The sequence below is a fragment of the Gadus macrocephalus genome, chromosome 10 (genome assembly GCF_031168955.1).
Source record: "Gadus macrocephalus chromosome 10, ASM3116895v1".
Lineage (NCBI taxonomy): Eukaryota > Metazoa > Chordata > Actinopteri > Gadiformes > Gadidae > Gadus > Gadus macrocephalus.
Genome location: NC_082391.1, coordinates 11,771,874 through 11,916,052, shown reverse-complemented (window position 1 = coordinate 11,916,052; position 144,179 = coordinate 11,771,874). Strand labels below are relative to the sequence as shown.

The 144,179-nt window shown below is 46.4% G+C and overlaps 5 protein-coding genes and 1 long non-coding RNA gene across 9 annotated transcripts in view; 1 reads left to right on the top strand and 5 right to left on the bottom strand.

Moving 5' to 3' along the window:
• The window catches only part of lingo2 (leucine rich repeat and Ig domain containing 2), an 86,439-nt gene extending 20,042 nt beyond the window's left edge, over positions 1–66,397 (top strand). Inside the window, exons 2-4 of one of the 2 annotated variants that reach the window (XM_060063465.1) lie at positions 20,432–20,526; positions 38,218–38,289; positions 63,849–66,397. In XM_060063465.1, coding sequence (XP_059919448.1) covers positions 63,880–65,688 — 1,809 coding nt within the window. In that variant the 5' untranslated portion in view covers positions 20,432–20,526; positions 38,218–38,289; positions 63,849–63,879 and the 3' untranslated portion in view covers positions 65,689–66,397. Of the gene's footprint in view, positions 1–20,431; positions 20,527–34,191; positions 35,895–38,217; positions 38,290–63,848 lie in introns of those variants that run through there. The other variant, XM_060063466.1, reaches the window with a different exon arrangement.
• LOC132465664 (uncharacterized) lies at positions 3,396–4,299 on the bottom strand. Its single transcript, XR_009527665.1, has 3 exons — positions 4,050–4,299; positions 3,702–3,945; positions 3,396–3,609 (listed from the first exon to the last, which is right to left on the bottom strand). It is a non-coding gene; the product is annotated as an uncharacterized LOC132465664 (long non-coding RNA).
• Positions 66,398–81,099: 14,702 nt separating the features above from the next.
• anxa5a (annexin A5a) lies at positions 81,100–93,250 on the bottom strand. Its single transcript, XM_060063497.1, has 13 exons — positions 92,250–93,250; positions 92,028–92,136; positions 89,556–89,640; positions 88,815–88,909; positions 86,951–87,064; positions 85,950–86,040; positions 85,782–85,861; positions 85,330–85,380; positions 85,120–85,213; positions 84,203–84,298; positions 82,590–82,648; positions 82,240–82,362; positions 81,100–81,638 (listed from the first exon to the last, which is right to left on the bottom strand). Exons 2-13 carry the CDS (start codon positions 92,028–92,030, stop codon positions 81,564–81,566), a joined length of 966 nt encoding a protein of 321 aa, XP_059919480.1. The 5' UTR covers positions 92,031–92,136; positions 92,250–93,250; the 3' UTR covers positions 81,100–81,563.
• A 9,486-nt stretch (positions 93,251–102,736) lies between these two features.
• ccna2 (cyclin A2) lies at positions 102,737–110,086 on the bottom strand. Its single transcript, XM_060063482.1, has 9 exons — positions 109,850–110,086; positions 109,455–109,743; positions 108,603–108,840; positions 108,268–108,377; positions 107,749–107,972; positions 106,477–106,681; positions 106,071–106,184; positions 103,392–103,525; positions 102,737–103,272 (listed from the first exon to the last, which is right to left on the bottom strand). Exons 2-9 carry the CDS (start codon positions 109,689–109,691, stop codon positions 103,224–103,226), a joined length of 1,311 nt encoding a protein of 436 aa, XP_059919465.1. The 5' UTR covers positions 109,692–109,743; positions 109,850–110,086; the 3' UTR covers positions 102,737–103,223.
• Positions 110,087–110,764: 678 nt separating this feature from the next.
• bbs7 (Bardet-Biedl syndrome 7) lies at positions 110,765–122,750 on the bottom strand. 3 transcript variants are annotated; one of them, XM_060063453.1, is made up of 20 exons: positions 122,340–122,749; positions 122,204–122,301; positions 122,006–122,071; positions 121,844–121,906; positions 121,447–121,622; positions 120,875–121,061; positions 120,667–120,739; positions 120,215–120,322; positions 119,476–119,606; positions 118,462–118,546; positions 117,947–118,049; positions 117,428–117,620; positions 116,099–116,173; positions 115,958–116,026; positions 115,414–115,553; positions 114,309–114,473; positions 113,830–113,939; positions 112,979–113,082; positions 112,216–112,339; positions 110,765–111,101 (listed from the first exon to the last, which is right to left on the bottom strand). In XM_060063453.1, exons 2-20 carry the CDS (start codon positions 122,237–122,239, stop codon positions 110,968–110,970), a joined length of 2,142 nt encoding a protein of 713 aa, XP_059919436.1. In that variant the 5' UTR covers positions 122,240–122,301; positions 122,340–122,749; the 3' UTR covers positions 110,765–110,967. The 3 variants fall into 3 exon arrangements, with proteins under 3 accessions (XP_059919436.1, XP_059919437.1, XP_059919435.1); XM_060063454.1 differs by having other exon boundaries at positions 115,958–116,023; positions 122,204–122,750; XM_060063452.1 differs by having other exon boundaries at positions 122,204–122,749.
• A 352-nt stretch (positions 122,751–123,102) lies between these two features.
• Positions 123,103–131,232, bottom strand: tmem33 (transmembrane protein 33). Its single transcript, XM_060063512.1, has 8 exons — positions 131,087–131,232; positions 130,022–130,102; positions 128,887–128,981; positions 127,805–127,992; positions 127,305–127,372; positions 126,413–126,546; positions 124,658–124,741; positions 123,103–124,230 (listed from the first exon to the last, which is right to left on the bottom strand). Exons 2-8 carry the CDS (start codon positions 130,073–130,075, stop codon positions 124,101–124,103), a joined length of 753 nt encoding a protein of 250 aa, XP_059919495.1. The 5' UTR covers positions 130,076–130,102; positions 131,087–131,232; the 3' UTR covers positions 123,103–124,100.
• Positions 131,233–144,179: the final 12,947 nt, after the last annotated feature.

Genomic DNA, 144,179 nt, shown 5'->3' with positions numbered 1-144,179 from the left:
CAAGTCGTGAATATTGTGTGAATCAAAGACAAACTGGCTGTGTAAACCCAGACCGGAGACACGAGACGATGACTGCTGTGAGGTACTGACCCTCCCAGTTCCTCAGGCCGGTTGGGGACAGGAAACTTTCTGATCTCCATTATTCATACAGCGACGTGTTGAAGGTTTGTTTACCGTGCTGTCTGTGTTCAGACCTCCTGGAGGATAGTTTCACCCTACTGATGATTTGCTGTTGCAGAAGTAATCCTGACTCAGTGTTTTCAGTTTTTAGTTCTGGACATTTCCTGATGACTCAAATTAATAACTGCTTAAACCGTGCCACGATGACCAAACTAACTAACTAACTAAACCGTTGACTAAACTATTTTTGTTTTCCATTGAATTGCAAATGGCGGTTTCCTTCTGTTGCGTGGCTTCCTTCTGTTTCTGTTCATGATGAAGTGAGAAGTCCTCAGGACAGAATGGTGAATCTTCCTCATTGAGACATACGGAGCGTCCGGCCTTCTGTTGTCTCCCAGCCTCCCGGCAGAGGGGCTGTCGCTGCCCGCGAAGCGTCTGTATTATGAGGATACTGTTGCCTGTTCTTCCCCCACACACTTACAACAGAGAGCCACAATGCTAACGCTAGCACTTAGCACAGCATGCTAACTGCTCAAGGCGAGCTCAGTCTGAACCAAGGACTGAACTCTATTGAACCTTCACCGGAAGTCCCTCCAGCAGTTAGCTAAGGCTCTGGGACTGGGACCCACAGCACTCTGTCAGGGTTGCCAACTTTGGGACTTTGGCTGGAGTGAGACTCTAAAATATTAGCGTGAGCGGGGAATATTTTTGACAACCCTTTTATTTATTTTTTTACTAAATAGTCCTCGTTTACTTAGTATAAACCCTCATTTAAGAAAAAAGGTTAAAGAATGGAAACGCTTTTTAAAAATATATTGGTTGCACCATTACAAAATAAAGACAGGCATCTCGAATAAAGACAGAAATTTCAAAATCATAAAAGTTACCCCAGCTCCCCAGAGCGAGCGAGCTGGCTGGCTGGCTGGCTGGCTGGCTGGCTGGCTGGCTGGCTGGCTGGCTGGCTGGCTGGCTGGCTGGCTGGCTGGCTGGCTGGCTGGCTGGCTGGCGCGTGTGTGTGTGCACTCCTCAGCAGTTAGATATTAGGCCTGTTGTATGCCACAGTGGCAGTTTTGGCCTGTGCTGAGTTCTTCAAGGAAAGTGATCGAATCCAAAGGAATAGCTTTAAAGAGACTTTATTTAGTATAAAGTATTTTCGGTATGGTAAACTGATACTCTGAAGCAAAGAGAGATTGAAGATGTATTCTAAGCACGTGCGAGTATCTCCTAGCTGATCAAAAACATTAACCCATGATGTATGTCTAATAGCTGCCGGAAGATTCTGAAGATAATGTTCGATCTGTAGGTTTTTATGGTCTGAACAGCGCGGTCCGGAAGTAGTGGGGGGAGCCGATGTGAGATAACCCTCGGCTTTCTCGCCTGGTCTGTGGTGCTGCCTTCTGTGGCTAAAGTATTTATTACAGCCTTCAGTAAGGTCTTGCTCCCCTTGTGGCTATGTATGGTATTTACGGCTTATATGTTTGGTCCTGCTTCATTGGGTCTATGTGTGGGTAGCTTAGATTCTTAAAATAATAATAATAATAATAATAATACATTTTATTTATAATGCACTTTATATTCAAGAATCTCAAAGTGCTTCAGAGAAAAAAAAAAAAAAAAACGATTAAAAGGGGAACCTCAAAGAAAGTTTAGCTAAATGCTCTTTTAAAGAGATGGGTTTTGAGGTTCCGTTTAAAAAGAGCTGTAGTCTGTGGAGCCCTCAGGTGGTCAGGGAGGGCGTTCCATAGTCTAGGGGCAGCAGCAGAAAAGGCCCGATCACCCATGGTGCACAGCTTCGTATGTCGGGTTTGGAGGGTGTGAGTGGATCCTGAACGGAGTGTACGTGAGTTTGTCGGGGGGGTGAGGAGTTCCTGAAGGTAGAGGGGGGAAAGTCCGTGAAGGCACTGGTGGGCGAGGAGGGAGACCTTGTACTCAATTCTGAGTGGGACAGGGAGCCAGTGCAGTGATTTCAGGATGGGCGTGATGTGGTCATGCTTGCGCACCCTCATCAGGACCCTGGCAGCACTGTTTTGAATGTATTGGAGCCTCTGGATGCTCTTGCCAGGGATCCCAATGAGGAGTGCATTGCAGTAGTCCAACCTGGAGGAGACAAAGGCATGGACGAGCTTCTCTGCATCAGCCAGGGTGAGTGATTGGCGGAGTTTGGCAATGTTCCTGAGGTGGTATAAAGCTGTCTTACAGAGGTGTTTGATGTGGGTGTCAAAATTAAGTTGTGGGTCCATTTTAACACCGAGGTTGGTGACGGATGTGGAAAGGGGGATGTTTTTGCCAGAGAAGGTGATATTGGTGATGGTGGGGGAGCGGAGCTGATGTGGCGTGCCAACAAGGATGGCTTCCGTTTTATGGCTGTTAAGTTGTAGGAAGTTAAGCTTCATCCACGCCTCTATCTCCTCCAGGCAGGTGGTCAGTGTGGATGTTGGCAGAGGGGCAGAAGAAGTGGGGGTTGTCCTGATGTAGAGCTGTGTATCATCAGCATAGCAGTGGTAAGATAAGCCATGCCTGTTAATGACACTACCCAGGGGGAGCATGTACAGTGAGAACAGTGTGGGGCCCAACACCGAGCCCTGGGGGACACCGCAGGTGACGTTGTTGGTGTGTGATTTTGCTTTGCCCAGGGCAACGTGCTCAGTTCTGTCAGTGAGGTACGAGGTGAACCAGTTCTTTACATTTCCTGATAGTCCAATGGTGTATTGCAGGCGGTGAAGGAGAATATTGTGGTCAACCGTATCAAAAGCAGCTGTTAAGTCCAGGAGGATGAGGAGAGATGGGGAGCCGGTGTCTGCTGCCATCAGGAGGTCATTTGTGACCCTGACCAAGGCTGTTTCTGTACTGTGGCCATAGCGGAAACCAGACTGGAATTTGAGTGGAGAGACAGCAGAGATATTGGCCTTCAGCAGAGCTGTAGGGAAGGGGTCTAGTGCACAGGTGGATGGCTTCATTTTCCTGATGACATTCTCCACCTCTTCCTTTGTGATGCTGGAGAAGGAGTAGAGGGTCTGGACAGAGTCAATCGTAATACAATTGACTCTCGTAATACGAAAATACGTAACACCTGCTTCACAACCTCTGCAGGAGGTTCGTATCTGTAGCAGGGTTCAAGGCTGCTCATTTTCATAGTCATGATTGACGACAGGGTGCCTTCAAGGGACAGTTTGTTCCTGGTGTCAGTCTTGTTTAGGCCAATCTGTTCGCTCAGCATCCGCATTTGAGTGAGGCATGCTCAACACAATCTGGGCCACCTTGGATAATTTGGGAAATTTAAAAGTGCCACTTGCCCGATTCTTATGATTTCCCAGATATACCCATAGGGGGGCCATCCTGTGGTACTCCCCATCCTCATTTGTCCTGATGACCGCCTCCCCCCAGATGGATGCAGGTATATCTTCCTCCTCCATCATCTGAAACTCTAGGAACTCATCATTCAGCTGGTCCTGCTCCCTTGGTTGGTTGTAGGGCAGGTGATGGTTGAATCTAAACAGATATAATGGTTTGAGAAAAGGGTCTTTGCAACAGAATCAGAATGAACCAATATCACTCTACAGCCCAGGTGGCTGCATACATACCTATGAACAAAGTAGAGCACATCATCAAAGGTGGTATCCATTTTTTGTCTGAAGTCCACGAACCTTGAATGCTCCAGCACAGGGTCATGTAAAGGGAGCTTAGCTGTGGCGTACTCGACTGCCTTCACAAAAAAGCTCCTGGCTGCGAGATGGAAGTTTTTAGCCGAGTCCATGGAGACATCACCTGCTTCCACAAGGCGGTTTAACGTTGTCCTCGTTGTGAAGCCCACACCAAGCTGAGAATCTAAAAAGGTATGTATGGATAATTTAGTGCTTAGAGTAACGGAAGACCTGCAGACAATGCAAACATTATATAAAACCATTGTTTTTGTCACTCCTAATATTTACCTGGCAATTGGCTCTCCTCATCCCTGAGGTCCACTGTGTCCTCATTGACGCCTCTAAAAGCTCCTGGCTTCAGGAATTTGGACAGGAGTTTCTTGACGAACAACCTGATCTTGAATACACAAATAGAAGAATTAGATTAGCGAAAATACGGACTCTCACACATTACCCTAAAAAATATACCCCCTTGTAAATGATCCCTATTCATACAATTACTTAAGGCACAGGGCTAAAGGAACTCTAAAATAGTGACGTGAATAGTATAGCAGACAAATAACGTTTTTAGAGCTGTCAGTTAAACGCGTTATTAACGGCGTTAACGCAAACCGATTTTAACGGCGTTAAAAAAATTATCGCGCAATTAACGCAAATATTTTATTTACAATTTTTTTTGGCTCAAAACAAAGAAGCAGTAGCCTGACTGCTATGTTCAAATGACATTTGTTCAAAGCAGTCGTTTAATTGCACTATAGGCTCTTTTTTTGTATCGTCCTGTTTTGATCAGTATATGCCAATGTTGTTATCAATAAAAAATCATTTGCACAAGACAAGCCGATGCACTTCACCATGTTGATAAGAGAATTAAAATGAGAAGAATTATGGGACAAAAAAATCAAGGGATATTTAGCATAGAAAAAGAATTTGCGATTAATCGCGATTAATCGTGAGTTAACTATGACATTAATTCGATTAATCACGATTAAATATTTTAATCGCTTGACAGCTCTAAACGTTTTATATATTTGTGAGTTCAACTACAAATAAAAAACTAAATGCAACAATAAGTGCTATGTACTTGTTCATGAAGTAGATAGACACAAGGGTCTTGCCGCTGGAATAGCAGGTTGAAATGTGTGAAAGTTATCAGTGTCGACTGGTAGAACAAGAAATGGATCTCCGTCATTGGGTCCTGGAACGATTCACGCAGCCGGACACACCTGGCTTGCTTCTCATCTGTGGAGTTAAAGAAGAGGCACAGCAAAACAAATAAATAATATTTTTTTTTAAACATTTTCATGTTCCTTGACACTGTGTGAACTTGTGACAAGCGAAAAACTGATACCTTGTTACATTAGATGGATACATCAAATAGGTTTCAAAATCAAAACTAGGCTTATACTTACGGATGCTTCCAAAATAACTCTTGAGTGCATTATAGAGACGTAGAATCCGACTGACCACCATCTCCAAACTAAGCCATCTTGTGCTCACATGCAGCAGTGTCTCCATGTAGCTTGTGTCACAAAACGTACAGAATTCTGTGACGATAAAATGTAGATTACAGCAAACAACCAGTGCAATGATTAAAGAAAAAAAAAAAGAATTACTTTATCTGTATGTAAACTAGATCTTGAGAAATGAAATGAGTGAATTACCATCCAATATGTTCTTACGTTTGGTGCTAGCTTTGAACCAAAAGCCCACATCTACTGCCAGGTCCTCAACATCGAACCCTGTGATCTGAAAGGATTTATTTTATTTTTAAAGAAGGAATTGCTAATGCAAATGGGACAGGTTTCCTATGGAATACCAACTTAACATTATAATGCTATGACATTTACATTTAGCAGACTCTTTTATCCAAAGCGACTCGCAAGGAGAATAACATTCAACCTACAACAACAAATACTGCTAAGTAGTGCTAGTAATTGTAAGTTAGGAAAGGAGGTACTCTCTGAAGAGCTGGGTCTTCAATTGCTTCTTCTATGACTAGACTAATTGAGCAATTTACCTCACTGTACACGGCACCAGCAGCGGAGGCATTGTTGTGCACTATGTGGCATGGGCAACCTAGGATGAACACTGAAGGGTTTTCTTTCAGCACCCTCGATTTGATAGAGTTTCTGTCTCCCATATTTACGCTGGCATTGTCAACAGAAAGAGCAATGCAATTCTGCCAAGGTATACTGTGCCCTTTCAACACAGAGTCCATCTTGCTGAAAATGGTTGCCGCAGTGCCACAGCCTTCTCCAGTTGTTATTCCCATATCCAAAAATCTATGGGCTACCCCATTGGTCTCCCAGATTTTGACAGTCAAAGGGTTCATCTTTGCCTTTCCTTAAGAAAAAGCCACAAGTTTTACACAATCAGACAATAATTGAATCCGCCATCGTCAGTAAACAGTAAAGCAGCAATTCAAGCAATGCACAACTTGTCATTCTCTATACCTATTATATGTTGGATTGATCAGATGTGGGATTCAAGCACCATGTAAAAGCCTAATGGGAGAGGGAAAATAATTAAAAAAGGTCACCTGTATCATTGGACCCATCTGTCGACAGAGTGAATGGTTTACTCTTCATGTTGCGCACCAGCTCGTTCAGTAAATAAGGACTTATTGCCTTGTTAATGATGGCTGATGTCTTTGTTCTTGCGGAACAATACTTCTTGGCAATTTTAGAATCCGGAAAGCACTCTTTAAATAGCGGGCTGAGGTGGTCTGCAAAGGCTATTGGGATATTGTGGCTGACCAGGGTCACTGCCACTTTGACCTCTGCCCTTCTAGCCTGTAAAAAAAAGTTTACAAAGAATTTACTTTTGAGGTAGAATATGTGCAAATGCATAGCCAAAGCACACATATGATTGGAATCAAATGATCACCTGAGTGTCCAGATTCATCTCTTCAGCCCTCGAACAAACAAATCTATCCATTTTGTTGGTACTGTCAAGGATTTTTTGTTTTTTTATATGACTCTCTCTGGTGATATGCCGCTGAACATCTGCCTGCCTTGATGCCTGCATTCTAACTCGTGCCGGGACTTTTGGTCTTCACACCAAAAGTGAAACTCAGTTGTGCCCTGTTTAATGAAAGGCCACTCTTTAGTCCAGGCACTGTTAAATTTGGAATTGTAAGCAGCGGCCCCTGATTTGGCCCTTTTCTTCTGCTTGACTGTTGGCTCTGTGCTTGTATCTTCCTCCTCCTCCACCACATCCTCCTCCTCCTCCTCCTCCACCAGTACCTCATCATGCAACACCACCACTTCATTGTCTTTCTCCACTCTTTCCTCTATCTAAAAAAGTAGGCTGTGTTAAAAAACCTGCAGCCTTATAATGACATGGTAGCCTAATCATGACATCTCCATTAAAATTACATGTAGGCCTGGATTTTCCTGTGCTAACATTGGTAAGACAAGTTCATATTTTGAGTTGTGGTGAGGTATCAGGTGGAGGGCACACTGTCCATCTTTTAATGAAAAGGTAGGCTAGTGTCAAACATTTTTTTTGCTAACAAACAACTGACCATTAAATCATTTTGTGAATAGCTTACCTGCTGAAGCTCTGCTTCATTCTTCTCTCCATGTCCATGATCCGTTTTTCTCTTGAAATATTTCAGCAAGCTCATCTAACAAAACGTCATTGCACATGATCCTTTTATTTAGCAATTAACTAGCCCTCATAACACACGTGAGAAAACGTTTGCAACTAGTTGAAGTCTTTACTGTCTCAGCACACAATTAGACTGATTAAGCAAGGCTACGTCTGTAGTGACAAGGTACACTATTGCATTAGACAATTTATTATTCGATTTGTTAGGCTACTTTATCTGCTTACCTTGCTTAATTGTCATCCAAACTTTGAAACGCGCATCAGTGGGCTCCGACTTCGAACCTATACGCTCTGAACTCTCTCTGACCTTTTCAAACGCAACTTCGTTTCAGGTGCGTGGTTTTCAGCGAATCAACGATCAGAGAATACTGCCGTGGTCACGTTGTAGGTAGGCAGATGTTACGGCTGCTAGTCTGCTCCCGCAGAAAATGAACGGGAGGATTTTTTATTTGGCGTGACATTTCTTGCGTGTGAGTGACAGCGTGAGATTGATGGTGAAAGCGTGACCCTGCGTTCACACCAAAAGATGCATTTGCTGCCCAAACGCGTTGTCGCCGAAGTTTTGCGGCGCAGCAAATCAAGTTTTGAGGCGCAGCAAAGGTTTTGACGTGCAGCAAAAGTTTTGCTGCGCCGCAGTTTTGCAGCGCGGGAAGTTTCGCGGCACGGCAAGTTTTGCCCGCGGTGCTTCTGAATTAATTCACAACCATGGCCGACATTACGAGCATTGCATGTCTTTACCTGTTGTGGAAGAGGGAGAGACGTCGGAATGCCCCTCGTTTATGGGTTCATGAGACCATTCGGAGCCTGGAAGGCTGGTGCTGCCTGCTACCCAACTGGGTTTTGTTTGGGGTTGTTATTCTAGCCCTTTAGCATACTCATAGTTTAGTTTAACTGTAAACACAACTACACTACAAAATGCTGATTTGTGGGTTTTTTCGAGTTACTAAATAAATGTAATGGTAGTGAACTCTAGGTCACTCCAAGGGAGGAACACTGATTGGCTGTTACGGCATGTCACTCAGTGGCAACGCCTCAGTGGCAACGCTGTTGAACGCTGATTGGCTGTCATCACGCGTTTGCTGCCGAAAAGATGAAATATTTCAACTCGAGCAGCATTTGACGCGCTGCAAAATACGTGAACGCGCCCGCCACCCTGCCGGGCACGGGCGTGCTGCGCCGCAAATCAAATTTTGCTGCCGGTTTTCTCGGCAGCAAGTGCTGCGGCAGCAAAGCAGCAACGCGTCTCTACATTCACTTTGAATGGGATCGTGCTGCGCGGCAACTTTTTGCATCTTTTGGTGTGAACGCAGGGTCGTGACTGTTGGCAACCCTGACTCTGTTCTTAGGCTGAAGACTGTTATGCTAACATGCTTTAGCCTGGGCCGACGTAATAACCGGCATGAATGTTTTAGGCGAGAACTAGCCTAACAAGCAGCCTAACAGGAATACTGCTTTTGCCTTTTACTTTAACGTGACGAGGAAACCAGAAGTGGCATCTATGTATTATATTTAAATAAACCAGCTCGCGTTCCAGCGAGCTGGTCTCTGTTGTACAATCTCACTTACAGGCCGATCTTGAGGAGCTCCTCCTGTTAGGGCCGTGCGGCTGCACTTTCACTGAGAGCGCAGATCTTCCACCGGGCTCCCTCTGGTCCACACGTCGACCGAGGGACACACGTGTCCTCCACACAGAACACATGAATCGAGTGCTTTGAGGTTGAAAGCAAGAGCTGAAACTGAGGAGCAGGAGGACTCTAGCATGACCCCAGCTGGAAGAGAGGGTCGAGTCCTTCTGCTGCCCGCAGGCAGAGTGAAGACGTTTCAACTCGCAACCACAACGTTTTACTGACCTCAGCTGTTCCTTGCTTCCCTCCATTCCTCTTCCCAGCTCCCTGTCCTCTCTCATCCCTGCATCCCCTCTCTCTCGTTGGGAAGTAGGTCTGTCTAACATGTGCAGTAGGTCTGTTTGACATGTGCAGTAGGCCTGTCTGACGTGTGCAGTAGGTCTGTCTGACAGCATTAGGTGGTGTTTGACAGCTCTAGGTGGTGTTTGACAGCCGTAGGTGGTGTTTGACAGCTCTATGTGGTGTTTGACGGTTGTAGGTGGTGTTTGACAGCTCTAGGTGGTGTTTGACATGTAATTAAGAGTCATAGTAATGTATGCTGGGAGGTATGTGGAGCGTGTTGTTCTAATAATTCATATCTCTTGTTGACGGCCTGCGCTCCATGCAGCCTCAGATTTACATAATAAAGCGTTGCTGTTCTTGTTACTCAAGCTGTTGCAATGCAACGACCTGCATAAGAAAGCTTGTTTTTTAATTCACCCTTTGCATAATCAGCTGCTATTTAATATATTTACATATTGTAATCAGTGTTATGAGTCTGGAGTCATTGTGTTGAATATCAGGTTTACACGCCAATGCCTGTAGTATAGTAGTACACAATACACGCTAGGCTAGGCTATAGAGTATCGTAGAACAAAATACATAGTAGGCTAGTATACAGAGTACACGCTAGGCTAGGCTATAGAGTATAGTAGAACACAAGACATGCTAGGCTAGGCTATAGAGTACACGCTAGGCTAGTCTATAGAGTACATGCTAGGCTAGGCTATAGAGTATAGTACTACACAAGACAAGCGGGGGAAGGATAACGCTATGCACAGGATTTCCAGAGTAATGTCCACATTAGCAGAAGGACGTCCTCTGGTTGTGTTTCCTGTGTGAGGAGGGAGCAGAGTATTGACCCGAGCATCGATCGGTGCAGAACGTAGCGCTCCGCTCACAGGCTGCTGACGCTCCGCCACGCCCGGCGGATTAGCACTTCCTGCTGGGTCACATGTCAGAGGGTGGTGTCACGATAGTGCTGTCGTCCATCCATCTCAGATCTATTGAAGACAGAGCAGTCAGCCTCACAACATTAATCCTCACACACCTACTGTACCGTTAGCTAGCAGATAGAGAGCTATGTGGGGTTAGCTGTTAGCTAGCAGACAGAGAGCAGTGTTGGGTTAGCAGTTTGCTAGCTGATAGAGAGCACTGTGGGGTTAGCTAGTAGATAGGGAGCCATTTGGGGTTAGTTAGTAGATAGACAGCAATGTGGGGTTAGCTAGTGGATAGAGAGCTCTGTAGGGTTAGCTAGTGGATAGAGAGCTCTGTAGGGTTAGCGAGTAGATAGGGAGCCATTTGGGGTTAGGTAGTGGATAGAGAGCTCTGTAGGGTTAGCAAGTAGATAGGGAGCCATTTGGGGTTAGGTAGTGGATAGAGAGCTCTGTAGGGTTAGCAAGTAGATAGGGAGCCATTTGGGGTTAGGTAGTGGATAGAGATCTCTGTGGGGGTTAGCTAGTAGATATGGAGCCATTTGGGGTTAGGTAGTGGATAGAGAGCTCTGTTGGGTTCAGCTAGTAGATAACACTGCACCATGTTTGGTCAGTATTGTGGTGAGCGGAGCGCAGATCACGTTGTGTTCGCCTCGAGGAATCTTCTTGTCTTCACCGCGGACCCTCGGACCCTTGGTTGCCATGGCGATGCAGAAGCTGTCGCTCTGTTGCCAGGGCAATATGGAATGTGACAGCAGACACTGTACACGGTGAAATTTGATTGATAGTTCAATGTTCCAGCGGCTGGGAATGATATGAATGTTGATTGAAACACGTTGTGTGTAGTAGATGTTTGTATGTGAGAGATAATGTGTGGGGAGTCGCTTTGTGCTGCTGCCAAAGAAATAATCAGTTCTACGTGGGAATAGCGTCATTCTGTTACTCAGAGCACCAATTCAGATTTATCCGACCGCAGGGGCGCAGTAATTGACCAATCAGACTAAATTATTCAACAAAGCTGTGTAGTATGTATAGATGTATAGATGTATCTGCATTTCTAATAGAGTCTTGATCCTGAACTCTCTAAGAGCTGTTCACTATCTGGGCCAGAAGGAAAACAGAATAGAGTCAGGGCAGAACAGAGTCAGGATACAGTCAGGACAGAATAGAGTCCGGGTAGAATAGAGTTAGGACAGGATGGAGTGTGAAGGGCAGGTTGAGGGGGAGCAGGAGCTATGTTTCTCACCGGAGGTAAAGAAGTGGTCGTCTTCCCTGACGAGAGACGAGGTCGGTTTAAATGAGGAGAAAACAGTACCGCCGTCAGAGACCAACCAAGAGATTTGTCACTAGAAAGAAAACTTGGAGGAAGAAAGAGGAGACGGATCAATACGGTTACCGGGCAACGGGCTGCCGACCGGAGAGACGACAATGAGCAGAAGATGAGAGGAGAAAACATAGGAGACATGGCAGCTTTGGTCTCCATCGCTCCGGTTCCATGCAGCCTCCTCCGCCCCCCAGCTACCTTAGAACAGCAAGTTTCAACCGCCGTTAAAAAGCAGATCATACTTCTGCTCTTAGAGATGTGCCGCTACGTCCCGTTGATTGTAAATAATTAAAACCATAATTAGTGCACATCATTAATTCATATATCGGTTATTCTCACAAATTAATACTTTAGCTTCTTCTGACCTTGGCCTAGAATGTTCTGTGATGTTCCCTTCAGTGTGAGACTGAGCTGCAGGTTCTACCCAGCAACAAGCAACACAACTACAATCCATGCTAACAAGTTATCAACATGTTGTCAACATGTTAAGATGGTGATGTCCCCGAAACAGACGGGAGCACATTAAGAAGGAGAAGATGGGACAATGTAGGATGAAATGAGGAGTTGGGGGTGCGGAGGGAGGAGATGGGGATGACGGAGGAGGGAGGAGGGAGGAGGGAGGAGGGAGGGGATGGAGGTGTCGAAGTTAGGAGGTCGAGGTGGAGGTGAGGGTGGGGGGGAACAGAGGAGGTTGTGTTGGAGCTGGTGGGGTGAGGGTGGTGTAGGAGAGGAGAAGAGGAGGTGAGTAAGAGGGAGGAGAGGAGGTGAGGGAGGGGGAGGAGAGGAGGTGAGGGAGTGGGAGGAGAGGAGGTGAGGGAGGGGGAGAAGAGGTGGTGAGTAAGAGGGAGGGGAGGAGGTGAGGTAGGGGGAGGAGAGGAGGTGAGTAAGAGGGAAGAGAGGAGGTGAGGGAGGGGAAGGAGAGGAGGTGGAGGAGAGGAGATCAGGGATTTGGAATAGAGGAGGCGAGGGAGGTTGAGGAGAGGAGATCATGGCGTTGGAGGAGAGGAGGTGGAGGAGGGTGGGTGGAGGCCAGGAGGCAGAAGGAGGGAGCGAGGAGAAGGTGAGGTGATATTGGAGGAGATCAGACCAGACCTCCTCCCGGGGCTCTGATAGGGTGATGGAGGCCGGTCTGGCTGACAGGCCGCTGTTGTTTGCGGCGGTGTGTTGGCTCGGGGGGGAGGCTCCACCTATTGTGGGGGGAAAGTGGCACCCTTCAAAATGTTGAGCAGCTCAGATTCCTCAGCATGTCAGCAGTTTATCACCATGGAAACCCTCCAGGCCCGTACCGCTCAACCGAGATATGGTTATTGTCTCTACCCAGTGGGCTCCACGCAAGACCTTCACACCCCAGGCCCCACGGTGATGGGGTGTGTGTGTGTGTGTGTGTGTGCGTGTGTGTGTGTGTGTGTGTGTGTGTGTGTGTGTGTGTGTGTGTGTGTGTGTGTGTGTGTGTGTGTGTGTGTGGGTGTGTTGGTGTGTGTATGTGCATGTGTGTTTGTATGTGTGTGTGTGTGTGTGTGTGTGTGTGTGTGTGTGTGTGTGTGTGTGTGTGTGTGTGTGTGTGTGTGTGTGTGTGTGTGTGTGTGTGGACGTTTGCGTGTGTGTCTGTCTGTCAGACTGAAGGAGTGTACAGTAGGGTCGTTTGAAGCACCATATCTGCTGGAGGCTGGGGCAGGTCTTCAGACCAGAGCAGCTCGGAGGAGAACATCCACACCTGCAATAGGAATGGTTTTCAAGTTGTCTACTGTCACTGCCTCAGCAGAAATACACTAGTAACACTACAATATAAAATATAGCTACTGCAATAAATACTACTAACACTACAATAGATGATATAGATGCTACAGTAAATACTGATAATACAAGAATAAATGCTGTTAATACTACAATATATAAAATAGATAATACTGCTAATCCTAACACTACAATAGATCATTTAGATGCTACAATAAATACAACTAAAATTACAATCTTTAATATAGATACTACAATAAATAATACTAACACTACAAAATATAATGTAGATACTACAATAAATACTACTATATACTACAATATAATATATAATATAGATGCTATAGTAAATACTGATAATACGACAATATATAGAATAGAGATTACAGTAAATACTACTTACACTACAATAGATAGTATAGATACTACAATAAATACTACTAACACTACAATAGATAATATAGATTCCACAGTAATTACTACTAAAATTACAATAGATAATATAGATACTACAGTAGATGCTGATAATACGACAACATATAGCAATAGCCTAGCGATTGTTAGTGCTTGACACTTGGTTCTATGAACATCCTCTCCGTACCCACAGCGATCCATAGTTTTTTCTCTTCTTCCGACAAATGTACTTAGTGTAAGTCGCTTTGGTTTAAAAGCGTCTGCTGAACGCCTAAATGTAAATGCCCAGGTCAGCTGACCATCCCCAGGTCCCCTGAGACGGACTGCAGCTCTGCGGTCTGTCTGAGGTGATTCTCCACGGCAAAACCCTGGCTTTATCCCGCTCTCGCTCCTCACACTCTCTCAGGGACATCAGAGACCCTGGTTGACAGAAAATGATGCACTTTAGAGTCTAATGTTTAAGCATAGGTTGTTAAGGTGCTGGTATTACCGTGTTCAAATAAATAGGAGGCATTCTCCCACAAATAAAGTGCCGCTGAACACAGCCGGTGTTGCGGCGGCCCGCTGCCTCAGCCCGTATAATTATGCAGGCCTTCCGAATGACTTCCCGGCGCTCGCTATTCATTAGAAGAGACCGGGCACTCTCCCCGCATACAGAGAGGCAATCCACAAACTAAACTGTACTCAACTCACTTCAGCCTCCATTTGGCTTCAACACACACTTCGCCTGATTTGTTTTGATCAAATCTCTCTTCTGTTTTTCCCATGCAAATGTAAAATGGTGGTAAAACAACACTGCTGAAATGTTAACGCAGCATTCTTTAAGACCACGCTCACTGGTTAACATGCCTGTGGTGTCTAAGTCATGTGTTGTGAGACTAAGTCATGTGTGGTGAGTCTAAGTCATGGGTGTTGAAACATCATGTAACAGAAACACAAGAGAATCCCCTTTTAAAGTTTAAGTTTGACTCCACTGCAGCAATGTCCACCAAGAGCTTCAAAGGGAATGAATGAAAACCCTTTCCCTCAGGATTAATCCAGCCCTCTGAACTCGAGAACCCTTTAATGTTGGTGTAAAATGTTTGGACTGGTTATGCTTTGTGCTTTGAAAGGGCTGCAGCACATGGTTTTCAAACAATGGGCAACCCTCCTCTTCTCTCTCTTGGCTGGGATGCAGTTCTGTGCCCTACTGCTGTCCTACTGCTGTCCTACTGCCCTACTACTGTCCTACTGCTGTCCTACTACTGTCCTACTATTGTCCTAATGCTGTCCTACTGCTGTCCTACTGCTGTCCTACTGCCCTACTACTGTCCTACTACTGTCCTACTGCTGTCCTTCTACTGTCCTACTACTGTCCTACTTCTGTCCTACTGCTTTCCTGAGAGGTCTGCAGAGCTCAGATAGAGGAGGAGGAGGAGGAGGGGTAGGAAGAGGAGGAGCTTGAGGGGGAGGGGGTGATGAGGAGGGAAGGAGGAGGTGTAGGGAGAAGAGGAGAAGGAGGAGAGGAGATGAGGAGGAGAAGGAGGAGGAGGAGGAGGAGAAGGAGGAGGGGGAGTGGGAGGAGGAAGAGGAGGAGGAGGAGATGGAGGGAGAAGAGGAGAAGGAGGAGAAGGAGGAGAAGAGGAGAAGGAGGAGGGGGAGTGGGAGGAGGAAGAGGAGGTGGGGGTACAGTAGGAGGCGGATGAGGAGGAGGAGGTGGAGGGAGCAGTGGTAGTAGAGGGAGAGGGTAGGGGACAGAAGGAGAACAGACTGGAGGACTCACTCTTTAATACTTCTTAGATCATCTGCTGATGGAAACAGTATGCCTTCACTTTGGGATGCATGCCCCCTCATGGGGAACTGGACCATGAATGGTTTGATTTGTCGAGGCTTCCCTGCGTATCTCATTAGGAGCACTGGGGCGGCCTGCCTTGTCTGATCTGAGCAGGTGGTGGGTCATCTGTGTGTTGTACCCAAATGGAAGTTTCCACTCTGGATTGTTCCTCCAGTCCACAGAAACAATCAGCCCTTAAGTTTTGGTAAATGTGTGGTTAATTGGAATCAATGAGCAAAGTAAAACACTCCTGAAGCTAATCAATGTGCGTCTCCTCAAGCGTAGCCTGCTCTCCATCGACCGCGTTCATCCAGCAGACCATCAGGACACCACCTTTGACTCCATCATCATTAACAATCCAGATAACCAATATGCATCCAAATAAGGGACCCTTCCCATTGGCCGAGCTGATGATGGGCGTAGGGGTGATGCTGTTGGCACGGTGACAAGCCACACCGGTCGGTCCTCGTGAGATCCCCCCGACTTCTAACGACGTGGAAGAAAAATGACCTGGAGTAGAATACTGTCTAAAATACGATGTGAGGTACGAGCCAGAAGTTCTCCCACCTCGCCAAACAGTTGGCATGAAGACAGCAGTCTGGTGTAAAGTGTGCTGTGATCTGAGGTTATTTATGGAACCCTCCTCCATTATTGCGACATTAGAGACTCTCCTACAGCTCCTCTTCCAAAGCATCCGACTTAATTCAATTATCTACAACATGTTTCAATGGAAAGAGGAACCAGACTCAAGTAAACAATCTACAATATTTATAGATGTATAGAGAAACCACACTTAAGTAAGATATCTATGTTGAGGTGTTCTGAGGAACCAGATTTACCGCATGTTAAAGAGTGTGGCAGAACCAGACTTAAGTTAGAGATCTATATGTTCAAGTGTGTAGAGGAACCAGACTTAAGTTAGAGATCTACCATAGGTTTTGGTTTGTAGAGGACCAGGAGTTGAAGGGACAGACCCAGGTAGCGGTCAGGGAGGTGATCTGTGAGTTAGTGTTGCAGAAGGGATACTGCCAGGCCAGAGGTCCTTATTCCTATAATCCTGTCCCCAGTGAAATGTTAGGGATGCATACATAACAGGCAGACTATACCATTTAAAAAGAGAAAGACTAAAGATTTGTTTTTGAGATGGTAGGTCTGGTCGTGAAAGACTAGAGCCCTTGTGAAGGCTCCTAGGAACCCAGATGGCAGGGCCACTCCCTGTACTTTGAAGTTATAGAATAATTCATAACCTCCATGTGAACATTGACACGTGTGTTCCCCCACGGACAAGATAAGAGACATGGTTATAAAACGACCTGCAGCCATGCACGCATGCACGCATGCACACACACGTGCACGAACACGCACACACGCACTCACGCATGCACGCACTCACACACGCACGCACGCATGCATGCACGCACACACATACACACACGCATACACACACACACGCATACATAAACACACACGCATACATAAAAACACACACACACCCAAGCACACACAAACATACATTTCTATGTATATAAGCCTCTACCTTAGCTCGGTGCACATAGAAAGCTCTTCCTTAGAATGCCGTTCAGATAGTGGAACTAGGGTCATCATCATTCTCAGCCATGAAATGAGATTTCCACAGAACGCCCTGAGAGGTGAAGCAGCAGGTAGAAATGAGAAGTCAGCCGATGAAATGAATCAACTTCCCTTTTCTCATTACCCAGAGATCATCCATCAACAAAACATTGCTATAACGTGTATGTATATCTGTAGAGGCATTTAGGAGAAATACTGAGATATGGTTATGTATGTGTGTATGTATCTATGTATGTATGCATGTATGTATGTATGTATGTATGTATGTATGTATGTATGTATGTATGTATGTATGTATGTATGTATGTATGTATGTATGTATGTATGTATGTATGTATGTATGTATGTATGTATGTATGTGTGTATGTATGTGTGTATGTACGTATGTCTGTATGTGTCTATGTGTGTGTGTGTGTGTGTGTGTGTGTGTGTGTGCGTGCGTGCGTGCGTGCGTGCGTGCGTGCGTGCGTGCGTGTCTCTGTGTGTCCGAGGTAAAAGGCAGTTCAGGCTGCATTCAGAGTGGACCGCCCGCTCCACCTTGTTGGTGTAGCGGAGGCAGGGTGGAGTGAAGCTGGTTGGCAGAGTGGCCTTTTGTTGACGGAGGGCCACCTCCGGATTGATCGATCTGACTTTGGAGGCGGGTCATCTGTCACAGTCACTCATATCTGGAATAGAGCTGTCAGCTACAGATGGACTGGGAGGGGACCGGCCTTCACTACAGAGACCCTTAACCTGTCTGTAGAGTCTGTCTGTCTGACCCTCCGGAGTCTGTCTGTCTGACCCTCAGATTCTGTCTGTCTGACCCTCTGGAGTCTGTCTGACCCCCTGGAGTCTGTCTGACCCTCAGAGTCTGTCTGTCTGACCCTCAGAGTCTGTCTGCCTGAGCCTCTAGAGTCTGTCTGTCCTGACACACATGGACATTTAATAACCATTTAATCTCCAGATAATGATGAACCATTTATATTCCATAACTTTTAATCTCCAGATAATGAAGGATTCCTGTGTGTATTTGCTGTAGTTCAGTGAACCAGGTCCAGTAGTCTGGGTCTCGCTCAGCATCATGTTCTTGTTCATGGGTTCTGCTCCCCCACGTCGAAGTAGAGCCCAGAGCCAGAGGACCCCCAGACGGACCCTTGAGAGACGGGGAGGTGCTGCTCAGGCCTGGGGGGCCCTCCAAGACGGGCCCTTGAGAGACTGGGAGGTGCTGCTCAGGTCTGGGCGCCCCCGCTCCCTGACCGGGTCTAAGCCCTGCTCCCCCCAGGCTCCTCATTAAGGCTCGGCTCCAATTAAGCTGCTCTGGGCTTTAACGACGCAATCCCGTCGTAGCGTGGCAGCAAAAACTCCATCACTCCTTCACCTCACTAACTCTAACTCTATCCAGAGGCGCCGCGTCCCATTAGGCATACCAGGCAATTGCTTGGGGCCCCGGGCCACTACTAGGGCCCCCAAAAGGCCCCCCCCTCCATACCCCCCCCCCCCCCCGTCAACAATCGCTCCGAACACCCCCCCCCCCCCCCCCCCCCCCCCCCCCCTCCCGTCAACAATCGCTCCGAACACCCCCCCCCCCCCCCCCCCCCCCCCCCCTCCCGTCAACAATCGGCCCCCTAAGAATTCTTGCTTGGGGCCCCCACACTACCTCGCAACGCCCCTGACTCTATCACTCCTTTACCTCACTAACTCTAACTCTGTCTCTCTTTTACCTCACTAACTCTATCACTCCTATACCTCACTAACTCTATCACACCTTTGCCTCACTAACTCTAACTCTATCACTCCTTTACCTCACTAACTCGAACTCTATTACTCCTTAACCTCACTAACTCTGTCACTCCTTTACCTCACTAACTCTATCACACCTTTGCCTCACTAACCCTAACTCCATCACTCCTTTACCTCACTAACTCTATCACACCTTTGCCTCACTAACTCTAACTCTATGGGCCCTATCTTGCTTCCTGCAATTGACTTAATCAATGGCGCATGTGTCGTTGCTAGTTTGCAACTGGTGCAGAGCGTGCTTTTCCCTCCTGCGCCCCCCGTCGTTAAATTAGGGAATGATCTTGTGCCCCAAGGGGCGGCTCAGCGAAAGGAGGAGGCGTGTTCTGGCGCAAACGTTCCCTGGTGCTATTTTGACGTTTCATAAACCACTTGCGCCACAAACCAGAAAATACCTGGTTTATAGTCAGTGGCACGTTGTTCAGATGCTATTTTAAGCATGCATAATATTGCTTGTGCACCTCGCGCATTCACTTTGCTTCTCTCATCTACCTAGCCACACATTCTTGGTAAATTATTTGGGAAAGAACAGCTGATACAGCGCCGGTAATAAGTTGTACTTTTAAATCAATGCATCTGCAAACATCGTACTGCAAACACATATTTTCTTGACACAGACATCGTGTACATGCCCATAACTTTTAGGATTGATGAGTATTTGTGAGAAAACCTTGTTTTACCGCGAGTGAGTGTTAAAAATAATTAATGAATGCGGGCGCGTGTGTGTGCGTCCATCTGTTTAAACACACGCAAACTAAACAAGTAACGCATAATACAGTCCATGGCAATGTATATTAACGTGGGGACACATGCATATTAGGAACACAAGTCGATAACGATAATGCATACAATACTGATAAGAAACTATGTTTATAATGTGTTGCGTATATCATTGAATAGAACCACAGTTACCGCATATCATGTTATATCATTTTCTTTGCCAACATTAATTTGAGGACTCAGTATTTCTGAAGTTGTGGAAGAAAACCTTATTCCATGTGTGAATTAGGCCATATTATTTGGCCCTAAACTGAGCCATTTGCAATTTGAAATTCATGTGCATTTGTCTCATCGGAGACCGCAGACGCGCTGTCAAAATATCAATTAGTCAGATGTGCTCATGGCTGTTAAAGGGGATGGGAGCTGGCACTCTCATTGGTTTGTTGCACGTTACGCCCAAACCATACCTACGGGTAATTAGGCTACTTCAGACCAACCCTTTTTAGATATGCACCGGGCGCAAGGGTCATTTTTCGCGCCGGCGACATCGCCGTAGAACCGCCCACAACGCTACTTGCGCTTGACGCTTCTCACTTGCGTTTCAAACCGTTAAAATAGGGCCCTATCACTCCTTTACTGCTCTTCACATCGCTACTACCCAGGTGAAGACATGAGGCTAATGAGGAAGAAAGACCGGCAGGTCCCAGAGGTTCACTGGTCCAACACAATCTCTTCCCTTCTGGCTCCCCATTGGTTAACACACTTCCTCCTGGCTGTTCATTGGTCTCGCGTTGTTCTTGCTTTCGTGTTTATTAGTCCGTTCATCAGCTTCAATGTCTAAGCCCTCTTCTCCCCCCCTTTGCTTCCAGGTCGTAGTGACGTCATTGTGATGTCCTAGTGACGCCATAAGGACATCAAAGTCACCTTTGACACCGCAGGAGGCCAGAGTTCACTGAGGCATCAGGTAAGAGACGCACACACACACACACACACACACACACACACACACACACACATTGTGATCTGGGATCCTTTGTAAAGTGGTGGTACATCCAACACATCTGCTCTCTGAACCAGATGTGAGGCGATACATACGACCCGGTGTGAGAAAAGCTAAAGATAGGATCAGTAGGTTAGCTCATGGCCTCTTCAACACCTCCACAGAATAGAAGACATCAGGCATATTTAGCAACCGATAAAAACAGCAACAATTTGAACAGGTTAGCAACAACTGAAACAGGTTAGCAACAACTGAAACATGTTAGCAACAACTGAAACAGGTTAAGAACAACTGAAACAGGTTAGCCACAACTGAAACCTGTTAGCAACCGATAAAACTGTTAAGCAACAACTGAAACAGGTTAGCAACAACTGAAACAAGTTAACAACAACTGCAACAGGTTAGCAACAACTGAAACACGTTAGCAACCGATAAAACTGTTTAGCAACAACTGAAACAGGTCAGCAACAACTGAAACAGTTTAGCAAAAACTGAAACAGGTTAGCAACAACTGAAACAGGTTAACAACAACTGAAACAGGTGAGCAACAGAGGGTAGTTTAAATAGCTTGTTATCTAAGGTGCTGGATGGGTCAATGAAACGGACATTAGAAATTATCTTCCAAGGCTAACATAAAAAAGTCATACATTTTAGATGCTCGTATTTAAATTAATGTTATTGCTTGGAAGGTTGTTTGGTATAGAGGTATTCTCCCGCAGTAAATCTTCATCGAGATTTAGCCTAAATTCTGTGTGACAACAAGAGTTGGTTGCAGATGTGGCGACGCAAACCAAATGTCACAAGCCCTTAGAGATAAACCCTGTATTCTACAACACACGGGGAGATAACATATAAAGGCAGTCTGAATGTACTCTCATATAGAAGATACACATGAATGAAGGACCAAATGCTATATAAATGTGTTATATAACACACTGAGGAATTGATTCAAGGAAGTATTAATTCTGATGCATTATTTTATATAAAACACAGCTGATTTAGTGCCAATATCATCTGAATGTATCCTATAAGACCGGTGAATATTCTAGATAAAACAGGTGTAGGCATTCTATAAAACAGGTGAATGTATTCTATGTTAAACAGGTGAAGGTATTCTATAAAACAGGTAAATGTATTCTATAAAACATGTGAATGTATTCTATAAAACAGGTGAATGTGTCTATAAAACATGTGAATGTATGCTATAAAACAGGTGAATGTGTCTATAAAACGGGTGAATGTATTCTATAAAACAGGTGAATGTGTCTATAAAACAGGTGACTGTATTCTATGAAACAGGTGAATGTGTCGATAAAACATGTGAATGTATTCTATAAAACAGGTGAATGTGTCTATAAAAGGGGTGAATGTATTCTATAAAACAGGTGAATGTGTCTGTAAAACAGGTGACTATTCTACATACAGGTGGCTCTATAACCGTCCCTGTGTCTCAGACTGAGCCCAGCCAGGGCTGGTGTCGGTGTTAGCAGTAATGGAACAATGTGTCCTCCAATCAGCGGTCGGTTCTCCGTCTGCGTCTCCGTTAGAACGTGGTGATGAAGTGGCTGTTAGCCCTTCCGGACCCTCCTGACCCCGGGTAATGGGGGCCGCGGCATCGGACGAACGCTGAGCATGAGAAACTCTCTCCAGTGCCTCCTCTTTGGGGTCGAAATGATCTGCTGTGAGGGTTCCTCCTTAAAGCATCTGCTCGGCTGAGCTGTGACTACCATCGCTCTGAGAGATTACAAACGGCTGCATTAATAACCCAGCAGGAGAGTGCTAGATGGAGAGAGCTAGCATGAGAGCGCTAGCAGGAGAGAGCTAGTTCTCTGCGGCACAGGGATGGTGAGCAGGGCTGGAGACGGATCACTATCATAGTTCTGAAGAGTGAAACACTGCTCACTACCATAGTGCTGTAGAGCTCATAAACATAGAGCTGTAGAGCTCACCACCATAGTGCTGTAGACTGCTCACCACCATAGTGCTGTAGAGCTCACAAACATAGAGCTGTAGAGCTCACTACTATAGTGCTGTAGAGCTCACTACCATAGAGATGTAGAGCTCACTACCATAGAGCTGTAGAGCTCACTACCATAGTGCTGTAGAGCTCACTACCATAGAGCTGTAGAGCTCACTACCATAGTGCTGTAGAGCTCACTACCATAGTGCTGTAGAGCTCACTACCATAGAGCTGTAGAGCTCACTACCATAGTGCTGTAGAGCTCACTACCATAGAGCTGTCGAGCTCACTACCATAGAGCTGTAGATCCCACTACCATAGAGCTGTAGAGCTCACTACCATAGTGCTGTAGAGCTCACTACCATAGTGCTGTAGAGCTCACTACCATAGTGCTGTAGAGCTCACTACCATAGTGCTGTAGAGCTCACTACCATAGAGCTGTAGAGCTCACTACTATAGTGCTGTAGACTGCTCACTACCATAGTGCTGTAGAGCTCATTACCATAGTGCTGTAGAGCTCACTACCATAGTGCTGTAGAGCTCACTACCATAGTGCTGTAGAGCTCACTACCATAGTGCCGTAGAGCTCACTACCATAGAGCTGTAGAGCTCACTACCATAGTGCTGTAGAGCTCACTACCATAGTGCTGTAGAGCTCACTACCATAGAGCTGTAGAGCTCACTACCATAGTGCTGTAGAGCTCACTACCATAGTGCTATAGAGCTCACTACCATAGTGCTGTAGAGCTCACTACCATAGAGCTGTAGAGCTCACTACCATAGTGCTGTAGAGCTCACTACCATAGTGCTATAGAGCTCACTACCATAGAGCTGTAGAGCTCACTACCATAGTGCTATAGAGCAGGACTGGAGGCTGCTCACTACCATTGCTTTGAGAGATTACAAAAGGCAGCATTAATAACCCACCATGCGAGCGGCAGCACTCTGCAGCCGTTGATGGATAGCTGCTCTCTGGGCGTCGAAGTGGAAGAGAGGAGGGAGAGAGGAGAAGGAGAGGCCTCTATTTGCTGCATTGATTTTATTAAGACTTTCACCACAAATATGAAATATGGAGCTGAACTCGTTGCAACCAATTACAGGACTACAGGCAATAGATCTCAGCTTTGTCCCCCGTCAAATCACCGGACACACAACCGATGTATGGATAACAATAAACACACAGAAAACTTTATTTATGTCCACGTGAAATACACTTTTAATAGACGTCTAGAGGTCTGTACGTTCTGGAAAGGAGATAAAGGTAGAAAAACTTGCTTGGGAACATGTGCCTATATACAACGCGCTGTTATACTTAACCAACTGTTCTATAATAAATAATGTGTTACTTTAGGTGGAGGGGAGGCGGTGTTACTAGGTGAAAAGGAGGTGTTTTTGGTTGGAGGGGATGAGATGTTTCGGGTGGATAGGATGTGTTTTGGGTGGAGAGGATGAGGTGTTTTGGGGGTTGGAGGATGTGTTTTGGGGGATAGAGGATGTGGTTTGGGTGGATAGGAGGTGTTTTTGGGGTTGAGAGGAGGTGTCTTGGGTGGAGAGGATATGTTTGTGGGGGTAGAGGATGTGCTTTTGGGTGGAGAGGATGTGGGGAGGTGTGGTTTGGGTGGAGATGACATTGAAACAGAAGAGATCTACATCAGCAGATGGTAGCGGAGGCAGAGTGTTCCCATCTGGTCATTACTGGGAGAGGATGGTTAAGTGAGTGCTTCACACATATATACTCCTTTTAAATGCCTGCGTGATGAGCAGGACTTAGGCGATGAGATTCAGATTTGTGTTCGCTATGCCAAATTGATCCAATTGAGTTATGATACGTCCTGCTGCTAAGAGCCTGTTTCACATCTGGAGAGCAAATGAGGAAATATTTATAAAAGCCTTTTGCTGCCCATCCTATGTTCCTGAGAAATAGTCCCCAAACACACACACACACACACACACACACACACACACACACACACACACACACACACACACACACACACACACACACACACACACACACACACACACACACACACATGCAACATTAAATATACTCTGATTTAGCAATTGGCATGAGCAATTATGAATCATTTCGGTTCCTTAGTTCCTACTCTTTGTAACGATGGTCACTAGATAACCAACAATTAAAGGATATAACATCGCAGGTCAGCATCTCTCTTAATAACACATTCAGTAGAGGACAGCTGAGGGGCTGGAGGACTTTAGGAGGAGCCCAGCCCCCCCTCCACCGCCTGGTATGAGACCCCCCAGTAACACTGGAGTCCTTCAGACCTCTGGGGACCTCCATTACAGGCCCTCGGGTGGGTGGGGAACCTAACCTCCAACCTCATTAAGCATGGAGGTTGTTCCTGCTTCAGAGGAAAGAACTCCACCTGCACGCACACGCATACGCCAACACATGCACGCACGCACACACACACATACACACACGCACATGCAAACGCACGCACACGTGTACACACACATACACATAGACGCACGCACATGCAAACGCACGCACACCCTCATACACACACAGTAATATATTACCAAAGCTGTTATATGGATAACATTTACTAGTAATAAGTTTAACTAGAGCTTCTGTAGAGAGAGGGCCTCTCTGCTCCACTAATGAACCCGGAGAGCCTACAGTACCGGATGTGACCACCAGGGGCAGCGCAAGATGCATGGGGGTGGTTGGAGCTCAACGCTATCGACTGAGAGTAGACAGAGGTCTGCTTCAGTGGTGCACAAGCATCTGGCTGAGCCATGTGGGTAACACGACCGGGGGCCGTGTTCACACCGTGACGTACCGATCCAGAATCGATGGATGTGAGGAGACGTGTGTTTAATCCCGCTAGCTGTGAATAACGAACGAGACGCTGGGCGATAATCCCCTCTGATCGCTCCCAGGTTCTCCGTAAATAGCTGCATTTGAATAAAGTGGGAAGTTATTTAACATCTGAAAAACATATTTCCCGCACCCTTAAGGGTCGTGGCTGACCGGGGGCGGCAGGTCTCAGTGAGGGACGGCGCTGGGATCCGACAGTTGGCCGCCATCTTGGCGAGGTCAGCGGTACTGTCGTCCGTAGGCAGGATGGAACGATCTTAATGGATTAAAACAGCCCTTTTCACCTCCATGCTCCAGGATCTAATGAATTGATTGCCATTAAAAGTGTGTGCTCTTATCCATCGTCAGAAAACGACAACGACGGCACAATCAGAAAATGATGACCTCTTCAAACTGAGGTTTTATTTGAAGTCCCCCCAGGCTCGTTCCCCTCCTCCCTCCCACGCCCCGACAGCCCCTCCCTGTTCGCTTTGACAGACAGGTGATGTACATTTACATTTAGGGCATTTAGAAGACGCTTTTATCCAAAGCGACTTACAATAAGTACATTTGTCATAAGAAGTGCAACAATATATCGCGGTCGGTACAGTAAGGATGTACCGACAGCGATGGACCTGTGACGTGGGTGACGCTAGGTTAGCTCTGTCTGATACCTGAAGCTAGGTTAGCTCTGTCTGATAATTTAACTCCAGCTGAAGCTAGGTTAGCTCTGTCTGATACCTGAAGCTAGGTTAGCTCTGTCTGATACCTTTACTCCACCTGAAGCTGGGTTAGCTCTGTCTGATACCTTTACTCCACCTGAAGCTAGGTTAGCTCTGTCTGATACCTTTACTCCACCTGAAGCTAGGTTAGCTCTGTCTGATACCTTTACTCCACCTGAAGCTAGGTTAGCTCTGTCTGATACCTTTACTCCACCTGAAGCTAGGTTAGCTCTGTCTGATACCTTTACTCCACCTGAAGCTGGGTTAGCTCTGTCTGATACCTTTACTCCACCTGAAGCTGGGTTAGCTCTGTCTGATACCTGAAGCTAGGTTCGCTGATCCCACCTACAGTGTCTCGGACACCCTACGGTAGGCAGGTCTGCTCCCTGGACCCTGACCCCCACACCTCAGACCCCATGCCTACGGTAGGTCTGCTACCCTACACTTAACACCTCAGACCCCAGGCCTACAGTATCTCCCCTACCAGGACCCTAACACCTCAGACCCCCTGCCGACGGTACCCTACCAACAGCAGCCCCGGTACTGTATGACTGAGCAGCGAGCGGCCCCGCGCGCACACAACCTCGTCTCCTCGGCAAAAAGCATGGTTGCCTAGCAACAGCGCAGTCAACACATAAGTGTGGAAATGAGTGTGTGTGCTGTGAGCGCCTCCTCCTCCTCCTCCTCCTCGCGCGGCTCCTGCAGGTGTGCAGCGCTGTGCGTTCCACTGAAGGGTGCGGAACATTGTTCTCCTCGAGGGTAGGAGAACGTCGTTGTTGTGATCCTCGCTGTTCAGACGGAGATCTCGTTGCGTGGCGACGGGGGAGAGGAGCGTTACCTGTCTCTCCCCGCTCGTTCACAACACGATGGAAACAGACAGGAATACTCCTGATCTCCCAGGATCTAACCATCTCCCTATTCTCTGTTTGGTATGAATAGTGGGTCGCATGGTAATGAGCAGAACATCTGTCTTCGTGGCGATGGAGGAAACAGCTGGGTAGCACATTGACGGTCGGGTAATGATGGGTAATGATGGGTAAGGTTTTATAGGTGATGCGAACGATGGGTAACCTTAACTAAAGGTAATGTAGGGTAAATAAGTTGTTATAGGTAATGCTAAGGATAGGTAATCTTAAATTGAGGTAATGAAAGGTAAGTGGAAGAAATGGCAGTGATGGGTAATGAAAGGTTATGTTAAAGGTTGGGTATGGGATTTGCGAAACGCCAGCAGATTTTGAAAACACACAACTCAAATGGTCCTTCCCCCTCCTTCAACGCTGACTCTGACTCCACCCATTTCAAGTACATGGACGCGCATTCATGCACAAGCGCGAACACAGATGCGCGAGAGCGAGCCAGGCTAGCTAGGTTGGATTTTAGGGTTGTCTTCTAGTGCTAGGTCCAAATGTGGATTAGCTAGATAGCTCCAGTAGCTACCGCAGGATAACAACAAACAGAAGCTTGCTTTGGGTCACGAGCTTTGAGTATGTGCCCGAAGGGGTCACGCGCGGGGGAGGGGGAGGGGGAGGGCAGTACGACCGTTTGATTGACGTACTTACTGTGGATAACCACTTGGTGGTTCTGGAAATCATTGGCTGGAGTTTTTCGAGCCCTGCCCGTTCCACAGATGATTGACTTGTTTAATTTGCATGTCAGTACTTCTAACTCAGTGGCTGTAAGTGGGTTATGATAAGGATTTCAAGTAATTTTGCAAAAATGGCCAAAAAAGAGAATTCCATGCCCAACCTTTGATGAAAGGTATTGATAGTTATAGGTCATGCAAAGTAATGATAATTATAGTTAATGATTGGTAATTATAATGATAGGAAATCATGTGTAATGATCGATAATGAAGGGTGATCCTATCCTATCCTGACAGGTTAGGATAATGAACGGTAGCGCTGATCAGAGACAATGATAGGTAATAATAATGACAGGAAATCATTTGGAATGATCGATAATTAAAGGTGATAGTGATGATAGAATGAAGATTAATTATGATGACAGGTAAGGATAATGATTGGGGATGATACCTATAATTAATGATAGGTAATGATAATTACAGGAAATCATTGGTAATGAAGGGTGACGGTGATGATATAAATGAAGGTGGATTATGATGAGAGGTCAGGATAATGAGTGGTGATGATGATGATGCTGCTAATGAGAGGTAATGATGGGTAATGGTACTGACGTGTAATGCTGGTAAAGGGTTATGCCCAGCTCTGTGCAACACATCAAGCATCACTACAGACAGCTCGCCGCTAGAGGATGAGAGGGTTTGGATCCGAGAACCAGCCCGGAGACCCATTGACTTGTTGCTTTGAAGTCTCTAAGGCCTCGCTTTCTACTTCCCCCTGAAGTAGAACCGTCTAAGTTTGGGTTTGTGAGTGAATTCAGCTGCTGATGATCTCTGTGTTTATCTCGGGAGGATTCTGCCCGGTCAGAGTGCATCTGTTTGTTACTTTAGATTTAATTACCCTGAATTTGCTGGCCACTCACTTTGGTTTACATTACATATTAGAGTGTAGAGTTTGTCCACGTTGTGATGTAATTCAGAGGGAAGTAGCTCTTGCTCCTTGTACATTATTCATTTAAGTGCAAATGAGCGTGTGGCGTAGCCAGGAATCTCCGCGTGGAAAGGACTTTGAAGGATCTGGGATCTGCTAGTGCTCGGCTAGCTCTCATTAGCAGTGCTGTGATTCTGGAGATAATCACTTGGTTTGCTGAGAAAAGCAGCGGCTCACATCAAACTGAATGAGGAAGAGAAGCTCCACAGTCTCCTCTTCATCAGCTGGGCATCCGTCTCACTGCAGAAGGACACCAGACAGCGAATCCAAACACTACGCGCTTCAGCTAACAGCGGCAGCCATTTTGGGAAGGCAGAAGGGTTGTGGTCCTGACTTACAGATCGCTTTAAACGCTGACACTTGTGGTTCATTACCTAATTAGCAAGTCCTCTGCACTCCACTACGGTATGAAGGCCTTTAAAACAAGTATAATAATTTGCCTTCTGTTTAATTATTTTATGATAAAATAAATATGATGCAATAAAATATGTATCCTGTAGAACAGGGATATTAACGAGCAGTGAACACAAGCAGTCTAATATTGTTATTAACACATTCATTATAATGCTATTATTAACATCACATCCAGTATAATGTTATTTATTTACAACTTATCCATTATAATGTTATTATTAACAACACACCCAGTAGAATGTTATTATTCACAACACATCCAGTATGATGTTATCATCAGCAGTCGAATGTTATCATTAACATCACATCCAGTATAATGTTATTATTAAAATCCAGTATAATGTTATTATTAGTGTGTAGTTTCTAAGCAATGGTTGCTGTAGGCGGGGCCAGCAAGTTTTGGGCGTTGCCTGTACATTATGGGCGTGGCCTGTATCTCTAATGAGAGGTTGTCCTCCAGAAGGGGGAGGGGAACGTGTCACGTGTCCTGCGTCCAACCAGCGCAGAGCCGGCTGTCACTGCTCATTAGTGACAGTTCTGGGTTTGAACATGAGTAATGACACGGCGGCCCTGCAGGTGTGCCGCCCGCTGTTCCATGCGACGGAGCCACGCTCCACAGCCCAGACGACAAACCGTTAACCGGTGTGAGGTGTCAGCGGCCCCCTTCATTAGAGACAGAGTTCCCCTCTGAGGGGGATTCACGTCAGGGTGGACCTGCTGGGTCTCCTGATCAAGGTGGGGGGGGGGGTTGGAGGAGGAGAGGAAAGGAGGAGAGGAGGAGAAGAGGAGAGGCTTGCTCGTACGTTCAAATGCCTTTCTGAACACTGCTTCTCTGTCTCTTTCCTCACCCTGTCCACCTCCCCCTAGGTACCTTTACTCCCCTCCCCCTCCTCCCTCCTTCATCCCCCCTCCCCTCTCTCCTCACCCTGGCTCCTCCCTCCCTCCTCTCCTCCCTTCTTACCCTGTCCTCCTCCCTCCCTCCCTCCCCCCGCCACACACGCAAGCTTTTTACCAATCGGAGAACCAGACCATATTAGGCTGAACCAATATGTAGATGTAAGGGTCGTATGGAACGGATTATCGGCGACTTGGTGACCGGTTGACCAAGTGACCGGTTGACCAGTAGACCAGGTGACCGGTTGACCAGGTGACCAGGACTAGGACCAGGTGAGACCCCATGGCTGACCTCCACAGCGCGGGTGTCAGGGCGTGTGGAACAGCGGACGAGGGGACAGCGATGCCACAGTATTTTGGCGTCTGCTTCTGAGGACGATGATTGGCCGTGGAGTTGGACGGTTCTGTATTCTGGTGTGTGTTCCTCTGTTCCTGCTGCTTGTTACCGGCTCCTGTGTTAAGTCGCGGGCTGCGCTGACAGGACGCCGCCGGCTGAGGCAGAGTGGAGGAAATGTTGCACATTAGGTCTGAGCGGTGATGAGGCCATGGCCGCCGTGTTATCTGGAACGCACAGCTCACCGCCAGAGCGCCCACTGCCAGTTGTATTAAACTATCTATATATATATATATATATATATATATATATAATGTTCCACACACTGATGAGTCACACAGGCTTGACGGAATAACAAACGAACTCCAATTGTCTCTAAACAATCAAGATGTCACTTTTTGTACTGAGATCACTGTTCAAAAAGAGACAAGTGAAATCACTGGATAGCACCTCGTAGCAAAGCAAGAAGCCTAAGCCTTAACACTTAACCGTATTCCTCTACTTTATTTTCAGAGTATTCCTTAAAATGTCTTAATCTGTTCTTAATATTAAGTGATAGACCTAACCCTGACTACCTCTGTAATGTTAGAATACCTTTAACTACCTCTGTTATGTTGGGATACCTTTAACTACCTCTGTAATGTAAGGATACATTTAACTACCTCTGTTATGTTAGGATACCTTTAACTACCTCTGTTATGTTAGGATACCTTTAACTATCTCTGTCCTCATGTTAGGAGACCTTTAACTTCCTCTTTTATTTTAGGATACCTTTAACTTCCTCTGTTATGTTAGGATACCTTTAACTATCTCTGTTATGTTAGGATACCTTTAACTATCTCTGTTATTGTAGGATAACTTCAACTAACTGTTCAGATCAGTGAATGTCTGAACAGAGGTTCCAGAGGAGGAGATGCCTGGAGGATGGCGGTGGTTTGTGGTTCTACCCTCGGCTTTCCGGTATTCCGTGTTCTTTAGGGTCAGAAAGGAGTTTTAATTAACGGTCTTTCAGGAAAACCCAGTTAATCGAGAGTGAGCAGTTGAAGGTTAATTCAAATCCCCGAGCGGCGTTTCTCGTAGCGTAACTCTCATGGTTGTACGAGTGTAGCGTGAGCTGCCTACTCATCCAAGGGCAGCTTGTGTAACGCACCAAAGACCCTCCTCTACCTCCTCCACCTCCTCCATTTAGACTCCGATGGTGTAGCAGTTGAGCAGTTAAACACTGACCTCAGCTCCACCACGTCAAGTGTTTTTTTTATCACAAACGATGGACTACATAACCTGACTGAAGCCATGTTTTATAACATGTTTTATAATATGACTGAAGCCACGTTTCATTAGATGGCTGAAGACATGTTTTATAGCATAACTGAAGCCATCTTTCATCACATGTTTTATAACATGACTGAAGACGTGTTTGTAACATGTTTTATGACATGAGTGAAGACATGTTTTATGACATGACTGAAGCCATGTTTTATGACATGTTTCAAATCATGACCGAAGACATGTTTTATAACATGTTTTTATTACATGACTGAAGACATGTTTTATAACATGCCTTGAGCAATGTTTTATAACATGATTTATAACATGACTGAATCCAGATGATATGATGCTAACTAATAGAGATTGCTTGAAGTTAACGATAGAGAGGATGTTATTGATAGAGAGGAGATGATTTTAACAATAAAGAGGATGTTATTGATAGAGAGGAGGTGTTAACGATAGAGAGGATGTTATTGATAGAGAGGAGGTGATGTTAACGATAGAGAGGATGTTATTGATAGAGAGGAGGTGATGTTAACGATAGCGAGGATGTTATTGATACAGAGGAGGTGATGTTAACGATAGAGAGGATGTTATTGATAGAGAGGAGGTGGGTAAAGCCTGATGGAACATGACGAGAAGGTGCTGGCTGCTCTTGAGTCATGTTGGTGTCATGTTAATTAAAGACGCTAACGACACCTTCAATTACACAGGTTAATTAACAGACATCAGTCATCCCTCCATCAGGACCCCTTCACTCACAGCCTTGTCATAACCAGAGTTTACTACTATCGTTACTGCTACTACTACGAAAGTAGGGTTAGGGAAGTAGTAGGAGTACTGTAATACTACTACTACTATAAAAATACTACACCTTTATTGGGTTATTGTCGCCCTGACTGTCTGCTTGCCCTTGTGTTGACCTCTGACACACAGTTTTTCTCCCTTCATCTCTCTCATTCACACTATTCTTCCTCTGGCACTCTGCCTCTCTCTCTCTCTCTCACTCATTCTCTCTCTCTCTCTCTCTCTCTCTCTCTCTCTCTCTCTCTCTCTCTCTCTCTCTCTCTCTCTCTCTCTCTCTCTCTCTCTCTCTCTCTCTCTCTCTCTCTCTCTCTCTCTCTCTCCACACTATCTCTCTGTCCCTTTTTATCTTTTGCCTTCTAAATCCCTCTCTATCTCCCTCCCTTATTGTGACTCCCTACCTGGCTGTGTGTGTGTGTGTGTGTGTGCGTGCTGCGGTACTAGTGACCTACTTTCCTGACAAAAAGAAGCACAGAGGAGGTGGGGGGGAAGGGGGGAGGGGGAGGGAGGTGGGAGAACAGGGGGAGGAGGGAGATCGGGAGGGAGGGAGGAGGACGGGGTGAGGGAATGGGAGGGAGGAGGGAGGAGAATAGGGTGAGGAGGGAGGCGGGAGGAGGGAGGAGAACAGGGTGAGGAGGGATGGGAGGGAGGAGGACGGGGTGAGGGGGGAGGGAAGGAAGGGGCTAGGCCTAGAGGGGGGAAGGCGCGATGGCTTCCTGTTCTCAGGTCTGTAGATTAATTACGCTGCTCATGTCGGTAACGCCAGACTCCTCACGACCATCAATAATGCATCCCACTGTCCCTCCATTTAATCTGGACCCAGCCTTCACCTGATACCTCCTCCTCCCCTTCCTCCCTCTCTCCTCTCCCCCTCCTCCCTCTCTACTCTCCCCCTCCTCCCTCTCTCCCCTCCTCCCCTCTTCTGCCCTCCTCCCCCCTCCCCCCTCCTCCCCCCTCATTCCCCTCTACTCTCTCCTTTCCTCCTCGCCTCTCTTCTCTCCTCCCCTCTAATTTCCTCTCCCTCCACCTCTTCTCCTCTCTCTACTCCTCTCTCCCCCCCTCCTCCCTCTCTCCTCTCTTCTCTCCTCCTCTCCTATCTTCTCTCCTCCCCCTCATTTCCTCTCCTCCTCCCCTCTCCTATCCTCTCTCTGCTCCTCTCTCCCCCTCCTCCCTCCCCCCTGCTGAGTGGAGCCTCATTGTCTCCCTGTCCACTGTGAGATTCAGCCCCCCCCCCAGCTAGCTGATACTCCAGAGCCATCTGGGTTTACTGCTGCAGAGAAGAGGAGGGGTCAGGGGGAGTGGGCGGAGTCAGGGTTAGGGAGTAGAGTCAGGTTTAGGCAGTAGAGTCAGGGTTAGTGAGTGGAGGGGAGTCAGGGTTAGGTAGTTGAGAGCTGGAGAAAGGGATTGTTACCTGAGGCAGGTAGGTAATCTGAACTTGAGCCTAACTATCAACTCTGACCCTATCTCTGAACTCTGACCCTAACTCTGAACCCTGAGCCTAAACCTGACCTCTGACCCTTACTCTGAACTCTGACCCTAACCCTGAACTCTGAATTCTGACCCTAACTCTGAGCCCAACTCTGAACTCTGTCACTAACCCTGAACCCTGACCCTAGCTCTGAACTCTGACCCTAACCCTGAACTCTGACCCAAATTGTGAGCCTAACTCTGAACTCTGACACTAACCCTGAAATCTGACCCTGAATAATAGTACCTTTGAATGCACTTATATTGGTGGGCAGGAAGTTCATTACCTTCACTAAAATATGGTTGTGCTTGTTATGACTAGACGTGCAGATCAATGTGGTAAATACAGCCTTTAGAGACTAGCAGGGTGTAGAATGTACTTTTAATGCTAGTTTTAATACTGTTCTTGAGATATTCTATAGCTTAATACTGTGTTCTTTAGATAATTTGTACCTTAAAAGCGGCCTATTTTAAAACCTCTAAAGAGGTTGACTGTGTTCATTAGATACTCCATCATGTGGATGCTCTGTAGTTAGGTTCAGGTAATGTAAATTTACCTTGTTTCTGTCATAACAATTACCAGAGCAGTAGTAGTGTGTGTGTGTGTGTGTGTGTGTGTGTGTGTGTGTGTGTGTGTGTGTGTGTGTGTGTGTGTGTGTGTGTGTGTGTGTGTGTGTGTGTGTGTGTGTGTGTGTGTGTGTGTGTGTGTGTGTGTGTGTGTGTTTGATTGATTGTGTCTGAGCATGTTGATCATGGCTGTGTTTTATTCTATTCTGCGGTGGTAATTCTCCACAGTAAATGGTGTCGTAAGGTTAATGTTGATTTAATAAGCAAATCATTTCAAGCTGTTGTTCTGGAATTACAGAGTAAAACAAGATTAGATATTCGAACACTTTGCTTTGCCCTGAACCAATGAAGAAAATCAGATTATGTTGGGAAAAATATCTTAACGTAGATAGCTTTATGACATAGGTAGCTATGACGAAGGTAGCTTTATAATGTAGATAGATATATCTAGAGCTTAATAATATAGGTGTTTATATAACGCAGATAGCTTTATAATGTATATAGCTGCATCATCTAGCAAGCTTAATAGCATAGGTTGTTATGTTACGCGGATAGCTATTTAATGCAGGTAGGTATCTACAAACATAGTATGTTAACGTTGGTGGCTAAATAATGTAGCATCTAAAAACTCTCCTCACCCTAACACTAGCTCAGAGCTAACAGCGCTAGGTAACTTGAGAGTGGAGCATCTATAAGGTAGATATGTATGTATCAGGTTAGACCAATCAGTGATCTGCTCATTGTGTCTCGTCCCGGTCGTCTGGTGATCGGCCGACACACGTTGTCTCTGCTTACGTCCTGGTCCTTCATCACGGAGAGGAGGAACAATGCATCACGCTGAGCTGACAGTTTGTGTGTGTGGGACGCCAACTGGGAAGCACACACACCTGTCAGATAAGATAAGGATAGGATAACACCGCCACTCCAGTGAGGCCAGCTCCCCTTATTGGGTCCTGATTGTTATTACTGCAGTAACTCGTTTAGGTGGAGCTAGCACATGTTAGGACGTCCGCCCACCAAAGCTTGCAGGTGGAGCGCGTCTTCTCCAGCGTGTGAGGGCCGACATTTGGCGCAGGAGGTAGAGCGGGTTAAATAGTTACCGGAAGGTTGCTAGTTCAATCCCCTGCTCCTTATAGCTGGCTGACGCCCTGCGTGGTTAACTCTGCTGTCGGTGTCTGATTGTATGTATAAATGGGTGAAATGTATGTGAATGGATGAATGTTAGGCACTATTGTAAAGTGCTTTGAGTGGCCACTGGTTAGAAAACCACGTTGTCTAATCAGAGAGCCCCACGGTGTGGTGTATGACGAGCTTGCAGCCCTGTGGGGTTTGTGTTTCCTGTCTGTTTTCCTGCCGCTGCCCTGTATCGGAGCCGTCTGCACAGCTGGTCCAGTTAGCCGGCTGAGGTGAGGGAGTCTGCACCAGTTAATGTTCCTCTGGTGGGAAGGCGAGGACACTGGGAGGTCCAGACTCCTCCTGCAGCTCCACTAGAGAAGGACTAGAGGTACTATGAGAGGAAGAGTTAGAGTAGAGGTACTGTTAGAGGAAGAAGAGGAATAGAGGTTATGAGTTAAAGGTAGAGTAGAGATCATGACAAAGTTAAAGGTAGAGTAGAGGTCATGACAGAGTTAAATACAGAGTAGAGGTCATGACAGAGTTAAAGGGAGAGGTGAAGGCTTAAAGGTAATGCCAGACCCTTCATGTCGGAGACTCAGAGCACAAATCTTCTATTTCCCGAGGCTGCCTTATAAATAAAAAAGCTACTCTCTTGTTTCCAGATAAATGGACAGAAGCCCTAAGGGAGGGGGAGACGGTGTCTTTGTAAACTCAAGAGCTAAACTCCACAGCAAAGCTGCAAGTGTTGAAAAGAGAAGGTCGTTTTTGCTCATCTCAACCACTTCTCGTTCCGTCTGTTGCACCTTCTCAGGGAAAGATACCCTAACCTCACACCGCTCTCGGTTGTTAACCTGTCATCAAATATTCACCATGTCTTTAGTTAACATGTTATCTAATATTTACTACCTCTTAAGTTAAACTGTTATCTAATATAATATATTTGATTAGTATAATAATATATTATATCTAATATTCAATACACCTATAGTTATCCTGTTATCTAATACAACAAATTTGATTATTATAATAACCTAATATTCAATATATATTATTCAATATGTCATGCATTATTTGAAACCGTTAATCGGTAGAAAAGCTCATCCTGAACAGTGCCATGAACTGCTCCGCCTCTGAAGGGGTCGACCCCGTGGTGTCCAGGCCGAGGTCGGTAGAACCCTCAGGAACCTTTAGGAGAACCTGAACCACTTGATCTTCAACACGCATAATGACACGCAGTCACACACTCTGAGAGCTCAGCCCTGCTGTCCACAAAGGTCAGCAGTAAAACACCCCCAGCGTCAGAGATAATACCCCCAACACCGGGTCAGGGCTGGGGGGGGAACACCAACGACACGTCTCTATAGGTCAGGGCCCGTCGCTAGCGCTAACCATTAGCTCTCAAAATATCTCCTTGGAAAAACCGAAAGCTTTTAATCTGAACCATTTCTAACTCAGCATTACTGTTAATGGTTTATTAATCATAATTATAAATAATTTATTATGATTATATATTACTTATCATTTGAGCTGGAATAGCAGTGGATTATTCAAACCGCTAGCATTAGCACTGTTAGCATTAGCACTGCCAACATATATATATATATATATATATATATATATATATATATATATATATATATATATAAACCCTGCTTGCTCTCTCCAGCCAGGACTAGACTGACTTAAAGAATCCTTTAGATTCAAGTAAAGACAGAGAGCAGAAGAGATTAAGAGTTTAAAACTAAACAGAAAGTACATCTCTGTGATTGACAGGCAAGATGGATTCCCTGAACCAATCAGCGAAAAGTTGCCCTTATTGGTAGGAATTATACGGGAGCGGTCAAAATCTAAAGTGGTTCACAGGAGGCAGGCGCCGTGGACTGAAACAGATTCTCAGCGCACATTTCACTCTCTAATCGCTGACGGATTGGGAGGCTATTTTAAACTAATTGAAGTCAAAGAATAGCTCTTTAATCTTCCCCAGCGTTCAGGTCCAGGCTGCTGTACAGGAGGCATCTCCAAACATCCACACTAAAGTGATGTGATAACATTTGCCGTTAGCCATTAGCCATTAGCCGGTAGCTGTTAGCCGCTAGCTGCGGCAGAGGGGCCGCCCATCAGTTCTGATGGGGGACCCTCTGATTGGATGTTATACGTCCTGGCACTTATAGTACTTAGCATTGTGTAGCATCTTATCCTGGCTTCCTTTTTGTAGGAGAATGGGTTAACCTAGCGATTGTTAGTGCTTGACACGTCTATCAACATCTTTACTGTACCGACAGCAATATGTTGCTTCTCTTTCTTCTGAGAAAAGTAGCCTATTTACTGTAAGTCGCTTTGAATAAAAGCGTCTGCTAAACGCCCTAGACTTAAATGTAAATAAAAAGACTGAATGACACTCATAAATCCCACAAAGAGATTCCTCACTCTCAGCTATTCTGGAGTCATTCTGGGGTCATTCTGCTATCCTTCAGCCGTTAATAAAACCAAACAACAAACTAACTTACGGACCGACTAACGAGGTTCAGATCCTCTCCCCAGGCTGGGGGGGGGTCTGATGTTCAGCATTCTTGGAGCTCCCCCCCCCCCCCCCCGGGGGTTCTGTTCTATTTGACTTCCTTCTCTCTGAGACCTCACCTGACGTCATTTGAAGCGGTTTGCGTCTGCGTTGATGCTGTTTTATAAACCCTGGTGTTCCTCTTGTGTTCCAGAAGAGCCGGGGGAACCGGGACAGACCTCCAAACAGCGGGCCATGGCACAGAGGACCCCTGCTGCTCAGAGCGGTGAGTGGGGAGGGACCCCTACAGAGACCCCCTAGTGGGAACCCCTAGAGAGACCCCCAGTATAGGGGGTCGCTCTATGGCAGGGGTCTTCAATTAAAATTGAACAAGGTCCAGTTGCTAAAAATTCCTTCCAAGAATGGTCCGAACCAACCACGTCATAATAGCCTTCTTTTGTCAAATACAATCAACACGGCATATTACCTTATAATTTCAGGTGTATTTATTTCCAATTTCCAAATAGCTTACTTTTAACCATGAAAGACTAATAAAACAAAGTAACGCATATTAACATTTCCAGTAAACAAAACAGGTACATTAGGCCTGCAATTCAAGTAAACATAAAAAGTGCATAAGGCCTACATGTGAAGTAAGCAGAACAGGAACACTAGGCCTACATTTCAAATAAACACAAAAAAAGAGCATTAGGCCTTCATTTCAAGTAAGCAAAACAGTGTCTCAAGTGGTGTTAGACCCAACAGGTCCTCACAGATCTCTTTCTTGTCTTGATAAAACAATCGCACAACCAAAAGCTGGGCATATCCGTTACATCTGAAGACTCATCAATGGCTAAGGATGGGGCACTCTGAACAGCAGCATGAAGCTGACAGTGCGTCATCTAATAACATTTCGGATTTTCTGGTTGTCGTTGCAGCTCACATTGGGATTTGCTTTATTTTTTCACACAATTCATCCCTTTGTTTACCTTCAAGTAACGTCTCGGCAGCGGCGTTCAAGCACTCCTTCACAACAGTCGTGTCACTGAAAGTTTTTTTATGTTGCCCCAAAATCCATGCAATCTTAAGTGAGCATTCATTTGTAAATGAGTATGTGAAGACACGCGTAGACCCCTCATACTGAGCTCTCAGCTCGGATATTTTCCACGCTCTTACTTCTGACTTCTGGGGATACTTTTCCTCGAAGGATCTTTGTTTGGATTCGTAATGCCGCATATTCCCGCTTTTTATCAGCGCCACGGTTTCAACACATAAAAGACACAACAAAGGTTTTGTACTGCCTTGCGGGAGAATGAACATGTATTGGTCAGTCCATTCATCTTTAAAATGTCTGTTTTCGGGGTCAAATTTCCTTATTTTCGAGCAAGCCGTTTTCTCATTCCAAATCGCTCTTCCGGTAAACAAAAAATTTGATCGGCTATTATTTGAGTTAAGCTATTACGCACATGCCGTGACAGACGGAGGGAGGGGGGGAGTTCGGTGAGTGCATGATCTTCGCTTTGTGAAGATCATTGCTTTTTGCTGTTTTTATGCTGTACAACAGACTATTCTGCCTTTCAATTTGTATTTCAGTGAGAAATGATTTTACTAACATAATCATGCTTTGTATAGTTAAATCCTAAAAAAAAAAATATATATATATATATATATATTTATATTATTATTATTTTTTAATTGGTCATGGGTCCGGATAGGAACGTCACTTGGTCCCGACCCGGACCGTGGTCCGCCGTTTGGAGATGCCTGCCCTATAGGGACCCCTAGAGGTACCCCCTAGAGCAGGGCTCTACAGTGCGCCCATTTCACTTGCATTTGCGAGTGAATATTTCGGCGTGCGAACGAGAAAAACAAAACAGGAGCACGCGTGCGAGTGACTTCTCCTAATGCTAAGTAACGCGTTAATACAGTAACCTAACTACTTTTTCATGTAAAATAGATAGTCGATAGAAAGGGCTTTAAAGAGATTGTCAAAACACTCGTTCCCAGGTACGCGTTACCTGCCAGCACACACTTCAGCCAAATTGAGATGCCAAAACTATACGGCAAGGTCCTCAAGCAAGTGGAGAAACAAATCCATACTTCTAAACATCAGTGTGTTTCAGAGATAGAAGTAACTTGAATTAAAAAAAAATATATGTATGCAGTTTTGCTGCCTTACCAGTATTTTACCCCTTCAGAAGCATTTATATCGAAATTAGCAGATACAATTAACATAGGTACCGTACCTTGATATAATACTGTTACCGTTTATGCCTCAAATCATACCGTGGTATAATTTTTTGTCCATACCGTACAGCCGTAATTTGAAGGAACTATCTAATGTTATATTCGAGGGAAGTCAATCTTTTTGGAGCAAAAACAACAGCTATTTGTTTGCTTGATTCAACTAACGTTAGCTACCGCTGTTTTGATGTGATATAATTTACAATAATATTGTATTTTTAGGACAGAGTCAACGCTGAGTAGGCCTACTGCACGAACGTAGACTTTGCATATAGTCATTAAATTCTAACAACATAGGGCTATTTTGATAAATAATCTGGCAAGGGTGTTGTCCTAGGCTAGTACACCAACAGCAAATGTATGTATAATTATGGAAGCATATATGTAGCAAAATTCAAATGGCAATGCAATTTGCAATTTGCAATTCAATAAGTAATTACGTTATGCAATTGACAATGCATTATGCAATTGACAATGCATTATGCAATTTCATAATGTAATTTGTAAATACGTTATTCAAAGTGTATTTTAATATGCAAAGTGACAATGCAATCCTCAATTAAATTTGCAAAAGTTATAACAATAAAAATACAATAACATTTTGTCAAATTCTTTGAGTTCCTTTATTCAAATTGAAAATCTATAGCGTCCCCGTGATTGCAATCCACTTCGCCACGCTCCGTGTGTTGCGATATTCAAATGACATTTCAATCCGCAAAACGGAATCCAAAACGGAATCCAAAGAGGAAATCCAAAGAGGAATCCAAAAAGTCAATATGCAAAGTGGCAAACGTATCAGCCACCAGCGGGAACTACGTCACTTTCTATTGTGTCACTGTTTTATGTGTGGGGGGAGGGAGTTCCAGAGCCTGGGTGCTGAACAGCTGAATGACCGGGCACCCATTCGTAATGAGTCGTGATGTGGGGATACATAGTAGTCCAGCAGAGGTTGACCGGAGGGAGCGGGAGGGAGTGTATTCTTGGAGGAGGTCCCAGAGGTAACTGGGGGCTAGGTTCTGGAGAGCTTTGTAGGTGAGGAGTGGGTGGAGACGGTGGGTCTCCCGACCCTATGTTTCGCACCCAGTGCCTGTAGCACTTTGGAAATCTTTGTGTTTACCACACTGGCGTCAAAACGTACCCGTGAGGATAAGTCGTCTATCCTATCTCCCAGAACACGCACTCTATCTACTGCATCTGTGTCTTCAACACGATTGTTCTCCACATCATCGGCCAAACTTCGGAGCGTATCAATAATCTCCATTGGTGACCAATGTGGACCTGACACATACGAACTAGAAGTGAACAAGGAAATTACGAGCAAGTGACGTAGTTCCCGCCCAGACGCTGATTGGCTGATACGTTTGCCACTTTGCATATTGACTTTTTGGATTCCTCTTTGGATTCCTCTTTCGATTCCCTCTTTGGATTCCGTTTTGGATTCCGTTTTGCGGATTGAAATGTCATTTGAATATCGCAACACACGGAGCGTGGCGAAGTGGATTGCAATCACGGGGACGCTATAGCTTTTCAATTTGTATAAAGGAACTCAAAGAATTTGACAAAATGTTATTCTATTTGTATTGTTAGAACTTTTGCAAATTTAATTGAGGATTGCATTGTCACTTTGCATTTTAAAATACACTTTGAATAACGTATTTACAAATTACATTATAAAATTGCATAATGCATTGTCAAATGCATAATGTAATTCCAAATTGCATTGCCATTTGAATTTTGCTACATATATGCTTCCATATATAATGAAGGGCTACATTTTCCAAGTCTGTCATTTGAAAACTTTCCCTTTTATTGTGTGCTACAACCGCTGTATTGAATATTCACGCCGAGGGTAGCTTAGTATTCGAGTAGCCGTGTATCCGATCAGTCCTTGGACCGATGATTCCCCCCCCCCCCCCCCATTGCAATTTCAGCACGCTAATAAATGTTCCAAACAAAAACCTAAAATAATTTTTTTCTCTGTGCTCCTAAATCTTTTAGCTTAGGGGCACGAGTGCTCCTGAAAAAAAAAGTAGCGTAGAGCCCTGCCCAAGAGGGACCCCCTGGTGACCCCCTAGGCTAGAGGTACCCCCTACAGGGACCCCCTAGTAGGACCCCCTAGGCTAGGGGGACCCCCAAGAAGGACCCCCAGACACACAGCCCTCAGGTCAGCCATGACGCTATGGGGTGAAGAGAACCTTCACCCCAGAACCTTCACACTATGATGGAAGCCCACCGTGGCTTCCACCCAGTGCTCCCAGCTGCAGCTCTTCCCTCTGTACTGGGAGTCGACAGTAATTTGGTCGGTGGTAATCAGGACCAGCATCTCTGTTTCCTCTGCTACAGGAAAAACAATAAATTATTTATGATGTCATTATCGCTACAGCTGTGTGCCTGTTTCAGAGAGAGAGAGAGAGAGAGAGAGAGAGAGAGAGAGAGAGAGAGAGAGAGAGAGAGAGAGAGAGAGAGAGAGAGAGAGAGAGAGAGAGAGAGAGAGAGAGAGAGAGAGAGAGAGAGAGAGAGAGAGAGAGAGCCTATTTTCACAAACACTGTTTGCAGTGTGATGGACAGTAGTGAGGTTACACACTGCCCAGGTTACACTAGTTAGAGAACTCGTATCTAACCTGGTTGGACTAGTTAAAGAACACACCGACCAGACTAGTTGGAGACCACACTGACTAGTTATGTAACAGACATACTACAGTGCATTGCTACTTAACAGACGAGACAGCTACAGACATCCTCATGCCAGTACGGCATCTCTGCATTTATATGAGAGGGAGAGAGAGATTTTTGAGACATCTTGGGTAATGATATGGAAATATGGTAACGTATAATATATTTATGAAAGGTCTTTCCTTGGTTGTTTGTTAGTCCGGTCTGTTGTGCACAGACTGACGGACGGGCTGAAGATAGAATGGGCCAGAAGAGAGGAAGGACTCCTCCTCTTCATCACCCCTCCCTCCTCTTCTTCATTACTCCCCCCTCCTCCTCCCCCCTCCTCCTCCTCATCACTCCTCCTGGGTATACAGCGAGGTGGCGGCAACCCACCAAACATAATAAACATTATAAATATATAAATATTATAAATATGGAACGCATGGTAGGACTGCAGACTCTAACCACCGGAGAGGGCGCACGGAATGCAGACACGCTCAATATTTCATGGAATACTTTAGCACCGCTCAGTCGAGATGGATGGAAGGGCGGTGGCTTACAGCTATCATAACGCTGGTTCAAACCAGTCTGACACCACTTCATACAGACCGTTCAAACCGGTCTGACACCACTTCATACAGACAGTTCAAACCGGTCTGACACCACTTCATACAGACAGTTCAAACCGGTCTCACACCACTTCATGAAGACTTTTTTTTAAACAGGTGTGACACCATTTCATACAGACAGTCAAGCCGGTCTCACATCACTACATACAGACCATTTTCAATCAGGTCTGATACCACTTCATACAGGCAGTTCAAACCGGTCTCGTACCACTTCATACAGCCCATTTTTAAACAGGTTTTACACCACTACATACAGACAATTAAAACAGGTGTGATACCACTTCTTACAGACAGTTTTTAAACAGGTCTGACACCACTTCATACAGACCGTACAGTTCCTAACAGGTTCCTTCCAGGTAGAGATAGGAGTAATGAAGAGTCACATCTCTAAGGTAAAGAATTACTTTAGCTCCTTGATCTATCGATCAAGACTGGAATCTCTTTCTAATACTCTCCTAGTAATGTCTCTCGCTCTCACCCTCTCCCTCACCTTCTCCCTCAACCCCACCCTCACCCTCACCCTCACTCTTGCTCTTGCTCTCGTCGTAGAGTTAGGGGGTCCGGGTAAGCGAGTGAGGGGTTTTCGGGTTAAGGGCCAGAGAAGAGGGTTAGGGCATTAGCTCAGTGTAAGACATCAGACTTTTCCCATTAAGGGAACGCACTCCACCCCTCTCAGAGCGGAGTTTATTCCGAACTGGACAGAGGTTAAGACAGGAGAGGAGGATGAGAGGAGGCAGATGAAAGAGGGTTTGTGAGGGAGATGAGAGCCAGCAGAAGTGCCACTGGGGCCCTTGTGATCACCAGCGTCTGTCAGATATTCAGGAAAATAAACAATAAGCAAAGGCTTCAGGAAGCCCCGTGCTCCGCCAGGGGCCTGGAGCCATCTGATGCTGCCTGATATTAACTTTATATTAGCTCACCTCGGGCCCTGGTTGCCTTATTACAGCGCATTTAAACATTTAAATCTGTCTTCTAGGGGAATCGTCACACTTGGCTGTTTACTACTATCAGAGTGTGCTGTGTATTTAATACAATAACACAGTACTGCTCTATACTTGTGCTGTGTATTTATACAATAACACAGTACTGCTCTATACTTGTGCCGTGTATTTATACAATAACACAGTACTGCTCTATACTTGTGCTGTGTATTTATACTTTAGTACAGTACTGCTCTATACTTGTGCTGTGTATTTATACTATAACACAGTACTGTTATATATTTGTGCTCTTTATTTATACTATGCCAGAGTACTGCTCTATACTTGTACTTTGTATTTTATACTCTAACAGAGTACTGCTCTATACTTGTACTGTGTACTTTATACTATAACAGAGTACTGCTTTATTGTTGTTAAATATGTGTAGTCTGCAACATCAACAAAGTTTCTGTAAACTATCTGTCAACAAATTGGACCATTGATGTACATTTTCCAAATCCAAACAATTGAAAACCAAATCTCAGTTCAGTGATGCCAATAATCCCATTTTAACGTGATTTTACCATGGATAAGGAGTTTATGTTGCAGCTGCTTTTATTAGGAAGTACATTTGGCTATCAGGTTATAAATATCAATGATTGTATCGATTACGGTATTAGATGGATGAATGTATAGATTAGGATATTAGGGTTTATGCAGATTAGATTAGGGTAGTAGGGTGAGAGTAGATGGATATAGGTTAGATTAGGGTATCAGGGTGAGTGTAGATGGACATAAATTAGATTAGATTAGTGTAGTATGGTTAGTGTAGATGGATATAGATTTGATTTGGGTATTAGGGTTAATGTAGATTTATACATAGATTAGATTAGGTTAGAGCATCAGAGTTAATGTAGATTGGAATAGATTAGATTAGATTAGGGTAGTAGGGTGAGTGTAGAAGGATATAGATTAGATTAGGGTATCAGAGTTAATGTAGATTGAAAAAGATTAGATTAGAATAGGGTATCGGAGTTAATATAGATGGACAGAGATTAGATAAGATTAGGATAGTAGGGTAGATAGTAGAGTATAGATCCACTAATTGGTATCCCGTGCAGGATGTAGGGTTGGGCGACATCCGTCCGTTCCACTCGACCGCCTCCCTCCTGAGCAGGGAAGGGGCCGGGGAGCGAGGTATGCTGGGGCAGCGACTGCGAGTGTAGAGGAAGGGGGGAGGTTGTCAGTTTGAATCGGCTCAGGGCTGGAGTGTGTCAGGGTCCAAAGATAGAGATTCTGAAGGATGAGGCTTGTGACTCACCGTCACCATTAGCACTCTGCTAACTGAGGTCAGAGGTGACTCAAGATTTATTTTAGGGCGAGGATGGTGTCTTAATGCTAATGAGATATGCTAATGCACTGGCTGGTTGTTTGCCAGCATTTGTTGACGAGCTAGACGGAACATCGCTGGCATTTCGCTGCCATTTGATCGTCACCCAGCCGTTTCCTCGCTGTTGAGTTGTGTAGCAATAAACACGAAATATCACTCAAACATGTGAGCTTCATTCATGGTCTGGCGGATTATCTGTCCGATTACAGCAACCTAACACGCAGTAATTAACCTTAACAATTACATCAACCTATCATGTAGTTATTAACATTAACAATTACATCAACCTACATTGTAGTTATTAACATTAACAATTACATCAACCTAACATGCTGAAGGTATCACATGTAATCTAGTTAGGAACTTGGTTTAGTTATGACATGTAACCTGGAGTCTTCGGTTTAGTTATCACATGTAACGTGAAGTCTTTGGTTTAGATATCACATGTAACCTGGAGTCTTTGGTTTAGTTATCACATGTAACCTGATTAGGAACATGCTTATCCTTTATTATTATTATTATTATTATTATTATTATTTATGTGAATCGCTTTGGATAAAGGTGTCTGATAAACGCCCTTTATGTAAATGTAGAACGTGGTTAAGATAAATAAACTTGGTTAGGAACATGGTTTAGTTATCACATGTAACCTGTAGAAGCAGGAGGAACATGAGATAAGGTACCCCTGTTTGTACTGTCCTGTATTTCTGTTGCCGAAGACAACAAAAGGGAATAACAAAATGTCTTCCGTAACACAAAGGTACACAACATGTCCTAGGGAGGAAGAACGTTAGGTTTGAGAAAAACATGAGGACTACCAGCAGGCACAGCTCCACACCTCTCTCTCTCTCTCTCTCTCTCTCTCTCTCTCTCTCTCTCTCTCTCTCTCTCTCTCTCTCTCTCTCTCTCTCTCTCTCTCTCTCTCTCTCTCTCTCTTCCCCCCCCCTCTCTCCCCCTCACTCCTGTCTCCATCCCCTCAGCTCGGCATGGGACATGATGAATGTGGTGAAGGAGTTTCAGACCATGACAAAGCCATATTTTAATTGATTTATCTTCTGTGTGGTTCTTTCAATGGGGTTTTGTTACAGTGATGGCAGCTCTAAGACTGAGGCTGAGATATCGAGGCCAACTCTCGGAGTGAGGCTGATATATGTAGGTTGCCTCTCGGATGAGGCTGAGATATTGAGGCCACCTCTAGGACTGAACCTGAAAGATGGCTGCCTCTAGGAGTAAGACTGCACTTCCTAGCTCTGAATCAAGCTAGCAGGCCTAGCTCTGTCTCCAGCTAGCAGGCCTAGCTCTGTCTCCAACTAGCAGGCTTAGCTCTCACACCAGCTAGCAGGTCTAGCTCTGTCTCCTGCTAGCAGGCTTAGCCCTCACTCCAGCTAGCAGGCCTAGCTCTTGCTCTTGGCCAGTTAAGCGTTAAGAGAGGTTATCGTGTGAAGGCTTAGGACCGCCGCTTCTCAGAGATGAAACAGAGATCCCAGGTGACAAAGAGCACAAAGTAATGAGTTTGGAAGGCCAAGCTTTCTGGCAGCATTGCTCCAAATCCTTTTAGCTGAAGAGGGCTTGGCAGTTGTTCTGTCTCTCCGGAGATGGCGAGAAGGAGCCCAACTCGAGCTGCAGCTGTTACGGGGCCGCTGCTGGTCTCTGTGTGTTCTGGCAGGAGGAGAGGATTTGTAACGGAGCTATCTAACTGATCACTGTCGCTCGGTCCAACTGGAGGCTTTAGCCCCAACTGACCCGCTGTGAACACGATAGGCCGCCTGGTTACACTATACTGGGTGGAGCTGGGTGGAGGACCTCATCCTGGTGTCAGGAGGATACACTATACTGGGTGGAGGAGCTCCGGGTGAAGCTGGGTGGAGGACCTCCTCCTGGTGTCAGGAGGATACAATATACTAGGTTGAGGAGCTTGTGGTGGTGTTGGGTGGGGGACCACCTTGTCTAGCTGGATGGGGGACCACCTTGTCTAGCTCTCTAGCTCCTCCAGCTTTGCCCTAGTTATTATTTCAGCAGAGCTGTTTCAGACAGTGCTGGCATCAGTTAAGATAGAGCTAACCTGAGCTGCCACAGCCCAAGAGACGCCTCTATCAGCGTCTCTGCTGCTTCTGAAGTATCTCCGTATCTGTAGTCTGACAGAAGAGACCACCATGTTTGTAGTCTGACCGAAGTGACCACCATGTTTGTAGTCCGAGGTTTGAAGCGCCTTTTTTATCTTGCTGATGCGGCTCTATCGACCAAACAACCGAAGCTCAGTAGATCCATGTAAATCGTTGTGTTTTGCACCCGCTTGATTTATCGACAGCCGTTGCGAGTTGCCCACCGACCTCCAACGTTATTTAACTCTGGGACAAATATCTCCTCTACACGATTCATCAGGAGCACAAAGGTGTTTTTTGGCACTCCCAGGGGCCTCCCTGCCAATCACCGAGCGTTGATTGGATTAGTGCCAGCTCCTTTGCCCGAGCTTCCGCTGAGCGATCAGAGATTAGACAAGTGTGAAGTTCACCTCCCTCTCTCAAAGACAGCTCGGTCCGGAGAGGAGCCTGACGCGGTGGCGGACCGGAGAGGAATGCCAACGAGGCCGTCGCTGTCGGCTGCTCCCAGGATGTGCCGGGAATGCAGGAACACCGCTGGGATCCCAGCGGGGCCGGTGACCGCGGGAGGAGGAATATAGAACACTGTACACTGAAATATTGAAGGGCGCTGTATGAGCCTTGGAGCACGGTGATCCTTAAAGGGTCCGGACATCTGGAGTGAGATGTCATTCTTATGTCCAGGATTCCAGATCCTTGTCCCTAACCCTACTTTATACCTTATAGGTGGAGCAGGGCATGTCTCTTTGCGTAGCATCGGGTAGGAGGTGGAGCAAGACATGTCCCTGGGTGTAGCATCAGGTTCTAGTAGGAGGTGGAGCAGGACATGTCTCCTGGTGTAGCATCAGGTTCTAGTAGGAGGTGGACCAGGACATGTCTCCTGGGTGTAGCATCAGGTTCTAGTAGGAGGTGGAGCAGGACATGTCCCTGGGAGTAGCATCAGGTTCTAGTAGGAGGTGGAGCAGGACATGTCCCTGGGTGTAGCATCAGGTTCTAGTAGGAGGTGGACCAGGACATGTCTCCTGGGTGTAGCATGAGGTTCTGGGAGGAGGTGGACCAGGACATGTCTCTGGGTGTAGCATGAGGTTCTTGGAGGAGGTGGAGCAGGACATGTCCCTGGGTGTAGCATGAGGTTCTGGGAGGAGGTGGAGCAGGACATGTCTTTGGGTAGTAGCATCAGGGAGGAGGTGGAGCAGGACATGTCTCTAGGTGTAGAATCAGGTTCTGGGAGGTGGTGGAGCATGTCCTTGTCGTGTAGTATCAGGTTCTGAGAGGAGGTATCATGTCCTTGGGTGTAGCATCAGGTGGAATAATGATCCATCTCCACCTCTGGTGGAGCAGGTTTCATCCCGGCTCTTTTAAGACTTGACAACATCTGAACAAACATTCTTCTCCTCTGATGAAAAGGAACTAGAACGCGAAGGCACTTCATTCATTTTATCCCTTATTTTCCTTATGGTGTCATCATGAATAGTGTATTGTTGTGATAAATTACTGTACTTTATTGGTTGGTTGATGTGAGAGTTGAGGACCAATGGGAGAGGACATTTCCAGGGGACCATATCTCCTCCGAATGAATAATTTGTACTTCTCAACCCCATCTGAATAAAGACAAAGTGCAAAAGCCGACCAAATGAAATATAAAGTTTGCAATATGAGCTGTTCGTTTCAGATCAACACTTAGATGATTACAGCAGACAACAGAATCATCACTGGTGTTGTGACTTTTGGTAATACTAGAAATATTCATTGTTACAGTGGACTCTTTGATCATTTGAAAATAATTCTAGTCTATCTTTTCCAATGATCGTAGTTTATACTTAATATTGACAGTATTTTATACTTATAATAATGGCTGTAGTTTATCTTCAACAATGACTTTAGTCTGTATTATTTACTAATGACCGTTAATATGTAATAATGATTGTACTGTACCAGTTCCTGTCTGTCCAACTGAACTATTATAGACATTGGTCAGTACTGTAGCTTTAGCTAGTAGCTAGCTAAAACAGTGTTAGATAGCTAGCTAGCTCTGTGAACTGGCTAGTCAGCCTGTGTCTGTAGTTTATATTTCCTGTTCCATCAAAGCCTGGTTCTGAATGATGGATGAGGTTATGTGTGCTGCAGCCCCCCCCCCGCCCCCACACCAGCTGCTGGGCTGGGAACTCCTCACCTGGTATCTTTGTTTCTGCAAGTGTCCAAATGAGGAGTTAGGAGTGCGGAGTGGTCTCGCTGGTGATCACTTCACTCACTGAGGCCTCCAAGTATCTGGTTAGTTAGGATTGATTAAAGGGTGAGGCTATTTGCACCCCTGGTACAATTATCAGTATGCTATTTGTACCCTGGTGCAATTAGAAGTGAATGCTATTTGTACCCTGGTACAATTATCAGTATATGCACAAAGAAATGTGTTCTATTAATTTATTTCACCAGTGCAAATATCAATGTGTATGCTATTTTCAACCCGGTGCATTTACCCTGGCATATTGATCACACAATGTAAAAAAAAAAAATAAGAACTGCTGCAGACAAATTAAACCTTAGAGAGGTTCTCTGAACGTTTTAAGTACAAATACTTTTTGTAAACACCCATTATTGCCTAGGATATTATTGGGAATAGTTACCCTATTTTGCATTGTTATCCTCCTCACCAGCCGTTTTTTACGCAAGTAAAACAGCTTACTTTAACCTTTGACATATTGGCAGAATCAGATGTAGTGTGTTAGTATTCTCCAAGTCTTAGGGCTTGTCCTCAGAATATCAGGGAGGCACTGAATTTGAAACTTTATGACACAGGTGGTCTGGCTTGCTGACAAGCGACGGGATCATAAAAGCGTGACAATCTGACAAAAGCGTAAATCTGACAAATTAGTTATCTGCCGTTTTACTCATCTAAACTATATTACGCTACAACTAAGAACTATGTACATTATGTATCTTATTAGACTTCATGACATTTTACAAAAAAAATAGGCTACATAGAATATATAAAATACATGAACCCCATTCATATAAAGTACACGAATGCCCGGGAATGTGCAGAGTACATGAATGCCCGGGAATGCGCACGCATGCGCGATGCCCATGCGCATGGCAAAGGGTGTATTTAGCTCAACTGTGTGGCCAAGGCTAAAAGTACCAGGGGTACGAATAGACAAATAGTTAATGAAACCTGCTGCTACCACTATGTCTTAATCTAGGACTTAACATAGAGCTGTCCCTAAACCTAGCCATATCCATAAACTTATGGATAGGATATCCCTTAACCTTATCAATATATCCCTTAACCTATACTTATGCCTCAACCTAGACTATCTATACCTGTCCCTAAAGCTAGATATTTACCTTAACCAAGACTTTCTATACCTGTCCGTAAAGCTAGAGCTTCCCCTTAACCTAGACATTTCCCTAAACCTAGTCCTATCCATAGACTCCATATCCATAGATCTATCCTTTAATGTAGACATTTCCCTTAGTCTAGACCTGTCCCTTATCCTAGATCTCTTACTTAACCTATGTTTGTGTGTTTGAGTGAGTGTGTGTGTGGGTGTGTGCGGGTGAATATTTACATATGGGCATGTATTTTTACAGGGTATATATGGTATATGTGTGGGCGTGTGCATGTGTGTGCATGTCAAGATGAATGGACTGTGTTCCTCCTGACTGACGCCACACAGATCTACTTGTCCTTCGGTTGCCATAGAAACTACTGTTTTGATAACAACTAGTGCGGCAGTGGAAGTGTGTGAGGCGTCACGGCCCCTCTCTGTGGCTGTGTGGGTAAAATAACTCTGAACTCTGAGAGCGAACCTTTCATTTAGAAAGCCCTCCTCCCTAACTAGTAGACGGGTTAGAGAGCCCTCCTCCCTAACTAGTAGACGGGTTAGAGAGCCCTCCTCCCTAACTAGTAGACGGGTTAGAGAGCCCTCCTCCCTAACTAATAGACGGGTTAGAGAGCCCTCCTCCCTAACTAGTAGACGGGTTAGAGAGCCCTCCTCCCTAACTAGTAGACGGGTTAGAGAGCCCTCCTCCCTAACTAGTAGACGGGTTAGAGAGCCCTCCTCCCTAACTAGTAGACGGGTTAGAGAGCCCTCCTTCCTAACTAGTAGACGGGTTAGAGAGCCCTCCTCCCTAACTAGTATACGGGTTAGAGAGTCCTCCTCCCAAACTAGTAGACGGGTTAGAGAGCCCTCCTCCCTAACTAGTAGACGGGTTAGAGAGCCCTCCTCCCTAACGAGTGAACCTGTTAGAACGACCTCCTCCCTAACTAGTGGACTTGAGAGAGAGAGAGAGAGAGAGAGAGAGAGAGAGAGAGAGAGAGAGAGAGAGAGAGAGAGACGTCTTAACGGCAGAACATGGAATCTGTCAGGTTAATATCATGACTTTAAAAGCACCTACTGACTTCCTTTAACAAATTAACGAGTCAAAATGTTGAGATGGACGTATTTGTTGTACCAGGGCAGTATCTTTAGTGTCTTTTTCTTTCTTTCTTTTATGCTATGCCGACCCGCTTAGCACACGTTTCTCCATTTTCAATGTGAAATTGACCGTTGACCAAGCACTACGACATTAACGTTCCGTCACGTTATTTTTTTTAAAATGTGATGTATTTATTTTACAAATCAAAAACATTAAAATCCTTTTATGACCAAAGAATGAATTTTGAATTTTTTTAAATAAATAAAAAAATAATATATCAGGGGCCCCCCCCATTGGCAAGGGCCGTGGACATGTGCCCACTTTGCCCATGCGGTAATTCGTCATTGCCAGCGGCCCTTTATAACGACGGCACTAGCTTAACGAAGATCTCACAGAGTCGCTCTGCCCCCTCTCAGTCCAGAACCCAATCTTTCTGAGTTCCACTGTGTTTGAGCAGTGCTGAACAGAGTGGCCCTTCAGCGGACGTGTGGGCAGACAGTGGCTCAGTGCTCAGAACACACATTGATGGGAGGGGCTGTGGTCATAGCTTCAGTTACTAGGTCTTAGATGCTACTCTAGCTATATATGCTACTACCCTATAGTGTGCTGTTTCTTAACATGCTGTATATTAGATGAGGATGATGCTACAGTTACAAGCTAGCAATAGCATGTAAAGATCTGACATACCGCTATTCAAGCTATTGCATGCTAATATCTTAGAATGTATGTTAGGTTACAGAGCAGTACAGACTGACAGGGATTATGAATATCTGAATTGGCTGCAGATGTTTTGGTGAGAAGGTTTACTTCACCACTGACCTTGGAGGAATCGGTGAAACCTGCGTCAGAGATGTCCTCCTCTCCTGGTTTATCAGCAGACAATACCCAGCTGACGTCAGCACCCCGCCGTGTGTGTGTGTGTGTGTGTGTGTGTGTGTGTGTGTGTGTGTGTGTGTGTGTGTGTGTGTGTGTGTGTGTGTGTGTGTGTGTGTGTGTGTGTGTGTGTGTGCTTCACCATCGGTAGAATCTGCTAAAGAGTTGTTGTTGTGGTGACAGCAGATTCTGCAGATTGGTTCATATGTTGACGACACAATAAGGATCAGTGCGTATGGGACAGGAGTTTCATAATGCTCTACAGAATACACTGGTATACAGCTTCATAACATGAAGCTCTAAGCTGTATCATACTTTAGCTATAGCTTGCTGAGATCTTAATGCAACTCTAGCTATATGCTACAACTTTATATTGTGCTGTTTCTTCATGCTGTATATTGGATGAGGATGTTGCTATAGCTACAAGCTAGAAAAAGTATGCTAAGATCTTTCATGCCTATATAGCTTCATGCTACCAAGGTATTGAATGCTAATATCTTAGCATGCTATGTATTGGAATCTGCTGCAAATACATGCGACCAAACTATTATGTGCAAATATTTTAGGAGGCTAAATCAGCTATAAGAGTCTGCTGTGGTTACATGCTACACATTTAGCAAGCTATAGCTTCATTGCAACATGCTATGTGTGTAAGGATGTGTGTATGCAACCATCGTGTGTGTGTGTGTTTTTGTGTGTGTGTGTGTGTTTCCTCATTGTTCCCAGTCAAAGAAGGTGGAATAATGAATCCATCTCTGGTTTCTGCTTATAGCGAGAGGAGGGGCTTGTGTCACCATACGTTATCAAAAGATATTTCTAAGGCATTATTAAACGCTTTAAGTAGCTCCTTAAATGGCCGTCCAAACTGCTGCCTTTCAGCCGTTGTGGAATCCAACGTCGATTCAAATCAATACGCGTTTACAGCCAGGGGCTGGCCTTGTGCGTGTGCATGAACGTGTGTGTGTGTGTGTGTGTGTGTGTGTGTGTGTGTGTGTGTGTGTGTGTGTGTGTGTGTGTGTGTGTGTGTGTGTGTGTGTGTGTGTGTGTGTGTGTGTGTGTGTGTGTGTGTGTGTGTGTGTGTGTGTGTGTGTACGTGCGCGTGCCTACGCGTCTTTTCTGAAGTGCTCTGAATTTCGTTGTGTCAGCGATGTTCTCTCTGCTATACAGGGGGTGAAAACAGGGTGAGGCAAAGCTCTCTTCCTCTCTCTCTCTCTCTTCCTCTCACACTCTCTCTCCCTCTTGCTCCCTCCCTCTCTCTTCCTCTCTCTCTTCCTCTCTCTCTCTGTCGCTCTCTCTTCCTCCCTCTCTCTCTTCCTCTCTCTCTATATATGTATATATTTATATGCATAAAGACGGTCTTTGTCTCTCTATCTCTCTCTATCTATATTCTGACTATCTATGCATAGTATGACTCTCTCTCTCTCTCTCTCTCTCTCTCTCTCTCTCTCTCTCTCTCACTCTATGTGACTCATATCTCTATCGTATGTATCTCTCCCTATCTCTCTTGTCGCTCCCCCCCTCCCTCTCTAACTATTCTGATGTGAACGTCCAGATAGAGATATGTTGGGATCTCTCGCTCCCCGATCCTGACAAGATAAGCTGGGGAACATTGCATATCACGCCACTATATGGTTTGATTCAGATTAGTAGAGATTTGAGCACATATCTCCTCGCCCGTGGAAACACCAAGGGAGGATTGTTTTGTGTTTAGGACCAGAAGTTGTGTTGGGTTGGATGTTTTATTCAGTGCGTCTGTGGTCTCAGAACCGCGGGTTGATTGATGGGAGATGTGATGAACATCGGAGGATTACAACACATTGTTCTGCTTCCTCTGTTCCACTGAGGATCAACAAACCATTCATCAACCAACACTGAACCCAGCCATTCATCAACAGCCTATTCATCAACCAACACTGAACCCAGCCATTCATCAACAACCCATTCATCAACCAACACTGAACCATTCATCAACCAACACTGAACCAATCATCAACCAATACTGAACCCAGCTATTCATCAACTAACACTGAACCCAGCCATTCATCAACAACCCATTCATCAACCCACACTGAACCATTCATCAACCAATACTGAACCCAGCCATTCATCAACCAACAATGAACTCAGCCATTCATCAACAACCCATTCATCAACCCACACTGAACCATTCATCGACCAACACTGAACCCAGCCATTCATCGACCAACACTGTACCCAGCCATTCATCGACCAACACTGAACCCAGCCATTCATCAACAACTTATTCATCATCCAACACTAAACCATTCATCAACAACCCATTCATCAACTAACACTGAACCCGTCCGGGTGTTCAAACCCTGTATGCAGATCAATGGAGATGAAGGTTGGGGTTCGAGTCGACACACATTTCAGCTAATAGGAGTGGTTAGACACATGGGTTTAGCAGGTTAGCTAGTAGGTAGGGTTAAGTCGTAGGTAGGGGTAGGTAGTAAGGTTTAGCAGGTGAGCTAGTAGGAAGGGTTAGGCAGTAAGGTTTAGTAAGTTAGCTAGTAGGTTAGGCAGTAGGATTAGGCACTAGGTTTAGTAGGGTAGGCAGTAGATGGGGTTAGGCAGTAGGTTTACGAGGGTAGGCAGTATAGGTTTAGTCAGTAGGTAGGGTTAGGCAGTAGGTTTAGTAGGGTAGGCAGTAGATGGGGTTAGGCAGTAGGTTTATGAGGGTAGGCAGTAGGTAGGTTTAGTCAGTAGGTAGGGTTAGGCAGTAGGTTTAGTAGGGTAGGCAGTAGATGGGGTTAGGCAGCAGGTTTACGAGGGTAGGCAGTAGGTAGGTTGAGTCAGTAGGTAGGGTTAGGCACTTGGTTTAGTATGCTAGGCAGTAGGTTTAGTAGGCTTAGGCAGTAGTTTTTTTAGGGTAGGTAGTAGATAGGGTAACTAGTAGGTAGGATTAGGCAGTGGGTTTAGTAGGGTAGGCAGTAGGCAGGGGTTAGGCAGTAGGTTTACGAGGGTAGATATTAGGTAGGGTTAGGTAGTGGGTTTAGTAAGTTAGCTAGTAGGTAGGGTTAAGCAGTAGGTTTAGTAGGGTAGGTAGAATTAGGCAGTGGGTTTAGTAGGGTAGGCAGTAGGTAGGGTAAGGCAGTAGGTTTAGTAGGATAGATAGTAGGTAGGGTTAGGCAGTGGGTTTATCAAGTTAGCTAGTAGGTAGGGTTAAGAAGTAGGTTTAGTAGGGTAGGTAGGATTAGGCAGTGGGTTTAGTAGGGTAGGCAGTAGGTAGGGTTAAGCAATAGGTTTAGTAGGGTAGGCAGTAAGTAGGGTTAGGCAGTAGGTTTACGAGGGTAGATAGTAGGTGGGGTTAGGCAGTAATTCCTCCAGCATGCGGCGGACTGCTCCAGGAGTTGATTAATGGTTCCCGGGGGAACAGGACAATGTGTTTACTACAACACTTTGATGCTGTTTACAATGTGGAGGTGGTGCATTGGACCAGCCTGCTGCACACTCTGGGGTTTAATTAGAGCGCTAACGAGATAGTGGCCCGGCCTCACCCTCACCGCTATGGCAGACACACTCAGCACTTCAATTATTTTCATAGTTTTGTTCAACAGGTCTTTCTTTCATCGGATTGTGCCTCATTCATCACATTTCTTTATTGGAACTCATTTTATATTCACCTAGTGATAGTTCGTTAGCGTACTGTTGGTAGCTTAGTGCGAGTTGATTTGTGTACTGTTGGTAGCTTAGCGCTAGTTCATTTGTGTACTGTTGGTATCTTAGTGATAGTAGCTTAGCGTACTGTAGGTAGGTTAGTGCTAGTTCCATAGCGTATTGTTGGTAGCTTAGTGCTAGTTATTTAGCAGCCAAGTGCTAGTAGCTTAGCATACTGTTGGTAGTTGAGTGCTAGTAGCTCAGTACTACTAGCTTAGAGCTGTATCACTTTAAGGAAACAGGCTAAACATACCCCACCCACCATGACCTCATCACCATGACCTCATCACCAGGATAAACATGACCTCATCACCATGACCGAATCACCAGGCTAAACATGACCACATCACCATGACCTAATCACCAGGACCTCATCACCATGACCTCATCACCAGGCTAAACATGACCTCATCACCATGACCTCATCACCATGACCTCATCACCATGACCTCATCACCAGGATAAACATGACCTCATCACCATGCTGAACATGACCTCATCACCAGGACCAATCAGATCCCAGGTTTAGAGGTCATTGGGGTCAGAGTTATCTGCCCAAGAGAAGAAGACCAAATGTAAACATGGGTCCACAATGAGCATACATCAACGATGGACACTTTGGAAGGGAACAGAACCTCTCACATCACATCAGGTATATATTTCAGCGTTACGGCCGCAATCAGCCAGCGGCTGTTCCAGAGCTCCTCTCGTCTCCATCACCATGGCGATCGAAGGCCAATAAGGAGCGGACATCTTTGTGACCTTGTCCCCCGGGAGTGTCTGTGAAAGTGGCCATCTTGACTCCTCCCTGGGGGACCCTCCCCCCTCCGCTATGCCCCGCCCCCCTCTGTCCCCCTGACCCCACTCAGCCACGCTCTGCTCTGATTGGCCCTTCGCAGGTGTACTACGGTCTGGGCCGCCGTCCGTTCTGATTCGTATCGTTTGATTCTGATCATCCTCATCATCATCATCATCATCCTCATCATCAACATCATCAATCTTCATCGTCTACCGTTCTGCATCCATTCTGCTTCTTTCTTACCATGGAAACCTAACATCTGTATAACCCTGCTGTATTCTTGATGTTGATAATATTTTTACAACATCATCAACATGTTGTTAATGTTGTCAAAACATTTTCAACATTAACCACATGTTGATAATGTTGTTCAAACATCATCCACATTAACAGCACATTACGTAGTGACATAAGGTGCTGTTTGTGGACATAATATAGAAGTAAAAGAATCAAATGTAGAAATAGCAAGAGAGACGTAATAATTAAAACAGTAAATGGCGTTTGTGTTAATAAAGAGTGCCAGTGGAAGGGTTCTAGATCTACCGTGTAGCTCACGATAGATTTATGGCGCTTATCTGAGAATAGAATCACCTTCCTGGGAGAATATAGCCTACAGCCGTAATGGAACGGTAACAGTGTTATTGTAGGACAAAGGTTGAGATATTGATTAGTTGAAGAGATAACAATCAAGTGGTCTTTGGTTCTCTCATGACCCGAGACAGAGAAAATAACAGGTTCCTCTACAGCAGGGGCTGGTGCCTTCATGAATAATTCCAAAAGTGTCCTTAAAACTGACGCCGCAACGACTGTCAGGAATAGTGTAGCTCAGCACATGATGTCTTAGAACAGACTCGTCGTTTAGCAGGTCACAGAAGAACAGAGAGGAGAGAGGAGGGGATGAGGGAGGAGGAGAGGAGGGGAGGATGGAGGAGGTAGGAGGGAATTGGAGAGGAGGGGAGGAGGTGAGACACATGTGATTAACACATTCTGTTCCCGTTTTGACTATCTTGATGAAACATTATTATGTGGTAATACAGTTTTATTTAAAGTCTGCAGTATTTAGAAGTCTGTCTTGAATATCTTGTTAAAACATTATCATGCCATAACACAGGTCTATGTTCAATCTGAGGTCTGTACTCTATAGAGTCTGTCTTGTTAAAACTTGACCATATGCAGGTAATTAATGTACGCACTTAATGTACGCACTTATTGCATGTCGTACGTCCTAGCACTTAAAAAATAGTACTTAGCATTGTGTAGCATATCCTAGCTATCTTTGTTGTATACGGGGAATGGGTTAACCCGGTTCTATGAACATCCTTACTGTACCGACAGCGATATATTGTTGTTTATCTTCTTCTGACAATTTACTAATCGTAAGTCGCTTGTGATGAAAGCGTGTGCTAAATGCCCTGAATGTAAATGTAAAGGAGGTCTACGTTAGGTCTAAGGGCTATGGTCTATAGACTCTCTAGTCTAGAGTCTTGTTAAACATTACCAAGCCGTTACACAGGTCTGTGTTCAGTCTATCGAGTCTGCCTCAGTAATGACTCTCATCCATATGTGCATTCTTACGTCCAGCACCACAGATTGCAGGATTTCATTTTGTTCACTCCAAACAAACAGACAATGCTGGCCTATTTGTGTGTTTGTCATGAGGAGGAAGGCTGGGCTGCGAGGCAGCAGCCCTACTCATCGCCTGCAGCTCGTGGTGATTCAGTAGTGTGACTTGTTAGGCTGAGGTCCCGGCTCTACATTGTTCTGAACTGTGTCTATTCCAGGAACGACTGGCATTTACACAAACTAGTTCCATTAGAGCACTCGGCGATGAGGAAGATGATGGTGAGCAGAGCTGATAGCAAACACAATGGAAAACTTAAGTTTGGACGCAGGAAACACCACGACTCATAACGATAGGATTGGATGTTCATGTTCTTATATTGTAACATTATTAGCGGATAATACTTAATGGTATTGTCACCGTAGTTGTTTGATGCATTAGTGATTAGTCGTATTCATATAATCATGGATTGTTTTATAGATGCATTGTACAGTTCATCAGCATAATGTTACTGAACAGGCTTATTAATTTCAATTACCAAATTAATAGCTTGTAGATGTAGGAACTCTGCACGGCTTCTGTTGTAAGAAATGTGAAAGGGCAAGAGTAAGGATAGGGTTCTTGGGTCTGGGTACCAAGGTAAGGGTACTTGGGTTAGGGTTCTTGTGCTACTACGGTTGGGATATTTAGGGTTAGGGTTCTTGTGGTACTGCGGTTAGTGTATTTAGGTTTAGGGTTCTTGTGGTACTGCGGTTAGGGTATATCGGGTAAGGGTTCTTGTGATACTGCAGTTAGGGTATATCGGGTTAGGGTTCTTGTGGTACTGCGGTTAGGGTACTTAGGGTTCTTGTGGTACTACGGTTAGGGTATTTAGGGTTAGGGTTCTTGTGGTACTACGGTTAGGGTATTAAGGGTTAGGGTTCTTGTGGTACTACGGTTAGGGTATTTAGGGTTAGGGTTCTTGTGGTACTACGGTTAGGGTATTAAGGGTTAGGGTTCTTGTGGTACTACGGTTAGGGTATTTAGGGTTAGGGTTCTTGTGGTACTACGGTTAGGGTATTAAGGGTTAGGGTTCTTGTGGTACTACGGTTAGGGTATTAAGGGTTAGGGTTCTTGTGGTACTACGGTTAGGGTATTAAGGGTTAGGGTTCTTGTGGTACTACGGTTAGGGTATTTCGGGTTAGGGTTCTTGTGGTACTACGGTTAGGGTATTAAGGGTTAGGGTTCTTGTGGTACTACGGTTAGGGTATTAAGGGTTAGGGTTCTTGTGGTACTACGGTTAGGGTATTTCGGGTTAGGGATCTTGTGGTACTACGGTTAGGGTATTTCGGGTTAGGGATCTTGTGGTACTACGGTTAGGGTATTAAGGGGTTAGGGTTCTTGTGGTACTACGGTTAGGGTATTAAGGGTTAGGGTTCTTGTGGTACTACGGTTAGGGTATTTCGGGTTAGGGATCTTGTGGTACTACGGTTAGGGTATTAAGGGGTTAGGGTTCTTGTGGTACTACGGTTAGGGTATTTAGGGTTAGTTGCCATAGGGTGTTGTCAGAAATATCAAAGGAGCGTCAGAGTTAATCAAGCGGCCTCTGCTGTAATTAGTGGGCTTAGTTGCGTGGATGAGTTGGTTTGGGCACTGTGTGCTGAAGCAGAAGGCCGCCGCAGGCCTCGGGCACTCTTCTGTTTCGCTGCTCCACAGATTTATGCTCAAATTGATCCCTATTAGGCCCACTGGTCCTCACTGCTCCTTCTGGCCAGTGCAACCCTGAGAGCAGGATTTACAATTAACAATTTTGCTTATGATGAGGGCAAAAACATGTTTTAGTTTAGTCGTTATTGTTATCATAATTCATGCAAAGCCCTGAGACTTCACACTATCCCGCTCCGCTCCTCAGTGATCGAACCTCCACGTCTGCCTCAGCCGGCTCGGGGATTAATTCAATACATGACAGTTTAATAGCTTTATCATGCAATTATGCTGGTGACAATTACTCATCGACAGAATTAAACCATTTGAAGACTCACACACTGATTACAATTCCATTGTGTGTGTGTCATAGCATGTTGTACAGGGTCCTACCATGTTGAATAGACCTTCTGCCATTTTCTTGAGCACCCAATCATGTTCTAGAGTGTCCTACCTTGTTTCAGAGCACCCTACCTTGTCTACCGGGTATTGCTCCTGTGTGTGGAAGCTGTTCTCCCACAGCGACTCACTCTCCCCTCTCTCTTTATTGACATGACTTTGTTCAATACCGGTCCATGAAGCCTCTGCAGGGAGTTATAGGAGGATAGGGTCTTGTTTGTTCCCATTGATTTGTAAATTACCTTGTAAAGGCAACAGTCAACAGTCAACAATATGTGGATCAAAAACACTTCATTCCAAAAGTCGATTGGATTTCTCCCATGGATGAGCTGCCTGTGATCAGCCATAGGTTGTCTGTGATAATCCGTGTTTCCACACCGCCTCAGCACACAGGCCGTGAGCAGGCTGCTGAGAGAGTTGCTGAGTCAGGATCCATTAGGCGTTATCTGTCCTCCCAGGGCCGCGGTGCTGATGAGGACCTTCCCGAGGAGGAGGGAAGGCTTAGAGGGGCTGCTCTGCATATCTTAACAAACCATTTCATTCACCAGGTTGACTCTGCTTTGTGCTTCTTTCAAACACAAGCTCCATTGAAGAGACGTCTCACAGATACGATACATACCTTTGTTTACAAAGGTGTTTGTTTAAACTATTCATTGTGAGAAACCATGATGTATTTATGTCTATTATTGATTATGGTAAAATATGAAGGTTTTAATTTGAGCTCCATGCTGATAAGCCTGCAAGTGTAAAGGTTAATAGGGCTTGAAGGGGTTAGTATGTTCAGGGTTAGCATAGTAAAGCTAAGTATGGTTAGGGTAAGCATGCTTTGGGTCAGTATGGTTGGGTTAGTAGGGTTGGGTTAGTATGGTGAGGGTTAGTATGTTCAGGGTTAGCATAGTAAGGCTAATTATGGTTAGGGTAAGCGTGGTTTGGGTCAGAATGGTTGGGTTAGTAGGGTTGGGTTAGTATGTTTAGGGTTAGTATGGTAAGGGTTAGCATAGTAAGGCTAATTTTGGTGAGGGTAAGCATGGTTTGGGTCAGTATGGTTGGGTTAGTAGGGTTGGGTTAGTATGGTTAGGGTAAGCATGGTTTGGGTTAGTAGGGTTGGGTTAGTAAGGTTGGGTTAGTAGGGTTTGGTTAGTAGGGTTATGTTAGTATGCTTGGGTTTAGTAGGGTTGGGCTTAGTAGGGTTGGGTTAGTAGGGTAGGGGTTAGTAGGATTGGATTAGTAAGGGTTAGCATGTTTTGGGTTTGGGGTCCCCCTCAAATCTTTGACAGAAAGACATTTAGTCGTATCCGTCTTTAATCGTCTAATCACCATGTCATGTTGCTTGTGTAGCAACGGAATATTCCATGAGGAAGATGGGGTGTTGCATGGTACCACAGTATAGTAGCGGCGGGATGTTCCATGAGGAAGATGGGGGTGTTGGATGATACTACAGCGTACTCGGTCTCTAGAGGAGAACCTCCAAGATTTCTGTGTGCAATTCTCTGTTATGTTTTGTTTCGCTTTCAATAAACGTCCTTATTGTTAGTTTAATAACCCCTTTGTGTAATGGCAGTGGCTGTATCCAATCCTTTGATTTCCTAAGTAGAGCACATTCTAGACCGCAAGTCTGGCAGAATACAACATATGAGGAAAAAACTTCCAGAGTTTGGCAGCCTTTCAAAAATATTAAAGATGCTTCCAAAAAAAGTCAACTTCAAAGTGTGCCAACAGCAGCTGTTGTTTCGTACACTGCCGGTGAGATGGCTCTCTCTGTTGTAGCTCAGTAGTCCATGTTCGCTGTTCTGATAAATTGACGCTGTGTTGATGTGTCAAACGCTTGTACAGTCTCTTTATTGATGGGGTTGTGTCACGATGGGAATATCGTTATCAGACAGAGCTCTCCGTCTGCACATAGACTGCCCACTGAATTCAGATTGTTTCTATAAACCACAGTGTATTATATTTTCATACGATATTGTATACAAGTATAGATATTGGACAGAAAATATAGGCTACTATGAAGTTGCTTTTATTTTCTGTCCAATTGGATGCAGATGCTGACATAAAAGCACATCTTTTTTTCATATTGTAAATTAGTTTGTGGAGGCGGTCATTTCTCGCTGTGTCTTGCCTGGAGACAGCCGTGGAAAAACCCCATTGACTGATCATATTCACAGAGGAACATAAGATTAAACCATGCAGACACCGCTAACACTTTCTCTCCAGGTGTCCAGGACACCCCTAGTTGGGTTATTAGGGTGGGGATGATATGGTTAGGGATAGTAGGCTAAATAGTTAGTATTGTAAGGGTAAGTAGGGTTAGTCTTAGGGGGGTATGTGTTAGAAGAGTTAGGTTATAAGTAGGGTAAGGGCTGTGGTTATAGGGTAGGATTTGTAGGGCTGGGGTTAGTAGGGTTAGGTGATATGTAGGGTTTTCATTAGGTCTCTGGTCATTTAAAACATAAAACCGTGTATCAGCTCTAACCCTGTCTCCTGATCTCTCTGCAGAGCCGTGACAGGGTGGACTTCGACCGGAGTCATGATGGCCTCATGCTGGCCCCTGTTCCTGGGTCTGGCCCTGCTGGCGGTCCTGCTCGGTGCCGCTCGGGGCTGTCCATCCCGCTGCGAGTGCTCCGCCCAGAGCAAGGGGGTGGTCTGCCACCGCAAGCGCATGCCAAGCATCCCAGACGGCATCCCCATCGAGACTCGGCTCCTGGACCTCAGCAAGAACAAGCTGACCATGATCAACCCCGACGACTTTGCTGCCTTCCCCGGTCTGGAGGAGCTGGACCTGAGCGGGAACATCGTGAGCTACGTGGAGCCGGGCGCCTTCAACGCTCTGTTCACCATGCACACGCTCAGCCTCAAGAGCAACCGCATCAAGCTGATCCCCCTGGGAGTGTTCACCGGATTGACCAACCTCACAAGGCTGGACATCAGCGATAACAAGATAGTGATCCTGTTGGATTACATGTTCCAGGACCTGCACAACCTGAGGTTCCTGGAGGTGGGGGACAACGACCTGGTTTACATTTCTCACCGTGCATTCAGCGGACTCTCCAGCCTGGAGATACTGACTCTGGAGCGTTGCAACCTGAGCGTGGTGCCCACGGAGGCGCTGTCCCACCTGCACAGCCTGGTGAGCCTCCGTCTGAGGCACCTCGGCATCAGCTCCCTGCACCCGTACTCCTTCAAGAAGCTGTTCCGCCTGCAGCATCTAGAGATCGACCACTGGCCCTCCCTGGACCTGGTCCCGGTCAACTCCCTGCATGGCCTCAACCTGACCACCCTCTTCATTACCAACACCAACCTGTCCGCCTTCCCCTCCCAGGCGCTTAAGCACCTGCCCTTCCTGACGCACCTCAACCTGTCCTTCAACCGCATCCGCCACATCGAGGCGGGGATGCTGCTGGAGCTGGTGCGGCTGCGGGAGCTGCACCTGGTGGGGGCGCAGCTGTCCAGCATCGAGCCCCACGCCTTCCAGGGTCTCCGCTGGCTCCGGATCCTCAACGTGTCCCACAACCACCTGGACACCCTGGAGAAGGGTGTGTTCCAGGCGCCCGAGGCCTTGGAGGTGCTGCTGATCGACCACAACCCCCTGGTGTGCGACTGCCGGCTCATGTGGCTCCTCCAGAAGCGTCAGTTCGTGTTCTTCGGCGAGGCGCAGCCGGAGTGCAGCACGCCGGAGGGGATCCGCGGCCGCGCCTTCAAGGAGTTCAAGGAGATGCTGCTGTCCTACTACGTGACATGCACCAAGCCCAAGATCCGGGAGAACCGGACGCAGACGGTGACGGTGGACGAGGGCCAGCAGGCCCTGCTGCGCTGTACGGCCGAAGGGACCCCACGGCCCACCGTGTCCTGGCTGTCGCCGAGGAGACGCCTGCTCACCAGCAAAAGCCACGGGAGGGTCCGCGTCCACGGCAACGGGACGCTGGAGATCGTGTCGGCGGAGGTACAGGACAGCGGCGTGTACCTCTGCCTGGCGTCCAACACAGCGGGGAACGACTCCCTGATGACCTCGCTGGCGGTGAAGAGCTTAGGGTCGCTCTACGCCAACAGGACCCAGTACCACGCCGACACCGGCAATGCCACCGGCAACGGCACCGCCAACATCACCCTGGGCTTGGACCTTAAGACTATCCTGGTGTCGACGGCCATGGGCTGCTTCACCTTCCTTGGGGTAGTGTTGTTCTGCTTCCTGCTCCTGTTTGTGTGGAGCCGGGGCAAAGGGAAGCATAAAAACAACATTGACGTGGAGTACGTTCCGCGCTCCAAGTCCAACGGGACCAACGTGGATTCGGCCGACGCACAGGCCGGGCCACGCCGCTTCAACATGAAGATGATGTAACCGCTTTTTTAGAGACGGGAATCCAGAGGACATTCAGATGCCGGAGAAGATTATGTATTTTTATTGCAGACGGGATGGAGCGCCCTCCTGGCGTCGGGAGCGATGACGGGCGAGGAAGGGGATTGCGTGATCTTGTGATTCCCGAAATGCATTAAAGTTGACATGTGTTCTCGCGTCGTTGCCAGAGCGACAACTTCTTCAATTTATGGACGGGGCGACGGACATCCGCACCACAAATACTGAAAGTAAAGGACCTCCTGCTTTTGGGAATGTATTAAAAAAAGAAGGCAAACAATCACGGCCGTTTGGGGCCCCAGACTTGGCTGAACCGTGTACAGTGAACATTTGTATCCAAGCTATTACTCGACCTTAGTCTTGCTCCATGCTTCTTCCCTCACTCTGCAGAGCCACGCCCATCCCTCCCTATGTTCGGTACTTTGCACATGTGTACCCCTGCTTCATTGTGTCCATGTTCGTACGTATCCATCCTGAAGAACAACTCATAGCAATACTCATAGGATGTGTAATCCTGGAGCTTCAAGCAGACCTGGAGCAGGAAGGCTTCTGTGGGGGACCATCAGATATGAAACCTGTTCCTCGATTGACTCCACATTATGGTATATTTATATTTATATATATTATTATTAAATATACAAATATTTTATTTATCAAACATTCAGAAGGTTTCCGAACGGAGTCCTTGATCGATACGTGTTGGACCAGGTAGCCGGTCTCTGAGAGGAAGTGGGTATGGCCGAGGAACCAATCAGCTGTCCAGTCTCATTGTGTCTCCTTCCATTCTTTTGATCATGCTTGGCGCCATTTTAAAGTGACTATCATATTTTCCCCGGTAACAAAGTTGTGGTAGGTTCCCATTTTGTTGTAAAGTCATTTAGATTCTGAAAAGTTAAAAAGTAAACAAAAAATCAGATGTATGTGAAATAAATGAAAATGTATTTGTACCATTGAGTTGTTTACAATGTTTAATAATACAGATCTTCTCCTCTGGTGGCTCTCTCTGGTCTCTCTCTCTGGGATCTCTCTCTGGTCTCTCTCTGGTCCTATGTCTGTCTCTGGTCTCTTCATGTTCTCTCTGGTATCTTGTCTCTCTTTTGTCTCTCTTCATCGTCTCTCTCTATGGTCTCTCTCGGGCCCTATGTCTGTCTCTTGTCTCTCCATGGGCTATCTTCTCTCTCTCTCTTGTTTCTCTCTCTGCGCTCCCATTATGGTCTCTCTTGCCCTGATCCCTCCCTATGGTCTCTCTTTCTGGTCCCTTTCTGGTCCCCCTCTCTCTTTGGTCTCTCTATGTGGTCACTATGTGGTCACTCTTCGTTCTCTCTATGTGGTCTCTCTTTGGTCTCTCTCCGCTCTCTCTTTGATCCCTGGTCTCTCACTCTGTATTCTCTCTCAGCTATCCTACTGGGATAGAGAGAGAAGGAGACAGTGGCGAGGGAGAGAGAGAGAGTGTTAGGAGACGGAGGAGAGGGAGAGAGAGGGAGAGAGAGAGAGTGTTAGGAGACAGAGGAGAGGAAGAGAGAGAGAGAGTGTTAGGAGACAGAGGAGAGGGAGAGAGAGAGAGAGTGTTAGGAGACGGAGGAGAGGGAGACAGAGAGAGAGCGAGAGAGAGTGTTAGGAGACAGAGGAGAGGAAGAGAGAGAGAGAGAGAGAGTGTGTTAGGAGACGGAGGAGAGGGATAGAGATAGAGAGGAGCAAGAGAGCGGCATGAGAGGGAGGTAGAGACAGAGAGCGAGAGAGACGGAGAGGGGATCAACACAGTGACAGCCTCACGTCCGGGCACCATGCCAGGGCAGCTGCACATTCTGAGGAACCCTTTCAGAGACGCTGGGCTGAGCGATGCAGACAGGGAGGAGGAGGAGGAGGAGGAGCATGGCGTTAGAGAGGGAGACCAGCCAGTTAGATATACCCAGGTTAGTTAGATACACCCAAGTTAGTTAGATATGCGTAGTTTAGTAATATATACTAATGTTACTTATTCACTCAGGTTAGTTAAGTATAATCAGGTTAGTAATATATACTAATGTTACTTATTCACTCAGGTTAATTAATATAATCAGGTTAGGGATATATATACTCAGGTAAGTTACTCAGGTTATTTGTATCACGTCAGGTTACCTACAGGTTAGTTATACATACAGGTTATCCATCTAGTCATGCTAGTTATCCCTAAAGGTTAGTTATACATACAGGTTATCCATCTAGTCATGCTAGTTCTCCCTCCAGATCACCTTCCCCTGCCCGGTGACATAAGAGGTAATAAACGCTGGTATGAATGATCCTACATGAGGGTTATCTGCCCGCAGAACCTCAGTGCTTTAAGGTGCGATCCTCTTGAGGGCCTGATGCCTCTCCCGCTCGGCTCAGAGGAATGGAAATGCAAAGCAGTCTGCGGTCCGAAACCCTGCCCTGCTCACGGGCGCTGAGCTCCTTACCTCTCAATAAAGGCACTTCTACTGTGGAGGCTCATCCCTGGAGCGACTGGAGGAGGCATGTCTCTGTGGATGCTATGTGGAGCTCTGAAGCCTCTCATCCTGATCCAAGACTAACCCCAGTCCAACTGCGCCCCAGAAGACCCCCTGGGGGGGACCTCACAGAGCGCAGGAAGCTGAATCATACCCGGTTTCCTGTTCAGAGACATTAAGAGCGGTTAAACCGCAAGTGCAGGAGAGAGATCCCACAAGAGTGCTTTGTGTCTATCTGCAGAATGTTGGTTTGAAACCTTAACTCTTCTTCTGAGAACCGGAGACCTGGTGTCCTGGAGATCCCTGTAGAACCAGCAGACCTTTCTCCACTAACCCCTCTGCTCTTATCAGGATAATAACATCTAAACCCACCCAGTCAGCTCCATAGCTACATCTATAGTGCTATATCTATAAAGCTGCACTTGTGATTAGTTATAGTCCAGCCCCATCTATAGAGCTACACCTGTGATTAGTTGTAGTCCAGCTACATCTACAGAGCTACACCTGTGATAAGTTATAGTCCAGCTACATCTTTAGAGCTATATTCAGAGAGTAAAATAGTAAAATACATATTTGCATCTCCACTATGGTCAAGTTTAAATCGAATTACCTCAAATGGTCCTGCCCAGAATGGACAAATCCAGAAATAATGTAAAGAAATAAAAGAATAAGTCACATATCCTCATCCTCGTCCTCATCTCACAATTCTAGTGAATAAATGTTGTAAATAAAGAAATAGTGGAAAGAAATTAAATAATCTTAAGTAATAAAGCAGAGAAAAAAAAAAAGGTAAGAGATGGTGTGAAGAAACAGTGGAAAGAAATGAAGTAAGGATGTAGTGTGAAGAAATAAAATAAAGGAATGGTGGAGAAATGAAGCCATACCTCTGGCTAATGATGTCTCCTGTCTCCGTCTGTGGGAGAGCGCGAGACGTTTCCACGTCTTGCTTCCCGGCAGAAGACAATGCTATTATCTGCAGCTACAGCGCTACTGGGCTCCCAGCTAGTAAATAATACAGCGCAGGCTCGGGCCACTGCTAATCCTGCTATTATTTCACTTTTATTGTTGGATGTGTGCTCATTATTCCCCATCTCCTCTGGCTGAAGACAGCAGCCGAAATTATTTCTGCTCCATTGTTTGCATTTTTATTTTTATGGAACATAAAACCCAGAGGAACAGGCTTGTCCCTGGCCTTCTCAGCGGGCACCATACCCACACTGCTTTAATACACTTGTTGTAATATGTTGTAGTAATGCTTTAATACACTCTGTCTTAGTCCCGCTTTAATACACTCTGTCGTATAGTCCTGCTTTAATACACTCTGTCAGAGTCCTGCTTTAATACACTCTGTTGTAGTCCTGCTTTAATACACACTGTCATAGTCCTGCTTAAATACACTTAGTTGTAGACCTGCTTTAATACACTCTGTTGTAGTCCTGATTTAATACACACTGTCGTAGTCCTGCTTATAAACACTTTGTTGTAGTCCTGCTTTAATACACTCTGTTGTAGTCCCCATGGTTTTAGAAGGTTCCAGGTGGTTCCTGGAGGTTACAGAGGGTTTTAGGTTTAGAGGGTTTTCCAAGGGTTTTAGAAGGTCCAAGAGGGTTTTAGAAGGTCCAAGAGGGTTTTAGAAGGTCCCAGAGGGTTGTAGATGGTTGTAGATGGTTTCAGAGGGTTTCAGAGGGTTCAGAGGGTTTTTAAAGGTCCCAGAGGGTTTTAGATGGTTTCAGAGGGTTTCAGAGGGTTCAGAGGTTTTTAAAAGGTCCCAGAGGGTTTAAGATGATTTCAGATGGTTTAAGAGGGTTTTAGATTGGTTTGAGTGGTTCAGAAGGTTTCAGAGATTTTTGGTAGGTCCCAGAGGGTTTTAGATGGTTTCAGAGATTTTTAGAAGGTCCCAGAGGGATTCAGAGGGTTTCAGAGTGATTTGAGGGGTTCAGAGGGTTTCAGAAGGTCCAGAGGGTTAGGAGGGCTTTGCTCTTGGCTACATGCTGGCTGTCTTAGATGTTAATAGACCAATCAAAGCTGGCAGCCTCAGAGCACGATAGGGACTGACAAGATGCATGGGCAGCCTTTGAAGCAGGTGACAGGTGCTGTGTCTCCTCTGGAGGCTGACAGACATCTCTATTGTGAGATAAATCTGTTCCCCAAAAAACACCCAGCCGCCTCTATTGTGTTGAGGAAGTCTGTTTGGAGACCATTTACATGATCCACGGTGTCTGAAAATATTGTTGAAGATAGAAGTGTCAGAAAGATGTCAGACTGAGGGATGTTCAACCCAATGTAAACTAATAAGAACACTCATCCCTATGTTGACTTAACTCTGTTCTCAGAGTGACGATAGTATTTAGGCTTCAGCCTGGTAACGCTGGCTTATTGCTGTGACTGCTGCATGCTTCTGCTCTGTAGAAGGGACATGTTCCATGCCATCTCCCCTGTCCTAATTACACGACTCCTCCAAGAAAATACTGGCGAATTGAGGTCGATATTTGAGGTTTCCCCCTTGGGGGGTATGAACGAGTTACAGAGACTTTAATCAAACATTTAACAGATGTGATAAAGTCCCTGCCCACACAACCATGCTTCCACAGTATGTTACTGCGGTGTGCTATATGTTTTTGTTCCTTCTCTTTGCTATGTTATTGGTATATGTTACTACTGCTATATGGTGTTGTTTGTTCTTCTGTATGTTATGTTATGATATATGTTGTGCATGTTGATATGTTTCTTTGTGAATTCTCCCTATGCACTAGGGTTGGTCCTCTGTGCAGTGAGATAGTAAGTGTGTATCTGGTGAACTAGGGTGGGTCCTAGTAGTGAGATAATAAGTGTGTATCTGGTGAACTAGGGTGGGTCCTAGTAGTGAGATAGTAAGTGTGTATCTGGTGAACTAGGGTGGGTCCTAGTAGTGAGATAGTAAGTGTGTATCTGGTGAACTAGGGTGGGTCCTAGTAGTGAGATAGTAAGTGTGTATCTGGTGAACTAGGGTGGGTCCTAGTAGTGAGATAGTAAGTGTGTATCTGGTGAACTAGGGTGGGTCCTAGTAGTGAGATAGTAAGTGTGTATCTGGTGAACTAGGGTGGGTCCTAGTAGTGAGATAGTAAGTGTGTATCTGGTGAACTAGGGTGGGTCCTAGTAGTGAGATAGTAAGTGTGTATCTGGTGAACTAGGGTGGGTCCTAGTAGTGAGATAGTAAGTGTGTATCTGGTGAACTAGGGTGGGTCCTAGTAGTGAGATAGTAAGTGTGTATCTGGTGAACTAGGGTGGGTCCTAGTAGTGAGATAGTAACTGTGTATCTGGTGAACTAGGGTGGGTCCTAGTAGTGAGATAGTAAGTGTGTATCTGGTGAACTAGGGTGGGTCCTAGTAGTGAGATAATAAGTGTGTATCTGGTGAACTAGGGTGGGTCCTAGTAGTGAGATAGTAAGTGTGTATCTGGTGAACTAGGGTGGGTCCTAGTAGTGAGATAGTAAGTGTGTATCTGGTGAACTAGGGTGGGTCCTAGTAGTGAGATAGTAAGTGTGTATCTGGTGAACTAGGGTGGGTCCTAGTAGTGAGATAGTAAGTGTGTATCTGGTGAACTAGGGTGGGTCCTAGTAGTGAGATAGTAAGTGTGTATCTGGTGAACTAGGGTGGGTCCTAGTAGTGAGATAGTAAGTGTGTATCTGGTGAACTAGGGTGGGTCCTAGTAGTGAGATAGTAAGTGTGTATCTGGTGAACTAGGGTGGGTCCTAGTAGTGAGATAGTAAGTGTGTATCTGGTGAACTAGGGTGGGTCCTAGTAGTGAGATAGTAAGTGTGTATCTGGTGAACTAGGGTGGGTCCTAGTAGTGAGATAGTAAGTGTGTATCTGGTGAACTAGGGTGGGTCCTAGTAGTGAGATAGTAAGTGTGTATCTGGTGAACTAGGGTGGGTCCTAGTAGTGAGATAGTAAGTGTGTATCTGGTGAACTAGGGTGGGTCCTAGTAGTGAGATAGTAAGTGTGTATCTGGTGAACTAGGGTGGGTCCTAGTAGTGAGATAGTAAGTGTGTATCTGGTGAACTAGGATGGGTCCGCCGTGTAGGACAGCCGTAGCCAGCTAACACTCAGAATAGTTCATTCTGCAGGTTGTTGTTGGTTGTCATTGTGCCTCGTTGAGACAAACAAAACATTCTCGTCGTATTTTCCCTTTCTCTTTCATCTCATAGAGATACATCTGTGATTATTTCATGATCGTTCTATATCAGCCCGAGCTCGAGATAGAGCTGTGGCTTCCCAGCACGGAATGACACATGATGCATCTTGTTGTGAGGATGTTGGGCAGAGAGCTGCATGTCTTTGATGTAAAGCGGCGAGTCAAGGTAACAGAGTATCCCACTCTCTGAGCCGGCCCTGGCAGGCCTCGGCGGTCTCCCGCTAGGCCAATGAGGAGATTCTCTTTGTCGGCACAAGGCTTCTTTTGATCAGGTTGTCTCTTTTCTTACGTAACCCTTTGGTCTGATTAGACTTTCAAATTGGATAATGGTTTGTGTCAACATTTGCCAGAATAAATTTCCATGTTTCCGAACAGCGGCTGTAATTTGTCATGCATTCTGTAAAAAAAAGAACACTCGGTAGAAAAACCGGAATGCAGCTCGATGTTGAATCTATGGACCCCCCACACTATCCGTCTCACATCTCCTACCCTACTCTGGACTTAGAGACTACACTAGAACCTAAACAGCCCCTAAACACCACCATACCCTAGAGACCACCTTAGAGACTACCTTAGAGACTAGAGACTAGCTTAGAGACTACGCTACCTCATGCATCCCACCAGGGATGTACTCAGTAGTCGTACCTCATGATACCAGGACGTTCTTCCGTAGTCCTACCTTATGATACCAGGGACGTACTTCAGTAGTCCTACCTCATGATGCCAGGGACATTCTTCAGTAGTCCTACCTCATGATACCAGAGATGTTCTCAGTAGTCCAACCTCTTTATACCAGGAGGTTCTTCAGTAGTCCTACCTCATTATACCAGGAGGTTCTCCAGTTGTGCTACCTCGTGATACCAGGGATATTCTCCCGTAGTCCTTCCCAAGAGTGTAACTCCATGAGTGCCAGATGGTCAATGCACCTTGAAAGAGGAGCTCAGATCCTGACCAAGACGTTCACAGGTGGAAGAGAAACAAGGGAGGCGAGAGAGGATGAGAAAGAGGTGCAGTAGAACGAGTGAGAGGCGAGAAGCAGCCTAGCAAGACACAGAGAAGGAGGGAGAGGTGGAGCAGAAAGATAAAGGAGAGAGGTGGAGCAGAAAGATGAAGAGAAGAGATATCAACTTTTACCTCCGTCTTCTGAACCTGCTTCTTGTTGCCTGGTAACCACATTCTCTTTTGAAAGGAGCAAATATCACTAAAGATTCTCTAAAGCATCAGTTCAAACACTGTTAAATAAAGTCAGGTGTACCATTGCTTTGGATAATGTTAGGACTATTGTTGAGTATTAATATTGCAAGAGCAAAGATTTGTGGAAAATGAGGCAGAGTTTTGGATGTTTCTGAGAAACAGCCAAATGGCGCACCCTATGCTTTATATTTGTGAAGAAAGGAGATTAAGTATAAAGTTAAGTGTGAAGGCTTAATATGAGCTATGGACAAGCTAATTATGAGGACCTAGTATGAGCTAAGTATGAGGACTTAGTATGAACTAAGTATGAGGACTTAGTATGAGCTAAGTATGAGCTAAGTCAGGGTGAGGGCAGCTCATTCACCTCTGGAGCAGCAGCACCTATCAAGGAGATTGTCCTGTTTTTATATTTACTATTCCAGATATAACTCTGAACTCCAAACTGATTTATTCTGTTGTCCTCATCGGTTTATTCTCATTCTGTATCCCAGCAGCCTACACAATGGACTAAACATCGGTCACATTATAGTATATATTAATGTATGTTTAATGACCCAAAAAGTAGATAACCTTGAATACCGATCACAGAAGGCAGAGATCAGTTCAGTTCTCCGAAAGGTCAACCCCATTACTCTGATAAAGTGGAGCCCGCTCATTAATGTAAGGAAGAAGCAGGCCAACATCCAGGGAATAGGAATCAATTGAACTATCATGAGCTGTATGACACTGGCAGCTAATGAGTGGCCAATCATTCACTCTAAAATACATTACTGTGCTATGGGGATTAGTCTAACTAAGGTTTAGTTGATTGTATTGGTAACCGAATGCAAAAGAAAAATCTGGTTCTTCCTTTGTAGCACACCTTAATGTAACCTACTGTATAGCACACCTATCTGATGTAAAACTGCTAGGACGATCTTTTAGAAAAGACCACAGCCGGCATTTACGTCACAATTCAGGAGCACCCTTTTAGCATTAATGTCAATAATGTAAACAAAGCACATTTTCAACACTGAAGTGACGGTTCTTTCAGTCTAGGAAAGTAAAATGATGTATTTTTTGTCTGTAGTTTCTGTACGCACATGGTGGTGTAACCTCTGGTCTGCTACATAGTGGTGTAACCTGGGGTTTGATACATGGTGGTGTAACATCTGGTCTGCTACATGGTGGTGTAACCTGGGGTTTGATACATGGTGGTGTAACATCTGGTCTGCTACATGGTGGTGTAACCTGGGGTTTGATACATGGTGGTGTAACCTCTAGTATGATACATGGTGGTGTAACCTGGGGTTTGAAACATGGTGGTGTAACCTCTAGTATGATACATGGTGGTGTAACCTCTAGTATGATACATGGTGGTGTAACCTCTAGTATGATACATGGTGGTGTAACCTGGGGTTTGATACATGGTGGTGTAACCTCTAGTATGATACATGGTGGTGTAACCTGAGGTTTGACACATGGTGGTGTAACCTGGGGTTTGATACATGGTGGTGTAACCTCTAGTATGATACATGGTGGTGTAACCTCTAGTATGATACATGGTGGTGTAACCTGGGGTTTGATACATGGTGGTGTAACCTCTAGTAGGATACATGGTGGTGTAACCTGGGGTTTGATACATGGTGGTGTAACCTCTAGAATGATACATGGTGGTGTAACATGAGGTTTGATACATGGTGGTGTAACCTCTCGTATGATACATGGTGGTGTAACCTGAGGTTTGATACATGGTGGTGTAACCTCTAGTATGATACATGGTGGTGTAACCTGAGGTTTGATAAATGGCAGTGTAACATGTGATTTGATGCATGGCAGTGTAGCCCACACCCTGCATGTCTCCCTAACAGGTTTTGAACAAACTCTCTTTTTGACTCCTATCTCCCACCAGTTGAAAAACGCTATGCTCATGAACACGTAAACTGAGACCTAAATGCATAGTACTCTTGTTCACCAAACACGGCGGACAGCCTCCAGCCATGTGCAGAACACGCTGCTGTACTCCTAACTAGAACCACACAATGAAGATTCTCTCCTCCTTCCTTTGGCTGACAATTTATGCAAGGGCGAATATTAAGGTGCTACTACATACCTCTGAAATTCGCAGTTTAGTATTCCTACCTGAGAACCTTATCATTCCATGCTGTCCTTCTCCGCCCTGCAGTCTTCAGGAACCTTCTATTGATTCCAGAAGTTCAAAAGAAACCTGCAGGAAACAGAGAGCTCTCTTATTGAGAGCCCATCGTGGAACAGCCGGCCCCCGTAATCAGGGAAGCTGACTCTGCTGAGAAATCCAAATCCAAACGTAACTCCTACCTTTTTACTATCTCATTTGGCTGCTCCGAGTCCCTCTGCTCTCATTACAACAGCATCGACTTGTTGGCCGGCAGCAGCCCCCCCCCCCCCCCCCCTCCACCGCTTCAGATAGGCTCCAGATTAGAGGTTCCCCACATGTCTCCTGTCAGCCCAGACCCATCAAACCATAACTCTGTCTCTGTTTGAGTGTGCTGCGGTGGTCGTGACTGGGAGCCTGGACTGAGCTGAACGTAACCAGCTGGCTCCCCCATCAGCATCCCTGCCCCGTGGATAAAAACCCATTTCAAAAACCTTTGTCTTTACAATGTTTGCTTGTGTAATAATGATGTTTGTCAGTTATGGCGCCCATTGCACTCCCCACCCTCCCTGGATCCCCCCGCTCTGCCATTCCTCATGAATGTGAGACTTGTTAAGGGCTGTACAGATACGGGTGGCTAACCTGGCGTTTGAATCCTGTGGCTCCAACACGCCAACCCGTTAGATATCGAGGGAAGTCAGGCAGAGGCAAACTTTACATGTAGCAGTAATTGTGGCCTCATTTGGGCTTCGCTAATCGCCCTCTTCAGGACGGCTGCATGGCCTCTCCTGGGGTCCGTCAGATAAGATCCTATTACTGCAAGGACACTTTGTTGACAATGAAAATAATGGCTTTGGATAGCTTTCAAAATTAAAATGCCAGCGGCTGTTATTGGTGATCCACCACAATCTTCTCCCGCGACAGCCTGCCCTTTGAGCGGCAGTCCGTGAGCCTGGAAGGTTCTCCTAGCAACAGCAGCCCCTGGTGCTACCTGCTGGATCAATACTGGAATCAAATACTGTGTTACGAGTGTTAGCCTACGGTTATACTGACCTACTGTGGAACTATCCGCCTATTGTATTACGTGTGTTAGCCTACTGTTTTACTGACCTACTGTAAGACTATGTGCCTTAGTATTACTAGTGTTAGCCTACTGTTTTACTGACATACTGTAGGACTATGAGCCTTAGAATTACTAGTGTTAGCCTACTGTTTTACTGACATACTGTAGGACTATGAGGCTTAGTATTACTAGTGTTAGCCTACTGTTTTACTGTCCTAATATGAGCCTTAGTATTACTATTGTTAGCCTACTGTTTTACTGACATTCTGTAGGACTATGAGTTTTACTGACATACTGTAGGACTATGACCCTTAGTATTACTAGTGTTAGCCTACTGTTTTACTGACATACTGTGTAACTATGAGCCTAGTATATAGTGTTTGAATTTTATTCTACTACATATATGTATTCTCTATTGTATACTGTGTTCGTATATTTATTATGTTTATTATAGTATAACATTTTAATTCATAGCTTTGATACTTGATCTGATATGATCTGTTATATTAATTGATAATGTTCATATTTAAGATCATACAATATTCTTTCATAATTATACTGTGTTATTCAAACGTTCTTCTATAAAATTGTCAAATTATCTATGAATATTGTTATTGTGAATGACGTGAGGCGCACACTCAACGACTTCACAAGAAGCAGGAATACAACATCCCCACCGTGCGCTGGACTGCGGTACTACACGAGAATTTCATGAAAATCTTCACCACATTTGTTGAGTTTGGCAGGCATTTGTGTGACATCTCCTTTCCTGTCTCCTCTCCTCTTTCCTAAACTCATAATGATGGTTAGGATGAGGGTTTAGGAATCTTGAGGGTTTAGGGGGCTGTGTAATCATAGACAAATCAACTTTCTTTAATTAGGTCAAATATTTAGAAACACATAGCCTACTAATTATTACTAGTTATTTCTGCTAAATCATAGCAGAAAGTATATTTCCGTGCTAGTAAATGTAGCCTGACGTTGCTAAATGCTATATTTTCGTGCTGGTAAATCCAGCCTGATGTTGCTAAATACTATATTTCTGTGCTAGCAAACGAGCCTGATGTTGCTAAATGCTATATTTCTGTGATAGTAAATGTTGCTAAATGATAGCAACAGTCCGTTCATTTCCCATGACGCCTCTGCCGCTGCCCGTTCAGGTAATATGTTTCCTTGTTGTTCATTACCATATATGCTAATACATTAGCATATATACATAATGCAGGAGAAAGTGGCATCTCGGGGAGATAAACCAATGAGCGGGCTGTATTTTTAGCATGCAAGTGTGCACCTGGCCCCGCGCACTTGGCTCCGCAGATTGGGTTGTGGACGCAGCCGCAGCCCGCACACCTCGAATGTATTTCGGAACAATCAACATTTCCCTGCTACCAGCTAAAGGAAGCAGTCCATCACTCCACAGCTAAAGTGAAAAGTCACTTCGTCGTTGACAACAAAGGCAGGAGAGGCACAATCATGTTCAAATGGAATTGTACTATTTCTCAATTTGACAAATCTCAAGTCTTTTTCATTTTGTTAGAGTGGTACTCTTATAAAAACAAACCTCAAAGCCACGTTTTTTGTATCTGTCAGCTCACAGATGGTGTATAGACAATTACATTTAGAGTGTCATACTAGTTCTAGTGTCTTTACTATGTCTGGTGATCTTACTCTCTAACCCTAACCCTACTTTCTACACATAGCTTTACTCAACCATAACCATACTCTCTCGCCCTAACCTTACTCTCTAACCCTAACCCTACTATCCAACCCTATTCTCTAAACCTTACCCTACTCTCTAATACTAACCCTAACCTAACCTCAACCCCAACCCTAACCCCTTATCCTAATTCTAACCCTAACCCAACCCTAACCCAACCCCAACCCTAACCCAATCCCAACCCTAACCCTAACTCGAACCCTACACTCTACCCTAACCCTATGCCTAACAAGGTCATAGCTTCCCAGCCCCCTTCAAGCCCCAACCCACGCTTCACAAGCATAACAAGTGGGTCGGCCGGGGCTTGACCGTAAGTATATGTGACCGTAAGTCCCAGCGCCTACGGCCAGGGATCGGGGTAACCCATTCAACCGCCGTTCTATTGGGTGGTCCGACATCGGTCTCTGTTCGAGCCGTCGTGGACCCCAGCGTCCAGTTCCCTGGGCACTCATCAATTCCCCTCCTTTTTTTGTTACCTTTATTTCACCAGTTTTCTTCACATACACATGCCAATCAAAACAACCAAAATGAATAAAACTAAACGAAGGGAATGGGAGATATTGAGGTGCCAGTGCACCCAATGTCGCAGATTTTTGTACCACGACCGAAGGCGGGAAGAGCCGTTGTGTTAATCGGCTGCAGGCATTCGTCCGTTTGTCCTGCAGCCGTCCAGCGCTCTGTCGCCCCCTGGTGTCCGCTCCCAGGAGGACACACACCGCGGAGATCTGCCCACGGACCACAATCAAGAGATTTAGAGAGAGAGACATTCCCCGAGGGATTGACTCCATGGGTGGACGCGTTTTATTCCGGAGGAACTTTCTAGTTCTGAACAACTTTTAATGGAGTAAATAGCGGCAGCAGATGAGCTGCAGGTTTAAAATATGGAAACAGGTCAGGCGACGCGAGGGCTGCGCTTCCATTTGAATCCTTAAACATGCTAATCGTTTGTTTCCTCCATCTTTGCATATTGCTGCTTTTTGAGTTTCACAAAAATATGGATATGAAGCGATCATACAAAAGCTCTCTATAGAGTGACAATTTGACTCTTGCCAACATTTATACACAAAATGCAGAATCGAAATGGTTCTGATCCGAAATTTGGTAGGCTTTTCGATAACAGTATATTCCACTTCCAGAACTAAAATAAGTAATGTATTCATCACGAGGAGAGTCATGTGTTCATCATGGGGAGAGTCATATGTTCATCATGGGGAGAGTCATGTGTTCCTCATGATGAGAGTCATGTGTTCATCATGAGAGTCATGCATTCATCTTGAGGAGCCATGTGTTCATTATGAGAGTCATGTGTTCATCTTGAGGTGTCCTGTGTTAATCATGAGTCATTTGTAAATCATGAGAGTCATGAGTTCACCATGAGAGTCATGTGTTCATCATGAGAGTCATGTGTTCATCATGAGGAGTCATTGATGTGTTCATCCTGAGAGACATGTGTTCCTCATGAGGAGAGTCATTCGTTCATGAGTCATGTGTTCATTAGTGTCATGACTTCATCATGATGAGACATTCATGTGTCCATCTTGAGGAGTCATGTATTCATCATGAGAGACATGTGTTCTTCATGAGGAGAGTCATGTGTTCATGAGAGTCATGTGTTCATCATGATGAGTCATTCTTGTGTCCATCTAGAGGAGTCATGTATTCATCATGAGAGACATGCGTTCCTCATGAGGAGTCATGTGTTCATGAGAGTCATGTGTTCATCATGATGAGTCATTCATGTGTCCATCTAGAGGAGTCATGCATTCATCATGAGAGACATGCGTTCCTCATGAGGAGAGTCATGTGTTCATGAGTCATGTGTTCATCATGAGTCATAAGGTCATCATGAGGAAAGACATGTTTCATCATGAGAGGCATGTGTTCATCTTGAAGAGTTATGTGTTCATCATGATGAGTCAATTGTTCATCATGGAGAGAGTAATGTGTTCATCAGGAGAGTCATGTGTTCATCATGGGGAGAGTAATTTGTTACTCATCAGAGTAATCTGTTCATCATGAGGAGAGTCATGTATTCACCATAAAGAAAGACATGTGTTCATAATGAGTCACGTGTTCATCTTGAGGAGACTAACGTCTCCTAGCATATATTTCACATATATTAAAGTACACATCATATTCAGTTAGGGAGTAATGGCAGACAGCGGCCACTGGGAAGCAGCATCGACGCATTTCACATGATGTTAATGACTTGTTGACTCGCTGATTGGCAGTGCCGGTAACCCCCAGCAGAGGGCGCAACTAGCACACTGTGATGCGTTCTCTACACAAATGTACACAAAATGATACTGAACCCTAGAGCCTAGCCCTCATGGAATACCCAATGCCTAGGTCGGACCAAAGACCAAACCCTAGACCCACCCAATAAGAACCATCTTAAGTGTACACACTTATTCTATGTTGTACGTCCTTGCACATAAAGACAGTACTTGGCATTTTTTGTATCGTCTTATCCAAGCTATCCGGGAACGGGTTAACCTAGCGATTGTGAGTGGTCATGTTCCTCAGTCAGTAGAACAGGTTCTTCCACCCCCTTGTAGTTCATCAGAAGACTTCCACTTCCAAAGCTTTCAATCTGTTGACCAATCCAGGGAACAGCTTCCCTTACTCACCAAACACGACCGGGGGTATAATTAATAGGCAGCAGACGAGCTTACATGGGCAACTTTAATAATTCACCTTCACTCACCGCTTCTCATGCGATTAACGTGCAAGCATGCAGACACACACGCACACACACACACATGCACACACACACATCCATCAGTGTCACGTGACGTAGCAGAGGAGTGACTAGGGAAATCAATAGAGATGGTCAACGTTAACCAAACAGACATTTAATGAGATAAAAACGAGGACAGAGCCCAGAGACACACCATGAATCTCCTTCATATCGTTAGATTTAATATGTATAGATGATACGGGCTCATTAAAGTGTTGCTCAGGAAGTTCAGAGGGAAGCTTGAGATGTGATGGGGTCATCGCTCTGAAACTCCCGGCGATGGCTGACGTCCACGACAACAGACGGGGGTCGATGAGGAGGTGGTCTCGGTCCCGGTCCTGGTCCCGGTCTAGGTCCCAGTCCCGGTCCAGGTCCTGTTCCCAGAGGGGGCATCATCAGAAGTCTCCGGCGCGGTCGTTCCCGCCACAGAGGTAGAGGAGAGCCTTCCCATAGTCCCCCTTGGTGTCCTCCTGGGAGGGGGGGAGGTTGGGTTACGAATTCAGACCACTCACGTTCCGTCTCAGTTGCCATGGAGACCACAAGGGAGTGGGGGGGGGGGGGGGGGGGGGGGCGGTTGGTTGAATTAAGTAGTGATGACTGATAACATCAACGCTGGATTGTAGCGTGCCGTCGCCGCTACGCCACGTTACGTAATTGCTACATCACGCTACGTAACAGCTAAGCCTCCGCTACAAAATGCTACGTCACCGCGAGGTCAATGCTCTACAGCACGCTACGTCGGCGCTAGCATAGAGCAGACAAACATAGAGAGGTGAACTATTTCTAGAGAGGAGAGCTGTAGATCTAGGTGAACTACTTCTAGAGAGGAGAGGTGTAGATCCAGGTGAACTACTTCTAGAGAGGAGATAGATCTAGGTGAACGACTTCTAGAGAGGACAGGGGTAGATCCAGGTGAACTACTTCTAGAGAGGAGACAGATCTAGGTGAACTACTTCTAGAGAGGAGAGGTGTAGATCTAGTTTATCTACTTCTAGAGGAGAGGTGTAGATCTATAGGTGTGGATCTCGGTGAACCACTAGGAGAGGTAATCTATAGGTATAGATAGTGTACCTGGATGGTGTTGTACAGCGACACTTTGTAGGTTTGGCAGATGAACTCTCTGATGTCCAACATGTCCACCTCGCTCCGGGACACCATGACCCGGATCAGGGTCCCGTCGTCCGTCCCCGCACGCTGGCCAATCACAGACAAGTTTTAGAAACACCCACACACGCTGGCCAATCACAGACAAGTTTTAGAAACACCCTTTCACGCTGGCCAATCACAGACATCCTTGAGAAACATGCAAGCCAATCACAGACCAGCTTTAGAAACACGCTGGTCAATCACAGACAAGATTTAGAAACACCCCTGCACACTAACCAATGAAGTACGATTGTGCGTGTGCGTGTGTGTGTTACCCTCATGGATCCATAAAGCGACTCAGCGAAATAGGCGGGAACACTTCGAACGCACTTCACTGGTAGAAGAAAAAAAAACACTTATTAGTATACTACTACTACTACTGCTAATTCTATTACTACTAAGAATAATACTATTACTACTACTGCTAAGAATATTACTACTACTGCTAATACTATTAATACCAACACTGCACTATTAATACTACTAGTATAATGTAGAATAGTGTATAGTACACCATTGCTACACTATTTATACTTGTATTACAACAGCGTATACTACTGCTTAATGTGTGTCCATCTATCATGTGTCCATGTGTGTGTGTTCATCCTTCATGTGGTCACCCTTCATGTGTTTATCCTTCATGTGTTAAAGGGATACTTCACCGGCGGAGACATGAATCTGCATTGAAAGTGGGTCATATATTCAGTCGAATAGTAACATAAATTTCAAATTTTGTGCCTCCTTGATCGAGAAATGGCAGACAGTGACTTTTGGCACTTGCGGATTGAAAACGACAGCTCCCACAATGCCAATCAGTGGTCACCCCCTGAGGGATGTAGCATAGCAGCCCATCAGCGTTCACTCCCTGAGGGATGTAGCATAGCAGCCCATCAGCGTTCACCCCCTGAGGGATGTAGCATAGCAGCCCATCAGCGTTCACTCCCTGAGGGATGTAGCATAGCAGCCCATCAGCGTTCACTCCCTGAGGGATGTAGCATAGCAGCCCATCAGCGTTCACTCCCTGCAGTCCAGAGTGAACTGCAGCATGGAGGAGAAGTGATTGTTGCCGTTTGCGGACTCCCGGAGCTCTATATCTAAATAATATAATATTATATAAAATATAGGTATCTATATAATATAATACAATATATAATATTACGGTCAAAAGCTGTGTTCGCCTCCGGATGATATTATGAATTAAAAACTGCGTCAGGTTCTCGGACGTCTCTGATACTTCCAAAACAGGTAAAGACTCGCGGTCCACAATCGCGGGCAACAATCCCATTCCCCTCTATGTCAAAGTTCAGTCTACTTCAGATTGATGTGGAAGTGGAAGAACCTGAGACGTTGGAGAACCCGACGGAGTCGTTTGAGACGATATTATGAATATATTATGAAGTCAGTTTTCCGACTTCTCTGGTCCTTACACATCAATCTGAAGTTGCAGTTCAATCTGGACTTCAGAGAGTCAAAGCCAACATTTCTTCCCCCAATTCCTTCTCCAACATGGCCGAGAATCAATACACGGGTCTCCACTTCGGTTTTTCCTCATGCAAATTTGCATCTGCCATGGTCGGAGGTTTGTGTCGGTCTAGTTCTCTAGCTAAGTGGTGGAGAAACATGGCGGACATTGTGTTTACAAATTTGCGGAACCAGTGGTTTGTAGCCCTCGGCCCTTCTAGCAGGCAAGCAAATTTCTCCTGACCTGACGTCAGACGCGTCATTTGACGTCAGGTCAGAAGAAATGTAAGGAGGACAGCTGGGCCAAGGGCATACTGGGTTAGACTGAGGGAAGAAAAAACTGTTTTTTATATTATAATAGCGATTTCATAATGTTAGAACGCCAGTTCTGCATCGGTGAAGAATCCCTTTAATGTGTTCACCTCACCGATGGCCACCATGAGGTTCTCCAGGTTACCGGTGGTCTCGCTCTTGATACTCTCCTCGATGTCAGTCCCGGCCAGCTTCTTATAGGCAGCGAACACTGGAGGAGAACGTAAAGCTACCACTTATTGTGTGTGGTATGACCTGACACTTAATGTACGCACTAATTGTGTGTTGTACGTCGTGACACTTAAATATTAGTACTTGTGTGTGGCATCTTATCCTAGTTATCTTGTTGTATACGGGGAATGGGTTAACCTAGTGACTGTTAGTACTTGGCACTTGGTTCTATGAGTATCCTTACTGTGCCGACAGCCATATATTGTTGTTTCACTTCTTATGACAATGTACTTATTGTAAGTCGCTTTGGTTGAACGCCCTGAACCTAAATGAAAATATATATCAATACATAATGTAACACACACGTGGTGAGGGAAACATCCTGTACATATTCAATCATAAACGATTCAGTGGGACGCTGATTCAGCCACGTTCACACTATTGTTATTTCAAATGTTTTGAAGTGTACATATCAAACAGTAATCTGGGTTATGGCGAGTTAGCTTAGAGTTAGCTTAGATTTAGCTTAGGTGAGTTTGGTTACTATAGTGACTTAGGGGGTGGGTGTGGTTAGTAAAGATAGTAAGGAGGTTAGTGGACAGCAGTGAGTTAGGGGGTGGGGCTGGTTAGTAAAGATAGTAAGGAGGTTAGTGGACAGCAGTGAGGTAGGGGGTGGGGCTGGTTAGTAAAGATAGTAAGGAGGTTAGTGGACAGCAGTGAGGTAGGGGGTGGGGCTGGTTAGTAAAGATAGTAAGGAGGTTAGTGGACAGCAGTGAGGTAGGGGGTGGGGGTGGTTAGTAAAGATAGTAAGGAGGATAGTGGACAGCAGTTTGTTAGGAGGTGGCTAGAGAAAGACCAAACCCAGTCTCAGGTGTTCATGACTCCTCTTGCCCAGGATGGAGATGAACACCTCTTCATCTGTTCCCACCTTGGAGGCTCCTGCCTCAAACAGGTCCTACACACACACACCCACACCCACACACAGTTTAAGACTCGATGTAAACTGGTTTTAAGACTCAGTGTAGGCTGGTTACTTATTGGTTTTAAGACTTAGTAAAACTGGTTTCCTACCTTGGCGTCTTTCTCAATCTTTCCCTCGTTAACCCCTTCTTCCCTGTTCCCCTGGAGAAGGACAGACAGATGACAGACAGGCAGATGACAGACAGACAGACAGACAGACAGACAGACAGACAGACAGACAGACAGACAGACAGACAGACAGACAGACAGACAGACAGACAGACAGACAGACAGACAGACAGACAGACAGACAGACAGACAGACAGACAGACAGACAGACAGACAGGCAGACAGACGGATCAGACAGATCAGACAGATCAGACAAACAGATCAGATGTCAGACACCACTAGGTGTCACCATAAGGTGATTCCAGGAAGTACAAATCCAGCTGTATATCTACCTCCCTCCTCCTACCCCCTCCTCCCCCTCCTCCTCCCTCCCCCCTCTCCTCTCTCCACATCCTCCCTCTCCCTCCTCCTCCCTCCCCCCCCTCCCTCATCACCTGAAGGAGGACTAGCAGGAGTTTTTCGTAGTGGCCCGACGTGTCGCTCATGATGTCTTTCTCCAGCTTCCTGCCAAACTCTGAGAGGAGAAGGAGAAGGAGTAGAAGGAGGAGGTGAGGAGGGGAGGAGCAGCTGGTCTAGGAGGAGGGATGAGATGAAGGTGAAACCTTTCTTGTAGGTCTTGATGACTTCCTTCAGCCGCTCTGGGCTCCGCGACGCCAGGACCTCGATCAGAACCTCATCGTTCGTCCCTGCACCCTGACGACCAATCAGAACACTCCATCCTCAGTTAGACATACATAGACTGCTACTATAACCAGGCTGCTACTGTAACCAGCCTGCTACTGTAACCAGCCTGCTACTATAACCAGGCTGCTACTATAACCAGGCTGCTACTGTAACCAGCCTGCTACTATAAACAGGCTGCTACTGTAACCAGCCTGCTACTATAACCAGGCTGCTACTATAACCAGCCTGCTACTGTAACCAGCCTGCTACTATAACCAGGCTGCTACTGTAACTAGCCTGCTACTGTAACCAGCCTGCTACTATAACCAGGCTGCTACTGTAACCAGGCTGCTACTGTAACCAGGCTGCTACTGTAACCAGCCTGCTACTATAACCAGGCTGCTACTGTAACTAGCCTGCTACTGTAACCAGCCTGCTACTGTAACCAGGCTGCTACTGTAACCAGCCTGCTACTATAACCAGGCTGCTACTATAACCAGGCTGCTACTGTAACCAGGCTGCTACTGTAACCGGCCTGCAACTATAACCAGGCTGCTACTATAACCAGGCTGCTACTATAACCAGGCTGCTACTATAACCAGGCTGCTACTATAACCCGGCTGCTACTATAACCAGGCTGCTACTATAACCAGGATGCTACTATAACCAGGCTGATATTATAAACAGGCTGTTACTATAACCAGGCTGTTCTCATAATCAGGCTGTTATCATAACCAGGCTGTTATAGCATGAGGATAAAATGTTGAGTTAGCATGTTAGCATGTTGAGTTAGAATGCTAACATGTTGAGTTAGCATGCTAACATGCTGAGTTAGCAGGTTAACATGTTTCATTAGCATGCTAACATTTTGTGTTAGCACGTTAACATGTTGCGTTAGCAGGTTAACATGTCAGCAGGTTAACAGTGGCCGGCTGAGTACCTTGAGGGCCTTGTTCAGCAGCGAGGCATCGTAGAGGACCGGGGGGGTCATCAGCGCTACGATCAGACTCTCAAACAAACCGTCCAGCTCAGACTTCAGATGGCTCACCAGGTCCTGAGAACACAGATCACTAGGAATCAATACAGTATCACTGTCTCTGGATTACATCTCTGCAGATCTGAACAATATATAAAGAGAAAATCATAACATTTTCTATAGCAGGTTTCAAAGGTTTCAATTAAACAAATGATCCCCTATAAGGGGGGTTATTTGTTTATCAACACGGCGGGTGCGCGAGCAGAAAGGTGGCGAAAAGATAATTTGTTTGACCGGTTGCCATGGTTATCTCCATGTGGCTAATTGGCAGTTGCGGTGTTAATTTTGTCAGCTTACTGTTACATTAAACTGTAATCAGAAAAAATGGTTATATGCTATAGATCCTATAGTATCTTTGCTATAAAGGCTGGGACGAATTTCGAATTATAAACATGTACACTTTATGTTGAAAGTATAGGCCGTCGCTATTCCCATTGAAACGAATGGCGCGGTGATTATTCTTCAAAACGAGAGCTGGTAAATAGTGAAATATGATTTAAACTGTAACCAGACAACGCGTTTATATGCTATAGACCCTAGAGTATCTGTGGTATAAAGGCTGGGATGAATTTCGAATTATAAATAGGTACACTTTACTGTCCCTCCAGAAAAATGCGGCTTTTTTTGTGAATGTGTGAAAAATCCTTGATTATGCGGCATGTTTTCTTAAAAAATGAGATGAAATATGCGGCATATTTATGCGATGAAAAATGTGTGTGATTACGTCACTTCATAACGTTCCCATGGCAACAGGGGGAAATGGCTGATGTTGTGTGAAGTAAACGCAACATTTTTCAACTGTCTGCTACGATATGTGACTTTTTTGCAACGAAAATGCGGGGATTATGAAATAATGCAAGCCCCGCAGATATCGGCATGTGGTGAAAGTGCGGCATATTTGAAAAAATGTTGCGGACATGAATATGCGGACTTTGGCTGATTATGCGTTCAATTATGCGATCGCATAATCGCGTTTTCCTGGAGGGACTGACTTTATGTTGAAAGAATAGACCGTGGCGATTTCCATTGAAACGAATGGCGCGGTGATTATTCTTCAAAACGAGAGCTGGTAAATTGTGAAAATGAATTAAACTGTAATCAGACAACGCGGTTATATTGACCCTAGAGTATCTGTGGTATGAAGGCTGGGACGAATATCGAATTATAAATATGTACAATCCACAACGTTAGCTCTCTGGCTCATAGCTCAGCGGACTAGAATACCTCCCGTTGACAAGTCGTAGCTACAGTCCGTCCTATTTATGTGAAAAACGTTGTATTTGGATTGTAAAACGCATGGAAATATGAATGATTGATCCTGATTTCTTTTCTTTGGCAAGTGACCATGGTATAAGCGGGATAATGCCCTTCGAGGTGTCAAAAACATGTTTGATCGATCGTAATTAAAGGGGACTACTTTTGAAGGGAGATTAACTCAAACAGAGTATACATTTGATAAGCATGCAATGCAAATAAGAAAAAGCATAATTATTAAAGTATTTGAATTGTTTCATTATGGTGGCAAGCAAGAAGTAGAATAATTGGGATAATCAGTCTAATTAAAAGGGTTTGCGCAACCAACCGCACAATAATGACATGATTGCGGCTCTTGTCGTCTTGTCTCTTTCTGCCAACGGCATGCGCGTAGAGTGGGGAGTGAAATAAAGAAGACTGATAATCCCTCTATAACAACGCCCCAAAGCCATGGGGGCGTGTCTTCAGGCTCCGCCCACACAGTGCATGGGGTGTGTCTTCAGGCTCCGCCTACCTTCTTGTAGCTCTTCTTATAGGCCTCTTTGATCTCCTGTCGCTGGCCGTTGCTACGAGCCGTCAGCAGCATCAGCACCGCATCCTCGTCCGTTCCTGATCAATACATCTGATCAATCAATACCTGATCTATAAATAGATCAATACCTGGATCAATTAATACCTGATCTATAAATAGATCAATACCGGAATCAATTAATACCTGATCTATCAATACCGGATCTCTCAATAGATCAATACCTGATCAATTAATAATTGATTTATCAATACATAAGTCTATTTCTTAGGTTACAGATGGTTAAGGTTAGGTTAAGGGTATAGATGTATAAGTTAAGGTCAGCGACGGTTAAGGTGAGGTTTGAATTTAATTTATTGTAAATGTTTTTTTTCGAACAAGAAATAGAAAAGAAAAGCAATAATAAACAATAAAATAAAATTATGAAACAAGTGGACGGTTACAATAAAGTAATATTTACACACAATGAATGGGTTGGAGATGTAGAGAGCTGGTAGCTCAGAGTCATCCTGGCTCCGCCCACGCTAACGACACGCTAACGACAAGCTAACGACCAGAGAATGACACTTTAACGTCTCTGGGACTGACGGGGGGATAGGAGTTCAAAGGTCAAACTGTCAAACAATAATCTAAAACCCATACATGGAGGAGGAGGTGGAAGGGGAAAAGGAGAAGGAGGAGGAAGGGGAGAAGGAAAAAGAGGAGGAGAAAGAGGAGGTGACTGACCTATTCCTTTCATAGCCTTGTTCAGGAACTCGGCATCTGATTTTGGGTTGAAGTTGACGAAGGGACGGACAGTTCCTCGGTAATCCTAGGACCAGACCAGACGAGAGCAGGTAGGGGTTAGACAGTCCAGAGACAGGTCATTAAGGAGCAGGTGGGGGTTAGACTATACAGGACAGGTCATTAAGGAGCAGGTAGGGGTTAGACAATACAGAGACGGGTCATTAAGGAGCAGGTAGGGGTTAGACAGTACAGACAGGTCATTAAGGAGCAGGTATGGGTTAGACAGTACAGACAGGTTATTAAGGAGCAGGTATGGGTTAGACAGTACAGACAGGTTATTAAGGAGCAGGTATGGGTTAGACAGTACAGACAGGTCATTAAGGAGCAGGTAGGGGTTAGACAGTACAGAGACAGGTCATTAAGGAGCAGGTAGGGGTTAGACAGGACAGAGAGAGGTCATTAAGGAGCAGGTAGGGGTTAGACAGTACAGAGACAGGTCATTAAGGAGCAGGTAGGGGTTAGACAGTACAGAGAGGTCGTTAAGGAGCAGGTAGGGGCTAGGGGTCATCTTGCTCGAGAAGGCCTACAGGTACACTGAGGACGTTGGGGATCGAACCCAGAACCAGTGGCCTCCAGCCGGTATGTAGGTTGGAAGGATGTGAAATAGTATTAATCGACATTATAACATGTGTGTGAGAGAGAGATACAGACCAGGACCTTCCTTATCTACAATTAGGACCGTGTTCATCTCTCCAGCAGCCTCATGGCTCTGCCGCCCTGAGAGAGAGAGATACAGACCAGGACCTTCTCTATCTACAATGAGGACCGTGAGCTTCTCTCCAGCAGCCTAATGGCTCTGCAGTCCTGCCGCTCGGCTTCAGATGGCCGTGGATCTGAGCCGGTCCACCGCCTGAGACTGCTGCTCCATTAACCCCCCATCAGGCACCACTCCCATCCAGTCCAATGCCTCCTCAGGAGAGGAGGAGGAGGAGGAGAGGAGGAGGAGAGGAGGAGTAGAGGAGGAGCAGAGCCACACAGAGGAGGAGGAGGAGAGACACCCACAGGAGCAGAGAAGGAGGAGAGGAGGAAGAGAGAGAGGCAGAGAGAGAGAGAGAGAGAGAGAGAGAGAGAGAGAGAGAGAGAGAGAGAGAGAGAGAGAGAGAGAGAGAGAGAGAGAGAGAGAGAGAGAGAGAGAGGCAGAGAGAGAGAGAGAGAGAGAGAGAGAGGGGTCTTGGATCTCCCTGACCAGGATCCCTCACCCCCAGACCTCCCAACACGGCCAGGAGATGGAAACAATGTGAAAGAGATGGAGCAGTCGGTGGACCCCCGTAGCTCTGGTCACACGATGTTGGGGAGGGGGGGCTGGGGCGGTAGAGGTGAGCCGAGACTTGTCTGTTGTTCCGCTCAACAACACGACTTTAGATCAACACCCGCTCTGCTGAACCGCAGACCCACGCCCCTCCTCCAGTCCACCCCCCCCCCGCCTCAGACCCACTGCCCTCCTCCAGTCCACCCCCCCCCCCCCCCCCCTCAGACACACTGCCCTCCTCCAGTCCACCCCCCCCCCCCCCCTCAGACACACTGCCCTCCTCCAGTCCACCCCCCCCCTCAGACCCACGCCCCTCCTCCAGTCCACCCCCCCCCCGCCTCAGACCCACTGCCCTCCTCCAGTCCACCCCCCCCCCCCCCCCCCTCAGACACACTGCCCTCCTCCAGTCCACCCCCCCCCCTCAGACCCCCGGCCCTCCTCCAGTCCACCCCCCCCCCCTCAGACCCCCGGCCCTCCTCCAGTCCACCCCCCCCCCCCAGTCCACCAGTCCACCCCCCCCCCCCCCCCCCCCTCAGACCCACTGCCCTCCTCCAGTCCACCCCCCCCCCCCCTCAGACCCACGCCCCTCCTCCAGTCCAGCCCCCCCCCCTCAGACCCACGCCCCTCCTCCAGTCCAGCCCACCCTCAGACCCACAGCGGCTGCAGGACTCTGATCACGATCCACCCCCCCCCCCCAGACGTTGTCTTCCATCGATAGATCTTACAAAAAGTGAAAGGGGACATATTATACCACCAGGTGTGAGTGTGATTAGCCTTACAAGCCGTTTCGAAAATATGCCCCATATGACATCACTAGTGGGCTTGTCCACCTATATCTGTGCTGGACAGATGAGCAACTTTTACTTCAGTCCACTGGGTAGGCTGGTAGACCTGGTAGACCTAGACCACACCTGGTGGTATAATATGCCCCCTTTAAAGAAACAAATCCTCATATTTAGTGTTGAAGACGGGTCTTGTCCCGACCGGACCTGGTGGTCCGAGAGAGTTAGTGAGTCGCTGTTTGGTGGATCACAAAGGTAAACAACTACTAGTCGACCAATACTAGTCTGGGGCCAAAAGCACGTGACCTTCCACACCGAGATACTATACATGAAGCTAGCCGGACAGCAACACAAAGCCCTCCACAGAGGAGTCCTACTCACCATCCTGCTGAGACCAACGAGCCGGAGAAGAGGTGGAGGAGGTGGAGACGAGGTGGAGACGAGGTGGAGCAGAGGTGGAGACGAGGTGGAGGAGAGGTGGTGCAGGTTCCTGGACAGAGGAACAGTTCAAACTCCACTCAGGTACACAACCACAACTCTCCTTATTAACAGACTAATTGGTTGCGGCGTAACGAGGTTTCCCCGGAGAGGTGCAGGTCTTACCACGGGCGTGGGCGCGTCGAGGAGAGGATCTGCCCGTTGTCTCTCCGCTCAGCACCTTAAGGTGCTCTCTGACCCCCATGTGACATCACCGTGACGTCACCCAACACCGCGGTGTCCTGTGTCATCCGGCCGGATCCACTGCCCCTCTGATCTCCAGTGACCGACGGAACCCTTCACCGGGCCCCACAATGTGTCCCGTGACCCAAGTTATGTTCCCAGTGCCACCAGAATATTTCCAGTGCCCATCAGGATACTTCCAGTTCAACCTAAATGTTTCCAGTGCCACCAGAATGATTCCAGTGCCACCATTAAACCTGAACAGTAAACAGAATCTAATCAGGGGACGGAGTGAGAGGGAATGATTTTTTTAGAATTAATTTTCCTACGTCCTCCCTAAATTTCTCCAGAAGGTGAGCCATCTGTTGGATTGTTCTGAAGTCTTCTTTTGAGGTAACAGAACAGAGAACAACAAACCCTTGGCTGAAGAGCCTTGAACACCTCATCACTGAAACACACGAGTTATGCAAACAGGAACAAGAAATCGTATTTCATTTGAAAAGGCAGCAAACCATTTGGTACTTTGCGAGGGTGCTGTGATGGAACGTTACCAGATGAAAACATGAAGCGTTATCTTATTTAAACCTTTTGGAAACCCTTCTTATAGATCTCTCTAGCCTCAGTGATCCTCCGTTTGTAAAAGTACACAGTACATGAGAGGCAGGGGTTGCATTTGCGTGGTATTTATTTATTCAGCAGTGTACTGGGAACAGCGCCCGGTGATGGAGAGAGCACCGTCTCAAAGTGTCAGCCGGCCGGGGAATCAATCAGTCAGACGACGGCCTGTTGACTTTCTAAATAAAGCTTTAAATATTTAAACTCATGTCTTAACATCTGAGAAACCACCTTGTTGTGGCGTTCTCGGGTTCCGCTGAATCCTTCATGAGGTTCATAACATCACAACACCACCGGCTGGCTGCTGTTGCCACGGCGATGGGACCCGGGTCAGGTGACAGATGGGAGACATAAGACAGGAAATGGGTCAATTAAACATCACTTCCTGGGGTCCCCCACCCCCCCTCGTGTGGAGCGTGGGGGGTCTGACCGCTGGACCGGAGCTCTTAGAGTCATCTCACAGAACAGGACGTTCAATCGTGTAGTTAAGAACGGCTCTCATTAATAATATATAATAATATATCATTAATTATGGTTACCTCGGCTGGGCTGCGTTTCTACTGCTCTTAGTTTGCACATAGTTTATCGTTTATAGTTAATAGCTTTAATTTTATTTGTAATATAATTCATTTATTCTGGCTGACCGAAGTTTTCTGCTGTGACACCTGCATCACTGAGTAGAACATCTTTTCAGCCAGCAATGCTGAGATAATAACATGTATTATTTAAAGATTAACATCTTCAGGGGAACAACATGTGTCTTAGATAAGTAGTTAACATCCAAAAACCCAACACCTATGTCTCTAGAGAGAGGGACAGAGACAGAGTGACAGAGAGAGACAGAGAGGGAGACAGAGGGACAGAGACAGAGAGAAAGGTCTCAAGAGTCAGGTCTCAATTTTACATTTTGGTATTCGTATCAATAGTTAATGTTTATTTGATATGATAATTTATGAGTTTGACATTTCTGTTTGTTTTGTCAGAGGCTTTGTCAGAAGTTTCATCACTCATGTCATTAAAGCTAATTCAAATGGCATTGAGAGAGAGACAGACGGACAGATAGACGCACACAACCACACCCATCCACACCCAACACCCATGCACACACAGCGAGCGAGCAAGCGAGAGACGTTAATTAGAGTGAGGAAAAACATTCTCTCTTCTCTTTTCTAAAGACAGTGAATGACCACATAATCGATTGACCCAACTATTGATCTGCATAACCCTAAACAGATCAATATTGTGTTCATACAATCAGGCCAATGATTAATTGAAGTGATCAGTTATTAATGGCTGAGACACATGACTTCCGGCTAAATCGGCAGTCTCGAGAGACAGAGAGACGCATGACAAGGCCAGATGGGATTAATTATGATTGGTTGAGCAAAAACAACAAGCCCGCGCCTCAGAAAATGATGGTTTGGAGGATTTAGCTGCGTTTGTGCTGCAGTCATGTCTCTCTATTAAAAGGCGTCCCTCAACACATTCATACGATAATAAAATATACATTAAAAAAAATAACATGCTTCGTATATAGTTGTGCGCTCGGGCGCATCCCAGCCAGGTAGATAACACGTGTAGTGTGTGTGTGTGTGTGTGTGTGTGTGTGTGTGTGTGTGTGTGCAGGGGCGTAGCCATCATTTCAGAAGTGAGGGGGACAAATTGTTCAGAGGTCTATTGAGTGATTTATCATCCTCTCGCATTCAGTTGCACCTCTCCTTATTGGCTACATAACCAGAAACAGCACAGCACCAGGGGACCGACTTTAGTTCTTTAAAATGATATACTATCAAAATCTAAAGTCAAAATCCAAAGCTGCCAAACTCTGGTTGAGTTGACACAGAATGACCCTCGAGCATCTACAGGGTAAGTAGCCCGATAATTAAGTGCCAAATGAAAATACTGAACACGAAAAGTTCTGTAAAACACCATTCCTGTTTCAAATTATCAGCACCAAAATGGAATGAAAGTAACAAGGTAACAGTGTAATAAGCAACATAATTTAATTTAATGGCAAGAAGTGACAAGTGAAAGTGACAACAATAAACATATTGACATGAAGAAGTAGCTATTTTACATTTGCCGTCGTCAACTATGACAGCACAGATGTGCGAAATTAATCAAGACTAAGACCAGTGGCGGCTGGTGATCAAAAATGTTGATTTGATTTCCTGTATTCTGATGCATTTTGGGGATGGCCACTACCTATTTACCTACTATTCATTCAGATTCATAGCCTACATCCTGACTTGCAGGGCCTGGACAAGCTTACACTGCATATACAGACCTACTTATGGTCATTCTGGCAGCCATTGCTATTTTACCCATTGTTGTTATTTTGATATTGAGACAAATCATGATCACTGTCCAAAAGTGTCCATTTTTGGTGAGTCTCAATGTCTACTTCAAATGCAGTTAGAAATATGGGACAGTTGCTTCATTTTGTTTATATGCTACAGGCCGAAATGCAAAATTAATATGTAACTTACTTGCTCCACTGACTAAGACAAATGGTATGACATATACCTGCTTTCTTTAAAACACAAAAAATGCAATTGTCAAATAATATCTGCAAATAAATAATAAACAAAAAGTCTGTTGGAAATTAAATCTAAACTACATATTTAAACATCCATGTCAGTATTTACATTTTGAACTAAGGGAATCAAAGGCTTTTTCCATGAAAGCAATACTTGGTGCCCCCAGACATGGTGCTATCACATGTCAGTCATGGTCTAGTCACAAATATGTGCAAAACAACCGTGAGCACAAGTTCTCACGGTAGTAAAAAAATATTTAGCAGTAAAACAACTCTTAAAGAGTACAATTTATCCAAAAAGTTGCTCAAGGACATGTAACAGAGTAGGTCTAATTGTCACTAGTTACTATCACCTCTGCACCTAGCAAGCGATTTAACATAGGTAACAGTTAACAAATGTTAACTATCTTAACTTGATATATTGTCAGTCTATTTGTCAGTCATAATTTAGTTAAACAACATGCAACAGCATTACTCAACTTACACGGTTTGTTTGGAAAAAACAAGGTACAAGCAGAGCCCGTCTACGAAGAGCCTGGGCACTCCCTATACGCCCCATTGTACCGATTTTGGTTGTAGTTCCATGAGACATCCACTGGGGGTGATCGCGGGCGAGTCCAGATTGAATGGGAGTCTATGGGGCTAGACGGCTAATTATGCCTCTTTCACCTGCTTCTCGTTGAAATATCGCAAATTTTATTGTAGATTCCGCAAGTTCAATATAGATTATGGTTCAAAAGTCAAATGAGTGAGTATGTATGTCCTTTCGATTTCTTACAGTATGGGCCGTTGTTGGCCATACACGCTAGCATTCTGCTAATGAATGCTGATTGGTCAGGGACGGACTTGCGACTGATTACGACCAGAGACCCCTCTTGACGGCATCTGAAGCTGAAGAGCAATCAGAAACGTGTTAACTCAATTTTTGCGTACTGTATTTATATTTTCCTGCAGGCCCTTTTATTTTTTTAGATAGTATGTATGGTGAAAGTACATGGGCATAAATGGAATTTCTTCCATTTCTTGTGTTCAATGTTCAATGTGTTATATACATGGTAGGTACGGTATGACCACCTTAAATAATACAGTCAATATCCCGCTCAATATCATTTCATCTGTCATTGTCTATTTTTCGAAAATAAAGATAGTTTAAAAAAGAAATGCCTCGTAAATGTGCAATGATAAACTGCACTTACAGTGGAAACGGATTGTCCGTCTTTTCGTTTCCCAAGGACAGAAAAAGGTAACGTTCTTGCTTGCTCCTGTATGAATGGTCCTAGGCTACCTGAGGCTTCACCTGGTAAGGAAAGTTGCGCTGGAGCCCGGGTAATATCGCACATGGCTTATTCAAGTTGCGCGCTAGACATTCTCTAAAGTGTCGATCCTCAAGCACTTAACTTACCTTAACCGATTGTTCCATACAAATGGTTAGTTAACGATTTAACAACTTCAACATCTGCTATTACAGTCGTTATTTTTTTGTAGGACTTGGGCTAATGACCTTGCACAGAGGGAAAACCATCTACACCACTTGTCATTGATTTCTATGCATTCACTGATCTTTACAGATGGGTTTGTTTTAAGCCATTGAATATAATTGCTCTGCCCTGCAACACATTATAAGCTACACATGTTTGTTAAATGAGAAATATGGTCTGGGTCACATTGAAACAGTAACAGTTGTATAACAGTAATTATACAAACATTATACCAACATTGCAACAGGCAAGTTTATTCAAACATCACACTAACAAGAACACAATAAGAACAGATGCTAATAAAAAAAAAGCGAAATGATTTAACAACAGTGAACATACTGAACAGAGGCAGGGGAAAAGGACAGAGGAAGAAGACTTGTCCGTTGTCACAGCATCAAGGTCCAACTGTAGAGATCAAGAAAGGAAGAGGCATGAGGAGTACAACAGAACACTGCTCTCTAGCAGATTGTTTACTGATGTAAACTAAATTGATGCAGTCTTAAAATTATGATTCTAATCCAGGTTTCTATTTTAGGAGAAAGAAATGGCTCATAATCGTTACAAAAAAAAAAAGCTTTATCATCGGCACTAGTGAGGATTAGAAAAAACACTCTCTGTAAGTAACATACATATGTAAAACATTTGCGCATTTCTTTTTTTTACATTAGCTCACTAAAACTGTAACTAGGGTATTAAGCAAAAAAAAGCCTTACCTCCAACAGCTGGTGTTATCGTTGCGGGAAAAGGGAAGTGCTTTAGAAACTGCCGTAAAGCAGTACCTCTGACAGTATGACAATGTGTGACGTCATCGCATGTTTTAAACGCCTTTTTAGAACAGATACGTGACCTTAAAAAATGCAATATTCAGCTGAGTTTATTATCTTAGCCCCACCTTTTGATAGCAACTTTCAAATTACTTGACAAAAAATTACATCGTGAGAAAAGTGGATTCTGAGGATAAAACCCCGTTGGCTCCCATTCATTCTGGACTCGCCTACGAGCGCCCCGCGTGGTCAGAGATTATTACTGCAACCAGTCCAGAAAACCGGAACTAACCCGCGAGTGCCCATTCTCCTCATATTAGGTGTTCGAAACCACCTACTTGCTTCCTACTCTTACTAATTATGACGTCAAATTGAGTAAGCAGAACGTAGTAAGCGAGTTTTAGGTAAGCGAGTAGTATCCGAATGTCTTCTACTTCCGGAAAGATTTTGTGTAGGGCCATTTCTCAATTCGCGTACTTGTGCGTGCTCGTGTGCTCGTGGACTCGTGAAACGTCATCAGTCGTTGCCCGAGCACTGTTCCAATTCGAAGCACGCATCAAGCGAGTACTGTCGTAAAACCCGGAAGTGTTCTTGATGCGTGCTCGATCTCGCCGTTTCACCGAGCATGCATCGGAGGTGGCTCGTGTGTGCTTGCAATCGCTATAAATCCCAGGATGCATTTCGCACTCGCAGCAGTACGATGGCGGACAATATGGAGAAGACGCACAACTGTAGCTTAAGTTACTCTTAACTTATATATATATTTATATAATATATAATATAAGATAATATATAAATATATATATATAAAGTCGTGCGTGTATAGCTCATACACAGGACACGCATATCTTTTCAATTTTTATTCATTCAGAATATTTAAATACTATTTGAAAATGAAAGAGGCTGGGATTTTGTTTTATATCATTTGTTTATATTGTTCAGTAGTAGCATATGCCTAAATGAGGCCGTAGCACAGTTAACGGACGAGCAGAGGTGGTGGCGTCATCGAGTCCGCTGCTGTTCCAATTGCAGGTACGTACTCGCAAGTCTGTGCTTGAAGTACGGACTTGCCAAGTACGTGCTTGCAAGTCGTCGAGTCCGTAGTACGCGTGCTAGGAATTGAGAAACGGCTTAAAGGGGTAGTTCGGAATTTTGGACATAGGGCCTGATTCCCAAGTGAGCATTGGTATTCTATATCACTGGAGACAGTTTAACACATTTCATTCAGTCCTTCTAGTTGCAGAGTTCGCTCGTGCTAGGCTAGCGCACGGCAACGGGCAATGGGCTATTAAAAACAGTCTTACCCACTCCACAGTACACCCGAGGTAAATCAATTATAACGCCAGACTATAGATTTAAATGTCTGTGTTGATAGAATAATGTTAGAAATAAAACTAACCTTGCATCGCATGAATCATCGAGGGACTACTTTCTCAGCAGAAGCGGAATTTTACTATGCGCTGGTTAGGTTTGTAACCGAATCACGCCGACGCAGATTCAGCCACGCAGGGCGACATCCAGCTCATCTGGAGCAGTCAGGGTGAGGTGCCTTGCTCAGAGACACCCCGACACACAGCTAGGAGGAGACAGGGATCGAACTAGCAACCTTCTGGTTACCAGCCAACCCGCTCTACCTCCTGGACCACATACCGCCCCTCATGGACATCATTAAAGAACGACTTCCGTTCCAACTACATGCTGACGTGTTTTAGGAGAAATAAGTCATGCCGGCTATTTCCTTAAAATAACAAACCTCAATTTGTCTATAGATTGGATCGGACACACGTCACCTTTAAATACCCCCTTCAAGAATGCATTTTCAAATTAAGAGCCCTTGTTGCCCGGGGTCTTAAAGCCTACACTACATCCATGTCAAGACTAAGTGCTTTTCGTTAGGAGTTAAATAATGCATTCTTTAATACATTTAATAAGCTGATTCTCGACTGAGAAGTGTGAAAGGCTTTTACTCTGAAATGTCGTGTTTTATTGCAGACGATACTGCTACAGACTGACCCCAAAGCTCTCAACACCGATTCCTTTGTTTTTATTGTGCGTCTGAATAGAGAGATCCAGTGTTGAGGTGTAAATTAGCCCTCAGCGCTGGCGGAGAGGATCGATTCCCTTCACTGCCTCTCCATCACATCCCCTCCTGGCGGAATCCAATCCCTCGTTTAGAACCGGTCCACCAGGGAGAGGAGGAACAGCTCTGGACCGGAACTCCCCAGCCGGTTCAGCGACAGAGTCGCGCTGCACATGGAAACTGAACATGTTTACATAGTGGGGGTTCAGCCATCTTGGTTTTACATTACCTTTCGGATGGGGTGTAGGTAACCTTCCTTCGAGTTGTTCTCCATCAGCGTTCACTCCCCCTTCCTCCACCTGCAGCAGTCCTCACACTCAGCGGTGAGGCTCCTCACCGCTGAGGTGACGCAGACGGTGGATGCAAGGCGGTCCACAGTGATACTCTGCGGTCTGGGGGTCCACAGTGATATTTTGGGGTCTGGGGGTCCCCTGGACAACTCCGGGGTGTGGGGGTCCCCGGGACAACTCCGGGGTCTGTGGGTCCCCGGAACATCTCCGGGGTGTGGGGGGTCGCCGGGACATCTCCGGGGTGTGGGGGTCCCCGGGACATCTCCGGGGTGTGGGGGTCCCCGGGACATCTCCGTGCGTCTCTGGTGGTCCCCCTGAACCCCCCCCCCCCGACCCGGCCGGGTCCGGGGGCTAGCAGTAGGAGCAGCGGAGCCCGAAGCAGGGCTCCGGGAGGGAGCGGGCGCCCCCCCGGCCCGGGAACCCCACCGAGTGCTTCAGCTGGCGGAGGAGCAGCCAGAGGAGGAGCCCCAGGAGGAGGAGGAGCAGCAGGAGGAGGCCCAGGTACAGGCCCACGTTCAGCCCCCAGCTGAGGGCCAGCGGCAGCGCGGTGGAGGTCTCCAGGTACCGCCGGGGGGACACCATGACCAGGAGGAGACCAGGAGGAGACCCGGAGGAGGAGACCAGGAGTAGACCAGGAGGAGCACACCAGGAGCAACAGACCAGGAGGAGGAGACCAGCAGACCAGGAGGATCTGACAGGAGCTGCTCTGCTCCGGCAGGGCTGTGGCGTTGTGAGGGGCTAAACCCTCCATCAGGAGCAGACTCCCTCCTCCCTCCCTCCGTCAGGAGAGGAGGGAGGAGGAGGCGACCACAACCCTCCAGGAGAACCACTGGGAACCAGGCGCCACCACCATAAGGGCAAATTATTCACATGTCATTAATTTAATGATTCTGCAGACAAGTGCATTAAGCTGTTAAGCAGAGTAATGACGAGATGCAGAGTTTAAAAAAGCTGCTGGGGTAGTATGAAATAATGCTTGCAATATATTTTTAATTAAAATGATTTGAAGTCTGAATTATGTGGTTCGATTAATCTCATTACCATACCGTTCATTTGCAAGACACACCAGCAATAAACCAACTCTCCCGCCTCTTTCTAGCCCAGTCCTCCCAGTACACAGCGGCTCTCTGCTGCCCCGCAGCGGCCAATAAACACATGAGTGAGGCTCTCTGCTGCCCCCCAGCGGCAAATAAACACAGGACTGCGGATCTGCTGCCCCCTGGGTCCAGTAATAACCATGGTAATAACAGGGACTACGGATCTCTGCTGCCTCCCAGCGGCCAATAGTGGCGAAGTCACGCCCCTTCCGGTAGAGCCCATGGGACCTATGAGATCGAAAAATATGAATGAATTCAAAGGAGAGAAAGTTATTTTCTGGTCCTAGTCTTAAAATGTCCCGGATTACACGCATGTTTGTGGATTTAAATAATTGTTCATGCCAAGAGTTTGACCGTTTATTGTGCAATTGTTCAGTTAAAGGCTGTAGAAAAAAAACACGAGAAAGACTGTCTCGTATGTGACGTCAAGCTCCCTGCGACTGGCGTCGACAAAACCGATAATCTCCCCATCGGCATAACCGAAACCCTCCACATGCTGACTTGTTTTCACCTTTCGATGCTTTTATCCTCCCCTTGGAAAAAAGCTGTGACGTGGAGCAGAGATCGACACGAGTTCCAAGTGCGGGAGGTGACTTGTATCATTTGCGTCGAGGGCAGCAAAGGGCTGTACGTCTTCAAAGCGGCCTCACACAAAACCTAACATTATCAGACTTCTGCGCTAAGATTTAAGTTCTTTGCATGAAAAATTGTCATTTAAATCCACAAACATATCTGTAATCCAGTGTAAATAAAGAATGGGACTAGAAAATAATTACTTTCCAATGAAACCCATTCATATCTTTCGCTCTCATAGCAAGGCCGGATTAACCATTAGGGCAACTGGGCACTTGCCCAGTGCCCGTGACAAGGTTTTTTTTTTTTTTTTTTAAGTGCAAACATACATCTACAGACACCACATAACACGACAAAACCCCAGATACGTGCGACAGACATGTAACATATACCAAAACATAAAAAATTATACGGGGACAAGGACAGATTACGAGAGGGTTTGGGGAGGTGTTTGTGAGAGGGCGAGAGTGAGTGAGTGGGTGTGTGTGTGTGTGTGTGGTAAGGTCCATTTGTTTAAATAAAATAAGGATATATAGTAGTGAAGTAATCAACATCAAATGTTGATTTGTGATACAATAAACATGATCTTGACTTTGAAATTACATGAAAGTGTAGCCAATGGTTTATTTTTTACTAAAAACACACTAATTGCCTGCTTCATGGCTGGTGATAATTTCACATTTTTAAAATGTTCTATGGTTTTAAGTTAAGGCCTACCTAGCTGTTTGCTGTCAAGACAATTGAAACATTCAATAAGTACTCATCAAGCCACCAAGTTCTGATGATAGCGACTTTACGATTTTTTGGCGGCGGCGGGGGGGGGGGCTTGAGCCTTGTTGCCCAGGGCACAGAAAATTGTTAATCCGGCCCCGTCTCATAGGTCCCATGGGCTCTACCGGAAGAAGCATGACTTTGCCACGCTCAATACACAAGAGCAGGACTGCGGCTCTCTGCTTCCCCCCAGCAGTCAATAAACAAAACACATGAGCAGAAGTGCAGTCTACAGTAGGATTTATTTACAACTGAGCAGGTGGAGTGACAGACGACCGAGACAACAGAGCAGACCCCGAGGGCGGGCTGGAAGACTTGCGGTGCATCCCTGAGGCAACGTGGGACTGCATTCAACCGGACTGGCAGTGTGTATAAAATATGTACAGAACATCAAACACACTTGGTAAAGCCATGTTGTGGCTCTGAGGAGAACTGGCGTCACCGTGGAGACGGGTACAAAAACATTTAAAAAAAAAATAGAAAGACTGCAGAGAAATGCATTTTTTTTTGTACATCGCATGAAGAGCACGCAGGCGCGGCCCGCAGACGGACCGTGATTAACGAGGCGATGACCTCGCTGAAGCGGTTAAAACCAGTCCCCACAGGACAGTAGAAAAATAGAGTTAAAATTCCTAACCCACCGGCCGCCCTAAAAGTGGGCGAGGTGGCTGGTCTACGATGTGCTGGTGAAGAGACGTGGGGGGCTGGGGTCAGATGTTCAGCGTGGCCGGGGGGGTGATGAGAGACACCTCGTGGTACCTAGGGGGGCAGAGGAGAGGTCAGTGGGAACATACTATAATAAAATATAGATATATGCTCTGAGAAAATTAATGGTGTCGACCCATCTAGTTTGGGGGGGGGGGGGGGGGAGGGCTTACTTGGCACTCTTGTACTTGTCGGGGACCGACTGCTGGGCGTGCTGCGAGGCGGCGAGGAACATCTGGTGGAGGTCCTGGAGACACGGGGTCAGGTCCTCCACAGAGTAGCCCGACACCTCCCCAAGGGCCGCGGGCTGAGGAGAACGAGAGAGTGAGGGACAGGAGAACCAGAGTGAGGGACAGGAGAACCAGAGTGAGGGACAGGAGAACCAGAGTGAGGGACAGGAGAACCAGAGTGAGGGACAGGAGAACCAGAGTGAGGGACAGGAGAACCAGAGTGAGGGACAGGAGAACCAGGACCAGGAAGGAGACTCTTTTATCCAGAGTGACTTACAATAAGTCCATTTGTCAGAAGAAAGAAACAATCTGTCGGTACGTAAAGGATGTTCAGACTCAAGAACCAAGCACTAATAATCACTCGGTTAACCCATTCCCCCTACACAACACAGATAGCTAGGATAAGATACTGCACGATAGGAATGCGCGATATAAACGATATACACGATAAAAAATGGCCTACGATAGAGATTTTAGTTATATTGCTCCACGGCGATGGAGCAATATAACTAATATTCGCGACACTCGATGCACTCGAGTGCCGCGAATGCATGTTTGACGCGATCTATCCATGACCCGCGAAATATAAAGAGCGGGTCATGGGTAGAGCTACGAGCTGCAACCGTCTGCATCGCATCGTCCGCGACCAGCGAAATTTAAAAAGAGCCATGAGCTGCAACCGGCTGCAACGCATCATCCGCGACCCGTGAAATTTAAAGAGCCATGAGCTACAACCGGCTTCAACGCATCATCGTCATCTAAGCAAATATGGCTGAAAGCGAAACAGAGGAGCTGGTGATTGCATGCGTTCACTTTGCACTTTTATGTTTTAATATCAAGTATCTGTGCACACTAGGGCTGTAACGATATGCGTATCAAACCGAAAATCGCGATACTCCAAGCCACGAACCTGTCTCGCGGTGTGAGAAGGCAGAAGCGCAATATGCCCTTTCTAACTCTTCGGTCAAATTGTCCGATTGAAATTTGCTAATAATTTGTCTAAATAATAGTCTGCTGACAGCGCCCCCTCCTATCGATGCCGTAAATATGTGACGAGATGCCCCTCTGTGATCACAGCTCTCCGTGGCTACGGAGGATTGCATTTCTCCACAGCCGTCGAAGTCCTCATATGCGATATGAACGACATTTATCCAGAGTGGGCGAAGCGCGAAAAAAATTGCCTGTGTGATCCTGTCTCTATTGTTTTGTGTGATTTGACTGGCAGTTTGTCTGCTTATAGGTCGGAATTAAGCGGCCACCGATTATTGACAGGATGGGTACTTTATTCTACCGGACTCGTTTGCTTCTTCACTAGACACACGCGCTACCGCTCACGTCACTCACACTGCCATTCTCCCGCACACACAAATGCTACTCGTAACACTATGCCTCATTATTGCGACGTTCATGTTTTTCCTCATCTATTGAAAGTTAGGCTATTAAACATGTTGCATTCTATACGGCCTGATTATGTCATTATTTCAGCTACATAGCCTAATAAGAAGCGCTAATAAGGATATTTGAATAAACCAACCAAACAGTTAAAGGGGCCCCATTATGCCTACCAGCAAAAAGCATCCTCCAACTGCAATCTTTGGTTATTTCTTTATTAATTTAGCTATACTTTAATAGTATTCTTTCGGTTCAAATCTGTTCAGTGTTCCAAATTATTTGTTATGCTTTTTAAATTTAAAAGAATCGTGGGATGTATCAAACCGTGGGTCAAAAATCATGATACAAACCGTGAATTTGTGTATCGTTACAGCCCTAGTGCACACTTGGAAAATTGTTCTTTATTTAAAATAGCCATGCCTAATACGTATTTCCCTAATTCATAGTATCCGTTTCTTTATTAACAAGACACCACCAGTTTTAATTTAATTAAGAGAAGTATACGTCATTACACAGAAGATTTTTTTCTTTGTTAAAGTCTCTGCAGCTACAACATTATGTTGTATGATTAGTTTTGCACAATAAATGTTCTCAAAACGACATAGGCCTACTAAGTTTCTTTCTTTTGTTTTATACATTTAGCAGTTTGGCTTTCCTTAGAGTCTATGTAACCTGTTCTGAAATGGTTCTATTATGATTTATATATCGTGATATATATCGTTATCGCAATAGGTTGCAATGTATATCGCAATATGGATTTTAGGCCATATCGTCCATCCCTACTGCACGATACCAAGTACTGTTAAGTGCCAGGACGCACAACCTACAGAAAGGGGGGTGTGGGGGGGATGCCATGCAGAGAAGGCCTGCACGATAAATAGTCATAAAGTGGCGATCTCGATTCGCCCCCGTGTGGATTTTAGTTTTAAATTACAGGTGCGTGGAGTTGGTTCAGTAGTTATAAAAGGCCAGCAATTAAAGACAATGTGCTGCTATAATTACAAAATAAATCAATCAGTTTTTGATACTGCACTTTAGTCAGTTATAAAGGGCCATATGAAACACCCGAATCATGCAGGCCTAATGCAGAGTCTAGTGACCTCTGAACAAGTGAGTTTACTGCGAGCTGGTGAGTGACTCAAGGTGAGCGCCACCATCAAGACTAAACCAAGTCGGTGTTCATCAGAACATGTAGCCTACAGGCCGGCTGTCGCGGTCCCCCAGGCTTACCCAGGACTCTCCTGTGATGGTGTGGTGGGCGAGGAGGAGGGCGGCGGCGGCCGTGTGTGACGGGAGGTACTTGAGGAACGGCTCAGAGTCCACCAGGCTCAGCTCCGACAGGTACTGCGGAGGAGAACGTTCTGCTGTTAGAGAGCGGCTCTGGGAACCGACTCGGGAGAGTGCAGTACAAAACGCACACGATATAAAACCCATCGTTTGCGTCTAGTTTCAAAGCTGCAGCTATGGATTTAAAAAAAAGCCATCTCGTATCTCGTTACTTGAGAAATACCAAAAAATATTATATCGTATTCATAAAAGTCCAACTGAGCAGCCTCCAGCCCATCGCCGAGATCCAACCAGGTAGGGACTAGTTTACAGGAGCACCTCTCCAGCGCTAGGGTAGGGGTCCCCTCACCATGGCCAGGCTCTCCACCCTCTTGTTGAGGGCGTGGTGCAGGAAGTACTGCGACAGGAACTGGTTGATGGTGGGCGCGGCCAGGTCGAAGGAGAGGACCTTCAGCACCAGGTGCTCCATCCTCAGGACCTGCTTCTTGGTGTAGGTGTCGTCCGTGATGTACACAAACTCCGCCACCTCGGGGGGGTAGATCTCCTCAAACTTACTGCGGAGGAGGAACACAACGATTGTCTTAACGGAACCTTCTGAAGAACACTTGAGCAGTTCAATTGGAATAAACCTGATCGGTCTGTCTCTGAGGGCTTAAGGCCAAACTACACCCCGACCACGTCCTCTGGGGAAATGGACTGTGTTTCCCCAAGCACTGTGTGGTTATGGCGGCTGCCTTAATAGGGCCCCGACTTGACTACCAATGTATAAAAAAAAATTGATAGATATATTATTTATTATTATGCGTTAAAAGTAAAAAAACTCGTAGGGTAAGGAAACAGACTTCAATCAGGTACAAAGAATAAAGATAAATAATCAGTGGTGCAACGGTTCACGGGTTACTCGTGATCCGTACGGATCAACCCTCTCGGTTCGGGACGCAAGTGATCCTGCTTCAGAAGGGCTGGCTTTGGACATTCACGATCCTGTCCTTAAAAACAACCCTAAACATTCATTTTCAGAAGTACCCACCGAGTGGTTAGGGGTGTTCCTAATCAAGTATCGTAGCGAAATACAGTTTGTCGTGTTTTATTTGGCCTTTCCTTACAGCACCTCTTCATTCTGTACAACGATGAGCGAATTCTCGTTTATAAATGAGAACAACCTACCCATCATTCGCTGCCGCTGGAAAAAAATAAAATTAATTCCCTACCTACCCATGACCTCAACTGACAAACAGGAACCAAATATATGTATATTTTTTAGGCCCCATCTTTTTTGTTGTTGATCCAAAAATTATCCGACCCTTGACTCAAAAACCGTGACACGGTACAAACCGTGAGTTTTGTGATCTGTTGCACCCCTATAAATAATGCATTGTAACACTGTTCACAATAGTCATGCGATAAAGCTTTTTGACTGGAATTGAAACGGCAGCGCGCAACGCCCTTCGCCCACAACCACCCTGACTCAGGCCGGGGGGGGGGGGGGGGGGGGGGGGGGGACTCTTTGGCCTAGGGTTGCAGGATATGACCTCATGGCGGACATATCCTGCAGTTCCACGGAGGACGAAAGAAAATTAACCCTCCATAGGGACTGGGCCGGTGGACGTGTTTGACTTACGAGGCCAGAAGCATGGCAGCCGTGCCGACCAGCTGAAGCTTCCCCCTGAGCACCGACATGGAGGACAGGAAGCGGTCGATGTAGTTGACAGCCAGGTACAGCGTCTCGTTCTGCAGCTTGTACTCCTCGCCCACCTCCACCAGCCAGTCCACCAGGATGGCCCGCATGCTGCCCGTGATGTCAGGCTGCTTCTTCATGTAGCCCGCCTTGGGACGCATCTTCACCTGGGAGAGCAACCACAGACATACGAAGTGCCAGGAGAAGCAGAGAGGACAGAGGAGGGAGGGCGAGCGAGCAACCACAGACAAGACGCACACAGAGAGACAAGTTTAGTCACATGGGCCATGCTCACTGTTTAGAGGAAGCAGACTTCTAGTATTCATGAGGAGAACCAAAAGCTTCCTCTTTGGAAGCTCTTCCTCTTTGGAAGGTGTGGATCAAAAAGATCCTCCTTGAAGAGAAATGCATGCTGGGAACGCAGTGAACTTTGACACTACATAAACAAGCAGGAACTCTCACCTCCACCTCCCTCAGGTAGGTGTGGATTTCCTTGGCGTACTCAGGGACCTCGGTGGGGTCCTGGGCCCGTTCCTCTCCATCTATCAGAGACATGTCCATGGGGGAGTCGCCTGGGGGAGACAGACTGACACTCAGGGGGGAGTACAGTAGAGCCATGACACGCTACAACGGTCACTAGAGATTGAGACAGATGAGAGAGTGAGACAGATGAGAGTGAGACAGGGGAGCGAGTGAGGGGAGCGAGAGAAAGCGAGGGGAGCGGGAGAGAAGAGAGCAAGCGTGCTAAAGAAGCCTGATTAAATGAGGTATAACAAACTATTTCCTCTACAACCCACCAAAGCTGACGTCCATGGCGGAGGGGAGGTCCAGGGGGGCGAGGGGTTGCCGGAGGCGGGTCATGGCCGGGTGCAGCAAGGACCCCTCGGCGGGCTTCACTCTTGGGGCGGCGGGTCTCCTGGAGACGGCGCAGTCGGGCTCGTCCACGTGGATCTGGAAGAAGGGCTGCTTGGAGGTCTTCTCCGCGCAGCTCTTACTGAAGTCCTCATTCTTACAGGTCGGCTGGGATGAGCCTCCCTGGAGAGACGAGGATACGGATTAATGATGGGAAAGTAGAGCGTCAGACGTCAAATAGAAATGTTAAAGGACTGCATTTTCACAGTGCCTTTCTAACCATTGGCAACTTATACTGCTTTACAATATTGACAAACATCCACACACCGACGGCGTTGTCAGCCACGCAAGGCGACAGCCAGCTCGTCAAGAGCAGTCAGGGTGAGGCGTCTCGCTAAGGGACACCTCGACACTCAGCTAGGAGGAGCAAGGGCTGGGCTGAGCTATTAACCTTCTGGTTACCAGTGAACCCGCTCTAAATCCGGAGCCACATGCCGCCCAGACATGATGCAATGTTTTAATGTTTCGTAGGGTCATCGGGAGAAGGACAACAGAGCAAAATGCGCATGTCAATTAAGGTCTTAAGTAACCACTTAAAATGGCGGACACGTCTGATTAGCGTGTTTTGTTGAAACATGACTTAATAATCAGACCGTCTGGTCACAGTCTGAGGTCACTATAGTTGCCCTTGAAGGCAATCCAAGCCCCTAAACTCAAAATTTATGAAACTGATCGGAGTTGCAGCTCTAATAGCAGGTTAGCTTAGCACCGATAGCCTAGCACTGGTAGCTCCCGACCTGTTTGCCGGTGGCGCGCTGGTTCTGAGCCCGGCTGGGAGCGTTCTGCTGCAGGCCGCCGAGCACCGTCCTGGGCGGGAGGTTCTCCTGGTTCTCCGGGGCCGCGGCCCGGGTCTTGGGCGGGAGGTTCTCCCGATTCTCCGGGGCCGGAGCCGGAGCCCGGCTCTTGGCGGCTCCTCGGAGCCGGGAGACCATGTTCTCCTGGTTGTGGAGCTCTGACAGCGGGGCTTCAGACATCTTCAGACCTCCAGAGACACAGAGAGGAAGGAGGGCAGAGGAGGACCGAGGTCTGCACCGGGGATCAGAGACACGGAGGGGGTACGGTTAGGGTCTGGAGCGGTGGGGTTAGGTCTGCATCTTATGAGGGGGTAACCTAGCAGCCTGAAAGTACTTACACTCAGGTCCGGTGGAGAAGGACTGAAGAGGGCACCACGGGACGAGACTTCAGCCTTAAACACGGACACCGACCACTCAACGTAGCACTTTGAACACAAAGACCATTAAAACACAATTGCACAACCACTAACTCTCCATACTATGTGGTTCCCAAACAGTGCAGCAGGTCGCTTCTTTCTTACTGTGCTTCTATTGCAGTTCAAGTAGCCCGCGACTATTGAACGGACCAATGGGAGGCAGTGCAACCCGTGATGCGTCGGGACTACGGCGGCCGGCCGGGACATTCTGTACGCGATTTCTCTAAATGTCTAATTGTCACAGGTTCGTATGTAATTATGAAGTGAGAAAATTTAATAGTAAGGTTTAAAAGTTTGACTTCGGTGGTTTGCGCAAAAAAAAAGAAAACATCATTGTACTTCATACCAACATCTCTGTGTTTATATTTTTAATTTATTCATTATTACTGATTTTTTCTTTTTCTTTAACATCTATTTAATTGTACAGGCTCGTATGTCTATTAAAGTCTTTAATAGACATATTAAAGACTTTTATTGAGGTACTAATTTTGGTCACCTCATCCTTGTACTTTATGCCAAGATTTCTTAGCATTCATATTTTACTTTTAATACTTTTTATTACTGGTCTTTAATATTTTACATATATATAATTCTAATCAGATATTTTATTAGCACTGTTATTTGTTACAATTGAAGATGCCGGAAATCCAAGCATTTCCCGGCCATTCATTAAAATATCTCCCGTCTGTCTTAATTATGTCTAATGTCTGCTTAATATTGGCAAAATATTTGGCATGAAGTAATTTTTAACTATAAATAAATGTAAGTAGCATTATGAGTAATACTATTTGAATTAAATTAACTTTATTTTACACACATATTCACTTGAAACCTCTATAAAATGTATATTTGCATGTATTTATTGTCAAAGATCCATTTAGGTGTACATCAAATCAAAATTCTATTATATCCGACCTATCAACACTTGCAAAAATACCTTCTAAAACACATTTTTGACAGATAAAAAATAAGTATATCCTATTATATTCAGACTGTCCAACATAACTCTTCTATCCACAACCCGTCCATGGACCACCAAACTAGGCTTCACTGAAGAAGTCCAGCAGGGAGTTCAGGTCGTAGTTATCAAGTATCTCCAGCAGTGCGGACACCTTGGTCTTCACGTTCTGACCTTTGAACTTGAACTTATCGATGAAGAGGTCTGTGATCATCCCTGCAGAGAGAAGATAGAGGTATTACAGACGTGATACATGATTAAACATTATCTCAATGAATGTTCAGATATGGTGAGCGAGTATATATGTGATTGTTATGAGAGATACTGTATATAAGATGTATGGATAGTCAAAGGTAGGGGTGTGACGATACACTCAGCTCACAAGACGAGACGAGACACGATATTCGGTTCACGAGATCGAGACGAGACGAGATTTTAAGAAAACTACAATGACAAAATATATGACTGGACCAACAGACTTTTATTTAACCGAGTTGCACATGCATTTTGAAATGTTTTATTATAACTCTTAACATTCATGAAATTGAAACTAAAACTAAAATTTATAAAAGTTGAAGTAAAATAAATTAAATTAAATAATTCTCTTTTTTTTCAAGTGCAAACAATACTTTGTGCAAAACCAAATCAAAGTTCTACTCCATCAATACAGAGTGCAAATAGTGCAAACAGAGTCTGACCAAGTATGTCACTGACAACTTGGTATTGTCCGTGTCTTATCAGTCACTCTACTGCCATTCATAATTTCCGCCGGGTACCCAAAATGCTGCCAAACAAATCATTTAAAAGTGGCGGGGGCATCTTTGACGGTAATACGGGTATTTTCCGACGTCATTCTGGCTGCCTATGGCTGCTTCCCCTGCTTCCCCTCCTTCTCCTCCTCTTCTTCTTTTCCTTCTCCTTCGTAAGGTTCTGGCAGGCTAGACGTATCAAAGGCGCATTACTGCCCCTACAGGCCACAAATAGAAGTTTGGATCGCTCAGAAATCTCGCGAGACAGATTTTTAACGCGACGGGTAATATCGTCGAGTTTAATCTCGCGAGATCTCGTGGCACGAGATCTCGTCACACCCCTAGTCAAAGGTAGAGTAAGGTGATAGTTAAAAGTACAGTAAAGGGATAGTTAAAGGTACAGTATGGTGATGGTTAAAGGTACAGTATTGTGACGGTTAAAGGTACAGTACGTTGATAGTTAAAGGCACAGCATGCTGAGAGTTAAAGGGGAAAGTATGGTGATAGGTAAAGGAACAGTATGGTGATAGGTAAAGGAACAGTATGGTCATAGTTAAAGGTACAGTATGGAGGGTCCTCACCGTAGAGTCTCTCCAGGTGCGCTGGCTGCTTCTTGTACTCATCCAGGAGGTGCTGGGACTCGTCCAGGATGCTGCGGTACTCCGGGATCAGGAAGTCAGCGGTGCCCTCGTGGACCTGCAGCTCCTGGGGAGGGAGAGGGGGAGGGGGGGGGGGGGGGGGGAGGGAGATAGGGGAGAGTGAGGGAGATGGGGGAGTGCAAGGGAGGAGGGGGTGTGAGGGAGAAGGGTGAGAGTGAGGGAGATAGGGGAGTGTAAGGGAGAAGGGGGAGTGAGGGAGAAGGGGGAGAGTGAGGGAGTTGGGGGAGAGTAACATAGAAGGGGCTGAGTGAGGGATAAAGGGGAGGGTGAGGTATATAGGGGAGACGGGGGAGAGTGAGGGAGAAGGGGGAGAGTGAGGGAGAAGGAGGAGAGAGAGTAAGGGAGACGGGGGAGAGTGAGGGAGAGTGAGGGAGAAGGGGGAGAGTGAGGGAGAAGGAGGAGAGAGAGTAAGGGAGACGGGGGAGAGTGAGGGAGAAGGGGGAGAGTGAGGGAGAGTGAGGGAGAAGGGGGAGAGTGAGGGAGAAGGGGGAGAGTGAGGGAGAAGGGGGAGAGTGAGGGAGAAGGAGGAGAGTGAGGGAGAAGGAGGAGAGGGAGGAGAGTGAGGGAGAAGGAGGAGAGTGAGGGAGAAGGAGGAGAGTGAGGGAGATAACAGATCAGCACACAGGGACACCTCTTAGGCGATTGATCCAGAATGTGGTCCAGGCGTTCTGAGAGCTGATCTGACCTTCAGGGCGTCGATGAGCTGGACCTTCTTGGCCAGCATCAGCTGGTACTCCAGTTTAGGGTGGATCATCCTCAGGGTATGGCTCACCGACTCATCGTTTATATCTACAGTCAATACACAACCATTCATCAAATGATTGTGTATTGACTGACCCAATACTATGATTAACATGATCAATATATCTACCACACAGTCAATACTACGATAAACATGATCAATACATCTAACACACAGTCAATACTAGAATAAACATGATCAATACATCTACCACACAGTCAATACTACGATAAACATAATCAATCTATCTACCACATTGTCAATAATACAATAAACATGGTCAATAGATCTCGCACACACACTCGCAATTTATATCTATAATAGAATGTGATGTTAACCTTGTGTTATCTTAGTGTAGTGATGCAAGTGTTGTGAGGTGTTATGGTATGTTAAGCTGTGTTCGAAATCGTTCCCTATTCACTCATTCACTATTCCCTATATAGTGTTTATGATACAGTGCACTATATAGGGAACGAACAAACGAGAATCCGGACACTATGCTGAACATTTCTAAACGACCGCATTGCAGTGTGGTATACGGGAGTAACATGTAGGGAACATTGTTTATTCACTCAAATTTTGGGTATATTATGTCCGCATATAGTGAATGAAATTAACCACTGAGAATTCGAACACCACTACAAAATGGCGAGCTCCCTAGTATATAGTGCATTATATCCGTGATAGTGAACGATTTCGAACACAGCGGACATGTCAGTGTTTGGCGTGATGTGATGTTGTTGTCATGTAACGACGTCATGTGACGGGGTAATGTGACGGGGCTGCCCGCCCACCGTAGGAGACGCTGAGGTTGATCTTGCGCTGTGTGGCCTCCTTGGAGAGGACGTCACTGAGGATGGAGATGGTGGAGACGTTGTCCGAGCGGAACTGGCCTTCCCCTTTACTGGAGGAGAGGAACACAGCTGCCTTCATCTGAACATAGAACAGGGTGTGTGTGTGTGTGTGTGTGTGTGTGTGTGTGTGTGTGTGTGTGTGTGTGTGTGTGTGTGTGTGAGAGAGAGAGTGAGAGTGAGAGTGAGAGTGAGAGAGAGAGAGAGAGAGAGAGTGAGAGTGAGTGAGTGAGTGAGTGGTGTTAACACGGCTTCATATTGCAGAGTGATATTGCTGATGCGCTCACTGGCGCCATCTGGGGGAGATGGGCGGTACACCTCGTCTACCACCTCTCCCCTGGGCCACCTGGGGCGCTGGGTCGGAGCCGGGCTGCCACACTGTGTGTGTGTGGGTGTTGGTGTGAGCATGTGTGCGTGTGTACCAGTAGGTGGCCTCCAGCTGGGTGCCCAGGAAGGTGTTGGTGAAGTGCAGGGTGACTGTGTCGCCGGCAGGGGTCTTCTCCGGGACCTCGGGAAGACAGAAGCCCACCCAGGAGTGGATCTCAGCCAGACTGAACTGACCGGACAGACTCAGACGGCTCATCGGACTGGGAGAGAGAGAGGGAGAGGGGAGAGAGATATCATGAGAGAGAGGGGAGGGGAGAGAGACAGCATGAGAGGTAGAGGGAGAGGGGGAGGGGGAGAGAGACATCATGAGAGGAATAGGGAGAGGGGGAGAGAGACGTCATGAGAGGGGGAGGGGGAGAGAGACATCATTGGGAAAGAGGGAGGGGGAGAGAGACATCATGAGAGGGAGAGAGAGAGAGGGGGAGTGAGAGAGGGGGAGAGAGACATCATGAGAGGGAGAGGGGGAGAGGAAGAGAGACATCATGATAGGGAGAGGGGGAGAGAGACATCATGAGAGGGAGAGAGTGAGAGAGGGAGGGGGAGAGAGACATCATGAGAGGGAGAGAGAGAGAGGGGGGAGTGAGAGAGGGAGGGGGAGAGAGACATCATGAGAGGGAGAGGGGGAGGGGGAGAGAGACATCATGAGAGGGAGAAAGGGGGAGAGACATCATGAGAGGGGGAGAGAGAGGGGTAGTGAGAGGGAGAGGGAGAGAGAGAGAGAGAGAGAGAGAGAGAGAGAGAGAGAGAGAGAGAGAGAGAGAGAGAGAGAGAGAGAGAGAGAGAGAGAGAGAGAGAGAGAGAGAGAGAGAGAGAGAGAGAGAGAGAGAGAGAGAGAGAGAGAGAGAGGGGGAGTGAGAGGGGGAGAGGGACTTCATGAGAGGGGGAGAGAGACATCATGAGAGGAAGAGAGGGGGAGAGAGAGACATCATGAGAGGGAGTGAGGGGGAGAGACATCATGATAGAGAAAGAGAGAGGGGGAGAGGAGACAGGGACACTACTTTAGTCATGAGAGCGGGAGTGAGGGGGAGAGAAAGACAGGGAAACGTAGAGATAAGAAGAGATAAGAATTGAGATGTGAAGGTGGAAAAGACGAGTAGCGATAAGTAGAGATAAGAGGTGTAGTATTAGGGCGGTGCTGACCGCTCCTGCTGCAGGCTGTGGGTCCTCTGGTGGAGCGAGAGCGGCTTGATGGGGTACTGACGGAGCTGGCAGGTCTTGGGCTGCAGGCGGGGCGTGACGTAGGCCCGCAGGGTCCCGTACTGACCCTCGATGGACCGCACCTGGAACACAGTATTATGGTCTGTCTCCTGCTGGGAACACACACTGAGTGATACTGAAAGTGAAAGTGAAACCAAACTCCATCTCCAGCTCTGAGGACTCTCACACCAGGCCCTGATCCAGGAGCTGGGCGGCCTCTGGTCCTCTGACCGAGAAGGGCAACGCGTGTGGGACCACGTCTGGTCCTCATGTGACCCCTGACCCCCAAACCCCAGGGAGTCCTGCTGCGCTACGAGGGGTCAACAGCAGAGCCGTACTCTGTTAGCCCCGCTGCTAACGCTAGGAGCTACATGATGGAGGAGGAGGAGGAAGGCTGAGTATCCATGAGGTCTAACATCCTCCTCTTCCTCCGCAGGTCTGACCAGGAGGGAGGAAGAGGAGGTGATGAAGACGAGGGCCGGCTCACCTTCAGCTCCAGCCTGGTGGTGTTGGCCTGGCAACGGTACGTGGCCAGCAGGAAGTTCCCGTTGGGCTGCTGAGGTCAGACGGAGACACGGGTTAACAGAGGGTACGGTGGGGCGGCTGTGACCTTTGACCTGAGCCTCACCTCTGAGTCACACTCGCTGAAGCTGACCACGGCCGAGTTCTTATCCACGTCCAGGAGGTCGATGGGCACGTCGCTCTGGGGAAACACACACACACACACACACACACACACACACACACACACACACACACACACACACACACACACACACACACACACACACACACACACACACACACACACACACACACACACACACACACACACACACACACAGCAGTGAGCAGGCTAGCCCTAGCCGATAGCTCCTCTGGACTAGCATGCTGCACCTCATCATAAGCGTTCATGCACATCACGGGAATCAAAAGAGCATTGCCTTGTTCCAATACCCGTACTGTCCGTACTTACTAGCCAAATTTTAAGTACGTAGTACGTTCCAATTCAGATCTGCCGAAAAGAAGTATACTTCAAGGACCCGGATGTCGTACTCAAAACGGGCTAATCGTGAAGTGTGGATCGAAGGACACTTTCCGGACTCAACGGCAGCCATCTTAGCTACGTAGCGGAAGAGGCGGAGCCAGGCTGAGCCAAAGTTGTCGCATTTTCCACATAGCCTGCATTAATAGAGTCATTTTGTAGTTTTTATAGCTTTTTATAGCTGCTAGGCGTAAAGAGTTCACCGTTCAAAGCGGGATGTTTATTGCGGGGGAGGAGCCACGGCGGCAGTCGTGATCGTAATTTCCGGTTAGTGCACCACGGAGTACTCGATTTGGAACAGCACTCGCATATGAAAAATTAACGTAGTAGATAGTACGGATAGTATACTTCCTTTAAGTATACTCATACTTAAAGGTATGATAGTATACTTTAAGTATACTCACTCGTATGGGTATTTGAACACGGCACATGTTTATAAGCATACTCAACCTCACGATGGCACGTGTATTGGCATATTGAGCCTCACAATAGCATTGTGTGAGCATGTTTAGCCACCAATAGCATGTGTATTACCTTGTTTAGCATAACGAAAGCATTTGTATAAGCTTGTTTAGCATCACAAGAGCAGGTGTTTTAGCATGTTTAGCCTCCAACAGCACTAATATACGAGGTACCACAATGCTTTGATCCTCAACAAGCTAATACACATGCTATTTGAGGCTAAACATGCTAATACAAATGCTAATGTGAGGCTTACCATGCTAATAAACATGCCATTGTGATGTCCACCATGCTAATGCAAGTGACATTGTGATGCTTAACATGCTTATAAACATGCCCCGCGTCAGCCCCGCGTCAGCCCCGCGTCAGCCCCGCGTCAGCCCCGCGTCAGCCCCGCGTCAGCCCCGCGTCAGCCCCGCGTCAGCCCCGCGTCAGCCCCGCGTCGCTGACCTGCAGCAGCAGGTTGTCGATGGCGGTCTGGACCTCCAGCGTCAGGCTGTAGCTGGCGTCGTCCTGGCAGAGGGTGAACTTGTCGTTGATGCTGAACACGGGCATGGCGGACACGGCCGAGGGGGACTGCGCCGTCTGCTGGTAGCGCTCGCGGCCCTGCAGCACCTGGCCCTGCAGCTGCTCCAGCTCCAGCCTGGGACACACAGGGGCATCGTGGGTAATGTAGGCACTGCACGACCGAACATGAATGCACGTGTTACAATGTGGTTAAATGTTGGTTGTCTGTCGTGTACTGGTGCCTTATGGGTAGTGTAGTTAAATGTTTGACCTGTATGTGCTTAGGGGATATGAAATTAAATGTTGTTACATGTATGGGCGTAGTACAGTCGAGTTATGGGTGGTGTAGTAAGGCGTGGGTCTTCCCTGGCCCTGGCCCTGTCCCCTGGCCCTGTCCCCTGGCCCTTTCCCCTGGTTCCGTCCCCTGGTTCCGTCCCCTGGCCCTGTCCCCAGGCTCTGTACCTGAGTGCGGCCACTTTGGTCTGGGTCTCCTTGCTCATGCGCAGCTCGTCCCCGGGCCCCGCCTCCGCCTTCTGGGGCTCCGTGGTCAGACCGGTCACCCAGCCTGGAGACAGCAGCACGTCAACACACAACGCAACACACTGCACCCTATCGATACAACACGACACACAGTAACACACCAACACACAGTAACAGACAAACACACCACCACACAGCAACACACAGTAACACATTAACACATAGCACCACGTCAACACAACGCGACACAGCACCACGTCAACACAACACACACACCAACACACAGTAACACACCACACATCGTCAACACAACGCGACACACAGTGACACACCGCACCACATTAATACAACACGACACACCAACGCATAGTAACACACAGCACCACGTCAACACAACAACACACAGTTACACGACTCACGTCAACACAACGTGACACACTGAGACACGTCAACACAACGAGACACACATCAACACACCGCGACAGATCAACCATCACCTGTGTAGGTGGCGGTGATGACCTCATCGTAGGAGTCCTTTCCGACACACCCCCCCTGGATGGACGTCACGCTCTCTGACAACACCTGGAGGAGGGGGGGGAGCCGTCAGCTTCTCACACTCTACCTTTAATAAAGCGACAGTTAATCAGGCAGCTGACGGCTAAATGAACTGATGACAGAGAACTACACCGTCCAGACCGGCCTCCCATACAAAAATGTGGCCGCCGTTAGAAATATGGGGTGCAGCAAAAAAAAATAGAGTTGTTCAGATACCGGTACCGGTGTCTGAAATTCCTCCGATACTGCCGAAAACACAGTATCGGGTATCGGCGAGTACGCAAGTCAATGTTCTGATACCATCACGTTACTTATTTACTACACAGGGAACAGAGATCATCCCAATACGTAGTTATATTGCAATCCTTAACGGTCAGAGGTGGAAAGTCGGAACGGTAAACGTGTCATCTCCGCCCTACGTGCGATCGAGCTACCAACGCGGACGGACACTTGGGACGCTAACTACAAGAATATAAATGTATCATTATAAATATTGATTATAAATGTAATTCATCTAGTTCAAGAACAATCTAGAACAGGTTATATTAGTAGTTACGATGCTAGATACTGTATCGGTATGTACCCGATATCGGCCGAAACTCAAGTTCAGGAATCGGGAAGGAAAGAATTGTATCGGAACATCTCTTATCAAAAACTCTGCAGGTGCCGTGTCCCCTCCCAGTAGGGGTCTTGACCCCCTCCCAGTAGGGGTCTTGACCAGGGCCGGAGTGGGACCCTTTTTCAGCCCTGGGGAACACGTGGCCTAAGTACAACGGCAAGTGGCACTGGGCGCAGTTGGGAGTGAGCCCGCACCGAGGCCCAAAACAAATAAATAATAATTGAACGAAGGTCAGACCGGCCCACCGGGAATGGTCCCGGACCTCCCGAATAGCCACTCCGGGCCTGGTCTTCGTGACCCCCTCCGGTGAGGAGGAGCAGTCCGGCCTCAGACTCACGTGCTCGTAGCGCAGCGCTGGCTCCCCGGAGTCGTCGAAGCCGTACACCTCCACGCCGCCGTCGTCCCGGCCAATCAGCAGGTCGGCCACTCCGTCCCCTGTGATGTCGTAGGTGTCGATGCAGAGGACCCCTGGAGGGCGGAGGAAGACCACAAGCTGTGACCCCGCCTCCAACCACACGCTGTGACCCCACCTCCACCCACATGCCGTGACCCCGCCTCCAACCACACGCCGTGACCCCGCCTCCACCCACATGCTACACCCGGCTAGTCTCGGGGTGAGGAGTCTGCTACATCACTCTGAATAGAGTGAATACGCGTGCTACACCGCTCTGATTGGAGTGAATAAGAGTGATATATCACTCTTGATAGAGTGAATAAGAGTGATACATCACTCTGGACAGTGTGAATAAGAGTCTGCTACATCACTCTGAACAGTGTGAATAAGAGTGCTACATCAGTCTGAACAGTGTGAATAAGAGTGCTAAATCACTCTGAACAGTGTGAATAAGAGTGCTACATCACTCTGGACAATGTGAATAAGAGTGCTACATCACTCTGAACAGTGTGAATAAGAGTGCTACATCACTCTGAACAGTGTGAATAAGAGTGCTACATCACTCTGAACAGTGTGAATAAGAGTGCTACATCACTCTGGACAGTGTGAATAAGAGTCTACTACATAACTCTGAACAGTGTGAATAAGAGTGCTACATCACTCTGGACAGTGTGACCAGTACCTCCTTTCTTCTGCTCATTGTCCATCTCCCACTGAGCGCTCGCTGACGACTCGCCCATCTTCAGCAGGCCCACCTTACCGTCCACCGTCCCGTAGAGCACGTCCTCACCTGGGGTCAGGGGTCAACAGGACGCGGGTCAGCTTCCAGACCGTAGTTGGAGCCGACCTGTTCTAGTAGGTGCTGTTCTTTGGTGTGTGTCTTTGTTTGGATAAAGCATTATCAGATTGAATATTGATGGTAAATGGACTGCATTTGTACAGCGCTTCTCTCACCAGTGTTCACTCAAAGCGCTTTACAACATGGCCCAACATTCACCCATTCATGCACACATTCCCACACCAACGCTGGAGTCAGCCACGCAGGGCGCCAACCAGGGGGCTCAGCCTCACTCTCTCCTGGGAGGAGTCTGCTAATGACTTCCATTTCGATGAATGGGACGAGGGGTGACTTGCCTCCATCTTTGTTGTACAGCTGTAGGACTGAGGGGGGGCCGGGGACCTCCACGTCATACAGGAGCTCTGAGCCCTGCATGGATACACTCACAGTTATGAATGAACACATAATATGCTGAAATCCTGGGGGTGTGTCTTACGACCCTAACCCCACCCACCTGGAGGTGTGGCTAACGACCCTAACCCCACCCACCCTGACCACACCGACCTGCAGCACCCTGAGGAGGCGGTCCTGGCAGGCGAGGACGGGCGCGGTGCGCTCCAGGTGCGGTGAGGTCACACAGGTGATGTCGTTGATCTTGTCTCCGGACAGGAAGTAGTCCTGGTCCTTACAGTCGCAGTAGTGGTTGTAGATGTAGCTAGCGCACACGAAGAGGTCCGCCCCCGACACGCGCCTGACCAGCCAATCAGAAGGAGGGTTAGTGTCACAGCCAATCAGAGGGAAGGGTATGAAATGGAAGAGTTACTGGATGAGTTCATGTACTTTAGGTACATGTAGGTATGTTAGCATAAATACGACTGTTAATGGTGTTGGTGTTGTAACTGTTTTAAATGCTCATGTAAAAGTTAATGCAAAGTTAGTGTAAAGTTTAGTGTAAATGCTTATGTAGATGTTAATGTTTCTGAAAAATGTAATGCTAATGTTAGTGTAAATATTAATGCTAGTAGAAGTGTAAATGTTAATATTGATGCTAATGCTAGTGTCCAGTGTAAAGAGGAGCAGTTCCTAGCGCCTCATGCTAGTGTAATAAGGCTTAGCTCCTAGCCCCTAGCTCCTACATGGCATTGATGCTCTCGGTGAGGTTGGCCTCGAAGGTGAGGAACTGTTTCCCCTTCTTGGTGAAGCCGCGGACCTCGGATCCCGAACACACAAAGATCTTCTCCTGGGGGGTCCCCAGCGCCCCCCCCAGGTCCAGACGGCTCACCTTCTGACCGGGCAGGGTCTTAAACACGGGCTAGACACACAAACACACACACACACACAGGTCCGGTCAAGGTTTATAAAGCACATTTAAAACCAAAGTCAACTGAAGACGATTTAAAGTTGAAAACAAAATGATAAACGATAAACAGAACTGTTGAGAGAGAGCGTTCTGTTTATTAACGTTGTGTTCATGCACAGAAACGGTAGAGAAACATTTAGAGAGACAGTACAGAGACAGTAAGAGACACCTACCACCGGCTCGCCCTTCTTCATCCCAAAACACGTCACCACGCCGTCTTGGTCTGCAACAGCCACCTGAGAAGGGAGGAAGATGAAATCAGTGTGATGTTCAGGACAGGATTTAAGATGCTGACCTCCCCTCAGACTGACCACCCCCAGTCAGACCACCAGTACCTTCTGGGTGGTCTTCTTCCCCAGGGCTGGCAGCAGTCTCATGGTCTTCTGGGAGGTGACCCCGACCTGTGGGTCATAAACGTGAACGTCTCGATCAGATAACACACATTACATTATAAATGTGTTTTAAGAAGTACAGCTGATGTCGTGCTCAGCTAGATCTGACCGTGGACACGATTTAGTGATACTTAGGATCACCTGCATGTAATCCACTCGGTTCAGGTGGAGTTCCATGGTGGTCAGTGGAGCGGGACCACAGCGGGTGGAGGAGACACGGCTGAGAGAAGACCTGGACCACAGCGGGTGGAGACACGGCGGAGAGTGGAGCAGGAGCTCAGGGGGTGGAGGAGACAAGGGTAGAGGAGACGAGGAGACACGGCTGAGAACCGGGGGCTGCTGTTCAGATCATAGGACAGATCGGTACCTCAGAGAAGAGCCGTTCATGGCACCGAGCGGTGATGGAGGAGCAGCCGAGGAGCGGTCGGGATTATCCGACACACGGGGATTAGCGAGGTGGTTTTACGTTAGCATCAGCCTGCTGTTAGCTTCTGTTAGCCTAGCTTTCAACCCGCTACCACTAACCCCGACACATGACTAACTACAGTTGGACAACGTTAACCGATGAGTCCATCACTGCTCTTGTCTGGTGGACGTCTGACTGAAACGTTCTTCACAACAGGTCGACGCACTGGCCCGTTGTCCTGGCAACGAAGCATCCCACCAAGCGTGCACCTGGTTGGCCAAGCGTCCCCGTCATGGATGTAGACACGTTTTGATTGGTTGGCCTCATATTCCCCGCTCCGCTCACTATTTGGTAAACCATAATAAACTTTTATAAATGTTTGCACTGTTTCAAACCAAGAAAAAGAAAAGCTTGTAATAAAGTTCCTGCTTACTAAAAAAAATGTAAAAAAATATATAAATAAAAAAATATATACTTATAAGAAATAAAAAATAATATCATACTCCAAACTAAAGGCAAACATCTTCCAATGATTTGATTTTAAAAAGGTACAGGTTTGGTGTAAAAGTTGCACATTAATTCAGGTTGAAGTTAGACTCGAGTTAGATCGAAACATGTCACGCATTCTGAATCATTCTTATTTAATCTTAATATTTTATTCATTTAAGGAATTATTATGACTATCTACAAACATAGAATTTTGAATACGCAAATAAATACATTTAACATGTCAAAAAATCAGAACATGCGGTACTCCAGGAAGCGACATTAGCAGGAAGCGGATGAACGAATCAGAGTTCAGACGGGGAGGTTCAGCCGCGATGCGATTGGCCGCTCACATTCACTCCCGGAACCCCAAACATGGAAATAGTGGATAATTCAGCGCAACTCGTGTACAATAGACCTTCAAATTTAAAATACATGTTACTTATCAAGACACACCTACCTACCCCAATCGATGCAGCTAAACTTAAGTTAATGGCAATTATTAGAAGTTTAATAGCACAAGTAGTAAGACATCATAAAAACCAAAAGGTTATACAGAAAAAAATGAATAGAAATATCTCCCCCACCCCCTCTCCTCATCCATGCGGCCTATCGGAGTGCGGTGTGAAAAAAACGCCACGCAACCGTCAATAATCTCAGAGCGCTACCGTGGCAACGGCCAGCAGACATCACATAAATAAGACCATGGTACCGAGGGGCGGAGCTACAGCCTCAGCACGACGTAGCTCCTCCCACCCCGGGGACCGACCACGCCCCTCCAGGCGTCACAGCCAATTGGGGGGGCGGGGCATGGGGAGGAAGGGGGGAGGGGCAAAGAGGCAAGTCCGGATGTAAGATTATATAAACAGAAAATAAAAATAAAAATGAAAAAGAGACAGCATGACGGCTCAGTGCTAGCAGGCCGGTCGTCGACGGCAACCGTACGTGGAGAGAGAGACGGATAGAGGGAGAAGCAGGAAAAAAATAAATAAATGGGGTGGACATTCAGAGAACGTTTTCTTCTGTTGGCATGGTAACGTCTGTTCCTCCCCTCCCCGAGTTTGAGCCTGGTCCCTCTCGGCGGGCCGGGGGGGGCGACCCAAGAAGTTTAAAACCAAAACAAAGGAGTGTGGGGGTGGGGGGGGCTCAGACCCCGGTGGGCGCCAGGCGGCTGACGAAGGCGATGCTGCTCAGACACATCTTCCTGAAGAAGGCGGGGCAGGTGGGCTTCATGATGAAGTGCTCCAGGAGGACGCGCAGCTCCGTGAACAGGGTGCTGGGGGGGGGGGGGGGGGGGGGGGAGAACAACATATGTTACACAGATAGAAGAGTGTACGATACACAAAGGGGATCAGACAGACAGACGTATACAGCGCACAGAAGAACTAAAACGGACTACTAAGGTAGAAACAGATAAACTTCAAGATGAACGCATGAACCAACAGATTAGTGGATAAGAGTAGAGCTGACCGTGGACAACGTACAAAACAGATAAACATGTTGGATACAGATAAACCAATAAACATACAGGTCAGCATGCAGACAGCCACGAACACCCACCGCTCTCGCTGTGCTAGGAGTTAGCGGGCTTAGAGTTAAAGAGGTTAAGCGTTGGCGGGCTAAGCGTTGGCGGGCTAAGCGTTGGCGGGCTAAGCGTTGGCGGGCTAAGCGTTGGCAGGCTAAGCGTTGGCGGGCTAGCTTACCGGCAGTAGGGGTTCCTCCTGGACGTGTAGCGCAGGCTGAGGAACCGGTAGTAGATGAAGGGCTGCAGCATACTGCCCTGACCACTGGAGAGAGACAAGAACATTAACCCTGACCACTGGAGAGACAAGAACAATAACCCTGACCACTGGAGAGACAAGAACATTAACCCTGAACACTGGAGAGACAAGAACATTAACCCTGAACACTGGAGAGACAAGAACAATAACCCTCACCCCTGGAGAGAGACAAGAACAATAACCCTGACCACTGGAGAGAGACAAGTACATTAACCCTGACCACTGGAGAGAGACAAGAACATTAACCCTGACCACTGGAGAGAGACAAGAACATTAACCCTGACCACTGGAGAGAGACAAGAACATTAACCCTGACCACTGGAGACAAGAACATTAACCCTGACCACTGGAGAGAGACAAGAACATTAACCCTGACCACTGGAGAGACAAGAACATTAACCCTGACCACTGGAGAGAGACAAGAACATTAACCCTGACCACTGGAGAGACAAGAACATTAACCCTGAACACTGGAGAGAGACAACAATAACCCTCACCCCTGGAGAGAGACAAGAACAATAACCCTGACCACTGGAGAGAGACAAGAACATTAACCCTGACCACTGGAGAGAGACAAGAACATTAACCCTGACCACTGGAGAGAGACAGTCAACATTAACAAGAGCAGCGGTAACTATTTCAGTAACTTTTTTTTTAATTTTTTTTATAGTTTTATAAAGCCTATTCACTTTTTGTGGCATCAGTTTGTCCTCTTATGTTTATGAAATGATATTGTTGTTATAATGGCAGCTACTTCCAAAAGGGGAAATGTTTGAATGTTTTCATTTCATTGGTTTAAAGGACCACTGAGGCCATGTAAACGGCACTGATTATCCTTATTTTGTTATTTTAAGTTTTATAGATCCTTAGCACTTCTTGTCAGTGTATCCAGTAATAGTCGTTTCAATAAATACAGCTATGTATGAATTGAGTTGCTTTGAGTTATCAATTGAACACACTATCCAGATCATACACAGCCAGTCAGCCACTGGTAATGGCTTAATTTTTTTTTAACAGTGTTCAGTGAAAATTCGCAATGCATCGCAATAATTCAAGTATCGCGATGCATCGTGATAGAATCGCATCGTGGCATGTGAATCGTGATACGAATCGAATCGTGACTTCTTTGGCAATACCCACCCCTAATAGAGAGCAGTAAAACGTTTACATTCAGCAGACGCTTTTATCCAGAGCGACTTACAATAAGTACATTTGTCAGATGAAGAAACAACATATCGCTGTCGGTACAGTAAGGATGTTCATATAACATTCTTACTGTACGCAGTTAATGCATACCTAAATTGTATGCACTTAATGCGTACATTACGTGCCAGGACGTACAACATACAATAAGTGCCTACATGAAGTTCCAGTTCTTCAAACCGACTAGCACCTCACTGGCTCACATTCAGAACACACTTTCACAAAACAAGATCAGGCTCAGAGCTGCTGGCATCAAGGCCCACATCCATTAGCTTCTACTAGCCAGGAGAATATCAACAGTCCTACATACTGGTGCTACAAAAAACACCATACTAATTGAGTTATGGTCCATTATAACAATACTATCAAGATGATTGCGTTTCAATAGAACATTTAAAGCCAGATGTTCCAAAGTGCTCCCCAGTAATCTAAGGAGGAGGATAATGATAGCAGGAGCTGGCCAGCGGTCCCTACCTGAAGAGCATGAAGACAGTGGCGGGCATCAGGAAGATCTCGTTACAGGCGATGAACTTCAGGATATTCTGCTGGTTGGCCGTCAGCTTGTCCAGGAAGTTCCTTATGAAGCCGAGGCTGGTGGGGCCCACGGACTGCAGGGACCAGGACACACTCAGTAAGATCCTCAGAACAACCAGGACACACTCAGTAAGACCCCCAGAAAAACCAGGACACACTCAGTAAGACGCCCAGAACAACCAGGACACACTCAGTAAGACAAGCCAGGTAAGACCCCCAGAACAACCAGGACACACTCAGTAAGACCCCCAGAACAACCAGGACACACTCAGTAAGACCCCCAGAACAACCAGGACACACTCAGTAATACTTAAACCAGGACACACTCAGTAAGACTCAGACCAGGACACACTCAGTAAGACTTAAACCAAGACACACTCAATAAGACCGTAGTCAACCCAGGACACACTCAGTAAGACTCAAACCAGGACACACTCAATAAGACCTTAGTCAGGCAGGGACACACTAGCTTGTGGTGCTGTGAATTCTACTTCCAACTAAACTGACGTATTGACAAACAAAATGGCCGGTTTGTGACCCCATCCCGCCACTCCATTGGGTTCCATCTCCGCAGTGAGAGCAGTCCTCCTACTAGTCCAACCTGTCCCCTTCAACACAGCGCGGCATGCTGCCAACAACCTCGTTAACGACGGCAGTAACGAACCTACGACCCGTCAGTGGAGCCCTTGGTTAGTGGTCACATGACCGTCAAACTTGGTGGCCACACACCCTGCTGGCTTCAGTTTGAGTACATCAGGGCCTTGCTGGTGCGTGTTCTACATCACGGTGGTGCTATAGGGCGATGTTGGTGCTCGGTAGGGGGTGGACTTACGTCGAGGACCTTCTTGGTGTAGGTGGTGGCGTGGAGTAGAGAGAAGAGGAAGACTGGGAAGATGCTCACTGGGAACGCTGGTTGAGGATCTAGCAGAGTGGCTCGACACAATTCGTACAGATGCATGATGGGTAGATCTCCTACCCAGTGGGCCGTAGCAAGTGGTGGGCTGACCCCTTATACGTGTTGACTAAACCCAGATTTACATATTTAGGGCATTTAGCAGACGCCGTTACCCAAAGAGACTTACAACAAGTACATTTGTGACCTTGTAGCGGGTTAGACTAAATTTAATGTTGGGGTGCCAGTATACCCGTATACAACACAGATAGCTAGGATAAGATGCTACACAACTTAGTACTATATTCATGTGCCAGGACGTACAGGTGAACTCTGAAAAAGTGAGTCTTTTGCAGAAGCTGCGGAGCAACTCTCCTCATGTAAACACTACAAGCTCGGCTACTGCTGCTGAGGCGGGCTGGGTGGAGCAGGGAGGATACTGGTGATGGGGTAGGAGTTGACCAGGATGAGGGAGTACAGCAGGTAGTGGCAGCTGTCCTCCTGAAGCGCCTGGGACAGGAAGGCCCGGCTCAGCTGGAAGTGGGGCAGCCGCTGATGCAGCCGCAGGGCGCTGGTCAGGGCGTTGGCCAGCAGGGCGCGCTGGTAGAAGTTAGCCGCCGCGTGCGCCCTGCAAGACACACACACACAGGGTTGATTATGGTTGCACGTTCACGCAACTACCACGCAGATTCTTTGATGAAGACCTGAACCTTTATGGTTCTACGTCAAGTTTTAGTAAGCTGACCAATCACAGCCCTTCACCTCGACGGAAGGTTACAATATTTTGGAGGCAAACGTCAGGCCCTTGCGGTGGATGCAAGGAGGGTGCGCAAGGACGTAAGCAGTCCGTAACCCCCTCTTGTACGTGAACGTGGGACCATAGTCAGCCCTTTAGAGTATGTAAATAAGTCTAAACGTCTTCCAGGTCCTATCTTACAGTCTTTGTCCACCTGGTTCAGTCGGCTGACCCACACACTGATAACCCCCGCCCAGCCAACCCTTCAGCACGTCACCGGGGGTCTCAGTTCAGCTGATGCCGTCGCACTGGGTTACGCCCAACCCTCCTCCACAAAGGTCAAAGGTCAGCTCTGTCTCCCCTGCACAGTCCCAGGTCAAGTCTAAGAACCCCCACCATTAGGACGAGAGACGTTCCCATAACATTTGTTCCTTCCCGATACCGATTCCTGATCTTGAGTATAGTCCGAGCTTGATCATTTACATTCATAATCTATGATTATAATAATACAGTTGGATCCTTGGAGTTAAGGGTCCATGCATCTATGCTTTTCTGACTTGGTAGCTCCAACGCACGTAGGTTAACGAACACAGCATTACACTGCACTGTTTGTGAAGTTCTCTGTGTAGTAAATGAGCTAGCATCTATATCGGATCGGCACATAAACTTGCGTACTCGCATTACCCAACACTGCATTTTCGGCGGAATTTATGCTACTGGCATAGATATCGGAACAACTTTACCAAGGACCATGTCCCCCCCCCCCCCCCGGGGCCCCAGACGTACCCAAGCATCGGCAGGATGAACATGACGGAGCAGTAGACGGTGAACAGCCGGGACAGCCACATGGCCGTCTCCAGCTTGTTGCTCAGCAGGAATTGCTGCGGAGGAAAAAGTTCAGCGATTCAAAGGAGAGAAGAGGACCATCCCAACACATCCTGTCGCCCAGGACAGTGAAGGAGTTAGGCATCGTCATTACTGGGTGAGGTGTGTTAATGGAGTGATGCCTTTTAACGAAAGAGTGAGGTGTAGGGTTTGTTAATGAAGGAGTGAGATAAGATGGCCCAGTTCAGGCTCAAGATAACACTCACACCCCAACAGTTATATCTGCCTTAAAGATGACTTCAGCCCGTAACATCACATTCAGGAACAGCTTTCTGATCAATACCATGTTTGAAGGAAATGGAAAGCAATATTGTCTAAAATACATCAGTTTACTATACATGACAATTCCTGATCGACATCTATTAATGTTTCCTATCGACGCACAATCCTGTCAGTCAGGGATGTCAGTGACGCTGCTAATAGAGGTTCTAGAGAGGTTTAATAGAGGTTTTATCGAGAGATTGTACAGAGTGGTTTTATAGGGATTATATAGAGGTTATAGCTACTGCTGCTACATGCAGACTAAAGGACGGGTTCTATGGACAGGTTCTACAGAGCAGTTCTAAAAATAGGTTAAATGTAGAATCTAGAGCGGTTTATAAGAGGTTCTAGAGTTTTGAGAGCGGTTCTATAGAGGGATCCTAGAGAAGTTCTATAGAAGGGTTCCTAGGGAGGTTCTATAGAGGTTATATAGAAGGGTTCCTAGAGAGGTTCTATAGAGGGGTCCTAGAGCGGTTCTATAGAGAGGTTCTATTTAGGGGTCCTAGAGCGGTTCTATAGGGGTCCTAGAGAGGTTCTATAGGGGTCCTAGAGAGGTTCTATAGGGGTCCTAGAGAGGTTCTATAGGGGTCCTAGAGAGGTTCTATAGGGGTCCTAGAGAGGTTCTATAGGGAGGTTCTATAGAGAGGTTCTATAGAGAGGTTCCTAGAGAGGTCCTAGAAAGGCTCTATTGAGCGGTTCTATAGAGAGGTTCTATAGAGGGGTCCTAGAGAGGTTCTATAGAGCGGTTCTTTGGATGTAGGAGGGCCCCACTCACCAGGGGCCCTGTGCGTGGGGCCGGGGGCGGGGTCTGCTGGTCGGTGTCGGACATCTTCGGAGGATTAACGTCTCTGTTTTGCTGTAGGAAAAAGAAAACACGGATCAGCACCTCCTTAAGAGACCGTCCTGTTGCCTCACTTTGCTCTAACCCCTTCCCCATTGACCCCTTCACACACACAGGCCCTCACCCCTTCACCATTCACCCCTTCACACCCAGGCCCTCACCCCTCCACAAACATAGGGTCTCACCACGTCACACACACAGGGACTCACCCCTTCCCTTCACACAGGGTCTCACCACTCCATGATTCACCCCTTCACACACACACACACACCGGATCTCACCCCTTCACACAAACAGGGTCTCACCCCTTCACACACACAGGGTCTCACCCCCTCACACAAACAGGCTCTCACCCCTCCACACACACAGGGTCTCACCCCTTCACACACACATGGTCTCACCCCTTCGCACACACATGGTCTCACCCCTTCGCACACACAGGGTCTCACCCCCTCACACAAACAGGCTCTCTCCCCTCCACACACACGGGGTCTCACCCCTTCACACACACAGGGACTCACCCCTTCACACACACAGGGTCTCGTCTCACCCCATCACACACACACACAGGGTCTTACCCCTTCACACACACACAGGGTCTCACCCCTTCACACACACAGGGTCTCACCCCTTCACAACCAGTAGCACTAGCACATTAGCTGCTGCAATACTAGCAGAGCCCAGTGGCCAGGCTGCATTAGCACTAGCATTAGCACTCACTAGCACTAGCACCTTAGCTGCTGCACCACTAGCAGAGCCCAGTGCACAGGCTACACTAGCACTAGTATTAGCATTAGCACTAGCGCTGAACCAGCAGGATGTCTAGAATATTCTCGCCAGTGCTAGCTCGGCATGCTAACATGTTAGCCGTGTTGTAGCTAGTCGCTCAGGTAACGCGGAGCGTCCCGGGAGGAGACCGCCCGAAGAGCCGCTCAACGGGCGGGGAACACGGCGGCACCTGGCTACATGTTCACGGAATAAGAATTTAAAGCCACTTACGGGCTGAATGAGCGGATGAATGATCCTCCGGTGGGCTCGTGATGACGGCGTTCAGAGTCCCACGGTGCTCCGGTGAAACGATCAGCTGACCTCCTCTCGATCCCGAAGGGAATTACTATCGCGATACTTACGCGCTGCAGTTGGATTTCACAATCCATGTCGTCCGATGGTCTTGTCGTTGTAATGTTTATGAATACTATAACTGGACTTAAACATTTCCAAGTATACATGCATATATAATAATAAAGAACTGTTTGTCACTGCGTAAACTACAGGTGGAAAGTATTGCTGTCCAGAGTTTAGATTTTATATATTTATTGTAACGCATCTGTCATTTTGTAGGACTGCCACGAGAGGGCGGCCGAGCGCTGTTGTGGACATGTTTCTTATTTTTCTGTGTGTGTGTGTGTGTGTGTGTGTGTGTGTGTGTGTGTGTGTGTGTGTGTGTGTGTGTGTGTGTGTGTGTGTGTGTGTGTGTGTGTGTGTGTGTGTGTGTGTGTGTGTGTGTGTGTGTGTGTGTGTGTGTGTGTGCGTGCGTGCGTGCGTGCGTGCGTGCGTGCGTGTGTGTTGTGTGTGTGTGTGAGGAGAACACGAATCGTCCAACGGGACTGGGACCATCCATATAGGATGTAGGCCTAAACACAGCTCCCAACAGAAGATACACACTCAAGCCTCAATAGCCTCGATGATAACTATCGGTTGATGCTCCTCGATGCATATATTTATGTATGAATAGCCTGCTACACGTATAGGCCTATACTTGAATCAAGCACAGATTCATCTTAACATAATAAAATAATGTCTCTGGACCCTGAATACATTGTTTTGTACACATATATCGTTCAAAAAATACCACAGTTAAGACTCGGTTCCCTATTTCTGCAGAATGTTACTCCGATATATATATATGAAAAATCTATTGGGTTAGATGACCCAGATAAATATATACATATATATATATATATTAGAGCTGTCAGTTAAACGCGTTATTAACGGCGTTAACGCAAACCAATTTTAACGACGTTAAAGATTTTATCGCGCGATTAACGCAATTAATAAAAAATAATAATAATCTTTGGCTCAAAACAAAGAAGCAGTAGCCTGACTGCAATGTTCAAATGACATTTGTTCAAAGCAGTCGTTTAATTGCACTATAGGCTCTTTTTTTGTATCGTCCTGTTTTGATCAGTATATGCCAATGTTGTTATCAATAAAAAATCATTTGCACAAGGCAAGCCGATGCACTTCACCATGTTGATAAGAGAATTAAAATGAGAAGAATTATGGGACAAAAAAATCAAGGGATATTTAGCATAGAAAAAGAATTTGCGATTAATCGCGATTAATCGTGAGTTAACTATGACATTAATGCGATTAATCACGATTAAATATTTTAATCGCTTGACAGCTCTAATATATATATATATATATATATATATATATATTTATATATAATTACACCGGTAAATATAATCTAAACGGTGGTATAGTTCCGCGTCCCGCCACCAGAGGTCGCCGCTCGACCGGTTTTATTTAGGTTTTTCATGGACGAGCTTTCACCGGGTTGAAGATAATTATTTTAGCTCTAAGTGCATCTTATTTGGTCCCAACATGTTTTAAAATCGTATATATGACTGCTACAGTAGCCTACCACGTATGATCCAAGAGGGTTGGCACAGAGTGTTTGTGGACGCCATTTGAAAATATAGGCAGTGTAAGCACTGGAGAATCTAATTATTTCTTTGCAAAACCTAATTAGGCATTAAAAAAGGTTAACGCCAGCCGCCTGAAACGTTTTTGTTTAATAATCCCATTACTGACGGCTCATCATGTATAAAATGGAGCAGGAGGCGGAAGCCAACTTTCACTTGTTAAAGAGAATCCCTGAGAAATAGTCGCAGAGTTTGGATACCATCGTGTTGGGAAGCAGCGCGTAATGACAGAAGGTCGTCAGAGATGTGAGTATCCTCTCTATTTCAGTGTCCTCTCTATCTTCCGCGTGGCTCTCCGCTCCACTGCTCACCAGCAGAAGAAACATCTGATCCACGGTCAGGAACACAATGTGGATTTCGGTGCTTTGGTGAAATGATGTGAACGGGAGTGTTCGTTAAAAGAAGCTCGTCACGTCGTGACGAGAGAATTCCTTGAGGACCTTTTGGCCGTCTGGAGCCCCTCTCCGCGGGGGGCCAGACCCAGGAAGGCTCACAAAGTCTCACTTTCACGCGTTTAAACCTTCTGCGTTCAGTCGCGTTTTGCTGCGGGCATCAGTGAGGTTTGGTCACATTTATTAATTTAACTTATCCGCCAAAGTTTTTTTTACATTAATCATTGATCATGATGTCACGACTCAAAATAAAGAATAAAAATAGGCCTTTAAAAAACGACCCTCTAATAAAATACAAAAAGAATACAATAAATAGGCCTACATTAAATAAATAACTCACATCATAAATCAGAGCGCCAGGCTGTTATAATAATCATGAAGATGCTTAGGCCTATTCTCGTTATTTAGAGGGTCATGTCGTGGTTTTTATTTGTCACGTTTATCTGCAACATCTTTTATATAAATCATAAGGGCCAGACTTAAAATAAAGAATAAAAATAGGCCATTAAAAATTGAATCCATACAGGGATTTTGAACTCCTCGACTTCAACCCCTCGCCGACCGAACCTCTTCAGCGCTATATTCTCTATACGGAGAGAGTAGGCCTATAGAGCCTGGTTCCCCGGAGACAGACGGGGACCGGCCGCTGGTTGCGGGGGCCACGGTGGTGGTTCCGAGGGGCGAAGCCGGTGGTTCCGGGGGGCGCAGCGGCTCCAGACGGGCTATAGGACCCAGAATCGCCCCGTCCGCCCGCGTAACAGCCAAACCCAAAGAAACCGCTTCACGTTCCCCAAACAGTCCGACTGGGCTGTAATAGCCTAGGCTATATTAGCCTATAGTTTATCATATTATAATTTGGATGTATTTTACATTACATATCTATTCACCGAATGGACACCGAACTACACGCGCGGATCATTTATCCACGACAGGATCTCTCCAATGACCCCCCGTCGGCCTCAGAGAGACCGCATGGAGACCGTCCGGTCCTCAATTCATCATCTCTCAACTGAATTTTGTTCTACACCGTCTTTTATTATTATTAGGCTATTATTATTATTATTATTATTATTATTAGGCTATTAAGAGTAACCTAGCCTATATTATAACTTTATAATCTTATAAATGTCTTATAGCTTTCCATTCTTCTTATTCAGAAGCAACAGGCGCACCGCCTGTTGCATCCGAAAAAGAATTAAAGATGGTGTATTTGAACAATATTTAGTTTTAGTAATTTTATTATTGATCGAAATGATAAGAATTGCATAAGCCTGGTCTCGCGCAGGCAGGTAGACCCCGCTCCTCCAACCAGCATGGTCTCACCTAGGGAGCTTAACGGCGCTTATTCGCTTGACATAGGCCTAATAAATAATAAGAAGAATAAGAATCTGGAGGAAATGTCGGCCACCGACGTACACAATGAAATAAAATAAACAAAATAGAAATACTTGAAATATTGGCCTCACAATGATATTAGTAAACCATATATCCTACATTTAAGATGATGATGGCTATATTATTATAATTATGACATCAAATAATATTTGTTGCATAATAATACCAACAAGGCTAATACTATTCCGATTTATTTTATTTTCTGGTGTGGTTAATAATGTTAATAATTGTATTGTCATTATATATATATATAATCTATATAATCACAGGATTCATATAGCTTACATTTATACATAGGCCTATATATTATGAAATATTATTATATATTCTGAGGCTTATTGACACAAATCTTGTTATTTTCCGTAATGTATTTGAGGTTCATTCTAAGAATGTAAACCCAGTTGTGGGTCCGCCTGGTTTGACTCCGATCAGAGGATGAGGGAGTGTCGGCCTTTTGGGTCGAGTCCCGCTAACCGGGTTACCCTGAACCAGTCCACTCTCCTGTTTACACATGGGCAGTGGACTGGTTCCTCCTCCGTCCTCTGAAAGCGTGTTTGTTTGCGGCTGAATGGGGTCTGAAGGGATTGATTCGGGATTGTCTCAACAAATGGTTTGGGCGTTCCGTCATCGGTCACAGCACGGCCGGCCTGTCGCGGAATCACAGGATTCATCAGATAGTTCAAACACGACCTTTTGGAGCCTCGAACAATACACTGCAACACCGCGCCGTTTATAAAGACACACAAAGCCCTATAATGACACAATCAATTAGAGACACAATCATCACAGCCGTTTATGCACACGTTTATTTACACACACATTTATTCATACACAAACAGTTACACGCACACACACATTTATTTACACACACACAAACGCACACCCTCACACACACACACACATACACACACACACACACACACACACACACACACACACACACACACACACACACACACACACACACACACACACACACACACACACACACACACACACACACATTTATTTACACAAACACATTTCCACAATAACCTTTTCAAACATTCAGGCTCGAGGAAATGTTTATGCTCGACAATCATGAAATATATAATATAGTACGATTCACAAAGACAATATAGGCCTAATATAGAATTTAAGTATAGGCTCATGATGACCATAAAATATAGACAATAAAATATATTATGAGCATAAATATTAGCTGTAATATTGACTGATGACTGTAATAATATATTGATTATCCTGCGAATACAATAAAATAGACTCATGACGAGACAACAATTATGAATAAACAAAAAAAGAAACAATTATATATTTTCAAAGACTCGACTCATGGCTTGTGTAAAATATCAATAAAAAATATAGACTACGGACTAAATTGAATGAAAAGTATACTTATATCTAAACCTTAACCTTTTATTTATTTATTCTATTTTCCTGGTGAATTCTTCGCGTTAAAACAAATCCGTGGGAGGCAGAGACTCAAGACGGCAGAGAAAGAATTCATAGATCTCCTCTAGAGAAGGACATAGGATCTAAGGACACTGAGGGTCTAAGGACACTTAGGATATAAGGACACTTAGGGTCTAGAGAAGGAAGTAGGGTCTAAGGACACTTAGGATCTAGAGAACGAAGTAGAGTCTATGGACACTTAGGATCTAGAGAAGGACTTAGGGCCTAAGGACACTTAGGGTCTAAGGACACTTAGTATCTAGAGAAGGACACTTAGGATCTAAGGATACTGAGGATCTAGAGAAGGACACCTCTCATGAGGCTCCAGACCGGGTGGTCAAAGTGGGGGTCCCTCAGGGACCCCTAGACCCTGAGGGGTGCCGCAGTAGAACGAGCTAATAAATATAACCCCGTAGGGTTCGTTGTTTTATTTCCTAATACGTGATTGGCCTCTTTCCTTGTTGAACTTAAACCACAGCTGCCTTATTGTGGAGTTTAGTTAAAGCATTACCGTTAATGGGGTCTGTGTCTGAGTCTCTGGTCGCCACAACGGATAATGGCGCCACTCATGAGGTCCGAGCCCCTCATGGGGTCGTGACCGTTTGGGAAACCGCTCTGGGCCAAAACACGTCGGGGCAGAGGGGACTGGAACAATGTTTAAACAATAACCACGAAATATAGCCGCGGTTAGCCGGCGAGATTTAGCGTTATTAGCTTAGACCAAGCTATAGTAAGCTAACAATAGCCTTACGCTGAGATAAGATGTTCTTTATTCATCCCCCCTTATTGGTGTTCAGAGAGAATATTCAAAAGCATCTAAGAGAGTCAACAGCTACTAACTCCTATACAATTCTTAGCATCCAGGCCTTTGTTACAAAGCATTATCAATCTATCATGTAAACATGTGTGAGAGTCCCACAGACACCAACAGTGCACTGTGTTGCTATAGCATAGCCTTCTACCTTAAGCAAGCCTGTAGCCTAGCCTAGCCTAGACGTGGCCTTGCCACTGCTATTTGTGTCCAGGTCTATATCAATTATGCAGACTTGCCCACTTAAAGTGTTTGATTAATCAAATATTTGTTGCAATGATATCCCACTCAAAAAGTAATAACAACACATTAACTCTCCAGTTTGAGTGTGTAGAGTGTGTAGTCCTACACTCTAATAATGTCAGATAACCCCGCTGTTATTCAGTCGATGAAATCTCTGATTTCACCCTAATCTGCATCATCTGTAGTATCTACATATGACTATGTATATGCATCTGCATAGTGCATCTCTATTTACATATCATTTGTGAAGCCTACTTTTAACCAGGCAAATAGTCGAGCTAATCCAACATCTCAGCGATCATCTTTCATCAGAGATAATGTTTGAGGCCCACAGGCCTTCATGACACGACATAGAGTACCAAACCCAGACAAAGAGCGAGTTACCAGAGGTTATAAACTATCTCCTTGTTGTTATGAAGTGTGGCCCTAACTCTCAGAGGTGTTGACACTGTAAGGCTGGGAACCCCTCCCCCCTCTCTGCTGTACTGCGGCATTAGGCTTTAATCCCAATTTAATGAATTCAATATTGACAGATTAAAAAGCGCCACAGTCACACCTTGCCGGCGGACGCTGCGCTCCCATTGGCCGGTGGGCCGGGAGGCGGTCCCCCGGTCCTGTTATTGCTTATCAAACACGATCCGCAGGTGAATTAATCAGGTGGGGTGGGCAACACGCACATCCTCTGGCGGTAACGGATGGCTGCAAAATGTGACGTTATTATTTCCCGTCATTTCAGGAAACAAATTGAACATTTATTGTATATATATTAAAAATTATACAGTAGTCTAGGGGGGCTGCTGTCGCTTTTATTGCCGAGCGGCGAGGGAGGGGGGGGGGGGGGGGGGGGTGTCTCCCGGGAGCCATCCCGGCTTGTTACCCGGAACACCACTCGCAAAATACCCAGAACCCCCAAATTGATTCACAAACAAATTCATAACTCTGGGATTCAAGCAATTTTAGCCGTGTTTTCCTCTCTCTGGCTTTGAGACGTGGCTTTCAGAGGAGGGATGGGGCCCTGCTCTGAAAGCCTCATCCCGGGACTGTCCGTAAGGGTTCCGGGTCTGTCTTTCTGTCCATAAGGGTTCAGGTTCAGGGTCTGTCTGTCTGGGTCCCGGGTCTGTCCCCCAGGGTTCTGGATCTGTACTTCAGGGCTCAGGGTGTGTCTGTCCAGGTTCAGGGTTCTGGGTCTGTCTGTCCATCCAGTTTCTGGGTCTGTCTGTCCTTCAGGGTTCTGGGTCTGTCTGTCCTGCAGGGTTCTGGGTCTGTCTGTCCATCAGGGTTCAGGACAGGGTTCCGGGTTCGAGTCCCGTTCACTTCCCACTCTGTGATGCTCCACATTATGCGTCGTCCTGGGGGTAAAACATCCACTCCTCCGGCCTGTGGGGGCTCCACAAACACGCCGGGCGCCCCCCACAATGCAGACATTGTCCGGGGGTCTGGAAATAGCGAGCGGCCTGACTGGCGGGTCCGACGGTCCAGACGCCGGGAGAGACCGGGCTTTGTCTCTCCGGGGAGATGAATGAGGCGTGTCACACACATGATTGGTTTGCACTATTAAATTGTCAAAAAGGAAGGATTTCTCTAATAGCGCCTTTTGGTCCAGAAGTATGGAGTTCAGAGGGGGGGGTCTGGTAGGGGGGGGCGAGGGGGGGGGGGCGACGCCATGCTGGGACGCTCCGCTGCAGTCCGGCCAAAGGTCAACCCCAGTTCTCATGGGACCAGGTTTAGACCAGACCAGTAGAGACCAGAAGACCAGTAGAAATCGGACTAGTAGAGACCGGTAGTCCAAACCAGTACAGATCAGTAGAGACCAGACCAATAGAGACCAGAACCAGTAAGACTAGACCAGTAGAGACAATGAGATACCAGTAGAGGGAAGACCATTAGAGAACAGTAGAAACATTGACAGACCAGACTAGTAGACAGCAGACCAGTGGAGACGAGTGGAGATCTTTAGAGACCAGAGGAGACAAGGAGAGACCAGACCAGTAGAGAACATTAGAGACCCTCAGAGTGCAGTAGAGAGAAGAAAGACTGGAGTCTGGAGACCGGACCAGAGACTGAGAGAGAAAGGAGACTAGAACTGTAGAGACAGAGACCAGGGTGACCGGTAGAAGACAGTGAGACCAGTAGGGAGACCAGTAGAGACCATCATCAGAAATGCCATCAGAGCCAGAAGTTCCCAGTTCGGACCCCAGTGGACCAGTAGAGGGGTCTGAGCAGACCGTCTTCAGGGGACGGGATCATAAATTCAACGCGCGCATTCCTGGCAACGCAATTCCAATGAGGTCGGAATGGTTTTTACGCGTTTACGCATCGTATTTGTAACCGTTCGTTTAATTCTTATTTGATGACAGATGTCAGATCGTGCGTTAACCTGAATAAAAGAAGAACTCCCGCGAGATGCGCATCGCCCGTCCGCGCACCGCCCTGACGCGGCTCCGTTGGTTTATGGTGACCGTTAACAGCTCATCCATGTTGACTCCGCCACTCGCGCCCTTTGGTCCCCATTGTGCGCCCGCCCCTCACGTGAAGATTTATGCATTTTTGATATCAAATTCCTTCTGTCATCCAGACCGCTCTCTTGTTGACTTTTCTTGACCCGATGACACGACCCCCCCTCCCCAAACTTTCCCATCTTCACTGCTCCCCCATCCCCCCTCCTCTCTCTCTCTCTCTCTCTCTCTCTCTCTCTCTCTCCCTCTCTCTCTCTCTCTGTCTCTCTGTCTTTCTCTCTCTCTCTTTCTCTCTCTCTCTCTCTCTCTCTCTCTCTCTCTCTCTCTCTCTCTCTCTCTCTCTCAATCTCTGTTTGCTCAGCGCTTGAACTTCGGAGCGACGTGTCCCCGTCCTGTACTCTGAACCCGGTACCTAACCCCCCCCCCCCCCCCCCCGCGCCCGCCCAGCGCGCTAATTAGTTCAACAAACGCTCGCCCCTGACTCCACGGCCCGCGCGCTGAGGAGGTTTTGTTCGCACTCAGCTGCCGCTCAGCGAAAACTTTAGCTCCTCGCGCTGACCCGAGCGACCAGGGGCTCCGCGCGACCCTGTCCGGAGTCACCCCCACCCTCACGAGGCAAAGGCCACCGGCCGAGGGCCCGGGAATGGCACCACCAGCTGCTCGCGGTGACACCGGCCACAATGGCGTGCGGTGAGCAATCGTTCTGCGGCTTGTCAGCACGTGGACAATGTTGTTGCGCCAACATTTATTTACCTTCAGAGACCCGCTACGAGCCGCACAGCGGAGAACCGCAGGCAGCAACATCAACACCAACAGTGGCCTCAAGGCTACCCGGCCGACAACGGCCATGTCCCGCGATACTTCTGAATGGAGGGCGCGCCAGGGGCAGAGCGCTCTATACAGTATCGCGGGACTTGGCCGACGTGGGGCCGTTTAGCCGCACCGGGATGGACGCTAATTGCGGGGCTGCAGTCCCACTGTGGCCCGGGGGCCCGTCAGCGGGTAATTGACAAGGCCGTGTCTGTCTGGCAGCAGCTGGCTCCCGCCCGGAGGACTTGGGCTGAAACGCAGTTAGCGGGAGATTTATGGAGGCCCCCCGGCGACGCGGGTTAAGTAATATCGCCTGGTTCCTCTGCGCGCCGGTGTTTAATAAGAGGAGCGCGCGTCGATTAGGCGGACAGGTGACTCCACTGTTGACGTTATGAATCACAGCCCAACAAGGTGAGCTGAGACGACCCCCCTCCCCCCCCCCATCCCACACTCGCCCATACAACTACCCCCCTATCGTGCTATACACCCCCCCCCCCCCAGCGTCCCATCCCCCAGTTCCAGGATACACGAAATATGTTTGGTGTTTTTTGTCAAAACAAACGCGAGAGTGTTTTACCAATAGTACGGACCAATAATACGGTTTCGCACACACACGCACACCACACGCAACGCACACACACGCACACGCACAACGCACACGAACACACATGTACGCACCAGTGGCACAGAAGCACATGCACGCACACACGCACACACACAAACGCACACACACGCACACACACACACACACAACACAACGCACACAGATACAGACATATACACACAGCTAACGGTATATATACTATATGCTTTATCCTGCTTCTATGCACGCACAAGCGAATACGCCACACGCGAACACGCATGCACGCGCTATCACGCACGCGCACTGGGAAGGCCGCTGTTTCCCAGTGGCTGTAAAGAAACGCTTTCTGCTCCTTTTGAACCCAATCGGCGGTTTCTCTCCGCGGCGCTTTTCTCTCCGCGCGCCCTTTCTCCTCGCGACACAATGGGACACTGCAGCACCCTGCCGTTCGCAGCGCGGTCGGGGTTCTGCGCACTGTGTTCCGCGTCTTTGGATTTCATCAATCAAAATGACGGAGGTTTTCCATAAAAATGCTGAATTCGGGTCTGGGACCGAGAAGGTAGAAGCTCGAGCTGTCCCCCCCCCTCCCCCCCGATGATAATGGCGCCCTTTGATGCGCCAAGAGAGACATATACGTGCCGCGCGCACTGGGAACCAACACACATCCGGGAGAATGCGGCGCGAGTTACAGAGGGTCCTTTAACGGCATCTGACGTCACCTTATCGATGCGTGTGATCAGGGGGATACCTGCAGGTGATGCAAGGTCTAACTGCGGGCCTTGAACGGGTGTGTCTCTCACTCTCTCTCTCTCTCTCTCTCACACAAACTCACTCTCACTCTCATTCTATACATCTGTCTCACTCGCTCTCTCTCAAACTGACTATCACTCATTCTACATATCTCTCATTCTATATCTCTCATTCTATATCTCTCTCTCATTCTCTCTCTCATTTTTTCTCCCTCTCTCTCAAACTCACTCTCACTCTCTCATTCTGTCTCACTCACTCTCACTCAAACTCTCTCATTCTCTCTCTCTCTCTCTCTCTCTCTCTCTCTCTCTCTCTCTCTCTCTCTCTCTCTCTCTCTCTCTCCTCTCTCTCTCTCTCTCTCTCTCTATATATATATATATATAGCCTATATATAGCCTATATATATATATATATATACATATAATATATATATATATATATACATATATATATATATATATATATATATATATATATATTATATATATATATATATATATTGATAAGTCGGCCTATATGTGAATATCTCTCTCGCACTATATATTTATATTAGAATATATTAGAATATATAATATATAATAATATATTATAGATTGTTTTATAATTATAATATAGGCCTAACTGTACCTTTATATACGCATAAAGGTACAGTTGTATTATAAAAGTGGGGCTGCAGTAGTTATTATAATCACAGCACGAAGCGTCGTGATCCCAACCGAGGTTTCTCAGCACTTCAGTCATTCAGACCAAGTGATCGAGGCGTGATTGAGGGAATCCGAGGTTTTTTAATCAAACGCGGAGCAGCGAGACGAATTTATGAATCATAAATCCGTCCTCTGGTCCCCAACGTGAGCTTTCCTTAAGCGGCCTCGGAGTGCTGGCTAATCATCCCGTATTGACGCGGTGTCCGCCCGGGGTCAGGGGTCAACTGGCAGATTAATGGTACCGGGGCTCTTTGATAACAGCTCGCGGTGATTACAGCGCTGCTAATTGGCCCCCGGACGCGGGGAGCTCCGAGAGTCTCGAGCGTTTGTCGGGATTGAAGAATTGTTTAATTTCAGCGGCCTGCAAAGCCGCGGTGTTTCCTGAGGTGAGGGCCGGTAATAAAGCTCTAATTGACGGGCGCGGCCCCACTCCCCGCCCCGCCGCGGTATCTTTATTGCGGGCGGGAGGACGGAGGCTGTAATCGGATTGCGGGATTCCTCCCGGAGCGGAGCGCGAGGAGAGAAATCGTTATTAAAAAAGTTAAGGGCAGCGCGCGAGGCGACATGCCGTCGAGGTTTGATGAAAAACACAAAGTGATGTCAGAGGCACATTTTCACCTCGTCTCTACGCATCTCTGCGCCGTCTCCAAGCTAGATTACTTCTCACCGGTCTGAACTCTAAGGTACCCCCCCCCCCCCCGTTGTGTTGTTGGGCCTCATAATACGGTGTTTTTTAAACACACGCGATAATCATCATCTAGTGTGTGTGTTTGTGTGTGTGTGTGTGTGTGTGTGTGTGTGTGTGTGTGTGTGTGTGTGTGTGTGTTTGTGTGGTGCGCGTTTTGTGTACACGCGCGTGCGTGTGTGTTTGTGGTTGTGTGGGCGTACGCGTTGCGCGCGCGCGCGCGCGTGAGTCCGCGCGCGGTGTACCCACCAGTGAGACGTCAGTCAAAGTAGCCTGGCCGCCACGGTAACACATCTCACTCTTCCTCCCCCGTCTCTCTCCCTTCTATAGCTTCCTGGAAGCCTGTGATTGGCCGGCTGTCTGGGCTGGCGGATGATTGATGACGGCGAGGGCAAGGGCGCGCTCCGACAGAAGAAAGGCGCATACAGGCTCCATAGAGCCGCTATGAAGGGCCCGCTCCTCCACCTCCTCCACCTCCTCCTCCACCTCCTCCACCCCCACCCGACCCATGGCTACAGGAGGGGGGGGGGGGGATGGGGAGAGGTGTGTGTGTGTGTGTGGGGGGGGGGGGGGGGGTCTGTTACTTGGCTAATCCGTTTAGCCATTGAGCTAGCAGCCGTCTGATGGAGGGGTAAGTGCAGCGACGGATGTCTGTGTGTGTGTGGTGTGGGGGGGGGGGGGGGGGGGGGGGGGTGAAAATAGTGAGAGAGAGAGAGAGAGAGAGAGAGAGAGAGAGAGAGGAGAGAGAGAGCAGAGAGAGAGAGAGAGAGAGAGAGAGAGAGAGAGAGAGAGAGAGATTATAAATAACATCAGATACATTTAATAATCTAAATTATTGATGTTAACGATCAGCATACTGTATTGATTAGTGGTTAGTGATTAACAAAGAATAAGCAAAGACCTCGATATATATTTATATATAGATATAGATGATCTATATATAGATATAAATATAGATATAGATATAAATATAGATATAGATTAAAATGCATGAGTGCATGATTACAGGTTTTTCTTCCACTCTAGTCTGTAACAGGTGCACCACGCATGCGCAGACGGAGATGACCCCGGCTCACCGAGAGCCGCCGGGCTGGCCAGAC

Bases quoted from the DNA above. Each gene is read 5' to 3' on its own strand.
- bbs7 (XM_060063452.1), bottom strand. From the start codon at position 122,239: ATGGAACTCCACCTGAACCGAGTGGATTACATGCAG. The intron at 122,072-122,203 runs GTGATCCTAAGT...TATGACCCACAG, and splicing joins ACCGAGTGGATTACATGCAG to GTCGGGGTCACCTCCCAGAA. The intron at 116,174-117,427 runs GTCAGCGACGCG...GTGTTTCCCCAG, and splicing joins TCGACAACCTGCTGCTGCAG to AGCGACGTGCCCATCGACCT.
- ccna2 (XM_060063482.1), bottom strand. From the start codon at position 109,691: ATGTCTGAAGCCCCGCTGTCAGAGCTCCACAACCAGGAGAACATGGTC. The intron at 107,973-108,267 runs GTGAGAGTTCCT...TTGCTCTCCCAG, and splicing joins CCTACCTGAGGGAGGTGGAG to GTGAAGATGCGTCCCAAGGC. The intron at 103,273-103,391 runs GTAAGCCCTCCC...CTGCCCCCCTAG, and splicing joins GACAAGTACAAGAGTGCCAA to GTACCACGAGGTGTCTCTCA.
- tmem33 (XM_060063512.1), bottom strand. From the start codon at position 130,075: ATGTCCGACACCGACCAGCAGACCCCGCCCCCGGCCCCACGCACAGGG. The intron at 124,742-126,412 runs GTAGGGACCGCT...GTCTCTCTCCAG, and splicing joins ACTGTCTTCATGCTCTTCAG to TGGTCAGGGCAGTATGCTGC. The intron at 124,231-124,657 runs GTAAGCTAGCCC...CCCCCCCCCCAG, and splicing joins AGGAGGAACCCCTACTGCCG to CACCCTGTTCACGGAGCTGC.
- anxa5a (XM_060063497.1), bottom strand. The intron at 85,214-85,329 runs GTAGGAAACCAG...GTGTGTGTGTAG, and splicing joins AGATTGAGAAAGACGCCAAG to GACCTGTTTGAGGCAGGAGC. The intron at 82,649-84,202 runs GTGAGGTGAACA...TTCTTCTACCAG, and splicing joins GAACCTCATGGTGGCCATCG to TGAAGTGCGTTCGAAGTGTT.